Source organism: Tauraco erythrolophus, chromosome 7 (genome assembly GCF_009769465.1).
Source record: "Tauraco erythrolophus isolate bTauEry1 chromosome 7, bTauEry1.pri, whole genome shotgun sequence".
NCBI lineage: Eukaryota > Metazoa > Chordata > Aves > Musophagiformes > Musophagidae > Tauraco > Tauraco erythrolophus.
In genome coordinates, this window is record NC_141471.1 from 11826986 (window position 1) to 11959309 (window position 132324).

At 42.0% G+C, this 132324-nt stretch overlaps 1 protein-coding gene across 6 annotated transcripts; it reads right to left on the bottom strand.

The window, feature by feature from the left end:
* Positions 1 to 13865: 13865 nt before the first annotated feature.
* Positions 13866 to 70046, bottom strand: LARP4B (La ribonucleoprotein 4B). Of its 6 annotated transcripts, XM_086614255.1 has the most exons (19): positions 60020 to 60069; positions 59562 to 59603; positions 50723 to 50857; positions 39112 to 41001; positions 37074 to 37221; positions 36715 to 36876; positions 34395 to 34476; positions 33384 to 33520; positions 32704 to 32807; positions 30788 to 30898; positions 30255 to 30308; positions 29692 to 29901; positions 26360 to 26466; positions 25592 to 25846; positions 24025 to 24070; positions 20700 to 20864; positions 17534 to 17661; positions 16771 to 16882; positions 13866 to 16207 (listed from the first exon to the last, which is right to left on the bottom strand). In XM_086614255.1, exons 3-19 carry the CDS (start codon positions 50801 to 50803, stop codon positions 15926 to 15928), a joined length of 4074 nt encoding a protein of 1357 aa, XP_086470381.1. In that variant the 5' UTR covers positions 50804 to 50857; positions 59562 to 59603; positions 60020 to 60069; the 3' UTR covers positions 13866 to 15925. The 6 variants fall into 6 exon arrangements, with proteins under 6 accessions (XP_086470381.1, XP_086470384.1, XP_086470380.1 ...); XM_086614258.1 differs by lacking the exons at positions 59562 to 59603; positions 60020 to 60069 and adding an exon at positions 69988 to 70046 and having other exon boundaries at positions 39112 to 40695; XM_086614254.1 differs by lacking the exons at positions 59562 to 59603; positions 60020 to 60069 and adding an exon at positions 69988 to 70046.
* Between the last annotated feature and the right edge of the window lie 62278 nt (positions 70047 to 132324).

Below are 132324 nucleotides of genomic sequence, written 5' to 3' on the forward strand. Positions count from 1 at the left end.
GATCCTGGCTCTGTCTTCTTTACTCCCTCCAGCAGGTACCTATACATACAGATATGATCCTCTTTCAGTTTCTCTTCTCCAGACTGAACAGTTCCAGCTCAGGACAAGAGAAGAGATGCAGCAGGAACTCTGCAGGTGATGGATAAAGAGCCAGTGACAACTCCATGGGCGGGGTGATGAGGAACTCAGCAGCAGCAGGTCCCACTGAGCAGTTGCTACTCTCACTGATAACATGAACACCATAGCCCAAATGCAGGCTCTTCAGCCTGGCCCAGTCTGTCCCAGTGGTCACCCACAGGCACTGGGGCTGGAGATTCTGGCTGGCTGACACGTGGGGCCCATTGTTGAAATATGAGGAAAGCAAGGCAGAAAGGGAGTCGATGGTGCGTGTGCTTTCCTTACAGCGATAGTGCGTGAGCTTTTCTTACAGCACCATTGTCCTCCTGGGTTTTATTTTCTGGTATGTTCTCTAACTTCTCATGTTTGTGTTTGCAGAAACCATCCTACAGTTGCTATGCATAAATAAGTCACCTGTTGAAGTGTTGCCTCTCCAGATAAGCCTTTCTGTCCCAAGCTGAACATGCCAGATGTCCCCAAGCCCCACGTCATGTCTTCTGCTTCTGCACTCCATGGTGAGGTGTTCAAGTGTGCCAGCTAGAGCTGCACAGTGGTGACCACACTGCTACAGCCCCTGTTTGCACATACTGAGAGCATTGAGTGGTGAGTACAGCAGGGATTCGACATAGCCCGTGGAGGTAGTCACCTTCCACCACCTCTGGTACCATACTTGGCCAGGCCCTGCCTGGGACCTCCTCCTACCTGAGCTAGCTCAGCTATATGCAAAGATGCTCCCTTCATCCAGCACGGTTTTTCCAACTTGTGCCAGATGCGTTGAATTAAACCCACTCTACAGTCCATTGCCACTGGTGCTAATTTGGGATGAAGCCAGATCTCTGCTTCCCAGCTTGGCACCCAGAGGAGCCGCTTCCCGCGGGTGTCCTAGTCCCCTGAAATTTCCGCAGTGGGGCCTGATGACAGCTCCGTGGCTCCTCTATGTTCCCTGCCATGGAAAAACATTTGATTCCCTGTAGCCTGGTCCCTGGTGACTCAGCCGCTTCAGAGACAGCGCAGCACATCAGCTGCTGCAGAGCCACTCCGACAGACATGCCGGGGAGAGGATCGGCCGAGAAGAGCTGAGGCACAGCCAGAGGCTCCCAATGTGAGACGGCGTTTATTTTTAGAGTGCCATAGTGCTAAGGATATGGCATGAACCGCTTCCCTCTCGTCACTCTGACGCCATCACCTGCCGCCCACGTGCCTGCTAAGTGGGTTATCGCAGCCCATCAGGCTCCCAGGGAGAGGGGAAGAAAGCAAAAAGGTCACTTCTCCTGCCAATAAACATCAGAATACATTCAGCGCTGTGGTATTTATTAATGGACTTTGAAGTGCTGAAGGTGTCTTGCGCAAGACATCATCTCTCCTGCTGTTCAGAGCCCCGACATCATCTCTCCTGCTGTTCAGAGCCCCGGGATCAGCTATAAGTCACCGTCCTCCCAAATCCATGACAAATCCCAGAGCTACAGCACTTAGAGGGCTTTCCTCTGTCTCAGCTGATAAACCACTTTCTGTATCCTTGATTTTTCCCTGACCTGTCAGTATCCTTTTCTCTCTGCTAGACATCAGTAAAATCACTGCGATCCCAGCTACCATCCCTCTTCTCACCTGCCTTCTCTGTCATTTTAATTTTCCCACCTGATACCAAAATTCACACTTGCCTGAGATATTTATGTGTTCTTTGTGCCACAGTATTTAAAGGGATTCTCAACTGGTGTTATCCTTATCTAACACAGGGAAGCAGTGCAAGCTCCCCATCCTCCACACCAGTGAGAGATGAGCAATGTGCTCAAAACAGCAGAGACCATCCCAGCCCTTCACGCCTCAGGGTCACACTTTTCCTTCCTTTCTTGTTTTTCTTCAGTTAAAGTCAATTCACTGATCCACAGACCTCACTCCTCCCCAGTCACCATCCTGCACGTCCTTCCAGCACAGAGCTCCTCACTGGGAAGTTTCAGCCCATTCTGCTGCAATTCTCTCACACATTTTCCTTCCTCCAACTCTCTTTTCAAGATTTCTGGCACCAACCAGGCGCTCGCTGAAGTAGCACATCTCTGCTCTTCATCTGCCTAACCATCTGCTTGAGAGAGCGCGGGGCAGGGGGTGGTTCTGCAGAGAGCTGAGACCGAAGGCCAGAAGGAACCAGCGTGATCTAGATCAACTGCGTAATAAATGCCATAGACAATCAGATAGCAGCTGCCACAGCAAGTCCATCATCACTCAGTGCACTATCCCTAACCAGGGAAGACCCAGCCTTCCTGTCTTTTTTTTTTTAAATGGCATTAATGAAAATATTTTTTGTACGATGAAAATATGTAACTTTACAGGGAGAGGACAGCTAAGGGTTGGAAATCTTAATGACTAGATTCGGGAAGACCATAAAGTCTCAGGAGAGCAACAGTAATTCAGGTACATGTACACACAGACCTAGCATTTTAAGCTTGCATGGTTTAATTAGAAAATAATTCTACCCCATAAAACATGTTGAAATTCCTAGATGTTTTGTTCCAGTGAATGATGATACCCATCTCCTCAGGGAGAGCTACAACAGCCAGGAGCTGGTGCTGTGCTGAAGCTAATCCCTTGCATAAACCCAAAGCAGTGTAACGGGAACCTCGTATCCCCACCAGCCCAAATAGTGTTGGGAGAAGCCTTAACTATCCCCATTGCAGCAGGAACAAGAACAACCGCCACCTTGCCATCCAGCCCCTGGGTCACAAACCCTTCAGACCCCATGACTAAATTCATCCCAAAGAGCTCTCTGCATCTACTGATCCTGGGTAGCTGTACACCCACAAGCACAAATCCAGCTCTGCTTCCAGCCACCAAAAAGCTGTCATTTCAGCTCACCTAACTGGGAAGAAGAATCACCATTCCTTAGCCTCAGAAGATTAAGGAATGTAAAAAACCTTAACCTAGATAGAAGTCTGCTATGCTCTATTCCCAGTCAAGGGGTACACAGCAACACAGGGTGTTGTAGTTTAACCCCAGCCAGCAACTAAGCCCCACACAGCCACTCGCTCACTCCCCCCAGTGGGATGGGGGAGAGAATCAGAAGAGTAAAAGCGAGAAAACTCGTGGGTTGAGATAAAGACAGTTTAACAATTAAAGCAAAAGCCACTCACACACAAGCAAAGAAAAAGAAGGAATTTTTTCACTGCTCCCCATGGGCAGGCAGGTGTTCCGCCATCTCCAGGACAGCAGGGCTCCATCACGTGTAACAGTGAGTTGGGAAGACAAACACCATCACTTTGAAAGTCTCCCCCTTCCTTCTTCCCTCAGCTTTATATGCTGAGCATGACGTCATATGGTCTGGAATATGCCTTTGGTCAATTGGGGTCAGTTGTGTTCCCTCCCAACTTCTTGTGCACCCCCAGCCTACTCACTGGTGGGCTGAGAGGCAGAAAAGGCCTTGAAGCTGTGTGAGCACTGCTCAGTGATAATGAAAACTTCCCTGTTTCAGCACAATTCCAAAACATAGCACCATAGAGAACATAACAACAGAGAAAATTAACTCCATCCCAGCCAAAACCAGCACACAGGGGTATTTGCCCAATCTGAGCTCTAGTACATGTCCTGTATGTTACCATTTAAATCCTGCCTTACAGTAACATTGCCAGACACACGGAAGACTAAAGCCTTCTCACCCCACAGCCGTAACCAGCAGACTCTTATTTGGCCCCAGCAATAAGCCAGCTCTTACTAGCTCAAGTCAGATCTCCCAGCAAGTCTTCTCGAAAGGCTAATTGTAGCCCAGATCACCAAAAATAACATTAGCCTGGAGAGGTCTGGAAATTCTCTCCTCAATGTCAGAAAACATCCAAAGGTGAAGTCCAGCAGAACAGGTCTAATCTCCACTCCAGAGTCTGAGGTGGAGTTGGGGGGGTGATTTAATCAGCCAGCCATCTCCCTAAATAAAAGGCAAGAGAAGCTAATAGATGCCAACCCATTAAAAACATGCACAAAATTGTTTTCACAAATACAAAGAATATAAATAATATTTTAGCCAAAGAATTGGTGCTTTCTTTGTAAAATATCACTAACGCTTCCCCAGTACAGGCTAAGTCTCTTTAACAAAAGACAGTGTGATACATGGTGTTCATGTAGGTATCTACACACGAGAACACGCTGCAGGCATCTCTGAGGTGCTTCATGACATGACTTGGTATCACTAACAAATGGCTTTGGCATTTCTTGGGGTAGAAGCTGACATCTTGCAGGTAGTTCACTTGGGCCTCCCACAGAGAAGAACGTTGAGAAGCAACACATAGAGCTCTCCACTGGAAGCCTGTGGGAGAAGGCTGGTGTGCCAGGCTGCTACGCAATTTATGTCCAAGAATATTTGTGTAATTGGACAATCTCTTAAATACTGTAAAATATAAAAAGGATCCTAGAAAATCTTTATCTGCAGATTTCTTGCTTAGTAAAACTCACATTGCTCACAGTCAAAGAGAATTGACACTCACAATTTAGTATTTAATGCCACATTGTAGTAATTTTAAGAATCAATATACTCCAAATAGCATGGCAATTTGCTAGCTCTGACAAACCCCTTCTTTTAAGGATGGACTTAAGTAAAAGTAGAGTGGTTGCAAGACACTTAGTTGATTTAGCGATGTTGGTGGCTGTTTCTTTTGAAAGACACTCTCCTAAAAAGAATACTGCTTTCTCTGCAGACCTCTGGGCTTAGACTCACAGTTACCAGCAGGGAATGGGCAATGTGCAGTAACTGACTCCATGTGCGCTCTTTGTCTCCATCAAATACGAGCTCATTTGAGTGAGCTCAGCCCTCTCTCGTACAGTCCTAGGTCCTCGCTGAGAGCAAGAAACAGCAGATGCATCCAGATGATTTCCTTTGAACAGGGCAGCTGAGCCACATCCAAATGACTAAGTTCAGATAAATTGAGTCATCAGATGCCCACTTAAGACAAATTAGTTCAGAACAGCTATGCTGCATTTGTCAATGGTTTAATGCACTAGAAGTGTATTTATAAGACAGGGCTAATTTCCTAGTCCTTGAAGAACACTTTGAGGAAGCAAGTGCTTCTTCTAGCAAAGTATTCTCAGATGCAGTCAAAAAGGCATGCGAAGCATTAGTTTACTACGATATATCTTTGGTCAAAAGTCACTCTTAAGGCTGAAGAGATAGCATCTTTGGGTTTTATACAGTTGAAATAAGTGCCAAAACACCGGAGACATCGTAAGTCATGTTGTACAAGTTCTCTGCTGCTTCTCTTTGACCAGATTAAACAGCAGCTGCAATGCAAACCAGCACTACTATTACTACTACTACATTACATTTTATAACTTGGATTTTAACATTTCAAGAGAGGATGATCCTCTTACTTCAGTGTCAGCAAAGCATCTCACTTGAGCCAGCTCTGGCTGGGAGAGACGTTGAACAAAATGCACCCGTTCTTGTGGAGCGCAGGGCCAGATGGCTGGGCTCGTGGGGCAGCAGGTCAGCGTGACCAGCCAGCCTGAGCCACCTCCCTCTGCCGCCAGCCATGGCGGGCACGCTGGGCGAATGGAAACTCTCCTCACAGCAGGGGCAGCAAAAAGCCTCATTCTTCAGGACTGTAATTTCCTTCAGCTTTTCCCTGTTTGTCCCTTCCTTTGCCCCGCTCATGCCTGGTTCGGGCTCCTTCCCTGTATCCCAGAGGAGCGGGGAGAAGAGCTAGGGTGGCTGTCTGAAGTGGGATAGGGGAGGAGGCTGGGAGCAGGGTGAGGACAGAACAATACTGAACTAGATTGCTTGGGAAGGTAGTTTCCATCATAGAAACAAAATAAACATAAGTAATCTGTCTGGCATGGAGGGAACAAAAGCACGCATCAGATTCAGTTCCTGAAGGCCCTTCTAGAGTTTTTTTTTCCTATTACACTAAGATGGCAATCCATACTTTCAAAAATTTACTGTCTCATAAGAGCAGCCAATGAGTACATGGAAAAAAAAAAACAACCCAAAAAAATTCCCAAGTACTTATCAACTCTGAGAAACGGTAACCAGGGTTATAAGCAGCCACTGCGCTTCACTAGACTTTGCCAAGTGTTACACCACCTCTTAAAAGAAGTGGACTTAAGAAATTTTCTAAATTTCTAGTTATGCAAAGGCAAAGGACTCCTTGTGTAGAAAAGTGCTAGAAGGTAGACTGCAGCTAGAATACTTGGTCCAGTTTTAAGCTCCCAGTAAAAGAAGAACATCAGCAAGTGGGAGCCAGTTCAAACTGGAGCCAGTTCTGAGATGATGACCACCGCGGCGGTGGGGTTGGAGCACTCGCCCCAGGTGGGGGCTGAGGGACCCAGGGCTGGGCGGGGGTTCGGCCCAGCAGCAGCTCGGCCACCACTCAGCCGCTCGCTCACCACCCCCTCAGTGAGGGGAGAGGAGAAAAAAGTAACAAAAGTCTGAGGGTCCAGATAGGAACAGGGAGAAATCACCCACCGACCGTGGTGGTGGGTGACTTTTTTTTTTGCCCAGTCGGTTTTGCCCACCGACTGGGCAAAACAGACTCATGGGGACAGAGCTAATTAATAAACAGTTACTTGAGAGGATAACAAGAAACAAAGTCAGAACTCAAAAAAAACACCTTCCCCCACCCCTCTCTTCTTCCCAGTTCTACCTCTTCCCCAGTGGTGCAGGGGGATGGGGAATGGGGGAGTTGCAGGTCAGTTTGTCACACAGTGTTTTCAGCCACTCCTTTCTTAACGGAGGAGGACTCCTTACGCTCTTTTCCCCTGCCCAGTGGATCCCCTACTCATGGAACAGTCCACAGACTTCTCCAGCGTGAGTCCTTCCCGCAGGATGCAATTCTTACCCATCAGATTGCTCCGGCATGGGCTTTTACCGTAGAGTCACGGCTTCTTAGGGAGCTGCCACCCGCTCTGGCGTGAGGTTCTCCATGGGCTTCAGATGCGTCTCTGCCTCGTTGTCAGCCTCCAGCAGCTCATGGAGAGCATTCTCTATTACTTCCTTCAGGCACAGGGATCTCTGCTCCAGCGTGGGTGTCTCCACAGGCTGCGGGTGCGTGTCTGCTCCACTGTTAATCTCCACGGGTGGCAGAGGGGCCGCTGCCGTCTCACCACAGGCTGCAGGGGAATGTCAGCTCTGACACACCTCCTCCCACTCCATCTTCACTGACCTGGTGTCTGCGTGGCCGTTTCCTTCAGGTCTCAGTCCTCTCTCCACTGCAGCCGTGCCGGGCCCAACGAACCTCGGCAGTCCCGGTAGGATGAACTCGGCCCAGCAGGTGCCCCGGCACTAGGGTGCTCCGGAGATCTCCCAGCCGCACCGCCATGGCCATCCCCAGTGGAGTGGCAGTGGCCCAGCATGGGCAACCACCTGCCCGCCTGGGAGGCCCCCACCAGTCCTGGCCTGCCCCCTCTGCTGTAGGACCAGCCCAGTTCAGGCTCATGGGGCCTTAAATGGGGCATCCACAGAGGCGCTGATGGCTCAGCCCCAGCCTGAGGGAATGGGGGCCCGACCTGGGCAAAGGCTGATCTGACCAGTTTTGGAGCCGGAGAAGCTTTTCACAGCTTCTTACAGGGGCCATTTCTGCAGCCCCTCCTGTGCTACCAAACCCCATCACATAAACCCAGCACAGCTCAGTCAGCGTGGAGATGGGATGGGAAAAAGGTATTTGGGGAAATCTACCTGCAGCCCCCGTACAGGGAGCCATCGAGAAAACAGAGTTGGGCAGGGGGAGGATGAGAGGGAACAGGCACAAGGATTTAAGGAGGAGGACAAGGACATTTAAGGAGGAGGATGTTCTCCACAAGGACAGTCAAACATTGGAGCAGATTGCCCAAAGAGGTTGTGCAGTCTCCATCCTTGGAGGCTTTCAAGACCCAACTGGATAACGCCCTGAGAAACCTGCTCTGATCTCAGACCAAAAATCTCATGAGGTCCCTTCAGATCAGAATTACTCTACAATTGTGTAGTTTTTACTCTATCTGCATCTAGGAAAAGATTTATTAGCAAATCTAAAAACATGGTACGAGCTGCAGTCACTTCCAAAAAAAAAGACTATCAATTAACTGTTGCTCAGGCCACTAAAAATGTGCTATGTATTGTTATATTAACAAAGAACTGTATCACTTGGCCATATTCATGTATGGAATTGAGTTCACAGATCAAGACATCCAGATACAGGTGTCTATATGAGCTACGTATCTTCACTTCCTCATATTTCTGTGGAGCCTGGAGAGCAATTCAAGATGCAGCTAATCGAGATGCAGATGAACAGCTCTTCAGGCTCCATTGCCTATTGATCCAATCTCCACAGACTAAGCAGACAATTAAATTTAGATACATCCGCAAGCTGAGTCCCAACCACTGCCTAGTAGTTTATAACTTAATTTCTGCATATTATATATACATTCCTTGTTCTTTTATGCTGTATTAGCAGACAACAGCCTAACACAATCTCCCATTTAGCTGCTTACGAGGCAATTTGAGTGTCATTTGCTTGGGAGTTTCTGCCATGCTGAGCTCACTCCAGCTTAGCAGCTGTGGGTAAGGAATGGAAAGACATTTTAAGAAGCAGAGGAGACCAACAAAACTTTTTATATATCTCAATGGAGAAGCATCTTGTAGTCATGGTGCTCCTATCTCCATAGAGTATGGGAAGACCCTATAGTTACCTGGCTAAGCCTGCCCTTGCCCCTTCCTGGTGCAAAGCACATGGTTTCCCCTGCACTCTGTTTTGTTTCTGTTTACTAGACAGTACCTTTTATTTCTTTTTAAACCACTAGTTCTTGCAGACATGGAATCAAGCCAGAAGACATTTAGATGTCTCCGGAAATGCTGCCAAATTCCTGAAGGTGGTTGTGGAGCACACCATTCGTGCTGCTGAACCACCAAGATTGCCCATGGACTAAGGAACCACAGACAAATGTGTCCTGTCTCAGGACATGCTCGAAGAACTTGGAAGGCATAGGGAGATCCCCTCTGCATGCAAGCATCACATCACACTCGTAAGACTCTCCAGCTGCTTGGTATTTATTCGGTAATGACAGTGCCAGATCCCACATGCTGCCATAGAACACCAGCATCTTTTATCAGTCCTTGGCCCTACCTATCCAGAGCACTGTTTTACGTTACCTGTGTTCCTAATAGGACAATAATGGTAAGTGTTGTAAAACAGTCAATAGTCAGAATTTGGACTAGTTATGCAAGTAACTCAATTCTATTTCAACACACAAATAGAACAGTTGGAATTTGGGGAAATATTATTGGAAAATGTCACCATTTTCAATAGAAATTTAAAATTCTTATTCAGATTTGGTCATTCAATTTAGATGCTTTAAAACAAGCTATTTAATAATTTTAATAATTTAATCTTCTTTAGAAGATTTCACTGTTATCATACACTTGTTGATGGCTTTGAAACACAATTAATAAAATGCATCAAATATGAACTGTTTTTTCACAACATGGCAGGAAAAAAAAACCACATTGAAAACTATCTGCTGAGAAGCCAGAGCAAAGGAGCCAAACTTTAACTCCGAAGGACCCTGCAAGAAGAACTAACAGTGGCTCTCACTGGGGATTAGATTACCCAATGAACACCAAGAACTGAATTTTTCTATCAATAACTAAGCCAAAACAAGACTATCTCCCTTCCCACCTAGCAGCTGGGTCACAAAATCCCAGACCGGTTGGCGTTAGCAAGGATCTCTGAAGATCACCCCATCCAAACCCCTGCCGAAAGCAGGGGCAGGCAGAGTGGGTGGATCAGGGCTATGTCTGGTGAGAATTTGAGTATCTCCATGGATGGAGACCTTACAACCTCTCTGGACAACCTGCGACAGTGTTCGATCACCCTTACAGCAAAAAAAGGTGTTTCTTCCACCCGAACAGAGTTTTCTGTTTCAGTTTGTGCCACTGTCTCTTGTCCTGTCACTGGGCCCCACTGTGAAGAGTCTGTCTCCATCGTCTTTACTTCCCCCATCAGGTATTCATACACACGGATAAAATCTCCCTGAGCTGTCTCTTATCCAGGCTGAACAGTCCCAGCTCTCAGTCTCTCCTTGTATGGCACATGCTCCAAAATTCTTAATTATCTTCACAGCCCTTCACTGGACTCACTCCAGTATGTCCATGACTTTTTTTTGGACTGGGGAGCCCAGCGCTGGACCCAGCACCTCAGGTGTGGCCTCACTAGTGCCGGTCAGAGGGAAAGGATCATCTCCCTCAAACTGCTGGCAACATTTTTCCTAGCGCTGCCCAGGATGCCGTTGGCTGCCTTTACTGTAAGGGCACATTGCTGGCTCACGTCCCATCTGTTGCCCACCCGGACTCCTCAGGTCTTTTTCTGCAAAGCCACCTTGCAGCAGTCACCCCCGGTTGCATGGGGTTACTCCTTACCAGGTGCAGCACTTTGCATGTTCTTTTGTTGAACTGCCTAAGATTTCTTTTGGCCCATTTCTCCAACTTGTTGAGATCACCAAGTCTATGACATTCAGGTCAATAAAACAAATCTTTGGCAATGGCCAGCAGTACGATAGACACACATCAGTAACTCACTCTCTTCTAAGAGCAACCTTCAACAGAAACTACAGCTTGAAGTTACAGGAAAAAGGGTTAGTACATCTGCTTTCAGACAATTCTACATCATTTGATGCAGAAACAAAATAGAGGCTTTTCACACCAAAACAAGGCTGATGGCCACTGCGTCCTGGGAGGTCAGAACCACGGAAACAGCAGCACCCGCTGCAGCTGCATGGCAAAGCACATGGTGCACCATCTGCATGACTGGCCAAGTCCAGCTCTGCTGTACTTCCCTACATTCCCATTCTGGAACCATTTGTGGTACCAACATCCCCTTTTTTACATCAGAACTAAAAACCACTTCCAAAGAGCATCTCTCGTTCTTTCAAGCTCAAGGAACATTAAACCTGGCACCTAACTTCCACGTATCCAAGCCAGCGTGGCTGCCTTCAGATTTTCTAAGCTAGGATGAAAGCATCAGCACGCAGGATGGCAGCCAGCACGGCTGAGCTGCGATCTCCATGGGAAGAGCTAATTCAAACAAAAAGTAAAATACAAAGATTTATTTGAAACAGGATTTGCTACCAAGGAAGCATTTGACTGCCAGTCCAAGCAATCAAATCCCCTGAGAAAAATCACTCTAGCAAACCGGACACTTCAGTGTTTACTGTCCAAATCAACAGGTCTCTCCAGCCTTTATTTGCCATAGCTTCAAGGCAGGCATCTTCCCTCAGTACCACGAGTCATAATTACAGAAGTTGGAGCTAGCGTTTGCCAGTATGTAGGAAGAATACAGATTCCAGCAAACACAGAAAGAAATGAAAAACTTAGTATCAGACAAACACCAAAAATCCAGCAACAGCTATAAATATTCAAAGTCAGAGCCTATTTTTTTTAAATTTATTGTATACATTATACTTTGGAAACCACTGAAGCCTGCTGTTTAACTGACTTTTCTAACATGGAAAAACCTGCAGTGCCCAGTGTACACTGTTATTCCTGTGTTGCCCTACTCTGTTGAGCAGACGGTAGTGGGAAAATAAAGCAGCAAGCAGCTTAACCTGTCCAGAAGCTTACAGAACATCCAGCCTGAAGAATAATTCCCAAGAGGCTTACAAAAACACAGTAATTGTGAATACTTCCATGCTCACGTCCATTGTTAACTTGGTCAGATGTAGCTGAGAGACAAACCTGAAAAAAGAAAGAGTTTCAAGTATTTCCAAAATAGACCTTTTACTTTGAGGGAGGACATCCCAGGAACCCTTCTTTCCTAGAGGCATGACCAGGATAACATCTAAAACCAGCCAAAGCCAAAAATAATCCCAGGACAACTTCAGATTCAAGAGCCATGCAACCAAAGCACTAACCCGAACGTTAAAATCCACGCTTAAGACCAAGCCAATACCTTATCTAATAATTTGAGGAAGCCATTAATTAAGATGATAACCTCTAGTAAACAAAATATCACATCAGGTTTTTCTGTTTGTTTTTAAAAACGTTAACCAGTCATAGTTACCCAATAGAGATGGATATCGCTGCCTTCGGAGTTATATTATAGGTGTTCTTGCTGCTGCTACATAGCCTTAGGTGATGGTTACAACAGCTGTGCCGAACGGTAAAGTAAGCAAAGATTATTTTCCCAAAATCAGAAATATATAATTTCCAAAAATGGGAGCAAAAGACAAAAGGTAATGAAAAATACTGCTGAAGAAAGGTTTAATTAAAAAAATCAGGAATTCAACAGTGCCTAAATCTTTATTTTTCATAACCTACATTTTTTTTTTCAAATTAGACAGTTTTACATTTTATGACACAAAAGGAAACTTAAATTACTGATAGTTTACATGAAAGCTTGATTCCAGTCTTAATGGAAGAAGAACAAAAACAAAAACCCTCAAGAAGGCTCCCATATTACACTTCTATTTAATGAATTGGCAGCTGTTAGGTCTCCTTAGAAATCTTCGATTGTCTGCTGCTATTAGTGTAATAGGTTACAAAGCACACAAAAACCCCTAACTGTAGCTAGCTGGAGGAGATCCAGAGATAGGTATGCACCATTACAGTCAGCTGTTGCTCGTGATACACTGCACCACACTCAGACAAGGGCCTTTCTATGCCAACTGCTCAAGCCTTTGAAGGATAACACGGCAACGTAAAAAATTTGCCACTCTACACAGATTGCCAAGCAGCAAATGACAGCGTCATGGTCGGGGACTCATCTGAAACAATATTAAGTTTTAAAAGCAACCTTGTTTTTTTTTTCATTTCCCAGAAGAGTCGTCTCAGATCCCATTTTGACTTGTTTTCAAAATGAAAAGCATCACCACACAATTCTACAAGGTAAAATGCCAATTTTAATTACTATATCCCTGAACCTTTAACTCAGCTACTGCTTTTGGGAGATTTTTCATTTTAAAAGCCATGTTTTCATCTATGTATCGTAGCAACAGTCTGCATGCAACTTCACAACTCTACTCCGAAAACTCCGTTTTGTCATTGAGTGGAAAAAAATATATCCCAAAGTAAAACGCGGTAAGGATAAGTTGTATATTACACAGCTATTTGGCGTGTCACTTTTTTTTCTTTTTAAAAAAAGCTATAAAAACCACATCAGAGGAAGGTTTAAACTTTTGATGCAACAGACTGTTGCTGGGTAAGCAGTAATTACAGTGTATTGACCTAGCACAAATGGCAGCAGAATACATTAGAACAGCACAACACGTCCCGCTGGTCTCTATATATTATTACCGTAGGTACCAGGTGGGTATTATGACTCGCTGTACACAGTCGCTGTAAGGAACCACTTGTGATTGTTTGCAGCTGGTAAGCCTTTCACTTGCAGCAGACAAACAAAATGAATCATACAGCTGGCCTAAACCATACACAACTCTAGCTACCGTTTTCACTGCCACTGGGGAAAGGAGAAGCATGCTACAAATCCAATGACAGAACTAGCGGAGCGGTTTTGGTGATGTTGTCAGAGTCCTATCTCCTCCCACAGCATTCACAAAGCGCGCTTTTCAAACAAGAAAAATCAACGGATTCCAGCATGCCCTATTGTGACCAATTCTGCAGCATACAACAGGCTGGATTTAAAAGGTCAACCAGTTGCCAATTGATGCTTGTAACAGGAAATTTATCAGGAGTCAACTTCTACAGTTGCTTTACATTTCTACGAATCATACACTACGGAAAGCACTGATATTCTTGAAAGCAGACAAGTAAGCTTCTGTGTATATTTTGGTAGCAGTCTGAAGTTTTTTTCCAATTAAATTTGACTTTATTAATGACTTAAAATTACAGTTTGACTGCTGAAATTCACTATTTACATTGCAGAACACTTTCCAATTGGTTAAATCGCTTCTTTTAGAGGGACTTAGGAAAACATTTGAGGGCTTTCAAATAAGACTTTCGTTCCATTTCCCTTTTGCAGTGAAGAGGCAGAGTCAGTTCAGCACACCAGAATAAAATAAGAAAAAGAAAAAACAACAAATTAAAGTAATATTCAAACCACAACATTTAGTTTATCTACATCCAGCTCAACAGCAACATTTATAATATCAATAATTTTTATCAGATTTTTTCTTTAGGGTACCTTTTTATATGTTCTGATTATTTACAACTGTACAAGCAAAGCACACACTTCCAAGTGCACATATTTAATACAGTATTGACTATTTGCATTTACAGGTTTTTCAACAATCTGAAAAAGATCAACTGTTTAAGATCTTTAAGGTATATTACAAAAACTGCTGCTAGTTCCTGTACTACAGTATGTTTACCCAGTAAGACCAGTGACATTAGATACATACTGTAACTGAGTAACTCTGTATTCCACTCATGCTAACCCTCCACGGGGTCAGACCTCATTAACTCTAAGCTGTCTTGTACAAAAGTTAAGGCAAAGTCATTTTCAAGTTTAAATAAAATTCAAGTCTTTAAATATTGGATGGAAATAATTCTTTAAAAAAATCAGTTGTTTAAATAAACATTTTTGTGGAATAAACTGTACTGTCAATCAGCAGGAACGAGTCTTGTCTGAACTTCCTGCAGTTTAAACACTTAAAGAAAAGCTTTAGGCATTTTAAAACAAAAATAATTTATATTCAACTTTATTAGAAACTTGCTAATTTAGTGCATCCTTGTCCTTCAGAAAGCGCATCACTTCTAAAGTAAATAAGTGTGAGAAACCTCATCCCAGAGGTAAATATCAGGGATCTCTTCCTCCACCACACAAAACAAACACCATTATCTCACGACTTGAAAAAATTTAAATCCATATGCCAATGCTTGCAGTTATAGGAAGACGTCAGCACAAGGCTGACTAAGATATGAACTCTTTCAAAGAGCACTTGGGGCAGAGTTTTTTAAAACAAAAGTCTACACAGAGCACAGGGGTAACCAGAACATACAGCGCTGACTCAGTTAACTCCCTTACAAGCACAGGGAAGCTAAGGTTATCATGAGAAAGCTACAGTGCTTTCTCCTGATAACGTCCACTAACAGGCTTCACCACCATAGAAGCTCACAGACTTAACTCTTCTTTCTATTCACAATGTGCTTTGTATTTTCAAATTATAACATCAGTTTTATTCTGGAGTGAGAAGATGGTTACTTGCTTGCAGTAAGTCAAAAAAGAAAGTATTTTAGAAAGACTGCTATGGTGCTCCATAGGATTCATTTTGTATGTGCAAAACATCAAAAAAAGATCAAATTTTTTAAAAACGCTAGAAACAACTACTTGTTTAACCTAAAAGTGCAAGTTCATTTGTTGACACTTAGTACAGCAGCCCAATAATAAAAAAAAAATCTTCAAGGTCACATACTAACTCGTAAAATATATCTAATTCCTTGCACTCTACACACTAGCTGCCGTTATCAGTCTTTTGGACACTTTAGATATGTACTTGCAGACCAGTTTATTAAAAATATTGCAGCAGCACATTTCTGCTTAACAGTTTAGAAAAAACTCACTATACAGAGCTTGCACTCACACGGCCACAGAGAGGCTTAATAAAAAGTTGATTTTTTTAAAGACAAATATTTTACACCTTGAAAAAAATAATCACACTAAGCTTCACCTCCAATTAAGCACCAACCTAAATGTAAGGTTTAGAACAACTATCCAGAAATATCCAGAAAAAACAGAATGTTTGTTCAAGAGGGGAAAAAGTATTTCACAGAAAAATAACTTGCAGGCATTGTTACATGCCCAGTATCACTGCAAGCTCCTAACCAGCAACTCATTCTCAGGTATCTTAGTGGGAACATGGGTTTAATTTGTGGGAAGCAGACCGCTTTTCGAATCCCTCCCAGGTGTTAGTTTCACTGAGGAGACTTTGGAGGGGTATTCTGTTCTTTATTTAAGCGTTTGCCCACAGCTGGAGGGGACGATCTGCGTCCTGACTGTCTCCTCTGGTCTTTGGGTTGTCCAGGATGTGACTTTGCAGGAGGAGGTTCTCTGTTTTTCTCTATTGTTTCTGTGGGCTTTCTTTCTTCTTTCCCACATGCTACAGTGTTCGGCTTCTGTTCTTTCTGGGGTTGCAATGTAGGAGGATCCTTAGTTGTTCTCTGGCAAATTTCTGCATAACTAGGTTTTCGCAGTTCCTGGGAAATCGAAAGCAAACACAACAGCAGAGTTAAACAAAGCACCCTGAGGAAAAATCATTTACTTATATGAACAAAGAAGGTAAAGTCTTTGTCTCAAAAGACTACTGCACTAAAATATGCAGATGAGGGCTTGAGTGTGAAGTTACAGAAGTTGTACAGACAATAAGGTTCAAGACAAGGTAAAAGACACAACAGTATGCCAGAAAAATTCGGTACTGTGACAGGGCAAAATACTTCTGATTCAAATAAACTCTAAACCAGCTGAAAGATGATGAATACTCTGGTTTAAACACGAACATATGCATTAATGCTTCTACCTCAAGAATACTACCAAGAAAAGAATTCGGATAAAGAACTATCATTCACTAACTTATCTTGAACATTTTTGCACTGTTAACTGCGTAATTGTATCATGCAAGTAATCATGAGGCCACCAACACGCAAATTTAAGGATGCTGGGCTCACAGGATTAAGCAACACCGGGTAGCAATGAAAGCAATATTCTGTTAAATGCATCAAACTGGACCATTAAGAGAAAGTGAAGTAATAAGGTCACTTACTATGGCAGCCCCATTGACTTGTACCGATTTACATGCAGTACTGAGTGTGGAAGAAGAAAGCCTTTCTGTACTCTGTGTCTCTCTCTGTTGTTTATCCACAACCTTGGAGTCCCTGTAAGCATCCAGCAGGAAGCAAGGTTAATGAAAAGTGAAACTTCAGGATAGATGAATGATCTAACAATGGGTCTAAAACTTTATTTGACTGTAAGAGGCCATAGCTATAATTCGCCTAGCACATTATGACTAGCGTTGCATTTAAAAATGCTATCAAATGTTAAAAAAAGATATTGCTGTGGAACCTGTCACTACCTGTAATTTGTGACATTCTGATAGCGTTTGGTTATTCAGTTATTTTACTCCTGTCACTCAAAAACCTCCATTTGATCTGAAGGTTCCAAATAAAGTCTTACAGAAAACTTTCTGTATTGTATGGACAACGGTACTGTCCACAGTACATACCTTTACTCTTTCTGCTTCAAAGCTATCTAAGACAGTATGGTACTCATTAAACTTTTAAATACTTGCAGAGTCTAAAACACAACACTAAACTTTTGTTTAGAGAATGACTATTATGACTGAATCACTATTATGATATTGTTCAGAAAATAACTTTTTTTTGCCTTTACTACAAGTACAATACAATATTATTTCTTTCATTAAGATTTTAATAGCTATTTACAGTGTTCCATCTAGTCTTCTGATGATGGAAAATGTAAACGTGATTCAGAGCAGAATTATTATAGCCATGTAGTTAAGTGCTTACTCAGAAGACTGGGATGGTGAAGGAGACCTTTCAAACGTCCTGGGTAAGGATGTAGAAGAAACTGGCAACGACGGCTCTCGAGGAATTCCTGATGGAACAGTGTTTGTACTTGCATCCACATTAATGTTCTGAAGGAGGAAAAAAAGCACAGAAGGGCAATCATAATATCCAATTAATATAGTTTGCCTGAAAATTAAGACAATTAGGAAACAGTTTACAAGTTTATTTATAAGGGTAAATTAACAACAGGAAGATACAGAAGGATCCAACATATGTATTGCAACAAGTAAGTTTTTTCCTTTATAATTGTTTACAAACAGACAAATAAATCACACACTGTGGCTCTTTCTCAGAAAGTTGGAAGCTTAGTTCCCTTTGGGACATATTTAGATGACAAACCTGGGAATTTTGCACCTGCTGGGGACAAAGTAGGCTTTATGCCTGTTCACATAACCGTAGTTAGCCTATTAAGGCAAAAGCCTCCTAGAGTTGGGCACCAAGAAGACTTCCTCAAAGTTCTAACTCTGCATCATCCCAATAGCTGGTGCTAAAAAACCCTAACGTTTAAAAACCAAGTTTTTGCAAACTAAGATATGACCATAATTTAAAAGTCTCTCTTTCTCATGCTATACCGTGACTTGCTACCACGCAAAAGAGGCTTCTTCCATAGCCCAAGATTCTACTAGTGCCAAGCGATACTGTGCTTCTAGATAAAGGCCAAAGCGGTTCAAGATACACACCATGAATTTAATTTGTCCCAAAATAAGGAAAGATAAAGAAGATTTTGTATCTTGAAAAACATATTTCTGACATTCGTAACATTTTTATTTGTTTTTAAAAGTGCTGCGCTCTTCGTATTGCTTCTGACCTGTCTTACTCTAGAACCAGAACAGATTCTAGTAAACAGAAGGGAGAGCAATGGGAGAATATATGCACAGAAGGAAGAAGATAGCCAGCCCTTTTCCCCAGCTCAACCACCATTCAAAGGTCATAAAACATGAGACTCCTGTTGTCACTGTTGGAAAGGAAAATGCTATTTGATGACACTTTTAAATCAGGCAGCATATATTATTGCAGTAGATCTAAGCCTAGTTTTACTCAAAGTAAAAGTAAAACCATAAAAGGTGGATGTTCAGAAATAAAAGAGCAGCTTCTATAGTTTTACTCACTACCATAGCATGTGCAAAGGCTTGAAATTGCAAGTTGCTGAGCATTCTGGCTCAAGCTCATCAAAACTTGCAGGTACATGTTTAAGTGTGAATAGCTTCAAGTCAAGCAGGCGTGCAAGTGCTGTTCCTAGGCCAAAACGCTCAGCCCCTGATCTGAGAGCACTGCAGTGTCCTACTTAGAAAATGTGAGATGATTAACACTTGCCATTCCCCAAATCTACATCTAGAAGAGCACCACAAAACAAAGAGCATAAAAGATATGATGCTGGGATAACAGCTGTTGGAAATTACACAACCTAAGTTCACCCAGCTTCTGCACACTGGCCTTGCCCATCTCTAAAACAAGAGTAGCACTGTGTAACTCTACTTCGGCACTTCTAACACTACATCAGGTGACATGAAAAAAAAGTCGAGATCAAGATGAAAAGCAGCCTGTACACATTGACAGGATTCTAACGTTAACTCAAACACCTTTGTAGTAGAACACAATTGCTCTTTGGGACCAGTTGCTGTTATCTGATTCTTTATTAACGCCACCAATGACAGACAGCACAATCCCTTTCTTCCACACAATGGTACAGACTAACTCATGCAAGCTGGAAAAAGAAATTGGGAAATCAAAGGAAGCTTTTTAATGGGACAGCACATTGCACTATCATAAAACTTCAGCGCCTGACTAATACTAAGACTGCCTCTACAGGGGAGATAAGTTCTTTACAATAAGCACAGTGCAAAGCAAGTACTAGATTTGTAACGGGAGGAGCAATGGGTTTTCAGCAAGTGCTGGAATTATATTTAAAACCTGAAATACAATAGAAAAATAATTTCAGAAATAACAGAGGTACAATACTTCAAAAATAGATCTATCTCAGCCAAGAACAGACTACAATCTGGAGTACTGACTTACAATAAGTTAAACACTGCTGTTATCATGGCACTGTCCTGCAAATTCCCCCCTAAATGCAACCCTGGAATGTAGTTGTCCCCGTTACCACTTACAGAAGGCAAAATAGATGGCTTGTCTGCGCAATCACTGCTTTGGGTGCAGGCTGCCCTGTCGCCTCCTCTTTCCTTTACCAACAAATACCCTCCCTACCCATCCCTGATACATGGGCACCAAAGAAAACACTTCTGTAATAGACTGGTTTTAGAGACGAGACACAGCAGAGAGGTATTGGTGTTTCATCAGGTTGCTTTGCACTGCTATATTCACGGTTCACTTCTTCAGTTGCGGTACAGCTAGAAAAACACAAGTTAACATCAGAGCTAGTAAAAAAGCCACAATAGACTTCCATAGCCCAGACTGTTCCATAGTGCACAGGGTTATGAGTCCTGACGGAGGAGAATATGCTGTCACACACAGATGGCATGGTAGAGACAGTTCTAAGAACGAACTCTATGAACAGCTACCGAACATTAATTTTGAATTGCATCTTTAGTACACCTAAAAAGCAGTCGTTGCCAGATCATTCTGGTATATTTTTATCTTTCCAAACAACATGACAAGACAGCACTGGTATCCAGCTGGGTTTGGTAACAGTTCTTGTTCCAGCTATGATGCCTAGCGTACTGAGATTATGTAGGCAGCTTCTTTATATTTCAGTGCTTAAAAGTTTGTCTGTGACACTTGAAAGTGTTTTACATACAACTCAGAAGTGCAACTTTGAAACAGAAGGAAAATTTATCACATATTTTTCACCTAAGTATCAAAAAGCCTGAGGGAACTATGAACAGCAAAGAACATATTTTCTCATCTCTAATATTAACATTCAGTTATAGTGGTGCTCATACTCCACACCATTTCAGAGAAAAGAGTCAAGAAATTTTAAGATATAAGTGAAGAAGGCAGCAGCACATCATTTGACAGCTGGTTTTTTTAAAAGCATTTCTTATGACCTGTGTAAAACCACAAGCTTTTCCGATGTATAAGCCACTGAATCTGAAAACAAGAGGTATGCAATTCTTTGTTTTCCGCAAAGCGAACACAGGCTACTCACTCTTTCTTTTGGCGTTCCTATTACCACACTGGACAGTCTGTTTTCAAAAAGGTCTTCGGTCTTTAAATTGCCAGCAGCCCCGGGTAATGGAGGAAAGCTAGATAAACCCAATTCAAAGCTAGGAGATGGAGGTTTTGGGGGTGGTGGAGACTGTGTTTGGCCTCTCTGGAACAGAAACAACATGTTGAGGTTACTGCACTGGATGACAGAAAAGACAGACGTGGGACTCTAAATCGTATTTCACATTTGGTTTATATCTGTGAAGCCCTAGAGAGGCCTCCTCCATTCCACCTCCCCAAAAAACCACACAGTAGCGAGGAACAGATGCCTTCATTTTCTACTGTTGCCCTTAAATATTTAACTATTATTTACAAAGGATGGCATAAGCATCCTTAAAAATTTCATGTGCATAAGCTTTAGTGATACTGGTATAGTAAGAAAAGTTTTCTCGCTGACTTTTCCTTCAGGATGGATGCTTACACCGACACAAAAAGCAAATCAGACTGGTTTAGATATCACAATATAGTGAAAACAAAGTCCACTTATGTGCAGTTGGTAACATTCTAAATGAATGAGAGGAGTTAAGAACTTTGTATCTTGTTTAGATACATTAATAAATGGCAAGACAGTATGCCTTGCATGTATTGCAGACAACAGCAATTTTCATCTAATTAATATGAATTTATATGGTCACTTCATAAAAACGCAAAGGTAAACATGAAAACTAATTTTGAAACAGGGAGAATTTTTCTAAGTAAATCTAAGAAGAAAAACAACGTCCCAGGCACACACACATCAATGGGCTAAATACAACTATTTTGCACTACATAAAGCAGTTCAGGAGTTCAGAGTACCACAGTTAAAAAAACACTTTTGAGGACTGCTTGTAAGGATTTGTAAAACTAAATTCTGTTTACACTGAAAAAATAAAATTCTTTTTGTAACACACTAACTGAAGTTACCCATTAACTTCATCTACATCATGTAAACAAAAAAGTAACTGTTTCCCAACTGTGCTCAGATCCCTGCAAAGATGGTCTGTACTGCAGAACACCAGACACAAAGCTGTCTTTTAAACAATTTCTTTTTTGAAAAGAAAAATATTTATGAGTATATACCCAAGATGGCCTGAATGTGAAAACAATGCTTCTGGACAGAAAAGTGTTGCATTACTTATGTTTTTCCCCTTCCTCCTCATGAAGAGCAATAGATACAAAACTACCCTCGAGGTATTTTCACAAATTACAGTTTATGTCAAAAGCGTGTGTTGGAAGGAGTACAGAAAGAATTAATACAGGGGCAAAACAATTGCAACTCGAAGTTCTGCTACTGACCCAGCGTTACTCCCCAGAACACAGCTGAAGAGTGCTACAGCCATGGGAGCTGCAAACCTCCAAAAATAGGAGTCACATGACCTGTCAAGGGGTCACGGAGAGAGACTACACTTACCCAGCTCAAAATGCAAGAGGAACAACTTCCCTCCCACACCCCCTTTTTTTTTTTTCTTTTAAGAACAGTTCTGCAAATCACAGCACTTAGTTTTCTCAAATGGGACTGAAGTCCTGCAATAGATAATGCTTTTATGTTTGTTACAAACATTTTACGTTATACAGATATATCCTCAAAGCCCCCAAAATATTAAGAGACGAGTACCATTAACATCTTCAATTAGTGAGACCAGGGAGGACTTAAACAGATTTTAAGCTGCCAACTGCATAAAACTTCTCAAATCAACCTGCTATGACAAGTTGAGTAATTGGCTTATGTCTATAGCCTCAGATACAATGTGATCAAAAAGGTTCATGCTGTTTCTCATACGAGCATGCATACTTTCCAAATTTTTCCTTAAAAAAAATTAATCAAAAAAGTCATCACTCCATTCAAATGCAACTGGGCTGTACTGATGCCCTATGTACAATATCTAATCACTACAGCATCACACAAGAAACAGGATCCTGAATTTAATTATTTCCACAGTCTAATGGGTTAAATTTTAACCTTTCACTTCAGAGGATGCTCCTTCCCACTGTACACAGTTGTGGGCGTGCAGCAGCTCTCAACTCTGTCCAAGCTGCATCACCGGACAGTACAGACTAAAGATTCATGTGCCAGAAAAGACTAGAAGGAACCTGGCTGCACAGGTGGACATTAAAGCCTGGTGCTGAGGAAAGTGAACCGCGGGTCTCCAATGAAATCATGCCTACCATTCAAAGTTAAAACACCCTTTAAAATCAGCAGAGTCAGAAAAGCCTTTCTGGCTCAGTAAGAGCATCCAAGGCAATCCTTTCACTTGAGCCACTCACTTATATGTCTAATCTGTACCACTCTCTTGTTCTTTTGAAGACACAAAAATATGTTGATAGGAAAAACATCGATGTAAAAATTCAAGCACCTTTGAAAGGGCAAAAGAAAGAAGCATTGAGAACCCCACATGTAGTCTGATCTCATTGAGCTTTGAGAAGTTTGACAAAAACTAAAAGCAACCAAAGGGAAGGAATCATTTGGTTTATACTTTCCAAACCTTCATGCTCCTTTATCCAAGTCCCATAAGGCTACTCAACAGCAGGAGCCACAAATACAATTATTCCAGACCTTTAACAAGGTGTTATGGCTCATGCAGTGGAGTCACTTTGCAATTGTAATGGGAATAAGGAAATAATCCGGTTCAACTTTATGAACATGCCATGCGTCGCAAAAATGAATTGCGGAAAAGTGTCTGGTTTCATCAAATCAAATCTTAAGTCCTACCAAAAAAATTACGTTTTCTTTCTTCTACACAATATCTACAGCCTTTTCAAGTATTAAGGCTATTTAGGTATTCACCTTGAACTTAAGTTTACTGAAACTGTAATATTTCAATATGTTAGCATACCCTTACCAAGTGGTACTTTCAGAGGTATTTAAGAAACAGAACTGGCCACTTAACTCACATTCTAGCTATACGTGATGACACATGGATCTATAAAATGTTCTTCAACATCCACATGAATGACAAACAGGTATCAAGTTTTTTGAACTTTAGCTTAGCTATGCAGCTCTCCCTGAACATGAACACTGGCATGCTGACAAAGTAACAGATAGAATTTTTTTGCTACCATAAAGAGAGTAGTTTTAACTTTTTCCTGACTTCTACATTAATGGACAATCTTCTCTGATACCCAAATGCAGTAAAATCAGGTGAATCTAATGAGCTGCTGCCTTCAGTCAACTGTGACATACAATTGCTTGTGCAGTAACTTATCACACCTGCTACTCCACATAATATCCATACTATTGCCTTGTTACTCTACTTTTACTATAGATGAATACAATAATGAACACTCACTGTAAACTTGTCCTCCCTTTTCTTTCGGTAGCCATATGAGTTTTTCCTAAGGGAAAGAAAGCAGTTATCAGAACCTTGCCTATAAATGAATGGGAAGCAGTTGGCAAAAACAGGAGAAATTAATTCAAATTGCCATTTCATCCATCTTTATTTTAGACAGGTAATTAAAAAATGTTTTAGGGAAAATTTCTAGCAAGCTCTCATTAAAATAAAGGTATGGATCTTATACAAGTTAGTGTAAGAATACACTAGTTACAAATAATTCCTGCGTTAAAAGCATTTCAGTGCCGATAACATGTAAGGCTTAGACAAAACCTTTCAATATCCGAAGTAAAGGTTTTAGTCTTTTTTGATACCTACATAACTTCTGAAATATAGTTAACTATTTCCAATTCAGGTAAAGCCCCTCCAAAACATTTTCAGTACTTCTCCCCCAGCCCTGCTTCAGATAAAGCCCCTCCAAGCCACAGTTTAAAATTTGCAATGCCTTCTAACTCAGTTTCAATGTATTTTCTAAGTTTTCTTTTTGACTTCAAATATTCTAAACATATTGAATATCAAAACATCAGAATATAAATTTAAGTACTGACTATTCCTGTACATTTTTGTAGTCTAGAGTTTGAGCAATCTTGTTTCCTACATCCTTAATCATGCTTTCACCCACTAGTTATAACACAATTTGGCAAATAAGATTGAGAAAAGTATTACAAACCTTGCACAAATTTCCCACTTAATTTTGCAATGATACCATACAAGTATAATACAGTATCATCTGCAAAAGACTCGAGTTATCTTCCAATTCAGTAAGTCACTCAAAATGTGATTTACTTGGACGCCCAAACACAGGCATCATTAAACAGAGCTGCACAGTACTTTTATGAAGCACTTATTAGAACTGTACTATATTTAAAAAATTCCAAAATAAGCCAGCTAAAGTCTTAAATTAAGATTGGTGCCACCAATTTTAAGCTCTCCAGGTGTTTGTTGTTTGGTTTTAGTTTTTTTTGTTGTTGTTGGTTTTTTGTTTTTTTTTTTAAAAAACTGCATACCAATAGTTTTCTTAGTTGCATGTAATCCCTTTTCCTCCCTCCAAACCAATCCATCATCTTTGTTGTTTTAAATGTCTGATTTGGGCAAAATTCTGATCTCTCAACTTAAAAAAATTAGCAAAGAGCATTGCTAGTACATGTTCAGATGCATAATCTACACCACTGAACAACAGACTGGGCAGAACTGCTTCACTAAACTCAAATAATATGCAAAAACTTCCTTAGAACAGATAAAGAAAGGGTAGTGGATGAGAGCTTATGGCTGCAAATTGTTCATCAGCTGCCATTAATGATTTTCACTCGGTAGGAAAGTGTGCAAGTCCACTTTGCGCTTTTTCTACATTTAGCAAGTTCTCTGAAGTACTTTCCAAGATTTCAGCTTTTAGAGGAGACGGTCTCAGTTTAAAATAGTAATGAGAACAGTACTACTGCAGTACCGTACCTCTTTACTAAGAGAAGTAGTTTAGAAGCAGTAACACTGGGTTGTTTAGAGGACAACTACAGATTAATACACTCACCTTCCTCTACCTAATCCAGGAGACGAGTCAACGCTGGTCTGTTCCATCCGCCCAGTTCCTACTTCCCTCTTGGTGTAACTCGTAGTAGCACTCTGCATCCGTGTCCTGTTTTGTCCCGGCTGCCGCGTCTGTGGACTCCTGACGCCATTGATTAAACGATCAGCAGAAAAGTTGAATATTGTAGGACTGTCTAGAAGCCCAGGTCCCCTTTCTGCACTGGGTATTGTATGTCGTATATGAGACTTGCTAGGATTCCTACAAATTCAAAAGTCATTTCAACATATGTACTATGAGATATCTTCTGAGGCCCAAGACTATACACAGAATTCAGAAGACGACCTTTACTCCTTTATTTCATACTTCATTTATAAGAATGATAAATATTCATTTTAATAGACCATGTGAATTACCAAAATCAGCCTTTTTACTATCTATTTTCAACTATGGCTTTACTAAAAACTACTTGAAACTGAAAATACCATACGAATAAGCCTGCTGATCACATACCATCATTCAGAACATTTCATCTGAATATCCTAAATCATGGAACAGACAAGTTCTCAGCTTTCAGTCAATCCTTTTACATTTAGAAGCGGTACATCCACTAACAATAGCAGCACCATCTGCCCTTTGGCCTCACTTAACCTTGCACCAGGTCCCACTTCACAAGAATTTTCAAGTTAGCCAGTGCTACTAAAATAAGCAGATTAAAACCCCACGTCAGATAATACAATAGTATGTATATTGTTAAAGGATGGTTGAACTTGCCTGTTCCTGGGAGGATATTGTCTGAGCGTAGTCAGTGGAGAAGCAGCAGGCTTGAAGGTTGGAGATGTGAACCCATTGATAAATCCAGTATTTGGAAACGGTGTTACCTAAAGAAGGCATTACATGCTCACAATTATAAACAAACTAAGTACTGTTTTTTCTTAACCCTGTATTTTACGTCATTCTATGCAGGGCAGTATTTAAAAGATTGGCTCAAACAGCAATAGAACATTTGACCAGTGCCTTGTAACCAACTTACAAAATGCTGTTTTTCAAGCAGACACCTCCTACACATATTCAAGTTCTGGTAACTTGTTAAAAGTATTGAAAATGATGCATTGAGTCAAAATTCCTGGCTGTAAGTTAAGTAACACTCCTTCTATTTCACACCACAATATGCATGGCTTCAGAGTGCAAAGATACTTCTTCATCAAAGGGTCTCTAACCTACACAGCCTGTAATTGTTTTTCCTTACAATTTATATGTGAATCTCTCCTTAAAAAGAAAAAAAAAAAGAATCTTTTTAGAGTCTCATTCTACTTATCTACCACGATACCTAAATAAAGCCTGGAGAATAAGTGGATGCTAAGTGGACGTCTGATTCTTTTCACTTTTTACCACCTTATTCTCCATGTGAATTACTGTCTTGTTTCCCAAAGAATCAACATTAGCAAAGGATTTTGGGGGTGGGTGCATATCAATGTCTTGTATTAACAAGATCTCAAAATTTGAACCATGTTCATAGCAATTTCTCCAACCTCACTAGCACACTTTTCTTTTAAAATGTATGAATGAGTTTCATTTAGAAATGTTATTATTAGTAATAGCAAATGCTTGTTTATTTTCTCCCCCAGAAAATAACTAAAATGCAGAACAGTAAGACTTCTATGTAGCACTCATTCTACACTTAACGAAATGATAAGAAAACAGCTGGGATTAAGACTGTTTCCTATAAAAGTATCTTTAAGCTTGTCTAACCTTTCTCACAAAAGTTTAAGCAAATCATTAATCAATGAAAATAATATTTAACACCAAAGCTGTCACGCTAAATTACTGTTAGCCTAGCCTAGCACACATGACAGCAAATGCCACCTCAGACTCCAAAAAATCAGCCATTAGGAGTTTAATAAAGCTATCTCAGGAACAAAGTTTCATCAAAATACTGCTTTGAAGTGCTAGTGCTTTCTGCTTTAACAGTTACAACTTGAACACTGTAAAATTCAATCAAAGTTAGTAAGCAACTACTGAATCTGAATAATGATGAGACATTGAACACTAAAGGAACAAATGCTTAACTCATTGCTTAAAGGGATACTAGCAATTTTCACCCCTTTATAAAGATGGGTGATCTTTCCGGAGGGGGAAAAATAGCATTTTCATTTTCCATTAATACCAAAAGCATCGTAAAACGGTTTGGGTTAAAAGCGACCCTGAAGATCATCTAGTTCCAACCTCCCTGCCATGGCGGCAATTTGCTTTCTTCACAGAAGTCATCTAGACCTTTCCTCAAATACTTAAGGAAAGTATTTAATTACTTAATATACTTAAATATTATTAAGTACTTGATGAAGAAGTAGGTAGTTTTAGAATTTAAGATACGTGTTGCCATATTCCAGTTTCAGAACTAAAACTGTATTTCACAATATTGGGTATATTTAATCTCAAAAGGACTATTAGTGTTTACGCCAAAGCAGAAGAGGAGAGGAGAGAAACTTCTGCTATGTTTACACACAAGTCTCTACATGCAAACTGCAACCCCATCTCAGGAAAATTATTCCTGTGTCATTGTTCCTTGCGTTCCCAGTTCTCCTTCAGTAATTTCTATTCAAATATAGCTCTCTTATAAAAGGTTCAAGAAACATTGTACTACATGTTAATGTACACAAAACACAGTTAACCCATATACTGCAAACCAGCAGGAAGCAAAGCTTTATCAGTTAATTTTCTGTTTTTACAGAGAAAGGTATGAGATCTTTAATGCTGGCAAACTTCTAATATCTTCCCCAAAGGCCAGGACTAGCAAGCTTTCTGGAGTACAAAAAGCAGATACACACTACACTGTGCTTGAACCAGTGGCCAATTAATCTACATCATCTACACCAATGCTACCCAACTACTTTACTATCCCACAGCAAGACTGTGCAATAGTCAGTCTTAATTTATCTTGAGGAAGAATCACATTCATAGCTGCTTAATAAGGTGGCTTTCTCCTGCAATAACATCATTCACTAGGCTACCTTGTCTCCTCTGCATTCTTCATCCCCCTTAAAGAGTCTTTCCCTGCAAGAGCTCTGGCTACCTTCCCTGTATGTGAAGTGTTTAGCACATGAACTTTTTAATTAGCTTGCTGTTCCATACACAGGAAGTTTGCTCAAGTTTGTTCAAGGACGCTTTAATCCTCTGCCAAAAAAACTCTAAAAAGCTTCTAATTTTGAGCATTGCTACCCTAGTTTCTTTTAGCCGCAAGTAAAGAGGCACTTACAGAGGGGAGAATGAGGTTCCACACAGGACAACCTTAGTCTCCTCGTCATTACAGAAAACTATATTCATATTAGTTTTCGTAGGATAACAAAGACAGACTAAAAGGGGTCAAGGTAATTCCAATGGGACTGTCACAACGGAGAAGATGGAAGCAGCATTGCAGGATGCAGTGGATGTCCCATTAGAGTATCTAAGGACTTATTGCTACCACCCTTGCTCTACAACTAACTGATAGCCCCTTTAAGAAATTTTTTTAAAAGTAAGCTATTCAAAAGTGAATGATTTTATTAGCAAAAGTAATTTTAATTTTTATTGCCAAAAAAGATGTTACTTTTGCATAGAAAATGTGTTGCTTTAAGAACATGCTGAATAGGGTAATTCAGCATGTTAACCTAAAACTTATTTTCCTGCTGGAAGGTCAAGATACTAAGTTATCCTTATCTATCTGATTCCATTAAGTTTATTCAGTACATACCAGAATTGCTTTCTGTGGTATTCACGTACATGTTCTGAAGATCTAATTTCTAAATAAGCTTTTACCCACTACTAAAAGAAGTCCTTACTAAAGATTTCTTTTGGTAATAGTTAGCTAATAATCTTTAGTAAAGAACTGCTTCAAAAACTAAAAGGTTAAGAAGAGAATCACACTGCAATGTGAAACCAGACGCACTTTTCACATAATTAATCTTGTACACCAGGGGAAGAATTTTGAAGAACTGTTTTTCAAGAAGAATCACTAACTTAAACCCCCCCCTCTTCAGGATACGTATGCTTCCTACACGTCAAGACTTCACAAGAAAATAATAACAGCTTTGAAAAGAATGCAACTGTTCCATCACCAAGAGACTTACCAATGAAGGGTCAAGGTAGCTGTGTGTGGCTGACCAGGTCTGTGGGCCAATTAAGCTGTACAACGGAAACTGCTGATGGGGACTGTATACTGGAGGTAAGTAAAAGGATGTTGTGTAACGCTGCTGCGTGTAGAGGTTCATGTCCAGAGGTCTGTATCCATTCTTTGGCAAAAACGTATTTATAGCTATTGCCTTTGCTTTTATCCTTGCCTGCAAAGGAGATGAGGTTTTTTTATTACAGTAGCCTTTCAAATTAAATCAGGACGGTTCAAACTAGCAGCTCTCAAACTTTTCTTGGACACTTGTTAGTCACTGCTTTCTCCTTCAGAGAAGGCAGAAACACCTGAATGCTTCCCTGCTGGCCTGATGCTGGGATGGATATACTGCTACCCAAAAGGAGGAAAAGGAGAAGTAAAATGACATGTGCTACATTACAAAACCCATCTCCAGGTCAAATGGTTGCTGAGGCTGGACCACTTAAATTTATATTAGAAAACACAGTGAGCCCCATAAAAACCAGAGCATATACACATGCCCCAAAACCCCCATAAAGCTCTATTTACCTTAATAGGTTTTCCTTGGAAGGTTTTCACTTCTTCTCTAAGGTATCTGTAAGCCTTTAAAAAAGTAATTACAAAATTCATCACATATAATTTAAACAAAGAAAACTTAAGTTTTGACAGGCTAGGCCTAACAATAGTACTTTAAGTGTTTGCTAATGTTAGACTAAAGAAAACCCTCATATGTAATCTGCACTCAGCAAGATTTAAGTTGTCACTGTAGAAGTGCTTCAGAAGCATTAAAACAAGACTTCAATTCTTATGATTGAAGCATTTCAGTGTGTCATCCAAAATATCAATGTTCTTAGTACAAAAAATTACAGCTTTGGCCAGGAAGCCAGGATATGCAAACAAGATATGTTTACAGTACTGAAAACTCGATATTAGCTAAGAGGAAGCATTACTGGGTTTAGAGGTTTTGGTATTTTTCTTTTTAAACTGTTACACATTTGTAATACAGCTTACGACCCATCATCCACGCACATCCCAGCCTCATTCACTGTTATATTCTAAAATGCTTCAAAAAACAGTGTTACCTGCTGTGCATCAGCTTCTGATTCAAATGTGATGAACCAGTTGTCATTATAGGCAAACTCACAGTTGATGAACTTAGGCAAATTATCTCCTTTGAAAAGTGCTTCAACCTCCTAAGGGAAGTAGTTTTGATAAGAAGAAAGAGAAAAGGGTGGGAGGAAAAAAAAAAAAAGGATGGACAGAAGAAAACATCAATTTAAAGTGCAGAACGCAAACTCCAAGTAAGAAAGATAAAAAGCACTTTCGGGCTCACAAAACAGAACTGAGAACTTCAGAACACCTGCAGTAGTGTTACAGTGCTCTCCAATCTCCCTGCTAGCTAGAACGAATAGAAACAAGCACCATGTAAGGCCATACTGCCATTCTGCATACTCCCTTTATTTCAGGGGAAAAGCTATTTGGGGCACAGAGAGACAATTAAATTTGGCATCGAGTGCAGAAAAATGTCTATTTGTCCCCTGTCCCTAAAACCACAGAGTCACACAAAAACCTGTGCATACGGCATGGGACGGGAGAACCTCATCCTTTCAGCAGAAACCTGGAGATACACTTGACTCAAGTGCCTACAGATTAATACATATGAAACAGGGTTTATGTTACCTCAAAAACAATCAGCTAGTTTCTACAGAAAAAAAAACTCACTTTGAACTTTATATTTGTTTTAATGCATTTGCATATTACTTATTTTTGTCAGAGTTGACATGAGCAGAAACAAAAAGCAATGCAACTCAGTAGGCCTTAACAATATTTTGTAACTTTGCTACTTAAATAAAGCCTGACCATGCTACGCCAGAAAACATATCCTATTAAATCTGGCTCGTTAAGTCTAGATTTTCCAGTCTGGCAAATTTAAACACATAATGGATAGGACACTTCGGATCATCTCTTTAGAAAATAAAAGGCTCCTCAGAACTTTGTTGTTGTTAAGCACTTAAGAGCAACCACTCAGTGCTAATATACCCAAGCTGACACACCGATGACAGCAAAAAAAAACCAAAAAACAACTCTAATATTAAAAGCTAGGCAGTCTTTGAAAGGTTACTTCATTTAGAAAGCTGAAATCAGCTGGTAATTTTAAGCTATGTATACAGCATATTTAACTTCCTCCCTCCAATTCCTTTCAGCATTTTGTTTCATGCTCCTGTTTATTAAGGCCACTTACTTCTTTATTATAAGGTTTTTCAACTACGGTACTTTTTAATTTTGTATGAAGAACATCAAGAAGAGCAACTCTTTCAGAATCTTTATTTATCTTGTAAAATTAAGTAGAGGGGAAATTACATTATCTACCCATCATCAAGGATCTGTGCCTTCTTCTTTCTGCAAATTCAAGACGGTTTAATCTATGTCCCAATCTATTTTTTTTCTAGGTCTTTCCATTAGTTATAGTCCCATCTACATCAGAGTTGCATTGAATATTTTTCGAAGCATGAAGTTCTCCACTCTCACACTCATTCCACAAGCCAGCAGAGATCCTTAGTGACTTGTGGACACCTCTACCCTCAGCATTATGGAAATGCCTGCAAAGCTTTACGTACTTTACCCTAACAAGCTTCAAGGTGCAGCAGTGGCATTTTCCATTCTAAGACGTATCCTCCCTCATCTTCGTTTGCTATTTATCCAAGAAGCTGAGCACTAAGTGCATACAGATAAGCCAGAGTACAAGAAAATTATGGTATCTCTATCAAACACAGCACTGTCAGTTTTTCAGCCCTTTGTAGAGCTACAGGTTTTATCACAGTCTTCCTATGAGCAACATGCTTCTATAAAACACATTTATTATCCAAACACACATAATAAACTAAGGTTTAGAAGTGTTGTTAGAAACTAACCAACAACAAAGAAAGAAATGAGAGATGCTTATTGAATTACAAATCCTAAGGGAAAAGCATGCTTTACCAAACAATTAAACACTTACTTCAATCGGGGTAGATTCAGGTACTTCACGTAAAATCACAATACAGCGATTCTGATTTGGCCTAACTTTTTCTCCTTTCTCATCCACTTGGACTAAAGGCAATGCTAAGAGAGAAGAGGCAGAAATATATTTCAGCTGTCAGCAATCATAATAGCTTTGCACACCGAAAAACGCTGCAGACACCGTTTTACAATGCAAAGCTTTTTGTGCTAAACAAAGTATTTTTGGACGTTCATAAACAGGCAGAAGATGACTGAGCATACTTTCAGACATATGAGTCGACATGTTCCTTAATATCTCCACACTCTTCTACTCTTCCAGCCCAGAAAATACCAATTCATTAGCTTTTCTTTTAAGGCACACATTGAGTCATGTTTTTTCGATTCTTACCCTAGTGGTAACGTCCAGTAGCCTTTTCTGAAAATTTAAACTCACATTATTCTCATTTACACAGATCGTTACTCAATACCTCACATAGGAAGCAGCTTTGATAAAAACTGCAGTCCTCTAATTGCGATGGTCTAAACTGGAAGCTGCTTGCTCTATTTAATGCTTTACAGAAAAAGGATGGCATATTATTGCAATACATAACAAAAGAAGAAAGGGTGATTCAAAGTCCAGATTAATAGTCCTACAGCAATAGCCAAAATGCTTTCTAGTATTGAGGGATATTTACTTACATCTCAGTACTTCAACAATCAAATCCATGTCAGTACTGAGTTTCTTGACATGATCAAGGTTTGCTACTGTCATTATTGGCACGTACTGATCACTGTCCATCTGTGATATAAGGTACATGTCACTGGCAAGATTTTCTCTGTTGGGAGAAGAAAAAAAAAAAGGGGGGGGGAAGTCATAGATGTAACTTTTGCCAATAAAATTGAGACAAAAACTCGTCACATAGAAGGCAGATTCCTACACTAAATTTTGTTTTCAGCATTTTCACCACATATTTCACTTCCCAGAAAACATGAAAGAGTCTTTTTTTCCCCTTCATGCAAAAGTAATGGCATCTTCCTGTTCAGGCAGCACATTACCCCCCCAAACCTGTAATATTGTCAGTTTACTACTTCAAATGACCACTGACTGTAACTGGTTATGCAGGAGTATATCCATTAGGAATTGTTCTGGGTTATTAAGATACATGTTTAGGATGTTTTTATCTGGACACAAGCATTGAGAACAATTAAGCACAAGTAAACTGCTTTGATGATCTCACATCAGTCTATACTGGAATGTGTATGATTCAGAGTCCTTAATTTATTTTTCTTTTTTAAATTGGTCCTTAAAATATAAAGGGATCTACAGAAGCACATACAAAAAAACTGGTTTATATCTACGCATATTTTAAAATTACTAGCTTGAAGCTTAACAAGCAGCTTACACTACTCAGTTTTAATTTGAAAAAAGGCAGTAAGTGTCATAAAATTCACCTGAGCTGTAATTGCCTGTAACTATTCTCACTTCAAAGCAACATATTTGCTAGTTTGGTTTAGGCCTACAAGTTTCATGTAAGCTTTAAGAGGTACACCAATATGATTCTCTGGAATTTGCGTGTTACTTCCCTCAAATTCTCATCCTTTCCACTTAGTTTTAAATGACATCTGTGAAATATACTAACATACATCCCAAGTTAGGTACTGGGTCTTGTTAGTTATCCCCGAGTTTGCTACATTTAGGTATATACATACCTAGATAAGCAGAATTCCAGTGTTTTCTTCAGTAATTCTCGTAAATCTTCCTGACCTTCTGGCTGCAACTGTTCATTTCCACCTAATAATTGAAACACTTAAGTGTAAAATTTAGGTCTGCTATATTATACAACAGATACTTCAATCAAGCCATCATATCTATTACTGGTTGTTCAACAAGTTTTCAAGTTCAATAAATGTTCATTGTGTATTAGTTCACCACTCACCAAAATTGCACAGCAACATTTTCTATTTAAGACAGAAAAAAACCCATATCTGACTTCACTTGTTAACCTCTGTTCTCCAAAAACATAAAAATTTGAAACAGTTTTAGAAGAGCAGATACAAACACATCTCAAAGTAAACAGTGAACTGATTTAGCTCGTGTATCTGTCTTCCAGTCTTAGGAAAATAACCAGTTTCTAGCTGCTAAAGCCTGACTAATACAGCAAGCAAGCAATGTAATGGAGGCACTTTGTAATTCTGGCCTTACTCTAAATTCCCAACACACTAATTCAGATATGAGAGTTTCAAAAACGCATATCAGCAGATATCCAATTAATTAACAACAGATGTGTGATCAACTAATAATTTCTTGGTTAAGGAGGAGAAATTAATTTTTTCTTACACCTGGAAGTTTCAAAATTATCACATGGAAAACACTAATTTCATGTTCGTTTTAGTTTAGACTTAATAATCTACAGTCAGTTGAGGGTAAACTAATTGTGTCAGTGGGAGAATCATTTAAAGATGAGAAGTTTAGTGTGGCTTTTAGAGATTTACAAAACATTTAGAAACATATTACATAAATGTAAATCAGTTTTTTAAAAAAGTATTTCACACCAACTATTACCCTCTATATCCTTTCCCTCTTAACTGTCATCCTTTTCTTTAGCTCTCCTTAACCTTTCTTCTTCCTAGAGCAACTTGTAATTTTCTCCCACAGTTTTGTCCTTCACATGTTCTATTCTTATGTAGATAATGTCAACATCTGAGAAATGCACATATCATGTACTAACCACTATTTCTCTTCCCATATCCTCTTTTTTCCTTGCCCAAAACCTAGCAAAACCCCAAATTATATGCATTTTTAAAAATAACAATTTAAAATCATATTTCAGATTGGGATCAGTTATGCTACTGTTGATCAAGTGAAATAGTTTAGACCTCCTGTTCAGCTGCTTTACAGCACTATTTGACTCCTGTTAAAAGTTAACTGTTTTGGGCATGTAAAGGACATGCTGATGAGTTTTAGCACTAAGCTGAGGAACAGTGTGCCCTTCTAGAGTGCTGGGCACCATTAAGATAATTTTCTATTTCCCAGTTTGTTATTATTTATTATTCCCCAACACTACCCTTAAGCAGAACAGTCAAAGAGACTTTCAGTTTTCAACACAAACGAGGATGATGCCACAACTGTATCTGATTTCAGTTGTCTTGATTTCCAACTATTACAGATGCTACACTGGTCATTTCAAGTACATGTTACAAAGTCAGCTAAGCACAACAGACAAGGCACAGACTTCTCATTAATCTCAAGGAACCCCCAGCACAAATTCCTCTCTTTCTCATCTCAGTTCAAGTAGTAATCGTATATGCATCTTGCAGACCTTCTGTCCCTTTCAGTGAAATGTAAGCATGGCTTAATCTCTATGCTAGTTCCCAGAAGTTTCTTAAAACATGCCATCTGGTATAGACTACAGCTACTAACAGTTGTAGTGAAAAAGAATCATGAAATCATTAAAAAAGAATGTAAAGTTGTTAGACTGAATTGTTGCTTATTTTAGCATTTTAAGCACAAGACTGATCTTTCAACACACTAACATTACTACTTGAGACACAAATGGTATGTGAATTTCACCTGGAGTTCCTGACCAACCAGAAATATGCAGCTTAGACAGGTAGATAACTAAATGTAAACATCTACACTAGGGACCTGCATTCAGAATAACACTTCAGAAAACACCACTCAGTTATATCCAGAACTTATGTTTGATTCTATGCAGTAGCTTATAAGGCCTATATATAAAGAGGAGGAGACTAGTTTCCAAATATGTCTAAGCCTGAGAGCAAAAGAAACAGGATTTTCTGGGATCTGTTTACAAGACAAATATATTGCACAACAAAGGTGGTGTAGTTTTTTCGGTTTGGGTTTTTTGTTAGGGTTTTTTTGATTGTTTGTTTGTGGGTTTTTTGTCATTTGTTTGTTTTTGTTTTGGTTTGTTTGCTGTTTTGTTGGGGTTTTTTTCATGGATGCTCACTGTTCAACTCAAAATGTTTTCTTTAAGTCAAGTTCAAACAAACATCAGCTTTCTCTTACCTGTCTGGGTGGTGTCATGCATAGACTCATACTCAGAATGATCAAGAACCAAAGGGTTCATATCTGTCTGGTCCGACACCGAAACAGCTGGTGATGGCTCCTGCAGCTCTGTCAGCACTGCATTCTGAAGCTTTTTGTCACCATCACCATTGGCATCCAGTCCTGCACCAGAGACAACAAACATACTCAAAAAGCATTCCTTCTAATCACAGTAACATCACAGTTAAAACTGAATCTGAAGTAAAGTTGCTTACATATTTGCATTCATTTTTTTTAGTATGAAACTAAAATTGAGAAAGTTCTGCATTGATTTCTACCTTTTTTTTTTTTGAAGAACAGCTAGAAACTCTTATTCATACCTTCTTTACAAGAATCTGGAGGTTGGTCAGGTATTTCTTCCCACGTTTTGCTCACGCTACCATCAGTGGCACCACTTGCTTCCAAGTGTAACATATGATTTCCCCACACCTTTGCATTAGGATTTAACTCAGAAACCTTGGTTGACTCCTACAAAAAGAAATTTCTTTGATTATGCACTTTGTGGATGCACAGCACACATCTGTGCATATATACATATAGTTTCAAATAACAGTATCAGCTGTACAAGATTGTACTGTCAGTTTTTTTTTCGTATCTGAGTATATTAACTGAGCTGCCATTTCATAATTGTTTCAGGTACAAAAATAACTTAATTGTGCAGCACAAAATTCATTTCCCTGATTAAGAGACACCAGAAAAGGTTAGCCAAGCAGAGCAAACTACAAACATTTGATTCTATTTGCCTTTGACAAACTCAACCTGTACTTGCCCTAGACTTCAGGCAGTTCTGTAATACACGTTAACTCCACGTTGACTATATTGTTATTGTACCTGTTTCTGCAAAATAACATTAAAAAAATACAAAAGCACAGGGGTTTTTTTTCTGGACTTAAATAAACATGTAACAGACTTAAAGAAGTATTATGGAAAATTGAAAGCAATGAGATGTGCACAACAACTTCTGTCATTACTTTAAGAGAAGACAGAGCATTAACAAAAATTTAGGTTAGTTTTCCCCTTGGCAGGATAAAAAGAATGAATTACCAGATCCAGTTAAATTTTAGGCTAATCTCCTTTAACCTGGATTGGAAATAGACACATTTAATGGTGATACATGGTTATATATAACCACTATATAAATGGTTATGTTTGTGCTTCAGAGAGATTGCTCTCTGTAGTGCCAACATCTACAATACTTTTTTGATAGTAACATGAGACAGTTTTCTCTTGTTTTGCCCACGTTTGAGCAAAACGCATTAAGTTATTCCATACTCAGAATCTCTTTGGTATGTTTTAATATGATGATTATACTGGGAAAGAGTAGTGCTCATGATAACGCATACTAAAAAAGCTTATTAAAATTTTTTGAGTTTTATGAATTTTTTGAGTTTTATGAATTTAAGAATGCTAGGAACATTACAGCGTTTAAGACAGGCACTTCAAAACTCCATGAAGCTTTAATTATTCTGAAACATATGCACTTAGTCATTATCATAGTGCAAAGAAAACACATCCAGAAGGCAAAAGGATCAAGGAATCTGGACTTAAACACATCTACTGAATGACAGAGAAAAGACTTATAAAAAGTAGAAGTGTTCGACAGAACTACTTGAATAGAAAGGATTCAAAGACGACAGCAAATTCCATCAGTTTCCACTTTTTAATACAGAAAGTTCCCCCAGGAGACAGCAAACTTAGCCCTTCGTACAAACCACTGCGGGCACTGCAAGTGCTGGGCAAGGTCAGGGCAGCTGCTGTAAGGCAGTCGGTGTGGAGAACACCAACGAGTGCTGGCTCTGCTCAGCAGGTTGGGAAGAGGAGCAGCAGCTTTCTTAGCCCAGCTAGCCAAGATCCCGTCTAGCTCATTTCCCACGCTTCTCCTGCAGCCACTCTTTCAACAGCACTTCAGAAGATCTCTAGAAGTGAGCAAAAGGTTTTCTAACTTTCTACCAAGCAAGAACTTTAAGATTTCAGGAAATCCACAAACATTTCTTCCTATATGAAGGTAAAGAGCACTATCAACAATCTGTACAAAGCTTCCCTTCCACATACCAAAGCATTCATCTCAAGTTCATCTAGAATTCAGAAATCTGCAATTAAGATACTTTGCCCAATGTTTAAACTTTCGCATAAGGTAAGCAAAACAAACAAACAAAAATATCCATATTCAGCAACATTTTGAACTACTGCAAAACTGCATGCTATATAGAATGTAAAGGAAAGAAAGTGGTCAGCTTCAGGACAAAACACCGTGAGACATACTTAACTATCTAATGAAACCAGTTTAACTTGGCTTATTCTAATTCCTAGCTTTAGTTTTAAAGTTTTAATATCAAATCACTTCTGCAGAATACTTACAAATTCGTCTTTGTCTTGCCATCCCCAAGTACCAATATTTTCTGGTGCTGGCAGCTGACACGGGTATCTTCCCACTGCATCTGAAGCACCTGCTAAATCTTCAGGTTCGTTCTGGAAATTTTCACTAACCATACACAGTCTGTCATTCTTCATGGTATTGTTAGAAATTGTATTATTCCATAAAAATCCCATCAGATATTCGCCATTACCAGCAGTAATGGTGTCAGAAAATAGCTGATTTGTCCAGTCAGCATTGCCAGTCTGAAGACTGATGAAATGTGACCATACTTCAACTGGGGGATTTTGTCTGTCCAGTTCGTAGGAGTGCTCTTGGTCACCCGATACATCTTCCATCACATTTAATACACACCATTCACTGCCTCGCTGAAATCCTGCGGCACCAGGAGAGGCACTGTGTATTTCATAGGAAGGAGTAGCAGCGTATTTGTCTACCTGCTCTGGGTCAACAAAAACTCCAAGCTCTTTGTTTGAGAAAATCTTGTGATCTGACTGCATCTGTTCCCAAGTTGTGGTCAAGTCATTCATCTGAGTATTTAATATATAACTGGTGTTTTTCAGTTCAGTAGTCTTGGCTTCCAACTGCTTTAAATTCTCCATGGTGAAAGCTTCTAGATTCCCAGTTGACATACTAAAACCAGTAAGGTTCTCCTCATTTGGCTGGATACTGACACAGAGTTTTACTTCACCATCCTGAAGATTACATTCATTTACATCACACACACTTTTTTCATGAGTTTCTGATCCTACTTCAGTGAAAGGCCCAATAGAACCCAGGGTGTTCCTGACCTCTGGCTCTGAACTGGCACAGTGACATAACTCAGGCTCTTCCACTGGTTTATCACACACATGAGAATATGAATTTTGACACAATGAAGGTAAACAGTTACGGGCTTCCAGATTTTTAGTGTCTTCTATCGTTTTTCCACTCTTATACATACAAATGTCCAAAACTACAGGTACAGTGCAGTTAATATTTTGATTGTGAGTCAAGCCTTTATCGCAATTTGAGATGTTTTTATCATGATCAACAATGTTAGCATCCAAATTCTGGTTTACATTTTCTGCCTTGTTATCAACTGTTTCATTTAGGTGATCTTCAAATTCTGCCTGTTTTTCAGATTCTACCACATCCCCAGCTATTTCGGCTGAGTTAGTCCCTGCATTCCATTGATTTTCCACTGCATGGAAGGAACATACATCCTGTTGCTCACCTTGTCTACAGTTCATGTCCACTTTATTCATATCCTCATGTTCCACACACACAGAAGAGACACTGGTTTTGTTACGTGAATTTGAGTATTTGCATGCTTTACCTTTATGCCCCAGTGACTCCTGTGAAATCTGAGATTCCAGGCTGTTTTCCTTTAGGAACATTTCATCTGCGCTTCTGTTATGTAGTTCATGAGATGCCAAAGTGCCATCACTTACCCAGGACTGAGTTCTGCTCAAGCTACCAGCTTCCTCAAGCACGTCGCCTTTCAGCTCAATGATACTCACACAGACGTCTTCCTCCGTGCCGCTATGACTTGCAACTTCAGTTGATGCCTTGTTTTCAGTGCAACCCTTAATTTGAGTTTGAAAATCAGAACTTTCTTCCAAGTTTTCGTGCATCTCAGTCATATTCAAAGTTTCACAGCTATGCAAAACTGTACCTGTGCATTTCTCTCTATCTTTCAAGAATTCCTCCAAAACACTGTGATGTTCATTAGAGTCAGGTGCAAATACCCAGCTATCACCGTATATTCTTTGAAATGTTCTCTTTTCCACGTTTGAGTTTACTTCACTTTCTGGCTTTAGCAAGTAGCCTTCTTCAGCAAGTTTTTCTGCATGTTGACTCACCAAGAAAGAATCATTGTCCATTTCCTGTAACTCTAATGATAATTTAAAGTTACCCCTCATGTTCTCTGCCACTTGTTTAGTATTTATTTCCTTTACAAAACTTGAGGGATGCCTACCTAAACCAAATGGTAGAATCTCAGAATCATTACTTCCTTCAATTTTTCCTGAATCACATACTCCAGTGTTCAACAATACACTGGAAATACAATCACTGTGTTTCACATTTTCTGAATTAGGGCTGTCACGGCCCTCTTCAGCAGCATCTGCAAGCTTTACAGAATCACAAGCTCCATGGAGTGATTCATTCCAACTGACAGCATTACCTATGGTATATACCTCCTCTCGTTGATTCTCAGGGACAACTTCATCACATATTTTTGCTCTTAAGCTATCTGTTACTATATTGTCAGTATTTAACCTATGCACCTGACACTTGTTAACCAGTAAGTTATCGTAAGAAGACTGGATGTCTATACTACAATATTCCTTTGTTTCTTTTTTCTGCATCTTTGACCTATCTTCTTTTTTATACTCAAACAATTCTTTCTGTAAATTAAACTTAGCTTCCACTTGTGCTGATTGCTGCATCAGAAATTCCTCCCCAGTGTCTAGAGGTCGTGCCATGTTGCACATTCCTTCATCAGTAACAGCTGAGTTATCTATGTCTGCTGCAGTCTCTTCATGCTCAGTAGCAGGCACCTCTTCATCCCCTTTCAGATCTTCAGCATCTACAACACAAATACTGTAAAACTCCCTATCCTTTGTATTCTGTCTGTTGTCTACATCAAGGTAGGAAAATGTGGGAGACACCTCTCTATATGAACTTGAAACTTTTTGTAGGCTGTCACTCTTGCTGTCTTCAATGTTTACTGTTGTTTCATTCTGTCTTGAATGGTCACACGTAACTGCATAATTCTCAAAAAAAAATTTATTTAAGGAAATTTCACCCTGTAAGCCTTTGTTTAGGATGTCTGGTACATGTGAAGTAGAAAGATGATCAAAGAAGCAATGCTCTTCTGCAGCTACATTTTCATTAATATCACTGTTAATATATTCTATATTGTTCATGTGATGACCATTACTAACAGATTTTTTAGGTGCTCTTTTTTTAATAATCCTGTCTTTCTTTTCTTCACTATCCTGCAGATTTCCATATGTACCAGAGACCTTCAGAAGGTGACTAAAGGAATTAAAGAAGGTAAAAGGTCTGTCATACGTTCTCCTAGAGCTCTCATGGGGAGTATTTTCCATGCTTCTGTACGACAGATATTTCGCTCTTCTACCCCAAACCCCCAATTTCGAATTTGACACTGCACAATCATTACTATGAACGTGTTCAATGCCAACAATCACAGCTGCCCCATTAACTGTCCTTCCCACTGTATGCAGATCCTGGCTTTCCACAGTTCCTAAAATTGAAGATAAAGTTTTACTTATCCTTGACTCTGGTCCTTCCTCTTCCACAGATTTTTGTAACAAGCTGGTTTTCTCCTCATTCGTGCCGTTACCCAATTCTTTACTGAAGCAGCAGCCCATGTTTAATAAGTAATATCAGAAGAGTCTTCTCATGGCAAATCACCTTCCTCTATACACTAAACTAACTTTCTACTGCTACTGAGGAGACAAGCCAACACCCAGCTGCCAAAAATAGCACACTTGAAAACCATGTAGGGGTTCATATGTCATTGCCACTCAAAGTCCAAATCCCAGTTGCTGAGCAATGTTTTAGTATTTCATCATATGCACTGTAATATTCAAGCCAAATAATTCCCCTAATGAGATTACAGTCTGTTTACAGGTATTACCAAGTCTTATGAACTTCCATTGTTTAATTTCCTGAAGTTTCCTTCATCCAAAGCATTAAAATATTTAAATGACATGTTTCACTATGTCTGTGTGTGCCAAAAAATCGCTTGCCTTCATACTTAATACAATTCCTGCTTTCTGTACAAGGATAAACGCAGTCTGGCTTCACATGTTTGAATCCAATTTGAAGACTAAACTGAAGCTATTAGATCAAACAGATTTTGGACCATTTTCTCCTTCTCCTCCCTTCCCCCAGAGCTGAACCTACACCAAGATTACTTCTTTAGGACAAACAGGCTAAAGATAGATAAGACCTCATGTATTCCATTGAACAGTCATTGTACGTTATCAGAAGCTAATTCTGGTCCAAGCCTTTTTTTTTTTTTCCCCGTTATCTGCATGAAAAAAAAGAATATATAACCCCTCAGCAACTTACAGCACTGGAAGGGGCCTCACGATCCTCTGGTCATCTTGTGGTACCGGGGCAGGATTAATTATACTTAACATCCAAAAAAACCTGTGTATTCTTTTACAAGAAAACTCAGATGGATTTAAAAAGTACTTTGACTAAATGCTACTTCTCCAAAAAGTCTGTCCCTAGTATAAGTTTTCTTTGTTGTATGTAAACAGACTTCTTTCTGCCCTTATGACAGTAAAGAACAGCTTTGTACAGATGTATTTATTCATGAGAAGACTTTTACTACTGTAAGTCTCTTGCTAAAAAAGTGGTTGTTTCTTCAAAAATAAACACCCAATAAAAAAGCTGAAAGTACTCAGCAATCTTTTCTGCTCTAAATTATTTGCCTTTACATAACCTTACATCACTCAGACCTCCTCTCAAATCCATTGCTATTATTCCAAATTTGTACCCCATCCTTCAGAGAGCTTGCAGACTGTACCACTAAAGCACCACTCTACTCCGTTATTTAAAAGATATTGAAAACAGAGGAAAGTAAGACAAGACAGACCCTTGAACTCTATTTCAAATGTTCTTTCAGCTGTACCTTGAACTGAGTGCTATTTTTCAATGGGTTGTGCACCTTAGAGCAAGTTTAATCAAGATGTACTTGAACTAGAGTTTTAAGTTAGCCTGGCAACTTGCCTTCAATTGTATTCATACAGCAGTACACAAGGTACTAAGGTGAAAGCAGTTGCCTTTCAACTAGTAAGAGATCTATTTTAATTCTACTGTAAACTATACTTGCAGGGTAAAGGCTGCTTAACACAGAGATCCATGCTCTAATATTCCACTATCATTACTTGGGCTTTTTGTGTAATTGTCATTGTGACTTATCTTACAGCTGCTTTCATGGCAAGTCACAGAGCCTACATAAGCTTAAGGTATTAATCAGTCTTATCTATGTTGACTATGTGGTCCCTGTCACAGTCACATTGCAAGATTTCTGCTTTGTTTCCAAAATTCCAAGAAAAGAAAAACAAATCCATCTTTACCAGAGAAGCCACAGTCACTTTTTCCTTTCAATCTCCTTTATTTTACTTCTGACAGAAAATTTACTACCATCAACACAGAAACAAATTAGGCATCATTTCCTCTTTTACTCACTCATACCTAGTTAGTAAACTAAGTTCACATCTGTTTAGAGCAATGAACCAAAAGAGAAGCATTTTTTTGTGTCCTGTTGTCACCTGAAGATTGAGAAGAAAAAAAAAGAATGCTTCACTGAATCACAGTAAGCAGAATCAGGTTGGATTAAAATCAGGTAGAGGAGAACATAAAAAAAGCTCTTGCTACACCAAACTGTTCAATCTCACAATAATAACTTGCAAGTACAAGGTAGTACTGAGCAAGTGCAGAAGCACACTAGGTAATGTTTTGCTTTAGTCTGCACTGCAGTCACTATGAAGCGCTCCTGCAATAATAGCAGTAGAGTTCACATTCAGCAGCATAAAACAGACTAGAGGTGAATCTCACTTCTTTATACAGAGTGAAATGCTTCTATTGTCTTCTCTGAAGCTTTTGCAAGGTATTCAAATATTTGAGTCGTTTCTTATCCTACTTCTCTTTATAAATACTCTGTGTAACACAAAAAAGTGCAAAGCTGTAATATAGCTGTCAATGAAGCCTCTTCTCCCCAGACAAGTATTCTGCTCATAGGACAAATGAATTGCAAAAATATAACGTGCTTTAGAGTCTTAAACACAGGTTACCATATATTTAAATACCATATAAATTTAAATGCCATAGACAGACTCAGATTTGTATATGTGAAAGAACCTTACTGGGTAATTTTCAAGAGAAACCTCGTATTCATCACTAATCCTCTGACCATAAAAAAAGATTGCTGAACTGGCTAGGGAATACATCCCCTCCTCAGCAAGTGTGCTTTGAAATTGCAAAGTAAGAAAAGACGAAGACTATTCTGCTCCCTCCCAGCTTAACCAATATGTGAAGCCTCAAAGTGCCCGCAGATGTATTGTTTTTAAGGATAGGAAGTCTGATGCATCATTGCTGCCATCTGCTGCATTTTTTTTAATCCTCCCGTGGGACGAAGTTATTCAACATGCTTGGATTCAAACTATGCCAAGTCACTCCTCTCTCTAGCATTCCCTGGAATCAAGCACAGGGAAAGTGGGAGGGCGTTACTTATAACACTGTTTTTGAAGAAATGCCATGAGAACACAATTCAACTGTTTTTAATGTCAGCCTAAAGTCACAGTAATACTTGTGAAGTTTACAACTATTCAGAAAACTCTGTCAGGTAAACAAGTAGCAAGAATCTTTCCCCTCTATGATTCAGCCATTACTAACTACATGCTTTCTAGAGAGGTACTAAGTGCCTTTAAGAGACCGACCAGGGCAAAGTCCACTTTGCCCATACCTTTACAAGCACTTCTGCTATCAACTAATGGGGAGAAAATGGGTGAAGCAGTCCAGGCAAGCAGAAACTTCTTCCACTTTTCCCATATCCTTCTCCTCCTTTGCACGTAGCAAAGACATTTTGTACTTGTTCCTTTGGGTTTATCTAAGAGTTCCAAGGATAATTTCTATTTTTGAGCACATTCATTAAGTCACATTTCTCAATACTGTTTATTGTGGGATCACCACAAAAAAAAACCCAAACAGCAACATAAGTTTAAGCAGAAAATGCCACAGTGTTGTTATGCTACATCACCTGAGGTTGGTTGTTTAACTTCCGAGACTCAATAAATCTTAAAAGCCTTCTGGCTAAGCTAACCACCACCACCTGACTTGAAAAGCACTTTAAAACTAACAGAATTTGTGCTCTGCCACTTCAGAGCTCAGCTCAGCTGGGGGCACGTTTTGTTTATTTTGGGTTTTTTTTCCCCCATTATACAAGGATATCTTTTGGCTGTGGTATATTTCTCATCTACTCAAGGCATAAATAGGTTTTCCCTCTCCATGAAACAAAACTGCTCTGAAGCAGTACTTTCATAACTTTAACAACTTTTTTTTTAATAAATATTTTAGTCCTGTGTCCTGCACGCACGTATGCGGAAGGCAAGAAGTCAACATGTTCAACAGGAGCATACCTCTCCATCTACTTTCTTTTCTACATGCACCTTATTCCTTGCCAATGGATAAGGGTTTATCCCATACATAGTCTTACAGACCTAAGTTTTAAAATACAGTCTGGCTTTAAAGTTACAATAGTACAAGTTAAAACAGTTCTTATAACCTTCTGACATTTAAATACATTTATCCTTTTCCTCTAACGAAGTCATGGAATCATAACTAGTCCTGAAGAAACAGTGACTATCCTGCACTCCCAGGCCATAACTGATGTCATGTCCAGCACCACTTAACGGAAAAGAGAAGAGCAGCATCACAACAGACATTGCCATGTAACTACTGCAGGTTTCTGAAAATAGCTGGTCAGCTTGCTTAACCTTCCATCCAATATACCAAGGTTAAATGGACTGTTAAGAGTTTAAATACACATTTTACACATTAAAGCAATTAAACATTAGCATTAGAAGTCATCTACAGGTGCAGAACTATTCAGCACTTTTTCATGGTCTAAATTGGCAATAACGTGACAGAAAGAGCGAACACTGAGCAGTATTGATCCTTCATGATGCTGATACCACACATGTTCAGTTTAAGATCTAATCCTCTCATTTCTCGTTTAAAGCTATTCATCCTCTCTTGAATTATTAAATATCACCTACATGTTATACAAACGGCTACTTAACTCTTAATTGGCACATGCTGTATGCAATACTGCGTATTTTCAAATGATTTGAGGATTATATGCTAAACTGAATTTTCACTAAGCTGTTAAACAGGGTCCTACATTAAACTAGTAAATCTACTTTCCTCCATCCCTTTTTATTCTATGAGGCTTATTCTTGAACGCGTTGCAAAATGATTTTTGAACAACAGAACCTAACAGCTCGAAGCCCCAGATATCCTTCCACATTACCTCCTACGAAAAACATTTTAGGAAGTACAATTAAGTCCCATCTCAGATTTTCTGACTTGCTAGCTATTTTTCTTGTGCTTAGAACGAACAATATGATTGAACTTGTATTTACAGCACCTATAAGCACTGACAAAAAAACAGCACACCACATCAGTTTGAATTTCCATTAACAAAAGCCCATGGCAACACCTCATAATTATGCAACTGGAGAGAGAATGGGTGATGCTTATATCGCAATCAGCAAGTTTAAATAGCCCCATGGTAATATCCTCCACTGAAACAACATATCAACTTTTGCAGAACCTGTTGTCACTTGAAGACAAGAATCCCTTCTAAAGTTAATTTCAAATTTCCAGATCAGGTCTTTGATTCAGCCAATCAAGGCAAGAAAATTATTTGGTGCTTGGAAAGTACTCTGAGAGGTCATATATTCAAATGTGGGCATGGTAGGGGAAGAGTTTAGGATCAATGAGCAAGGAAACAGACCATGCTTTTAATACTAAAGCTTTGTTAAGTCCTATCTGGCAGAGACAGGTCATATAAACTACCTCCACCATGAGATCTGGGTCTTGGCCTCTTCCTTCAAAGAGCAACCTCAAATTTCTACCTGCAAAGTGTTACTGATTGAAAAAGAAACAGGGAAATGAGTCGGAAGGGAGTGAAACATTTCTTAAACACTGACTCTCCTGGGTCTGGTCTGACAAGAGCTTTCTCAGAAAGATACAAAAATTCCAATGGCAGATGTCACCTGAAATGATAAAGCCTGCCTCTAGCTTAAAAAAAGACCAGAAATATCAGTATATTTAACTCCCAAATTTATCAAAGCTTAGAATCCACTAGTATTTATCTACTTCCAACTTGTAAACTACTGTTAAGAAATTTATGAGGATCCTCAAGTTGCCAACCTCCTTCAATTGACTTGTGTGCAAAACTACTGAAATTCTGCTGTTTAATACTACTAAAATGAGTCATATTCAAGAGCTGTTGTCAGAAGTGAACCATGCTTGCGATCAATCTACATTAGGCATTAAATAGCATATAGTTTTATAGTTACTTCAAGGCAGAAGAAATTACTTTGCCTCCCCCACCATGAGCTTAAGCCTTTGAAAATTGTTAGTAAACAAGTGACCTCTGTATCATTAACATCGGCAACCCTGGAAAAGTGATTTCTGAAAGGCTCCATCACAACATCAAAACTTTTGTTTTAACTCAGTCACTATTGACTATCTGTTCAACATTACTAATAGTAGAACATGTGTGCAGTTTTGTTCCTGCCAAAGAAAAGACTAAAGTCATAACTAGGAAAATTTATTTATTGTTAATATTTAAACATAACAAATAAGCAGTTCAGAATTAAGACTAGCATACAAGAACTTATTTTGCCAGGATCTACAGAGGTGTATGAAAATTTCCAGTAGAATTTCTACAACTTTCCTCCTGAACCACCACAAAAGCACTGACTAGGTATGACCAGATCCTAGTAGTACAGCATAACCAAAATAGCTAGGGAATGTGATTCAGCAGATTTCTTTTAAGTCTATTAAAAAAAAAAAGACTTCTAGAAATCTCACTAGATACCACGGCAGTATGGCCCATATCAAACACACACTGAAGTAGGGATCACCACAGACACAAATCCATACCTTTATGCACTCTAGACCTCTGATCTCAAAATAATTACTACATGCAAAAAACAGCAGGTGATTTTCAGTTAACCTAAAGCATGTACTGGCTAAACGCAGCTGAGTTAGGACTTCAGAAGCTTTTCTCCTTTCTGTCACATTTTTGATTTTTAGTTTGCTACCTTCTTTCTATACTTCATGAAGATTTTCCTCAAACTATACTCTTGTTCCCAAAACTTGCAACTGAAGTCCTGAAGCACTGGCAAAATATACTCATGCAAGCATGTCATTACGGAAGGCAACATCTTGAAAACAACACTTTCAAAAGTATATATTGGCAATCATTCTCGCACCACAAAATGACCATCTGATGCTGTGCATGTAAAAGTATGATACTGATATAACTTTAAAAAGCTTAATAAGCTACAGGTCTTGTCTTTTTCTGAATAAAATATTCAGCAAAGAAAAAGCTTTAATCTTAAAAGAATTAGTTATTTGAAATGCACCATTATAGCACTATGGATACATTCCATGATACCCAAATTGACATTAGTCTCCTCTACTAAGGAAAAGAGCAGACAGATTTTCTGAAATTGAAAGAAATGGTTACTCTCTTTCTCCAAGTATGAAAGAACAGAAATTAAGATTTAGATCCAAGTTTACATGTAGCTTTATAAAAATTCTAGTATACCCAATTAAAAGAACTAGCATCAATGTCAAGAATAATGAAACCACCTTTAACACTAATGCACCTGTTGAAACTGCATTGACAGTTCCAAGCTTTTGAAGTAAATCTGCAAGAGCCTCTTAATCAAGCTTACACACCGGTTTCTTAGAATTAATGCCTTGAGTACAGGAAAAAAATATTAAAAAAAATAATCAAAAAGCTTAACTTTCAAGAGTACAGCAGAAAAGTGGATTCAACTCTTTCCTCTACTGTCAAAAAGACAAAATTCATATCTGAGAAAGGTAAAACAGAGCAGAAGAGAACTCAGAATACCAACTGAAAAAAAAAAAAATCAAGAGGAAGGAAAAATAAACAAAAAAATCACCAGCTTGCTTAGCAAAGAAAAGCAGAAGTTTATAGTACTTTTTAAAAAGGCCCTTAGTACTTGCTGCAAGGTAGGTTGAAGCAGCAAGCATGTGCCACTTAGCATAGCACAGGTTAAGTGTCTAGCAGAACACACACTGAAATCAAACCGTTCAAGATGTCTCAACAGGAAACATTCCTCCTAATATATATACGGTTAACAATCAAAGATGAAATTTTAATGCTACAAGAAGAGGTTACACACAAATCAAGTATTCAATCTTCTTGAAGACATACATAACATTTACTGCAATATATATACACACAATACTATCTACTGCATGATCTGCCAAAAGCATCCCATAAAGCAACTTACTGGATCCAGCACAAGAGCACAGAAGCAGCAGCACATGCCATTTGGCAGAACTGACTGAGCAGAATTCCTGTTACAGAATGTAATTTCCTATTTTTATGGGTTTGTACTTTTTTCAATTACAGATACACACCAAGTGCATTTCCTGCATTTTCCTCACATTAATATGTGAGCTAGAACCTAACTGAAGACTGACAATACAATTCCTGCATAGCCTAAAACACCCTGTACTTTAAATGAGTACAAACTGTTGTAACTTGCAGTTTATTTAAATCCCCTGTAGGGTTGAAAAAAAGTTAAGTTAGGGCTCCTACTTGGTATGGAGAATTAGCCACCTTCAATAGCTCTGTTCTAGCATTTTATGTTGCTTAGCTATCAGCCAGCTGTCTTCTAAAATGTTCTGAGAAAAATATTTTAATTAAGACATACTGGGGGGGAAAAAAAAAAGAAAACAAAACAATCAACTGTTTCATGCAACACTTATACCAGGGGAATATGTAATTATAATACTTACTAGATGAGAACCGTCTTTAACTTCTTGTACTTGCTGCACCTGCGGTTCAGCCACAACTTTAGTGTCCTGATCAGAAGTCATGAGCTGTCTGCTTTTTGGCTGCTCAGAGAGAACTTTACTGGTCACCTTTGTAAGCTGAGGAAATAGGAAGACAAAAGATTCTGTAAGTGGTTGTCGAAGTTCCTGAGAACTCACAGTCATTCCATACGTGCCATGCTGATTCAGACCAAAAATCTGAAGAACTTCCACATAACATGGTCAGGATTACACATTAAGGGAAAACATCATGGTAGAAGGAGAGGATAAAACCATCTTGCAGATACACTCAGCTCCCAGTTGCTGGCTGCTCTGGGAGTGCAGATGAACACTTGCCACAGCATCGGGCAGGGAAATTCCACTGGGAAAGTTTCACTTGATTCTCACCTCAATTATTCAGATTGATTTTCAAGCAGACTGAACTTACTAATAAGCATTTAGTCATAAACCAAACTTTGTCTTCTACAACTACATTGGCAGTCACTTAATCTTTCCAAATTTTAAGAAGCGTGTTACAAAAGTTCTGCTAGGTTAGTAACGCTCAACAAGTTGTTCTGCTCCATCATCCTGAAATGTTATTTTATTTGATTAGACAAGTAGAAAACTGAGTAGAGTCAAAAGTCTGACAGCAACTTTGCTTTCAAGTTTGATGCTACTATTTAATACTGTTATTTTAAATGACAGCTGGCCTTTAAAAAAAAAAAAAAACAGGGAAAGCTCCTTTAAAGCATGAAGTCTCAGAAAGTAAATATTGGGATGTAAAATCAGGGTAATTTTTAAATTTTTATTTCCTAAAAGGACTATGAGCAAGTTGTAATATGCTTTTTGAGTTACTTATTCACCCGGAAATTCCAGTACTCCATCTGTAACACTGTGTAAGAAAATTTATTGCCTTCAAGTTCGTGATACCGAACTTCAGGGTGAGATTCTCTATCATCTCTTTTTAAAAAAAAAAAAAAAAAAAAAAAAAAAAGAAAGATTTGCAGCACATGGAAGGTAATGGTATACTAATTCCACTCTTTAGTAACATAAGCTCCTTTTAGGGTATCTGGACTCTGAAAGACTGAAGTTAAAAAGTAGTTCTTTCAGTCTACGGCATTATGGCCTTCCATCGAACTTCCTCTACACTATATTTTGAAATGGACAAAAACAAAAGCCTTTCATACAACTGATGGAATACATTCCAAAATTTTCAAACAATTTTATGACATTCACCTATGAACTGATTCAAGTGCCTGTATTACAGGATTATGCAGAAGATAAGATATTTTGCACATACAGTTGAAGAAACCAATATACTGACATCCTTGACAGGATTAAATACTCAGCTGAGATGAACATTTGCTTATCACTTCATGCTACTGATGTAAAGTCAGCATGAAAAACATATTTTTGAAAGAAACACATGCACTGTGTCACTGTTATATTCCTGGAAGTTTATTTTCCTAACACCCTGCCTCTCATCTTGGAATAGAAACTATTTAAGTAAGGGAGAAATGACACAGACAAAAAAAAAAAGCCACACAAAAAAAACATACTGCCTCTCACATACAGGTTTACACACACATGAACATACACCAAGTCTACATGGCAGAAAGTCTGAAATTCATTCAGGATGTTTGCGCTTTGTAAAATAACCAAAAATCACCCTCAGGATGAAAGCAATTTTTCAAAAGCAAGTGTTAATAGCTAGACTCTGTGTTGCTCAAACCCACGCACAGGAAACACATTAACACTGCGGAAGGTGTCTAAGCTTCTTAAAGAATGGTTCTGTTAATATTCTTTAAAGAAATTTGGTTTAGCCTTTTAAAATTTTGGATTAATGTTTTTCTAAAAGGAGCGCAAGAGTTCTTACACGTTTTATGTTCACCACGTCGTATATAACCTCCACTGCTGTTCATACTAACCTTGAGCGTGCACATTAGTCCAGACTCACAAGCTGAAGCCTACTTTACAGAAAGACAAATGTGTTTCAGTCAGCAATGATGTTATCTACCCAGCATTTTGATCCCCAAATCAATGTCAAGGTACGTCTTTGCATCCCTCTGTCACCTGCTTATCTCACACATTCCCACTCCCTTCTAGGATCAGCCTGTCCTCAGTCATGCTGCAATCTCTTCCATCCTCTGGTATGTAGTGTTAGCACCAGTACTTTGTAAATCTATGGATTGTGGAAGGAAAACACCTAAGATCACCTAAGATCATGAGTCTAACAAACAAGAGTAAAGTTCCATTACACACATGTCCTTTAAAGCATTTGCTGACTGGCCATCAAGCGCAAAATATTCAGCTAAATCATTAATTTTGGCTGAGGGTAGACAAGTTGTTAGCCAACTTGATAGATAACACATGACTGCAGCGTGCACATTGCAGCTTCAGACTTCTTGGGCAAGGCACCAGCAATCAGAGCAGTGCATCATTCTACTGCTTTTCAGAAGTCCTTTAGATGAGATTACACAAGACGCTTATCACCGACTAGGTCTAGATTGAAGCTCTAGGTAACTTTGTTTGGATTACTCAGACTAATAATCATATTCTCATTAGTTACACAGATTTGTTGATACACACCATGCTAAATCCACTTACCTTGTAACAAATTATTTTTAATAACTGCAATGCCAAACCCATGTATTTAAGTTGCATTTTGATCATTAAGGATCAAAATGGCTCTAAAAACAAGACACTACTACCATCTGTTCAAAGAGGATATTCAATCTGCCTTCTAAGTCCCACATTTTAACATCGAACAGCTATTGCCTTTCTGCAAATGGATAAGCTGTACTGAAAGATCCCAAATGTAGAAGGAGTTTCCTTTGCAGTTTTCTTCACTTAGTATTTCACACTGCTACGAGTCCTCAGGACGTCACGTGCTCTGCTGCAAAATCCCATCTGTTGTGATATACTCCAAAACGACTTCTTGTGCAGGGCTGTTCTGGAAAGTTAGCATCATCAACTTTTCCACTGCAGAGTCGCCACTTGCCAGACTCTTAAAGCATAAAAACCTGTATGACAGCCGACTTCCATGACTATCATGTTGGATAATACAATGTTTGTGGAAAAAACAGTGTTACTTCAGGAAAAGAAACAATAAAGACCACAAAATGTTTAAGGCTCTTCACAGGACGTGTTTTAGCATGTTTTTCATTAGTATTGACACATATCTTCATACAGAAGCTTATTTAGAGGAACCACAGTCAATATCTGGTAGTGCTAGAAACTATAGATAAGGACTGACAGTTTGGAAGACAGCTAATCCTCTTTTGATGCTAGTTTAATAGTCAAATTAGCAAGCAAGTTAAATGTGGCATTTTAATGCAGCAATAAAAATTATCATTCCATTAAAGAGTTAACTTGCTCACCACTTTAAAAGATACACTGAATTGCTGATTGGTAAGCTGTATCTTTGCATAAATACATGCTGCTGCAGTAAGTAGGAGACATTCAAGAGAAAAATGCAAGTTGGCAGACCTGTTTGGGACTGAGATAGCAATACCTATGGCAGAGCATTGAGCTGTCAGAAGACTAATTTTTTTCATCCAAATTATTTAAAAAAACCACACAAGAAAAACCTTCAGAGGCACACAATCTCTTAGATAGCTTTTAAAAAATATTTCTACACCAAGTAGAATTCACAAAAAAAAATGTCTTCCAAAAACTATGTCTACAAAATGGCCTGCATTTATGCATTGATTTAGAAGCACATAACTAAAAATTTTTAATATATATAATTTCAATCCTGTAAATACATATAGTAAATATTTTTCCTTCTGGCTTGCCATTCAGTCATCACAGATTAATTAGTCAAGTTCACCAACTTCAGATATATTATGTTAAGAGCAAAGTTACTCTTGAGACATGCAAATACTTATTTCCAGAACTACCTAATCCAGGATAAACTGCATGGAATTTACTGAAGCTTATCAAAAGCAGTTCGAACTTGGTTTGTAAGTAGGCAAGACACTTATCCCCTAGATGTTTAAAATAAAGGTAAAAACATCTTTCTTTAGAAACTGCACAACATTCAACCATGATACTGTCCCCAAAACTGTAACACACTGCTCAGTCTGCTAAATTAACAATTGCAACAGGAAGGGGAAGAGGACCTTAATAGAGTTGTTTTCTCATTAGAACGAGGACAGCAGAGGCAGTAACTCTTTACTCGTACAGATCTGTCCCCATGGGCACTTGGTCAGCCATGGTTAATTTGAGGACTTAAAAAGAATATTCTCAGGATGGACTGAGACCACCTGGCCGAACGACATCGGTATCACGTATTCCAGCCCACTGGTATCCCTCTGCAAAATCCACAACCATCTTCCAAAGCAAAAAGTTGTGGGGCTTTTTGTTTGTTTTAAAGTTGACAACATGGTTCTTTACTGGAAAATAGTTTCAAATGCATCCTGTTACAGGAACTTCATCATTTCAGAAGACACCAGATGCAAACCAGCAATAGTCCACAGGATGGCTATACAGACAAGTGCACACAACCACATGATCACTCTTGTCTGGATGCCAAGCCAAGCAGAGCTGGGACTGCTCTCGTCCAAAAGCCACGTGTGTGTAGTTATGGTGCCAACATCAGGCTAACCTTTACACTGCATTTTAGTTCAGGTTTTAGGTACCTTACAGTACTAGCAGAGTTACTGTTCAACTGTCTCAAGATATTTATATACACACTGCATCCACATACACCACTACCTTGCAAACAGCTCGGAAAAGACATCTACTCAATTGTTATATAGCCAACAAAAACCACTACTGCCCCCACCAAAACTTCCTTGAGTGTAGGCCCCGATCCTCCCACCTTCGCTTTCATTAGAAACAGTCTCTAATTTTTCTAATTCATATTCAAAGCATGTTTTTATGCAGTCTGTTTTGCTGTCTAGAGTTACAAGAGTATGTGTAGCAACATGCGTTCTCTCAATCAAACCAGTCAGATAGATCTGTTATTTAAAAACATGCAAAACCCCAAACAACGCTCTAGGGCTGAGATCTTGCCTGCCAACTTTCAGCCCAGCGTAATCAGCCCTTAAAAAGAGATTTACAAATGCAAGTGCTGACAACTAACTTTCACATTGCAAACAGCAACACCATAAAACAAAAAAAGCTCACTAGAATAAAAGATCTTTTCATTGCTCTTCCAGCAAGCACAAACAAAAACAGGTTTCACTTTGGCTTTGTGCAGAACTCTTCCTAGCAAACATTTTAGAAACTTTAAACACAGATTAAGATAAACTTTGCACAAGGTTAATACAGAAATACACTTCCAGTAACATGAGAAAGCCTAAAATGTTTTCAAAACAGAGGTGCACTGCTTCACTTAAGCCTCATAACAAACTTCCAGTTGCAGGCCAGAAACCCTCTTTCTACTCTCCGAGATAACAAACTTTCTCACCATCTTTCACACCCTTAAGTATTCATGAGGATCATGACACCACAGGAGTTAACAGAGCTACCACTGACTTCAGCTTTGAAAAGGAGTTTTAGCACCTGCTGAATACACCACATAGTTAATATGAGAAATAACAGATGCCCCTTCCAAAAGTATGCTATTAATTTAATACATCAACTCCTGTTTAAACAAAGCTTACCTTTATTACTTTCACAAGTGTTTTGAATATCCAAAGCATACGTAATATGTCAAAAGCTAATAATGTTCTCAGCCCAGGTAAAGCTGCTAACTCAGATACATGAGTTCAGCTTATAGAGCAATATCGAGAAAAAACGACAAATCCTTATCCCAAAGGCTGCGAGTTTCCCTCTGCCTTAGCGTTATGAGCAGCCACACAAACTGGAGCTTGCAATTTTAATCAGATGGCTGTTTCAGAAGATTTTCAAAGATTTCAGCTGATAATGTAAGAGTTGAACCATGATCCCACTGCATGGGTACACGTTACCATTCTGTAGATGAATAACCCTACAAAGCTACATCGTTCTGATACAGAAAGCCTGTGACAGACCCAGGGGTTCCCATCTTTCCCTTTCAAAGCAGGCAATCATTCTCTTTAAATAAAGACCAGATCTGACAATCTATCACTCAAAGGATGGCATTATTTTAAATAATAATAAAAAAATACACTGTGAAGTGTATACATTACCACAATAGCTGCAAACGAAAAATCTAACCACCCCAAAAAGCACATTTGTGAGTGGCAATCTCTGCAATCATTGTGCCTACGTCAGTTGTAAACTCTGTATTACACAAGAGCAATTAAAAAGCTGACATGACATAAATTTTCAGTCACAGCATGTGCCTACAGAAGTTAAATACTGAACACACTACTATTTTAAAAATCATCACAAGGCTCTGAATTTGCTTAAGTGCTAATGGGGGGGGGGGGGGCGGGAAGGTGAACACTTCACCTGTGGAGCTTAGTGTGACCCAGACATTTATGAAAGTCCGACAGATGAAGGTTTTGAAACGCACATGGATCCAGTGTACATGCCAGCATGGTAGCTGGAAAGTTAGATTTCAAAAAACCCGAGAAAAGCATCATCTGATTTGTTTCAGTTTTCCTTCCTGCCAAGGAAACTGCTCATGCCTGGGCAACCCCCGGCAGCACTCAGAACACCACAACTTTTTGGTTCTTGAAGAGGAATGTGGAAATAAGCACAAGGGGCAAACTCACAACAGGACACTTAGCAGGCACATGGCATTTTAGAACCCACATGGCAACCTGGCATGCTAATGCTGTACATTTTTCATGTTCTGCAATAGAAAACACCAGCTCAAATGGTTTAGAGCTGCTGCTGCATTTACTTCACAAGTTTTTGAAAAAACTTATGTTTGTAATAAGGTTGGTAGCCTCCAAAACTGTTCTGCAAGTCTACTAATTAACCCTTCAAATGTAGCCTCTCTTCTAAGAAAGGCTTAGATTTCCAGAGAAGCAGTAAACTTTGCTATTTAAAGGGAACTCTACATTTCCTTACTCAAAGATCTATGAAACATTTCTGTACTAGGCTTCACAAGCGATTTGCAACTCCATCATTTACTGAGCTTTCTAACTCGCACACAAACCCATGCGACGGAACCACACACCAGAACCGATTACTCTGCAAGCCTAGAAACTCAGATCGTTACAGTAATTAGTTGTCTGAGAGATATCAAGCAATAAGTTACTAAACAAAGGTGATAAAATACCAAAGAAACCTGATAGTGGTAAATGATAAGTAGCCTATACAAAGGTATATGAAAAACTCTTCTGGTCAAGAGCAAGAAAAATGGAAGGGGCATAAAGTTACAGCTTTATTCACTCACCTAATAGCAAACAACAGGAAGATCTTGATAGCACACAGAAGATAACAGGGTGACCCCTAACAACAAATAATTCTGATTATCTTTTTTATGTCTAGCCTTTTATGAGTTGTATTTTAAATAGATAGCTTTTCTCTGTATTGAAAGGTCTCACAGAGAATTCCCGCAGTCCTCTTGCACATGGAGAAGATAAGTTTTACAAGCAGGTGCTATCTGATGTGCACTCAAATATCCCTCAAGAAACACACTAAGGCTGCTGTGGAACACATGCTCCTCAGTAATGCAATGCACCAGATGTTTAGTAGTATGTACCATAAGAAAACCTTACCATTTAAGAATACTAGGAGTGCCTACCAGGACAGGAATCACCCACTGGGAAGAAATTTTTGTGCCTGGTAAGAGTATCATGTGCCTTAAAGACAAGCGTGATTGTGTCATGAGCAGTTTTCAGTTTGCTCATGGTTTGTTCTCAGTTTTCAAATCTGAAGGAGCACTCTTCTGACTGCAGGCTGAAGTACCTAACATTAAGAAACCCAACTCACTAATTAATAGGGGTTGCTTCATGTAGCACATCCATCACAAAGCCACAAGCTTGTTTTCCTCACTGTAAGTGGACTAACAGCACACACCCTGCAGGTTATCCATAAAGATGCATATTTAATTTCTATTATAACTACCATGTTAGATAAGATATTCTTTTATCAGATGATGATTTCAAATAGTACTAAACTATTAATTAAAATAAACCCTTCACACTCTCATTTGTGCATTATCTGAGTAACCCCTCAAACAGCAGAGTTACAGTTTTTAGCAGCTCAGCCAAACCATGACAATTCTGAAATGAAAGGTGGGATGCTAACTTAATATAAAGCATCTATCATCATAATTCTCCACAACTCCGTCCTCTCTTCAAAAGTTGTTTTATCTAGTTGAATGCAGAATCACAAATTCTTCAATCATTACCGAAGCCTACAAAAAGCAGAAAATATCTTACGCTGGAGGAAAAAGGTCTTTTATCTTTCTCAGGAAAGACATCAGGAATTTGTCACTCAAGCACACTAGGCAAGTACCTCAAAGCACAATGATTTCTCACTAAAAGACCTCATGACTTGCCTTCAGTTAGGTTCACGAGCATTTGTTCTCCTCCTTTTCCTCTCAGCTCCAGTGCCTCTTTTTATTCTTCCAGGACAGAAAAGATTACCAGTGAGAACAGAATTGGAATAAGTTTGAACAAACACCCTTTTCTACAAACAGTTAAACAGAGAACTACACAGTAGTTGCTTGCACATACATTTTACTTCTGAGACCACCAGAAGAGTAGTAGAGGAGTGAGGACCCAAGTTATGCAACTGATGCCATGAATCCTTCCTGTGCTCTAGGAAACCAGCAGCAGCAAAGTACTGCAAACCAAGTACTGCAGTTCTGAGTGAAACTTAAGTCATGTCCACATCACTCTGCTGCTATTACTCTTGCCTATAAAGCATCTCAGGTAGTTCCTACTGCAAGAGAAAGGAAAAAAAAAAAATAAAAAGGACAACAGTAACATACCTGTAGGACTTTCACAAGGGAAATCCCAGCAGAATGCCTGTACTGAATCAAAGAGTGAAAGAACGGGTCAATACAAACCACTGCTCTTTTGCATTGAAGAAACCTAGAAAACCAATTAAGCCTGAACATAGGGCAAAAATGCTACAAAGTACCTACAGGAGGACAAGCCTGGCGTTCCAGACCCCACACCCTGCACATTTCACACCTGCCTCTGCTTCCAAGCTGTGTAAATAGAAACTAAATAATGGTCAAGTATTAAAAACAAAACAGAAAAACACACCCAAGTTTATGCCTAACATGAGTTAACAGAAACCATACGTGATCAAAGTTCCATCCTTTTGCAAGATTTTTTTGAATATATTTTAAAAAAACATGAGGTTTTCATCAGAGCATCATATATTGTACTAACCCACCTCTCACACTAATTTTGTGTAATGCTCCCATTCACCTGAATTTACCTGTTGTGCTTGACTACACTACAAGTGCTGGCAGTGTCCAGTGCAGTGGGATTCTGATCTGCAAACACAAATCAAAGCTGAGGTAATGCAAATAACATAAGTGTTGGTATTTTTACTAATATACATTGTTTGAAACCACAGAATCACAGAATGTTAGGGATTGGAAGGGACCTCAAAGGATCATCTAGTCCAATCCCCCTGCCAGAGCAGGACCACCTAGATCAGATCACACAAGAACGTGTCCAGGTGAGTTTTGAACATCTCCAGAGAAGGAGACTCCACAGCCTCTCTGGGCAGCCTGTTCCAGTGTTCTGTTACCCTGACTGGGAAGAAGTTCTTCCTCATGTTTAAGCGGAACCTCCTATGTTCCATCTTAGATCCATTTCCCCTTGTCCTATCATTGGATGCCACTGAGAAGAGCCTGGCTCCATCCTCATGACAGTCACCCTTTACTTATTTATAAACATTAGTGAATCTCATTAATGAGACCCCCCTCAGTCTCCTCTTCTCCAAGCTAAAGAGACCCAGCTACCTCAGCCTTTCCTCAGAAGGGAGATGCTCCACTCCCTTAATCATCTTTGTGACCCTGTGCTGGGCTCTCTCAAGCAGTTCCTTGTCCTTCTTGAACTGAGGGGCCCAGAACTGGACACAATATTCCAGATGCGGCCTCACCAGGGCAGAGTAGAGGGGAAGGAGAACCTCTCTTGACCTACTAACCACACCCCTTCTAATACACCCCAGGATGCCATTGGCCTTCTTGGCCACAAGGACACATTGCTGGCTCATGGTCATCCTGCTGTCCACCAGGACCCCAGGTCCCTTTCCTCTGTGCTGCTCCCCAACAGTTCAGTCCCCAGCTTGTACTGGCACATGGGGTTGTTCTTACCCAGATGCAAGACTCTACACTTGCCCTTGTTGTATTTCATTATGCTAAAACTGTGTACCTACTACACAAATTTTCACTCTAGCTGCCTTGGTGTGATCTTTGATAGGCTAATTGCATTATTCTCTGAAAGTCAAAACTTCTCAGTAACTTCAGATATCTTTATGCCTATAAACTAGTCGGAGACTATTCCAAGCCTTTAACGTAATACCAATATTTAATGTCAAATACTCTTCACTGATGCAGAAATTAATTTTTTTTACTTAATGCAAACATTAGGAAAGCATCATAAAAATCTGTTTCTTAAGTTTAGCACCATCAAATGCAAAACCTCATTTAATTCATCATCAACTACCATCATCCATGTTGCTTGTCTGCACAGAGGTCACATGAGTTAACAATTGCACAACATCTCCAAACACACAGAAAGCAGAAGACCAAGAAACAATTGACTAGGAGCAGTCAACTGAACTGGAAAGAAAATTAAAACTTGGCCTGGAGTGGATGGGGCAAGAACTGATACCTGTACTATGGATTTCACAAAATACTGTTCATTTCTGTACTATTTTTAAACAGGCATTTTCAGAACACTAGAAGGTAGCTTAAACTCTGATTTATTTAAGATACGGGAAATTTTCAAAAACTTCCACACATATTCAGCCTATATTACTCCTTCCCATAGCCAACTAAGACACCACATGAAGAGAAAAGCCACATGAAAGACTTCTCAGATATTTTTTCCTATAAACTATAGTTCTTCATTTTGACACACATCTTATTTCCAGCAGGTAAGTTTACTTTGGCACTCTGAATAAGAAGTCTGTCTCATTCTATCATATATTCTCTGAACTCACACACACGAGGAAATATTACGCAAGGATAATATCTTGCATAAAAATGTATTTTCCTTGATTCCCTTCCCTCCCCACATAACTGGCTTGCTCTCACTTAATCAAGGGATTTTTTGAGATTTGCTTTTCTTTAAAGTATCTATTGAAGGGAAGTCAGAGGTAAATCTTCCTATTCCACTGCTGAAGGAAGCAACAATTTCGAGTGCTAACAGCTCACACAGAGCAGTAAAGTTTACAGAAACTGTTGCACTTTCATCGTGACAGGCAGTTTTCACTCTAAGACTGAAACTGATTCCTGACTTGGAGTGAAAACTAGAAAACATACTGAACTTTGCTGCCTAATGGACTCGCCAGCATTTCAGTGTGCCAGTCATGCAGTAAACAGACCTGTCATTTTATAAATTATGTTTATTTCACAAAACAACTGCAATATTTTACTAGCTGCTTCAAATTTTCAAAGCTAAAATGCAGCAACTGATAGTCTATTTGGCCCTTCTTAATTATGATAGTCTATTTGGCCCTTCCTAATTCTTCAAAGAAACACGAAGTCTTCAAAAGATACAACACAGGACAAAGTGCCAGCAGCTTTAGCACTTATTTGGAGGGAACAAGTTAAATGTTGAGCATGAAAAGCGTCAGTTTAGCAATGCTGGGAACAACGAACTTCCTTGTTTCAATTACTGAATGTTCCTCCTCCCGATTTACCAATACGATCTTTTAAGTTTTCCGCGTGCTTCACAACTCTGCTAACGAGAAAGCAGCCAACGCACACTCACGATGCTGCCTCTGACTCTAGGCAGTACAGTTCACAACGGCAAGGCAAATAACTAATCCAGCTTTGCTGGGCAGCATGCTATGGAGAGCACCTTCAGAAAAATTCTGAAGCTGGCAGAAAAGGATGCAATATTTTATGATGAAAGATAAGACTAAAAACATCACTTGAAGCTATAAGGTTAATATTTTGGGCAGTTCCAAGGATGAGGTTAGAAGTCTAACATTTTTCAACAGTTCTTAATAGGCTTATTATCTGAGAATATTGCTATTATTTCGATTCCACGTTTCAAGTCTGCAATCAGCGCTGTGCTTAAGCAAGAGGAGGTCAAAAACTTTATTAGGAACTTCTAGGGCACTTAGTATTTTTAGTACTTTGAATTATTCTTGAAGACACGCACAGTTTCAAAGTCAATTGGCTAAATTCTTTACCATCACATTCTCAGATCACATAAAAAATGCGTAATTCAGGAAAGCAGGTCTTATACCAAGGATCTCAAATTCAAATGCACATGTAGCCAGAATTCTGCAAGAGATTTGATGCAGACTGATGGGACAGCAGTTACAGTGCTGCTAGAATACATCTTTGGTCAGAACAGGTCTGAGAAAGGGTCTATACCTATGTAAACTCCAGGTGGGAGGGGTATGTGGAACTACATAAGATATTGATAATTACAGTAATAAATGAAAACGTACAATGACAAGTTTTCTTCCAACAAGAACGTATACAATATGGAAAGATTATTTTAATAAACAGTTATTCTGCAAAAGGTACAGTCTAGGATGAATTCCCCTCAGGCTTCGGGCTTTGGGGTTTTCTTCAGATGACTTGAAAGGCATTCATTTACCTAGAACACACTAAAGTTTTGAAACATGTTCAGGACCAAATCTAAAGTGAAATTAAACTACTTACAGTAGAAGTGTCATTCAACTGTAAGGTTTTGTAATAAGAAAAGGAAGCTAATGTTTTTGCCAACCATTATTTCATTAACCTCTTTGCCAAAAATAGAATTTAACCCAAATAATCCAGTCGTTTCAGTATTACTTCCTCTTTCGAAAAAAGCCACCATCCTCCATTACAAGCTTCACTGAAATCAGAAGCAACTCTTGCTTACTTTTAAAACGCTGTATGAAAGACTATCACCTACTGGGTGCACATTTGTTCACAGTTAGAGCACCCCACCTTTTTAGAGTATCGCTGTAATCAAAACTACTGGTAATTCAGGTTTTGACTCACTGTTAAAGGATGGACTGTTCCAATATTTGAGCTTGGATATAAGGACAATATTTGTTCCTTGCAAGTCAAAATAACTGGGCACAGATCCTCCTAAAAATTCCACTAATTCCTTAAATCCAAGCAGTTAAAATACACACCATTAATTAAGAAAGAGAAAACTGTAAACATAACAAAATAGATTATAAATTAAGCTGCAACAGGTTCATAAAAAGGATACCTCTCTCTTCTTTACAATACAAATCTTTTAGACATCTATTATAAAGAACTAGACAGTAAGTTTCAACCAGGAAGGAACAAGGACACAGACCTAAAAATCTTAGAGACATTGTTTGGCTTGCTGATTTAAACAGCAACATGTTGACCATTTTCTGTCCCTATCTATTGGGCAGCAACAACATTGAATGGGAATGAAACTCTGAGATAAGACTGCAAATTCTGCACGTACAGGTAGCTGTTTCATAAGCTTTGGGCCTCAGCAGCATGTAAAGTAATCGTGCCCCGATGCATTCTACACTTTTGCTGTATTTTTCTAATTCCTAGAACAAGAATCAGAAACCAGTGGGATACATCAAAACATTGAGCATAAACCTTCAGCACCAGGGTATGAAAAAAGCAAGCTACTGTGGACATTGGCCTGTTGATTCACCAGTTCCTTGTATGACCAACGGTCAGACTCTATCGTGGGGCAACCTGCAGCAGCATCACAACCGGTAAAAATATGCTTATGGATACCAACACTGACCAAAAACACAACCATAAAGTTGTCAAGAGACTTCACTGTAAAGCTTCTGAAGTATTTCATTACATTTCTGACAAGTGAGATTTATCAAATGGTTAAATATTTTTTCCTCAGCATAATTACCACTTAACTAGTATTTTGTTTCTCAAGATTCTGTCAGATCACTAGCATCCTATGATTACAAAATACTTGAAAACAGATTGTAGAATGTTAGGACTGCCGAAAAATACGGTGAACCACTTTAATGGAATAACAGAAATCTACAATTTTCTGAAAAGTTTGTAACTTCATTACTAAGACAGATGGAAGTCTGACTTATGAATATCATCAATAAAGCATTAATATCTATCATTGTTGCTTATATCCAGAAGCTAGCAGGGAAAGGCCAGTAGGAAGTTGAGGGAGAATTAACCTAAGCAAAGGGAAAAAATACTGTTCTGATACTTGTGCAAGAAAACATAGGAAATCTAAAAGCAAAATTAAGTGACAATGTCTAGACTTGTAAAAAGCCCAACACGAGCTTTAGATAAAACAACTGTACGTTCTACAATTACACTCAAAACTCACTATATTCCTGAACAAGTCTCATGTGAACTATTGAGAGCATCTGAAGGTGTAATTTCCAAAGCCTTTATCACCAGTGTTTGTCATTTTCAATAATGAAAGTGATATAGGCATTTTAGGAAGGAGTCACTAACAGATAAAGCAATTCTGGGTCTAACTCATCACAAGCTATCATACGAGATAGATGTCTGTAGGTATCGATAGACATCTATGTTTCTAACCTATCTGTACGTGCAACAGTCCAGAACTAAACGTTGTGTATAGCTACTACTACCTTAAACACATGTCCATTGAACTGGAGATATCTATGAATTGTAGATGGCCATAAAGGTAATACAGAATATTGCAGGATACACTCTCGGGGACACCATCTCCTTACATGCCAACAGCCTTACGCGAACAACAGAGCTGCTGGAAGTGCAGACGCGGCAATCCGTTCAGCTTATGAACGAATGATTCCTTTTGTATTACATCATTCAACTAGCCATTAAGGAGCTGGACTGACAGGATCCAGAATATGCATAGCCCAGCCCTCCATGGTAAACGAGCGTTAGAAAAGATTAAGGCTCAAAGAAATCGGTGATTCATCAGGGCGTCAGAACAGCATTTCCCCAATTCCCTGCAATGTTCTAGGCCAAGTAGCTAGCCACATATTAGTAACCCCCGTCAGACTTCCAATTTTGGAGTTAATTGCTGTTCCTGAAACACATAGCCAGACACAAAATACCTGCAGCAGCACACATCACAGAACGAACACTGCCATGGCTATCCTAATCGCACAATTATGCTGTATTACCGTCACACCTAATTTAAGTACTCCAAAGTACCTCTGTTGTCTGCAGGTATTACTCTGTAGCACCTGCTTCCTAATAGGAAGGGGGACACCTCCCTTTAGAAAGAGTACCTAACAGCAACACGCACACAGAACACAAACGTGAAAGACCAATGAAAAGAAATAGATTATAAGTCCTTGGCTCCATCGCATCACCAAAACTGAAGAAATATCAGCTATGAACCAATTAACAGAATTTGTTTCTCTTGCACTACTTTGTGGAACTTCTAGAAATCAACTTCTAGTCTCCTGTTTCTAACAAGTTCCTGAAACTTACTGGTTTTAGATATATATTTATCATCAGTCAGTTCAAGTCAGCACATCCTTACAGAGAAAAAAAATCAGACTGTTGGAATAGCAATCGGTCTTCTTCAATTATCCAGTATTTACAGCACCAAATTATTTTTACTGACCAGGTGAAACATCACTAAGTTTTACATTCAGAGAAAGTGCTTCAGAAGTATTCTACTTTCGTGTTTGACTGTTATGACACACTAGCTTGCCTTGAGTTTAGCACAGATGAGTTAAAACATAGGAAAGAAAACAGAACTTCCCCAAAGCATTAGCTTACAACTGTATTTACAACATTTTCGACCGGTACTGTTCATAAAGCATTACCAGTTCAGGGGGAAGAGAATGCGTGCATGTGTGTTTTCTCTTTTTTTTGAGGTATCACATAAAACTGGCATTATTTCAAAGTTTTACATCTTTTTCTCCTTCTTAATTTAATGACTAGCTTACATGGTGAAATCCACCTCTCTCGATCTCATTTTATATGGACTAAAATGACAGTATTAGATTCAGTATATGTATGCCTTGCTTTGGGAACAACATTGTTCACATACCTTTACTACAAGAGTAGCTTTTACTCTCATCTTCTACACAGCTCTCCACATACTGTTGCCGCTTACAAAAGTGCAGGGGGAGTGGTTAATTTTCTTCCTTACAACGTCCTATTTTGTAACATCCTTCCTTTCCTACTCATACCTGTGTGCTCACTCTGACTGCAAATAGAAGAGACTGGCAATAATCATGTTAGTTTAGTATCGCTGATTACGAACAGGAACAAATGTGGCCAAAGACTATTTTCCACACTTATTTCTAAGTTACACAAACTTGTCTAAAAATATCATTTTGCTAGTAAATGTTTAAAAGGACAAAGGACAGAACGCTATGTAAACCATGTTTTTACAACCTCTTATGTCATATAACATTTCCTCACATGCGCACATACACACACACAAAAAAATCACACTCCCAAAGCTGGATATTCTCTAGACTTGAAACCGTGCTTCTTTAGTTTCTCTGGTCTCTTTTGCCTTTTTCTCTGTGCCAGCAATAGCCTTCTTGACGCTGCATTTGCTAGCTACCTCTACAGCCACCTTTGCACCTTCCTTTACAGAGCATCTCCAAGACAAAAACACGCTTCTTCACAAAGATCGATAAGGTCGCTGCCCTCGACAAAACCTGCTCCTTCCAACATAGGCATGAGACAAGATAAGTCAAGTGCTCTACATGCTTACTTGTGTACCTTCATTTACCAGAGTAAGAATGTCAGATGAATACATACAGTCACCATGGAATTAGACATTAATAGCACTGAAGGGCCAAAAAGCCACCTAGTTTTAAAAAAATCAAACTGATGAAACACATCTATACCTAACTACATTGTTCTTTATAACTTCTTTCTTGCTACCTTTCAGCCATCACTTCAGATTTGTCACGCACTATGGCCAGAAACATGCCTCTTCTGTGTCTAGCACAGGCATTGCGTGAGGTAATGTAATAAATATTTAACAAAGAGTTTATATTACCACTCCAATTAAGCTCACAACTGATTTAAAGCCAAAGCCACTGTCAGATGAGACTTAAGAGAGACAGCAACAGATCTCCACAGAAGATGTAGCTTAGACAAACCTAAGTGTGTTTATTTTGCATTTCAGTAAAATAAACCAAGTAGTTAATTTCACTCTAATAAAATAAAACATCAGAGCCAGAAATTGCCTACATGGTTACTGCATGTCTCAAAGAAAACAAACTCTGCAAAATCCTAAAGCCCCCACAACTACCTCCAGTTCCAGATCTTCCATCTTGCTCTGTACTGAAGCAGATTTAAGTTCCAGTCACATATCTAAATAATATATATACACATATCAGTCATCCATACCTTTCCATGTGCATATTGCATTAGAGCAAGCCATAAAAGCAAAAAGCAACTAAGGCAGAAAACACTTGCACTGACACCTTTATTCCCTTAAGGCATTTGTGTGTAAACACTTGAAAAAAACAGAAAGAATTACAAGGGGAACAATTCGATCTAACCCAGAACACTGTGTGCACTTAGGAATCCGACTACATACCATGAAAATATACAATCACTTATTTAAGAACATCCAAGAGTTCAAATGTTTTCTATTAATTCATTTATGTAAACCTTTTATTTGAGTTTCAATAAGGATTTTTTTTCCCCCAAAAAACATAAGGCCAATTGAATATAAGAGTAGCTTTGGCTTCCATATAAATAGTATGCAAATTAAAAGACAACACACCTAGAAGAAGAAAATTTTCTACAGACTTTACATAAAAATACATACTGTTTTCTGTATGTGCTTTATCAGGCCTCACGCTACTTTTGCCCTCCCTTTCACTTCCTGCAAATAATAATAATAAAAACCCAAGAAAATATCAATGTTGTTCTAATAGCTAGAGTGATTAAGCTGATTAGCTTCATATCTCAAGAATTAACTTGAAGAAATGCTTACAAGTCAGCAGGAAACAAGTGAAAGTTCAACTGATAAAAAGTTACCAGATCAGAATCAAAACTCGAGTTGTGAAATCCCACCAACTCTAAAAAAAAGAACACAACATTCTTTGACCTTTGAAAAATTTATCCAATCCTTAAAAACCAGATAAGTTTGACGTGAAACTTAAGCCACATGAAATGTTAAAGCCTTGCAATAGTGATCCTGAGGCAGTACTTAAGAAAGATTCCTACTCCAATTTTACTAAGGATTCAGACAGAAGCCAACAAAACTAGGCCAGAGACAAGATGCAGGATTGGAAGCCCGAATTCCCATGTTTTTACCCAACCGTGACTCAAGTTTCAACAGTGGTTTTAAACCAGCTCTCTCTGTGGCCACAGGCAAGTTCTAACCACTTTGCCTCAATTCCCTTACCTGCAGAACAAAAATAATTACACTTATCTGCCACACAGGAATCTAGTACAACACTGCCTGGCAAGCACACATCTGTTCAAACTGCGGACGGAGCTACGTGGTAATTTTCAGCATCTGCACAAACTGAAACTGAGAGTGACAACAACTCGGCTGAAGCAGCCAGCCGAGGCCCGGCAACAACAAAATCCTGGGGGCGAAACACCGTCCGTGCGGCGGCGGCTGCTTCTGCAAGCGGTGCCGCGCCGCCTGCGAGCTCCCGCACACGGGACCTGGCTCTCACGAACCGTCCGCGCTGCCCCGCAGCTGCCCGCAGCCCTCGGCGAGGGGCTGGCACCGCCCGCGCCTGCCCCGGCCCTGCTCTTCCAAAGAGGGTCGCCGCTCCCACCCACGGGTGGGCAGCCGGAAAGCGCGGCACTGCCGGTGCTCCAGGCGTGCCCTCGCTCCACTCTCCCCTTCCCCGCTCTCTCCACAGGCTCTCGCACCCGCTGCCCACGGGGAGATCTGCGTCAAAGCCGAACCGGCGCGGGGGGCAAAGCTCGCTCGGCCGCTGCCAGGCCGCCGCTCGCAGCCAGGGCAGCGTGCGCGGCTCGGCGAGGCCGCAGTGCGGGAGCGGCCCCGGAGGCCCAGCCTGGCGACTCGCCCTACCCCCTGCCACCATGGAGGCCCCAAGCCGGGATCTCTCCTCCTCCCTCCTACCTCTCCCGCGGGAACCGCCTCGGGTGGGAAGATGGCGGCTCCGGCCGCCTCCCCGGTGCGAGGGGGGTGGCGGGCGGCGGAACGGCGGGGAGTCTCTGCCCCTCCGGCTCCGCCGTTCCCCCTCGCACTGGGAGATGGGGTGTCGAGGGAAGGGGGAAGCAGCCCAAGCGGGCGCCGCTGCCGGGAGGGTGCGGACCCCGGGAGGCCTCTCACACTCACCTGTCACCAGCAGCCGCCGCCGCCCTCGGGCCGGACCTCGACGGGCACAAGACGGGCGGGCACGGGGGGTGGTCTCCGCTGGCGCCGGGGCCTCTCGCTCCTGCCGGGGTTTCCGCTAGCGCCGGGGCCTCTCGCCGCGCCGCCGCCGCCGCCGCCGGGGCCTCGCCGCACGCCGGATGCCAGGAGAAGGAAAGCGGAGTGCGGGGCGGGGGCCGGGAGGAGGAGCAGGCGGCGGCAGCACAGCGGGGAGGGGGGGGCGCGGAGGAGGAGGAGGCGGCGGCGGCGGCTCCGGGGCCCGAAACGTCTCCGAGCCGAGACTCAACCACCCGCTCGCATGAGAGACCCGCTTCCGGCTCCTGGCGGAAGTCCCTCCTCCACCGACGGAAAGGATTGGCCGGCGTCGCCGCACGGATCGGCGCGCTCTCCCGGCACTACTGCGCAGGGATTGGCGGAGGGGACCCCGCGCGCGGCGTGACGCGCGGAAGCACGTGACGCGCCTGACGTCACCCGCCGTGACCGAGCGCGCGGAGGCGGGCCGGCACCGCCCGCCCGGCCGGCAGAGCCGCTCGCCTGCTCGTGCGCGCCGCTGGCGGGGCCGCCGCCGCCTCAGCCGCAGCCGGGGCCTCCCCGGCGGCACCTCCCCGCGCTCCGGCGGCCGGGCGCGAGTTTGCGCCAGCCGCTCCCCGTGTGGCGGGGAACTGGCGCCTCCGGCCCAGCGGGCGCCGTGTGGCCGCTGGGAGCGTCCGGCGGCGTGCGGGAGCACGGCCGGCCCGTCGCGGCAGGCGCTCGGGCAGGTTTGCCTTTCAAACTGGGAAGGGGCGGAATTGGTCTTAAGAACCTGCCGCCCTTCGGGCCGCAGGCCGCGGCGGCGAGCTCGGGCAGGCCGGCTTACCGGTGCTCGCCCTTACCGAGGGAAGTGAGTCTAGGAACGCTGTCAGGTCTTGGCGTTGGGCGTGTTGCCGCCTCCTGAAGCGCTGTAACAACAGCAGTAGGAGGATCCGGAGCCTCCTGGCCAAAATTACAGACCCGACCGCAGAATATTCTAGCTCTTAATATAGCAGCTTCTGTGGAGCGAGTGTGAGTAGTTGCGGCTTCAAAAGGAAGTGATAAATAGCCTTTTAGGAGAAGAGTATTTCATGAAAGAGCTTTCTGTTTTGTATGGGTTATGGAAGCCAGGAGACCGTTCTCTCCATAGGATTCTTCTGACTTCTTGACCTCAGCTTATCGACTTGGGGAATAGGGTATGTCTTCAGTTACATAAAGCTGCAGTGGATTCCAAGAGATTCAAGAGTTCTCTTGTTTGACCAAATAACACACAAGTCTTGTCCAACAGTTCTATTTGTTTAGTACAGATCATAATTTGTTTCTAACTACAGTTAATTAGGCAAATGGAAAACCTGTGGTTTATTCTCTGGACTTCAATAAAAAACCACTAGAAAGAATCATCTTCTAAGACTGCTCCCTGTCCTCAGCTTGACATCTACCTCAAATATGGCAAAACTGTATCACCTCACAACCAGCTGGCAATAACTACCTGTACCATGCATTGCTGCCTATGTTTCCATGTCAGAAATGAATCCAGATAGGGCCTTCTGGATCTTGTTTTTAATCCTTACTGATAAGAGTCATATTCCTGCCTTCAGGGTATCTGCTAGAAATTCCTATAGAGACAAAATTGCGATTAACCTAGAACCCGTTCTAACGACACCTAAGTACCCTTTGGAACTGTTTTTGAGGTTGCTGTATTGTTCCAAATCCTTAGCTAGTAGAGGCTATAAAGCAAATCGTAGTTTCTGGAAAGAGGTCAGGTCTTAGCAGACATGAAGCTTTACTGCTCATCTGACGGAAGCGTGTCTCAGCGTTCATTTTTGGGCAAAAAAGTGCTTCTGCGAGCACAGGTGGTGGTTTCCCTAGTAAGCAAGTTGTTTCAGTTTTACAGAATTGTAAAACTGAACACACCAGGCCAGTAAGAAGACCGCTGTATCATTCCTTCTGCTAACTCAGAGTTTGATTGCAGAGCTCATCTTCTCCCTTTCTGTAACTGAGGGAGTGTGATAGAGGAATGGACTGATTCCTGTCAAAGACCAGCACATGAAGACAGCCTCATTGTAGGCAGGAGTTTTCTTTAATGGATAGGGTTGTTTCTGTTTGTTTGGGATTTTTTTTCCCAAGGCAGCTTAACTGTGTTATTAAAGGAGAAAAATACTCTGAGACTAAATTTTCTAAAGCCCAATGTTATAAAAATGTTATATATTGATAGACATGTCAATATATGTGTGTAGGGTTTATGATTTTTCTTTTCTTGTTAAGTTTTATTGTGGTTCCAATGCTCCTGCCATGAGCAGGGACACCCTTCACTACACCAGGTTGCTCAAAGCCTCACCCAGCCTGACCTTGAACACTTCCAGAGATGGGGCATCCACAGCTTTCTGGCACGCGAGTTTTTACTTGCCTGGGCCACTTCTGATTCTCTTATCAGTGTGGGGGTTGTAGAAATTAATCACTGAATGCTTTTGTTTTTTAATGGCACACTGCTGAGATCGGAGATTTGAGTTTTTCCTTAGGACGCTGGTAGCTGAGGAATGTGTGCACAAAATTAGTAAAATATTACAAATGGGCAATGGATGCTGTGTGATAATAGAAACTACTCCTATTTCTTCTACAGCTCAAACTCAGCAGTCTGGAGAAAGAATGCATCTCTGAAGGAACAATGTGCATGAACAATGGGATTGTTAGTCGACAAAAATCAAGCAAGATTAGACTAACTAGTTGGTTCTTTCTTGGTCTGTGGTCAAACAGATGTAGAAGGGTTTATATATTAGTGACATACTTCTAAAATTATATTTTGTAATTTTTTTTAATCGGGATTCCTTGTTCAGCAAAAAAGAATGACGTATTTAGTATACTTAAGACGATAACTCTTTATGAAGAGGAACTTCAAAAAATACAGTATTCCTGGAAGCTAAACCTAGAATTGAGCAGTCAGAAACACTTAAAAATCACTAACTGTACAGGAATGCATGGGCTTTACAGTCTTTATGATTTTCTCTAAGTATAATACAAAGGATAATATTTCCTTCCTCACAAGAGCATAGAGGATTCATTCATTAAAGTTTGTGAAGCACTTGAGTGACGTGATAAAAACTTCCACTGAAACAGGGCTAGGTTTCTGCTTTGTAATGGAATTCCTGGTTTAGGCTACCTGTTGTTTTTTTTTTTATTATTTTTCCCTTTTTCACTCCTTTAAAACACACTTTAGTAGCTCCATTCTCAAAATATTTTATCCCACGGATCTGTGGGATAAGGCTTCATGAATGACCAGTATTTAAGAATTGCTGACCTGGAACACTTGCCACAAAACCCACAAGCCACTCAATACTTTGCAGTTGGTGAGATCTTTTGAGCTAAGTAATATTTCACAATTCCTGATGCTGTTACCCAGCTTTGCAGGAAGAGAGAGACCTTTTCAAACGCGAGGTACTGAATGATTGCACGGAATGGGCTAGTCCTGTCAAAAACTGCAACTTAAATAGAATCCAGTAATCAGTCTGTATTCCATCGATTTGCTGAGTGGCATTTAAATATGTATTATTCCTACCTCAGTATCTTTCATAGGTCACCAGTAAATAGCTGACTGTGTAAAAACCAATCCCTATTCCAAGTAGGCTATCATCTCAACAGTCAAAGCAGACAAAGAGAAACTGAATACTGCTTCCAAAGGGAGGGGAAAGTAAGAGACTAAGTGACCTGCCAAAAGATTATACAGGATATCTACGTTTGAACATCAGCTCTATAGTGAAATGTTCAGGCTTCCTTTGTAGCTAAATGAAAATTAATTATCAAGTAAACTGATAAAAGTCTCTTACTGCTCCTGTAGATCTATGATCCCTGTTACTTGTGCACCTCTAACTGTAGAAATGATCCAGATTCCAATGAAGTAGCCAGAGATGTGTTCCAGTATAACTTTTATTCTTATTTGATTTTTAATGACATAACCTTCGTTTCTCAGATGTGTAAATACAGAGCATTCAGTCCTGATCAAACATATGTGGCAATTTGGATCTGTTTATTTTCTAGTTGAAGAATCATTTATAGCATAGTGCAAGGCTATCATGATACAATTTCCTAATTATATCCAGTGCCAAAATTCGCTTTGACTGCGATGATACTCCAATGCACAGACAGCAGCGCTGAGTACCTACACGCGTGATTGACAACATGACATATGCACTTTCTGACTTTCTTGGATCAGCTGCTATGTTTGGTAACAAACCTTGTAAGGTGCTGCTGTAGAACTAGTTCAAACAAACCACACTTAGCAGATTTTTCCGTCTGTCCCCATCCCTGCGACAGGTTAGTCATATTTCTTTAAGACATTGAGACCATTTTAAAATAAGTTTGTGGTGTAGGTGCCAGCCATCGCTAAACCTTGGATCTCATTAATGCAGTATGAAAAAGTCTAAGCTGTAGATGGTACCGTAAATGTTAAAACCTTTGTTAGCAGGAGCTGATTAAAAACTTTCAAGAGCTGGTTGAAACAGCAATAATACTGTTAATTGGGCGTAATCGCAACTCTGAAAATTGCCATCCTATCATCAGGCTGACTGGTGTACAGGCTTTACTCTGTCCATGTACAGCAGGTCCTTCGCAGAGCTAGGACTCGAAACCAGATCTCTCACGTTCCAGGTTCGAGCAATACAATGTCTTCAATTAGTTATGGTTTGTCTGTGACAATACATTTTTAAAGCTAATTAATGAGAAAGTGTATAATTTATATAAATTTAGCGGCTAAGTAGGAGTTTTCTGAAGGGATCGAAATAAACTCAGATTTTCTTAGCAGTAAGCATGTTAGCAATTTTCTGCCTTTGTACTTACTTTTGTTATTCTATCACTGTTGTGTCTGAGCGCTTCACAACATTCTTTAAATATCATTGTAACCACTGTGTAAAGTATGAATGCATTTATTCCCAATCAACAGGTGGCAAACTAAGGCACAAAGGTGTTTGAGCTCAGCCTTACAGCTGATCTTATGCAAAAGTTGTGTCTGCTCTGAAAAATTATTTTAATTTTGTATTTCTGTCCTCTTGAGCCCTATACTAAGATTCAGTGGGGATCATATATGCATATATTTTTATTCCCTAAACTTCTCATTTCAAACATAAGCATCTTTAATTGTATTTCCTGCTTTTGTTCTCATAGATTATAAAAAGATTTTCTGTTTCTTTTTTTTTTTTTTTTTGCTTTTGGATGCAGTTTTGATTCTGTCCTTCTCAGTTATGTTGGAGATCTGTGAAGAAAATTGCTTGAAAAATTTCAGGCCACCAGATGAATGATTTGCAAAGCTGTGGATATCAAATGTTTCTATTTATACAAGGCATATATTGTATAAGGCATAATAGTGAGCTGAGATTAAAAGTTGAAAGATAATAACTTAAATATTGAAGACTTGAAAAATAAGCAAATACCCTCTATAGAAATGTATTTGTGGCACCTTTGTTTCCAGTTACACAGGAAAAATGTACACCTAAACTGAAATTAACATTTTGTTTGGCCATTAGTCAATTTACCATCAGATAGACTTTTTAACATGACCCACCCATCATAACAGAATATTATGTACAAAAGGCCAAACACAGAACTCAGAAGGTGTCTCTTTTTTGAAGTTTATTGAGGCCAAATGAAACATTAATTACAAAAAATGTGATTCTAAAGCAACACTTCCCTGAATATAGCATTAGTCATATCACTAAATATTATGGTGTGTGTTACTAACATAGAACACAATTTAATTCACAGAGCTCTCCTAAATTTTTTATTTACTTGGAGAAATGTCGTTTTCTGCTTTAACCCTGCATCAAATGTCTCTCTGTGACACAGGTGTGCAGAAGAGTTTTAAAAAGACAATTAATCAGAATTATATCTGTTTAATTACAGTGATAATGAAGATCCTTTAGCTCTTATTCATGGGTGTGGTATTCCTCAATGGATAAAGAAACATGTCTGAAAATAGTAAAACTTAGTAATAAAGAGCAGATTCTGTGCTCACTTTTCCTGAATGTTCATTTGAACTTGGAAACTGTAGTGCTAATTGTGTAGAGATATTCCATTCTCACTGTATAAATGACTGAACAATGTTGAAGGACAAGGAAGTTAGAGTCCTCACTTTGTCTTTTACAGAAATAGATCTTTTCAGGTGATAGATGCGTCATTAAATCTGTACTGAGTGTGCATCCTACTCACATCTGTATTTACACACAAATATCTGAATTAGTATAGGGCAGAAGGAGTAGAGGTTTTTTTCCCATCAAATTGGGCTATGGATGGATAATGAAGCTGGGCTCGTCTGATTGTTGTGATAGAGCTGTAAGGGTTGGTCTTCGATATTTCTAAGAGGTCATACTTGCAGCATGGTGACAGTGCAGTCTGGGTCATCAGTAGATAGGACAAGACTGTACTGACAGAGGATACGAACAGGTACATTGTCCTCCACTCTTCAGAGTCAGGATTTCTTGTGTAACCTGCACTTGATGGAGGCTGTGGTAAATATGCAAGAAATTCAGGCACAGTTTAGTGTTTCAAATGCCATAAACAGTGACTGTTACTAACCGTTAAAAAATACTTTGAAATACTGTGGGGTAGTTGTATGGTCTGAGAGATGCTTTAATGTCAGCATGCTGGATAGTCCTTTCATTAGGAGTTCCTAAGGGCATAGTGGGCTGCAGTGATCCCTTTGACACTACTTTGCTTTTTAGGGTCATTGCTGCTCAGGATAGAAAGGAGTGTATCCAAAACATCCTTTCAGTGCTAGTGATTCCCAGCTGCTGTCATAGTCCTTTGAGACCTCCAGCAGCTGGTGTAGTTTGGAGGGGACGGCTCAGACCATGCCAAGAACAGCGAAATTGCAAAAATTGGCTCCAGGCAACTGTGCTGTGCTCTTCTTCAGATTCACTGAAACTGCTCAGTCCATACAAGGAGACTGTGTATCCTTTTCCAAAGCACTTGGATGTACACTGCCTGACGCTTCATTTCAGCATCCTCTAAGCTGACTGTTCCTGGCCTTTATGACTTTTTCACAGCTTCAGGAACTGATCCACCCTACTGCTTAGAAATAAACATATCCAACAAAAGGGATTCTTTTGAGAGTTTTACACCTTATGGTTGGATTATGAGGTTACATCTTTCTTAGTGATGTGAAAAGTGTTTTTACTGGAAGAGGTGGTTAGGGAGGATAGCAGCAAAGGTGGCAGGAAAACCCCAGTTGTTGTATTCATCAGTCAGGACTGGAGGCCTTTTGGTTTGTTTCTTTTCACTTACCCTTTTGAATTATAGACTTACTGCTCCAGAAGCTGCAGAGCTCAAGGTGATTATTAGATAAATAAAAAAAAAAAAGTGTCATTCTTCACTTGCTGAAATGTCTAAAAGCTAGTTCTATTGTAGATCACTTGTAGTCTGCTATGTAAATAAAAACAGATAGTGGCAGCTTATGCATCACAAATATGAGTCACATGAAAGGAAGATCTGTAGTCAATGGGAATCAGTAACATCTACAGATCATTCTTGAATACTTTTAATCAATTAATTAATTTTACTGTGATTTCTACCTGCAGTTGCATATATATTTCAAGATAGAGTGGTTTTTTGATCCAGAGATGCCCACTAGCCTCTGCCTGCTCTCTGATAACCAACTCCAAGTTCTCTATAATTCTGAGCAAAGAGGGAAAAAAAGAGACAGATCAGAGCTGGTTGTCTCTGAGCTCCTTTTTAAGAGGATCCCTACCCCTGTTGCCTGGGGTGGAGGAGCAGAGCTGTGATTGGTGGTTTACGTCTTGCACTTGGCTAGCTTTGCTTGTAATACTTCTGAATTGCCATACGTTGTAGTTACTTGGGTTTATCTTTGTTAAAGAAATCTCTGCTGCCCTGTCTTCAGATATTTTATGCCCATAACTTGCAGATACAGTATAACATATACACACTCTAATTGGGTTCTTTGACGTGTCTCTTTTGCTCTGCAAAGGCAGGCTGGCCCTCAGAGAAATAAACAATGATTCTCCAAGAAAAGACCATTAGCTGTTGGTATTCTGTGAAGTCATGTCTGATTGTTCTTTACACCTCTTCCCCTCAGTCAGTGAAGGCAGTTACTCTCCAGAGGCCTGTAAAAAAATCACTTCATGCTGCGGAATCCTAGAAATTGTTGAGATAATGTATTCAATACAGCCTTATGAATCCTTTTCCCTGTTGCATAGCCTTTTTCCATGGCATGGGGATTCATTTCTGGTTTTCAGCTAGCAGAAAGATTCCAGTTACTTTCAAGAGGGAGGTTTTCCACACCTGTTGTTTTCTAATGCTCAGAAAGATACGCAGTTAAATCTTATTTGAGAAGTCACAATGCATTCTTCTCAGTTTAAGTTGCAGGTAGCAGTCTTGGCATCTCAAACACATTCTAACCAGAGGGCCTTGATCCTCAGGATATTTTTCTGAACAAGCGTTTTCCTATATAAATTGCTGTTGTTCTCATAAAAATTTCTGACTGATCTGTTCCCTCATCGACAACTGAGTCTGCTGCTCAGGCTGCTGGCTGCCTCAAGACTCTTGAAGGGAGCTCTTGCTAAAGCAACTCTCTAAGGAGGCAAGGGGTTAGTTTTATTCCTTTTGTTTTCCTAGTGCTTCCTTGACTCAGCTGTGATGCCGACATCAACACCAACTCTCTCCTCTTCCAATTGTTATGGTACCACTCAGTGGCAGCTGGTTTGCTTGAAACTTGCTATCTTTCTTCCAGTCTAGAAGTTTCCCCCTTCCTAGGATCTTGTGTTTTTTTTTCAATCATATTGATGGGTTTCTTTCTTGCATCCATGCCTTACTTCTCCCTGCTAAGTCTCTGTCATGCTTTATCAGAGTACACGGCTCCAAACAGGCGGAAAGAAATGTTCACTGTTTGATTAGTATTTGTAGCTCCCACCGGGCTAATGGAATCACCCAGGCTGAGAAATGCAGGTTTTTAAATCATCCACAGGTTGAGAAGGGCCAAGCACTTGGGGGAATGGATTAACTCTGGAGCTGAAGCTATGCAGGTGCCCAGACTGCTCTTACAGTCATTGCTGCTCATGAAACAAGGACATCTGATCTGCTTATAAGAGAATGAATTTCTGTATCACCACAGCTTTCAGCCCAGTGCATCAAGATAAGCCAAAATTGAACTACAGTAAATCAGAAAATATTCACTGAGATGAAAGTACATGTTATCTGGGTGTAGCAGGCTGAGAGCTGTGGCCGCTCCTGAGTGGATCATGTGTGCCAGACTTTGGGATGGAATGACCTGTAAAAGGAGCGGAGAAAACCCCTATGAATGGTGACTACTACAGGTACGTCATTGTAACCTACTGACAAATGTATTAGTCATCTGAACTGGGTATGCTTACATCAGTGTGGATATCACTGCGCACCTCACGGTACACATAAAGACAGTATCGTTTACGCAGAGGTTTTGTGCAGTCCTCAATTCTAGCTTCCCTTTCAATGTAAGAGGGAAAATAGAGATTGATTTTAAAAGCAAAACCAGTTTATACTATAGGAAGCATGAACAGCAAGCTCCAGCTGGCTGGTTACTAAGCTAAATGCAACATGGGAAATGCAGTGTGTGAGGGAAATAACATGGCTTTTCTCTCCTGGTGACAGGCAGCCACGATTGTTGTACTGGCATGGTCAGCTAACACCGACTTTGGACACAAACTTAATATCATTCATCATTTTGGTATTACTATAGGTGGATAAAATCACCATGAGAACTACCCAGTAGTGAAAACCACATTTGTACCGTTTTTTCTCTGCTCAAGATGGCTAGGTCAGTTCTGAGGTAGGTCTGTGGGGAGCATATCTGGTAGCTTCTGTGAAATGCACAAGTGATTCAGTGTTTGCTGGACAAACACACACATCAGAAAATATTGTGCCTTATTGCCAGGCTCCCTGGAAAAGGCCAATGCCAATGCCTGGTAGCAAAATGATGAGCCCAGATGAGACAAATGCTATATGACCTACACATCTAAGAGATGCTTTCTTCACAACCATCTTTCTGGCACAGAAGCAAAGTGTTTCCCTCCAACCTTCTGTGCCTCTTCTGATTCTGGAGAGAGGACAGCTTTGAGAGTACAGCTGTGAAATTTGAGTAGCACGTAAACTGTGCAATGCATGTAGTGTACATCTAGACCCTGATTTTCAATACACAGTATTTTTTAAAAAAGGTTAATGCTGCCTTTAATGGCTTTGCACTTCTAGCACCTCTTCTATATGTTGCACAGTAATAGCACATTTTGGTGTCTGCTGAAATATGGATAATATTTGTAGTCGTATGTTTCTGATTTTCATCAAACTGAGTAATAAGTGGGGGGATATGCTGCAAAGATAATGCAAATTATCTTTTAAATTAATGGTAAAAGATCTTGTGTCTGAGGAAGTCTATCCTCGGATCCTGTGAAATGAGTTGAGTGGCAGATAAAGGTGAGCTGGAACTCACTGGGGAGGAATGTGTGGGATAATGGTAGGTGATGTCCCAAGATGACACAGCAGGACTGACAGTCCCAGGAAATCCAGAGGAGGCCTTGCTGAGAGGCCAGTAGGAAACTCTCTTGTTGATACATGGTCCAGCCTGGAGGCTGAATCACAGGCAGGCAAATAAACCAAGAGGAACAGAGCCAAAACAGATTAATGTGAACAGCCTTGCTTCGTAGAGCACCAGGGAAAGAAAGGCCTCGTATGTCCCTGCTGATAGTCCAATCCCAAGCTTGTGAGAGACAGACCTGAACCAATGGTATGCAAGTAGATGGAAGTTATAAACATGAAAAATAATCTTAAATAGGATTAAATGGAAACTTTAAAAAGTGCAGTCTTTCTACTGAGAAGTACAGATTGCATTGAGAACCAGGAAGGGGAAAAGAGAAATTAAGCATTCAGTTTTGTGGGTTTTTTAATGGAAAGCATATAATTTTTAAAAATAAACAAGTGGGATTAAAAATATTTTGCTTCTCCTGACTTTTTGACTAGTACTGTTACCCTCTTTTGCTCATCAACTCTCTCTCTTCTTTTAAACTCCCGGCATCTTGTTTTATAATTAAATTGTAAGCTCTTCAGGGCAGAAGCTATATTCAGATACGGAGCAGTAAACACCCTGCAGCAATAATACTTACCCTGATTGACACCACTGAGCAATATAAACACTGTGTAAATAATGAGAAAGCCTGAGAGGTGCTGAGTCCTGGATAACACTGTTCCTTTCCAGCAGCTTACATTATAGTTAAATTAATTCCAACAGTATACAAAACCATGTCAGCACATCGACTAAAGGCGGGCTAGATATTGCTTGGAGGTACGGGAAGTCATGAAGAGTCGGTTGAGTCCCATGATATCCTCTGGGAGGAAAAGATGCTCTGGGGAGAAGCTGATCTGGAACTTGGAGCCAAACTTCCCACCCTTTGGGAAGGAAAAAAAGTTGACAGATAGTCCTCTTCTTATGTGACGTTCAGGGTGGCATTTCTCTCATGCATGAGATATCTCCAAACTCCCATCACAGACAGCGAGACCTGGAGAGCTATCCAGCTGACTGATTCAGTTGCCCACATATATTTGTCTAGTGCCATTTGAGATGCCCTATAATAGGCCACGGGTTCTGACTGCCAGTTCGGAAGGAGAAAGTTTAAGAAGGAAATATGTTTGGCAATTCTGTGTAATGTCTTGGATACTACAGGTGAAGCTGGCACTCGCCTAAGCTTAGCCAACTGGTTTGTGTGCCAAGAGGGTCTGCTTTAGGGTGAAGTGGGCAGATCTCTGGACTCCACTGACTGTAACAAAAGCTTGTATATCCAATTCACATGTGGATACCTGTCAGGTGTCTTAATCTGCTGGGGAATCTTAGCGTCCTTTAAGATGTGCCTCAAGACAAGACTTACCTTAGTGTCTTTTAAGATATACATAAAAAATTGGCGCTAGCATAGTGAAAAAATGCTCTAACCTCCTTTAAAAATCAGAGGTCTTAAAATGAACCGAAGTTGCATGTGAGAATGTAGGCTTTGGACCTGCGCTGTGGATCTATCTATTTCTGAATAGATGAGCAAAGCCAACGCATGTTGTGTGCAACCACCTGAGGTGGCCCAGCACCAGCAGCAGTGGGTCATGCTGGTGTGCCAGCAGGTGAGCAGTCATGCTGAGGGACAGGGCAGAATTAGCTCACGTGGAGAACCACCAGGCCTTGCGCTGCACACTGACCTGTGCAGAAGGCTGTACAGAGAATACGTCTTCTCAAATGTTACTGAAAATGCATTACACATCTCCTTTTTTTTTTTTTTGCCTTTCCTCCTCCTAAATTTTTTTTTCCTCAGAAAGTGTTTCCTTCTGACTATGTGAACTTACTGCAGCAAGAACTGTCTTTTGTTTCTATGCTTATGCAACACAAACATAAAGAGCGCTTAATGTCTGACAAGGACACTGTGGCAAAACAAAAGTAGAGATAGAAAGCCAAAGTGCAGGGAGAGGTTATGCACCAAAGATGACACTGGCCTTCTGAGACAAGACTGAGGTCTTCTGAGGTTTGATTCAATACCTCAACTATAAAAATTTTCATTTCCATGCATGATATTATATGTAATAAAATTGATGTTTGGGTAGAGCCTGAAAGTTGTTTGCTTTTTCTGGATATAGGCAAATGGAGAAAAGAAACAGTCCATGACCACAGGGACTACAGCATGAGGTGTAATCAGATAAAGGAAATGAGTAGGGAATTTAACATCACAGGTAGGTTGCCTAAGTGTAGGAGCAGGACAGATGGACTGACTGTATTCCCAGATGTTCTCAAAGTGAGCAGGAACTGACTACCACTAAGAGTTTTTTATCTGAAAGTCAGTACCAGTATGTTTTTCACCTCATATAAACAAGAAAAAGAAGGATTTGTTCTGCTTCACTGGAGAAAAAAAAAAAACACAATAGACTTCCATTCAGGCACACAAATAGCAACTGTCCTGTGACTTCTCTATTTAAATGGGTATCCATGGTGAGATCTGCATAGCTTTCATTAGATGCCTGCAGAACGGTGCTGTTGGTTCACAGTGCAGACAGGAAGGAAAATATGGCTGAAAATTCCCTTACAATGAATGAATGAATGAGTGAATGAATGAATAAATGCAGTAAGATATTGAGTCCGACGTTGCATCATGCTGCAAAAAAAATGCCTGTGTTTTCTCCACTGCTGCTTTACTAGTCCCTCATCTCTGCTTTTCCAGGCCATTCAAATTAAATGCTAGTCCTAATCCTTGTGGACACAACCCTGACCAACAGATGGTACACAAATAGATGAAAAATGGCAGCATTACAAGGGACTTCCTTCCCGGGCTGCATTTCTTGTTTGCTTTCTTCTTTCTTTGTTGGTAGCTGGGATTAATAATCTGCTCTATGATATGTCTGCCTGGGTCAGACCCCTCCAGGGTCTTGCCTGGCTCAAAGCACACCAGGATACCTGGTGCTGTGGGTACCAAGTGCTGATGTCTGCTGTGCAGGTGGCTTGTAGTGGCAAAAGGAGAAGAGAAGCCGGAGGCAAGATTGTCGGGCTTAGTAACTGCCTAGTTTTGGGGGAGAATGGCAGACCTGCCTAAATTTAAGGTACTACTGATATGTCATCAGGGCTATTTATATCAGGATCTGTGAAATAAAAATGAAAATCAGCTAAAGAGGTCTGACAACAACACTTCTTGGTGATGGAATTACTACAATTGTTCACCACAAAGGTCAGCTTTCTGCCAAATACGGGCTTTAAAAATAGTGCATGGGACCCCAAAACAAGCCAAGACTGGGTTAAGGAGTGAAATATGAAAATTACCCTCGCGTTGTTATTTATATTCTGCATTAAAATATGGAGGATTCGCACTTTGGCGATCTTACCTGTACATTGTATCAGCTAGGAATTTTAAAATGTCATATTTTGGTAGTAAGTTAAATGTAAAAATACTTTTATAGATAATAACCATTTACCATAAAATTATTAGCAGTGCCAGTGCTGGATACAAGTTGATATGCATTGAACGTTAATTTCATCGCAACTAGTAAAAAGCTGACTTGAAGTGAGACCCAGATCTGTCCTATGTATTTTTTTAAATGTAATGCCTAAGTGCTAAAAATTGAAAATTTTAATAAAAATGGATTCTCTCATGGTTGCATCAAGGCAAAGCCCCCAAAGCTTTTGTATGTACCTTTTACCTTGATTTTTTGTATTTTGCTTTCATGTGAAGATGGAAAGTGGACTGATCATAAGAATTCTGTTTATTGAAACCAAGTCAGGAGTTAGGTGCTAAGCCCAGCTGCTATGGATACAGCAGCTATTGAAATGTGAAAGCGCGTTAAAAAGATCTAATTTTAAAAGTGTTTTCCTGTGGAATCCAGCCAGCTTTTGAGATCAGACTTTCACTGTCTGCACTAAGCCATCCAAATGTTACAAAATCGGAAATAGAGCTAAGGATGCTGCCAGCCCCCCGGTGGCAGAAGGATCACCTCCCATAGTTTTCTCCATTTGGCTGTCAGACATGCCAGGGTAGATGCTTGTGGCATGCCATGGTCCTCACTTTTCTTAGGGAGCAGCAGAAGAGGTGCCCTACTTGTGCCTTCGGGTCTGGGGATCTGGAGGTGTGCTCCGTGTAGTCTCCGTGGACAGGCTGCTCTGTTTTTTTGTGGAGCAAGTATGGGAAAAGGCAGAACCTCGGCAGGTGCTGGCAACAAGGACTATACAGGAGGAATGAAATCGATGTCTGGATTCTGCGAGGAAAGGGAGAGGCGGGCAAGATCTATCAGAATATGGAGGTGAAACAAAGCAGGCAGAGGCAGAGGGTGTACAGTCCGAGGGGGAGTCTGGGTGGTCCACGTGCACAACGGCACAGCCAGGAGTGAGGAAGCGCCCAGTGGGTTTGCACTGGGGAGGTCCAGGCAGTGGCCCAGGTGGTTTTGAGCTGTGCTTGGGAAGCAGATGCCTGTAGGGTTAGAAGCAAACCGTTGTGTTTCTGAATGCTCATATTTGGCGTTCTGGCAAGTTGGAGCAGATGGCAGGGTGACTGCCCTGGGCCCTGTGTTCTGGGCAGCGGCTGGAAACCCTTCAGGCTCTTTGAAGGGTGCTGTGGATATGCCTGCTTACGGAACGGCATCCTGGGATTTCCTGCTCCCTTCCACTGTCTCTGTCTAGGATTTTATACCACACTCGGCAACTCTGGAATGCGTGGCCAGCATCGGTGCCACAGCCTGGGGACACCCCTCTGGGTCACACTGGGTGAACTCACATGCACCAAGTTGTTCAATGGGGGTAGTGTGAGTCCTGGCTCCGTGCCATCGGAGTTACTCTGCTTCTCAGGTGGAGACGTGCAGGAGCAAACATATCTGGGACTGTTTGAATGCCTTCCAGAAGCTAAATCATCCGTAAGCACCACTGAAGTGAATTCAGCACACTCAAAAGTAGGGCACAGCTGATTTCCCATTGCCATTCACCCCTAGGAGCAGAGTAGAGAAAGTTTCAGAACAGTCTTGGTCACTGACTGGGGGGATCTCCCAGCCAAGGGTCACCACCAAATGCACCCACCTTCTGAGCGTGGCTGAGGGGCTGAGGCAGGCAACACCAGTTTTGTGACTGTTCTCCTGACTGTTACCGTGGACAAAACAAAATAGGTACTCTTTTCCCCTTGCAGCTTGAGAGGACCTGCACAAAGGAGGTGGAACTGGGGGCAGGCTTTGACCTTGTGCATATAGCTTACACAGAAACCTACAGTCTTTTAAAAGGATTTCTAAACTTTGCTCATCAGCTTGTAGCAAATCTCCAAGTGTGACAAAACAGTTACTCTATGCAAGTATTGTCTCCCCAAATGCGGCTTCTTAGATTCTCCAGCTATTATTAGAGAAACCATACGATGGACTTAATCTTTATGTCTTTTATAGTTTGTTTTATCTGTGCCTTTGGAGAGAAAAAAAAACAGAAATTGTCCATCACATCAGCTGTGTGAGAAGTAAGCCATGAACTTGGCTTTTGTGTGGATATTCATCACAGACAAAGAGAGAAAGGAGGGAAAAGGCAAGAAGAACCTGTCAGAAGGATTGAAGAAGAGGCTGGAACCAGTCCTGGTCAATCCCGCTCTTTACAGAGTTCTGCGTTGAGTTCACTTACCTGAACTGGTAAGTGAGGGCACTCAGTCACCATGAGGTCTGCTTACAGTGTGGGGCTTTGGCAGTTTCCTGCATGTTCATCAGTAAAACTGATTCTGAAGAAGGAGATGAAAAGCAACTCAGAAGGGGAAGACTGTCATCAGTACTAGATGAGACACAGCAAATGAATTAACAGAAAAATAAAATTATGAGAAGTGGAAAGGACCTATTGAAAGCTGATAAGTAGAAAATTCATTTCAGCCTGAAACTACGACTTTACCACGATGAAATCAGAGAAGTTCTCTCAGGCAAGAAGCAAAATGCTCCAAAATCCTGGTTTCAACAGTGAAGTTCAACGTGAGCTGCAAACGTCTCAGGGAAATGGCAGGCACATCAGCAAATAATGAGTTACAGAGGTGAAGTAAGGATGTAATAAAAGCCTCAGTACCCCTTTGAGATAGCATTTGCTTTTACCTGGAGAGGTTCCTGAGAGGGCTGAAAGAAAGCTCTAGCTCCAAAATTGCAAACCTCAGAAGCAGGAAGAAAATAATTGCCTCCCAAAGAAACATGTAGGTAAGAAGATGCCTCCGCTGGGAGAGGTCAAGTCAGTAACAACCATGTCTTTAGTCACAACTGAAGTCCTGAAATCACAAAGGCAGTCAGGCAAAACAAAGAATTGCTTTAAGGGCTGACATACTTTTTAATCTGTGCATTAAAGATGGGGCCAAGCCATGGAATACAGCTCTGACTGGATCTCCAGATCCAAAATTCGCAGATTGAATTTGGGATTTTTTAGCTGGGCAAATTCATCTGGACCTCTTAGAGTTTGGGAGTGTTCAGTTCTGAATTTTTTTGGTTCAGCTTTTGTTCCACTTCATCTAGACATATGTGTAAAATCCTCTGCAGAACTGAACCAGCAAAGAACTTGGGGCATGTGAATTTTGTGCAGTTGTGCACTAGCTCTGTTCGTGCCCTGGAGAGCTGGGATATTGCTGCATTGTCACTGTGTCTGCGCTCATCCTGCTTTTCGGTTGAACTCGGTAGCACCACATGGTTGCTGCTGTTCTTGCAGCTCTGTGGCCATGCATCTTTAATTATAGAGATACCAATAGTGCTAAATGCTAGTAAGCCTTCGGGGCTGGGGACATCGATGGAAAGCTCTCTTTCATCACCAAACCCTCCACTCATCAGCTAATCTCACCTTGCTGGGACACACAGTCTGTTCCTTGGAGACTTCATCATCAGAAGCCATAGCACAAGTTGTCACAGGACAAACTGCTTGTCTTCTGACCCTCTCTGCTTCCTTGTGTGGGGACTCGAACACATCAGTCATCCTGACCCAGGACCATTTTGGGATCCTCTGATTCAATTCTATGATTCTATGATTCCTCCTGTGTATTAAAGAAAGGGAGGAATGCTGCTGGTGAGGAAGCAGGAAGGGTTGGAGGGAAAGACAGTTTGCGTGTCCCCACAGAGAAGTGAGAGGAGCCACATCAAGGTGGCTCAGAGCAGGGCCACACTCAGCGCTGCAGAGTAGGACATATGACTGGTATGACTGGTAGTACTACTGATGCTACAGGTAGTATTTAGTGCCTAATAACTATGGTGGTGTTTGGTACTGTGTCCTTCCAGACCCTGCAGGATGTCACCCGTCACTTCTGCAAAGCTTCTGACGTGGAGCCAGGATGAGCTCCTGCCGCATGGCCAGTGTGCCTGCGGCTGCTGCTCTGAGCACAGAGGCAGCTTGTGGCTCACTGACGTTATGGCAGCACACCAAAACATCCTTTTATGAATCACACTGGGGTATGAGTCTCCTGAAGGGCTGTGGCCCAGGCCTGCTGCCGTGGGGGGTGGAATGCTCGAAGCTCTTGCGTTGTGCTGATTGCAACAGGATCCCGAGGAGTCCTCCTGGAGGTTTCAGCAAGTGGATGGGCAAAAGCTGCCATTGCCTGGGCACACCTGAAAGTATGTAAGAGGTGCTGGAGGAGGGAAGGGGGGCAGGGAGGGGGAAGTGGGAGAAGTGATTGCTAGAAAGGTCAAGATATGTGGATAGGAAACACCAAAATTGAAGAGGATTTGTCTGGAATATCCTCCTTATCAATTTCTTCATTTTGAAGGAGGGCAATAAGCCTCTCTTCTAGGTGAATTTTAACTTTATTGGGTAAAGATTTCCTGTCTTTTTGATAAATTCAGCTAAAAATGAACAGCAGCAGCACAAGTCCTGCATGTTCACAGATCCTTTATGGTTTGTTCTTTCCATGGGTGGTTTCAGACACATAGGGAGGAGCTCATTTCTATGTTCTCTCTTACCAGGAGGCTTTGTCCAGGTGTGTGCAGGCTGTTTGTGTTCTTAGACAATAAGCCATAGCGTCCAGAGATTTCAGTCAAAGGTCAAGGTCTTGTTGTGCAAGACAGGATATTTCTACCAGAAGTTTGTTCCTTCCCCAAAGGACTTCCAGAGACAAAAGAAGACTGTGGCCCAGCTGATGGCAGGGAAGCAGAAGACACTGGTGAGACACTTTATAATTAGTGTAATAAGCATCAATCAGATGACACCAGCTGCCTAACCATTGTCACACAGTTTTATGGGCATTACAGCAACAGTGTGATTGTAAAGAGAAATGATAGGGGTATTAAGTAGTGACTACTTTCAGGACAAGCTCTTTGCACTCATGAATGCAGGTTTATAGTATGGTATGAAATGAAATGTAAAGTAACACCAATTAGTTGGGATATACTCAAACTGTGTGCTGCCTGTTTATTAATGAGAGCCGTGATCTCCCATCTAATGCCTGCCTAATGCCTCAATGCCCTGACTCCTGTGCACAGATTCAGAACACTCATCCCTGTTTACGCCTGTTTACATGCAATACAAGACTGAACCAAAATTAAACCAAATCTTTCTAAATCTAGAAGATGCAACACTGGGTCAATTATATTGCGAGATGAGACACTTAGCTAGTGGAAGTACCTGCCATTCACAAGAAAACTTTAAAAAAAAAAAAAATCCAAATCGGCATTGAGATATTCTGGGAAAGTCCATGCAAATTTCTCACAAGGATTTCATTCACTGCCACTATGTCATGAGCTAGATTTTGGGGGTAGTTTTTCAGCTTGCAGTCTCTTCATGTTTGTTCACAATTTTTCATTGGTGACTTCCTTTTGCAACAAGGAGCCAATGTTCATGCACAAATTGCAGTGGGTTGAACTGTGCATTGAGCCACCTTAGAACCTGTGGTTTAACAGTCCTCTAAGACATTGACCTGGAAGGGACATTTGTATAAAAACCTAAAAGAGACCAGGGGAGGGATATGAATTCATTATTCATGCATGATTCAGCATTCACGATCCTTTCCCCTTTGTTAAAGACTCCACAGGTGTCTTAACTCACTCTAGTCAATGAAGTTTGATCAATACAGGCAGTAGACCACCAAGCATGAGTTGGCTGACCAACGTTGGTGTCTAGTTTTGGGAGAGCCGAATCCCATCTTACCTACCAAGCTGGTAGACATATGTGTTCAGTGACCCAGCTGTGTATGAGCTGAACTGAGATAGTGCATCAAGTGCTGTGTATTGTCAGCAGGTCAGAGAAACAAAGTGCTTATAGAAGTTTTCTCTTTGCTGCTGCTGCTGAGCTCACTGTAGCAAGGCTGCAAAGAAGCAAACTCACAGGCCATAAAAAGCTGAAAATCAGGTTGTATATAACTGAAAGGTCATTTCTCTGTGTCTCAGATGAAAGGCACAGACCTGCTATAGCTAAGCCTCAGAAGGTACGATAACTTGTGAATTTTTTATATGCCTGTTTCCAGGATTAGTACATAATTTAATTTATTCTGTATGTAATATGAAAAGGTTGCAATGATGCGGCATAAAGGCATGCAAAAACAGCCACGCAGTGTATCCATTTATATTAATAGTTATCTATTAATATATCATGTTACACGCTAATATGCTTTATGCTAATATTATTTGGCTAAAATACAAGCAATAAATACTCTTCTCTAAGGTACAGAAAATGCATGCAAAACTAAAGTCTAATTTTTAATAAATTTATTGTGTCCTTAACAGCCTGAAAGTCAGATAATCAATATACCTGATGTAGTTTAAGCTACCAAGGCAAATAAAAGCTGTTCTGTGGTGAGGTGATTGCAGATCCATGGCCATAATCATTTTTGTCTGTGAATGAGAAAAAAGGAAGGTGGAAAAAACTTCTCAGCATTATTTCTTTGGAATCACAGGAATACTTTTGGAAAGTCACAATGCTTTTCTAATATTGTAATATTTGCTCTCCATGCATTTATATGCCTAATTCCTTTCTCCCTCATACATGCAATCTAATACCAGGTCTGACTGAAATGTAAAAAACCTACTCAGCCCAGTGGCTAAACAGTTAAAAATGTCATTCAACAATTTACCAGGTCACTGTCACAAATATGTTGCTAGGTGACTGCAGATGTTATCAGCCACTAAACCAAATGCGTTTTCCAGATGTAGTCATCAAATAATTTTCAACTGAGTGATTGTGTGTTACAGGAAAGTTGAATGCCTATTTAAGGATCTAAATACTTAAAAATCTACAAGCTAATTTGAATTATGTTGAAAACTGTTGCCTTCCATTAAAGCAGCAGAAAGGGATCAAAATTTTGGGTAATTTGACCAAGGGTTTCTTGAAATTCAGCTCCCAAGAAATTGCAATTTTACACTGTCCTCTTGGGTTTGGTAACTTCTGTGCATACCTAATGCTCACATTCTGCATCTAATTATTCTACAGCTGATCCCTGTTGATTGGCATTTCTATCAGCTAGTGATATGACTCATTAACCCTTTTGGAAAGCAGTCTTTCTAAAGTTAATAACTGTGGAGTTTGAAACTTCAGACTGACGTGATACCCAGTCATAAAACCATATGAACTTCCAGGCAGTTTCAAATGTCATTCTGGGAGCTGATTTTATCAACCGTAAGGAGGTCCATTCACCTTGTAGGTCAAAACTCCCAAGTGTGGGCTAGCCTTCTGAGCTCTTGCTCCTGGTAGCAGCAATGTCATCCGATTCACTGGTGGGGCTGGGAGAGCTGCTCAGGTAGGCAGATGTAGGTCTTTACATCAGGGTGAGCTGAAGAGCACCCCCAAACTCCTGGAGTGTACTAGCTGCGTTGGCAATGACTATAGCTCAAGTTTAGATACTTAGCTCAGGTGTAAGTACCTATGTTAAAGAGTATTAATCTGCAACCTGACTCCACACTCCAAATAATAGGTGCAATAATCAGATACAATTGTTGAATATAGTTATCTTTTAGGGTGGAAATCAGATTAGATGATCTATGGATTTATTCTGGCCTCAATATCTGTGAATGTACATTGGGCAGATGTGAGGTAGAGTTCAAAGAACATGCCACTGCTTGCCTTTTTCCTAGAGCTTTGAACCGTAACATCCATGTGTGCTCCCTGGTTCTATGTTTGTCTAGAATAGAAGAGATTAGTTGGAGTAGTTGGGCAGGGACTTGGCAAGATCACACTTTTCAGCTCTAACCAGCCTGGATCAGAGGTATCTAGATGTGCATGGATTTAAGTGTATACCGTCCATAAAAAGTAATGTGCTAGTATTAAATCAAAAAATATCTCCCCTGGCTCAAGAAGTTTCCAGGCCACCAGTGGTGGCAAACTGGGTGTTTATTCTGAGAAAATACCACTATTTGTTATTTTTATATATTCTGCAAATTTTTCCCTAGGCATCCACTTTTGGCTAGTTATCCACATAACTATCCACATATCAGACATGAAATACTGTATCAGATGGATCTTAGTCTGACCTGTGTGGCCATTTTTATGGTCTTAGGCCTCTGCAGCACCGACTGTTATCCATTACAACAGTATAGGTGACGTGGGGATTTCCAGCAGTGTATGAGGTTCGTGTCATTGGTCTCCAGGGGCTAGTGATAGGTATGGGAAGAAAATATAATGAAATAAATCCTTAATCTTTCTGGCAAAGCTGAAGGGAGGACGGCAGTTTGTGGTGTTTATGGTTGCTGCAGGTGCCGTGTTTAAATGTAGCTTAGATAGCTGCATTTGCTATGGCTGAGCTAAATCTGGTTTTACCACATCAAAAAAGGTTCAGACAATGCACAATGTCCGTGTGCCCTGTTCTAAAAGGGCTACATAGCATTTCACAGGCTGTCTGCTACAGGCTGTGCTGTTATGCCATCGCTCCAGGCAGAAGTGGCATTGTAGGAGAGTCGTTGCTCTTCCTCTCTTAGCTTCACTAGCATCAGGTAATATAATAAGAGACAGTGGCCAGGAATTGTGGCTTGGGATGCTCAGGCTGGACAGATGACCTCTGGAGGTCTCTTCCAACCAACATCTCTAGAGTCCATAGAAGACCTAGACTCATCTGAATCAGTAACTCAAGGTGGCTATTCCAGAGCATGTCAAATGGCTCCACATATTTATGTGATGGTGACTGAATCATGCCCCGTAGTCAACACATCATGGAGAGTGATGCAGCTGGCCAGTGACTTGACAATCTAGATGTCTGACAATTCACCAGTCAATCAGGTGGGTATGATCAGTGCCTTTTGGGATAACCTATTGTGTCTGACGTGCCTTTTGGATGTCACTTCAGCAGGACACCTATCTATGTTTTATGTCATATCTATGAGAATATCCCAGGTGCCTGGTGGTGTCTCCAATGGCACAACGTACTTGTGTTTAGGCAACTTAATCAAGCCCTGGGTGTCTCCTGGGGTGAGAAGAAGGGATTTTGCTTTTTCATCTGCAGCAGAGCAGGTTTCAGAATATCCTCAGTGGCTTGTTCACCTTAAATAATTGTTCTTTGCAAGTCTGTGGTTGGTACTTTTAGCTTCCAGGATCCCAGCACCAGGTAAAAAAAATACACAAGCGCTCCACTACAAAAATGTTGGTCTGGGATAAAGCCCTGCTGTCAGATTACATTTGTTCAAAAAATCTAGTTGCCTAACCAGGGCCACAGGTCAGAGTCATGCTCATGGTAGCTCATTTACACATTGTTTGGGTTTGCCTCATTCTTTTTACTGTCATTCAAACTGCAGCTGGGTGGAGGTACTGGGCCTACTGGTTTTATGAGGAAAAGTCCCTCTGTAGCAGTTTTGCCAGCGGCAGTACACATAGTGACACAGGCTGCGTCCGATTTTCATATTGATGTTTTAGCATAGACACCAAAGGGACCTGAAACACTGGAAAGCATCTGAAGAAAGCCAAGCACAGCAGTATGCGCTGTAGGGACAGTAAGGTGGTCCATCTGCCCTAGAGTGGGTTGGTGGCATCACAAGCTGGGATGTCTGCTTTCATAGAGTGTCTTGTGTTGGGACTCATAAGGATCATTGAGTCCAACTCCCTGCTCGTCACAGGACTGCCTAAAACTAAGCCATATGACTAAGAGCATCGTCCAGACGCTCCTTGAACTCTGACAGGCTTGGTGCTGTGACCACTTCACTGGGGAGCCTGTTCCAGTGACCAACCACCCTCCCAGTGAAGAACCTTTTCCTAATGTCCAGTCTGAAATTCCCCGGACACAACGTCATTCCATTTCCTTGTGTCCTATCGCTGGTCACCAGAGAGAGATCGGCACCTCCCTTTCTGCTACCTCCCTTGAGGAAGTTGTAGACTGCGATGAGGTCCCCCCTAGCCTTCTGTTCTCCAAGCTGTACAGACCAAGTGACCTCAACCGCTCCTCATCAGTCTTGCCCTTAAGGCCTTTCACCCTCTTGGTTCCCCTCCTCTGGACACACTCTAGTAGTCTGATGTTCTCCTTACAATGAGGTGCCCAAAACTGCACACAGTACTCGTGGTGGGGCTGCACCAGGGCAGTGCAGAGTGGGACAATCACCTCCCTTGACCAGCTAGCTGTGCTGTGGCTGTTGCACCTCAGGACACAGTTTGCCCTTTTTGCTGCCAGGGCACACTGTTGACTCATATTCAACTCGCCATCTGCCTTGTTGTGCCAGGTACTCCATGGCTGAACATCTGCATCCGTGGAGTCTATCACTGCCGGTGAGAAAGAGGGAATGCCCAATACTGATGGCTGGACTGCTGTCCCAGATAAAGCCACTGTGGAGAAGGAGGAGATTCCCGCTAGCCAGCACCTCTTCTGTAGCCGGCATCTGAAAGATTCAGGCCACCACCAGGCCATGTGAGTAATAGTGCCTTTCTGACCCTTTCCTGGTTTAATTTTTGTATTTATTTGTTTCTCCTCTGGAATCCTAAGCTTTTACCAGGCACGCTGCCAGGTCTTAGGCACTTTGCTACCAGGTTATTTTAGTACAGCTACTCGTACGACCACCAGTCACAGTTGAGGTGCCTGCTTCCAGGCCTGCTCTACCTTGCTGGTTTTCTTGGGTGTAACAACCTGTGACATCCTATCCTTTAAAAAAAAGAAAGTGGTTCACAAAAAAATGGCATAGTGAAGGGGAGCAGGAGGTGGGGACAGGACTGAGTGGAAAACGGGAATGGGGAGGCGGCATCAAGCTGGCAGCAGGGAAGCTCTGACCATGAGCCCAGCACAAGCCTCATCTCACCGTATGATGCTCCTTCTGTTGTCTATCTGCAGTGCTTCCATTCATGGAGTGGATGAAGACCATGAGGTGTGCTACCACGCAAGGCAAGTGCTTTTACCTTGGTTCTGCCTAATTAGTCCTTTACATTACTTCAGGTATAACCATGGTCTGCCTGTAGATTTAAGTTAATATTACTTAAAATGATTGCTACTCAAATGGAATTGTTGTAGGTCCCTTGTAGTGTGTCATTCATGGTGCTTCCCAGAAGCCTGAGTACCCTTGCTTTTCTCAGTACAGGTGTTGGGATGTCTTTAATAAAATGTATTCCTACTAAGATTTAATGCAATGTCAGAAGTTTCCAGAAAGATGTTGAAACTGTAGAAATTTAAGTTGAAATGACTTAAATTTAAAATTAATTCTCTGTCTTGAATCTGAACAGTAGATTGGCCAGATCTTGGAGCAAAATTTCCAAAAGGAGCCTCCTACAACATGAAATGGAAAGATAGAGATGTGCACCATGCACTCTGGAAATGGAGGGAGTATGGTGGGTGCAGCAGCCGGTTCCTCGGGCCAGTCCATTTTCCCTGCTAACGAACTACCTGAAACTTGGCTGCTGTTAGCAGAACCCAGCGGCCACTGTGCAGGTCCCCTCTGCTTGTTCTGTGCCGCCTCAGTGGACAAGGAGATATTACCTGACTGGTGGGATCAACGGTAGCCCTAGTAGGAATATTCTTCTTTCATTTTCTAGTTTTTGGAGTTTAAGTTTAGAAAGACTAATTAGAAACTATTGTGATGAAATGCCAAAGCACTGATGGGAATCTTTATTAACATTAAGAATTTTGGGTACATAATAACAACAAAGGATTGATACAGCTTTGCCTGAAAGCAGACGTTAAATGAGGCTGTTTAGGAAAAACAATCTTAATTCTTTAAAGTACAACTTCATTACATGAACACATCATGAATTAACATTTATTTGAAAATGCGTATTTGTATTTTGAGACTACTTTGTCACATTCCTAGACTGAATAATATTTTCTAGAATATGTTTATTCTGGAATGAGCTATTGCAGTTCTGGGTGATAGGATCAATCAACAAACTAACAGTCTATGTAGTCAACAACAACAATCATAATAATAGTAATAATAATAATTTTCTTAATTCTGAATAAACCTGAAAATGTGGGGAAAGGTGTTTTACCTTTTTTTTTCTTTATGACAAACATGAGATTCTGATGCATCGTTTGTTCCTGCCTTACAAGCTATTTCAGTATACTGCGATTTACAGGGATCTGTTTAGTTTATCCCTAGTTTGAGACTGACTTGATTACAATATATAAGCATTATCAGAGGAACAAAACACTGGAAACTAAGAGCTGTTTCATCTAGCAGAGACAAGAATAACACAGAAGAAAAGCTAAGACTTAAAGCTTTATTACCAATGCATACTATTTTAACATGTGCAAATAAGATTAGAACAGATTACCCAGGTAAAATGGTGCCTTCTCCATTACTTTTTGTCTTCAAAACAGGCACTCGAATGTCAAGGTGATGGTGACCTTTTCTGTAATAGTCTTGTGTCTGGACCACTCTGTGAGGCTGAGGGAGACCTTGGGGGGAACCTGCCCTATGGGCAAAGACCAGAACACCAAATTTTCCTCTTCTCCTAAAACAGTTCCCTAATCACCATCAAGCAATTATCTCTCTCCATTGATTCTAAAAGAAAAACAAGTGATAATTTAGATTAACTTAGATGGCTAATAATTTTTCAGAGATGTAGTGTCTACAAGAACTTACCTAAATTAAGCAGACTGGATCCCACTGTAGTATAAACACGCTTTTGGTGACCATGGCTTCAGTATTTCTCTCTTCAATTCAATGGATGAGGGTGCAGCTCCCATCTCCTTAGCTCAGTCTTCTAAAGGGGCTGCACACAACAGTAACGCTGTACTAACAGCCCGATACATTTAAAATAAGCTTTTTTAATGGTGGGTTGTAGTAACTCACAAAATTTTAAAAAGTGGAGTTTTTCTACAGCCCACTAGAGAGGAGGTAAGTAATTAAAATAATGTTTGTGTGTGTGTGTTTATTTAAAGAACATAGTAACTGTAATTGAATGGACCAGGAAACTTTACTGTTTCACAATAAAAAATGATTAACAGGTGAATATGCTTTCTAAAGCTGCTGCATCGGCATCTGCTGTTCAGACTGTTGATACTTTAATATTTTGAAAAGCAAATTAAATTCACGCTCCAGTGTTAATATACATTCCACATACACACAGGCACCTGGATTCTCTCATTTTGGATGAGACCATGACTGTATTAACAGAAGCATTTCAGAGAAATGTGTTTACTGGTTTATCTTCAGCACAAAGCACCAAATAATATGGAGGCAATACTTTGATTTTTCATGTGAAGCACTGCAATGTGGTCCCACACATCCCAAGACTGGTGCTGGGAGGAATAAGTCAGCTCTTCCAGGATGCAGTTGTACCCCCTCGTTGTATGTAGTTCACGGTGCTTCCTAGAGGCCTGTGTACTCTTGCTTTTCTCAGTAGGGATGTCAGGATGTCTTTAATAAAGTGCATTCCTCCTGAGATCCCTTTTAATGCAATGGTAGAAATTTCCAAAACGACGTTTAAACTATAGAAATCTGTAGGAATAGCAACACTTAAGGACCAAACCTGTCTACTGTACCACTGACAAGAAAGTCTGCTTCGCTTTCTGTATAGCTTGTGCTGTTATCGAGGGCCATTTCATACAACAAGAATCCTTAAAAATAGGCAGAGTAATTCTTATTCCTAAAGCCTGCATTATTGGCCTTATTCCTAATGACTTTTGACATAACTCGGTAAACTTTCATCACTCCCACTGTGCTGGAAGCATGCTCTCCGGTGTTCCCATTGCATCTGTCCATCAGGTGAATTTAATTTTCCCACAAGCTTTACTTATCAACATTTTGCTGCCTCTGAGGCTGCTTCAGACTGAGTGGCACAAGGCTGGTTTTGAGAGCATGCAAGGTCCACGTGAACTGCTGAAAGCAAAAGAACTAGCCGTGGTTTAACGTTTGGGCCATGCTGGGAGCTCAGTACCAAGTAAGGATTGGTGGTGAGAATTAGGCTAAGTTAATGGGAAGGCTCCTGCTTGGCTCTGAGGTGCTCAGGGGACTAGGAAGTGTGGGCCTGGAGACTTTTTACTGACATATCAATGTTCTGTCAGAGAGAACATACCCTTTGAACACAGGATGGAGTAACTGGGATTTGGTTGGTTGTTTTTTTTTTTTTAACTTCGTTTGACCTGTCTGTACATGTCTAAGCCTCAAATTCCAAACCAAGCTTTAATCCCTTCTCCTCTGGAGCCCTTGGAGGTGGAAAACAAAGTTGTGGTAAATCATATCATTAGACTTTAATAGCCAATGAACAGTAAGTAACATTTTTTCCTCCCGAGGGAGTTATTTAATGTTTAATGAAAATACCAATTTGCATAATTCACTTGCAGTATAAAGGTCACCATCAGTCTGTCACTAGGAAAACAGGGTAATTACTTAAGATAACTATCTTCCAGCCATAAAAGGATGTTAATTTGTTGAAAAGGACAATTTAAAATGGTTGTATTTTAATTATTATATCATCTTTATTCTGTTTTTGAGAATGTCAGAACTTCTGCAACGCAGCTCCCAAAGCTGTGTATCACTTTCTCAAAGGCAGTGGATATTGAGACCCAGCAGACCAGGCTGCTATACTAGCTCCTAAAAACCTTCAATTTGCTCCACTCTTTTCCATCTGTCTTGTTCACCTTCAGTATTTGACAGTTAACATCTGCAAACCTAGATAAATGGCAACAACGTCCATAAATAAGAGAAGTCTGAGGGAATCAGAGTGATGGACCAGCGTACAAGGAGGTGTCTCAGGAAAGACGCAGCAGTCTTGCGCTGTGTCCCCTCTGAAGGTGAGGAATGTTTTCACTCTGTGCCGGGGTCAGGAAGACCCTGCTCCAGACAGACTACTCTGTCGTACTCCGTCACCAAACCCAGTAGGATCATGAATAAAATACTGTCCAAACAAACGCCCACTTCTTTTTATGTTGTGGTCTAAGAGGAAACAGAGAGTGGCTCTTAGTAAAGCAAAGCTAGGCCAATAGCTGGAAACCTTTGCATGGCCAAGCCCAGCCAAGGAGTTAGACATCAATACATTCACAGAGGAGGAAGCAGCTCATGGAAACAGCGTGTGAACCACAGCTATTCACCCTACAGCTGCACACAATACGCTGCTTACGGCCAAGGGCCACCAACACATCCAGATGGTTTGCAAGGATGATCCAAAACTGGCATCCAGCTGCCAGCTGTGTTGGAGCACTCCGCATTCCCAAAGGGATATGTGTCAGAACTGGCCTGCAACAAGGATTTCCTACATTGTGAGTACGTGCGTTGCAGCCACGCTCATAGGAGAGGTTTCATGGCATTGGAGCAAATAGCGTCACTTTATACTTCAGAGTACATCCTACAGAGTACATCTGCTGGGGAGACTCCTACCAGGGCCATCAGCAGTGCTTGTAGAGATGACGCAGTGTAATAAACTCCTTTTCCTCTTCACTGTAAAGCCAGGATGATTTCTCTCTTGCACTGTCGGATGCACCATACGGATGTCTTTAATACTGGGAAGTGGCCCTATGAGTTGCTGTTTGCAGAGGGACAGACCTACTTTTTCAACTCAGCACAATAGAACAAATCCACTCTATGTTTCATTTAATGACAGCTCCTGCACAAAGCGCTCAAATAATAAGCACTAACCTATTTTAAAGCTGAGCAAGCTAGCCATTACATTTGGTATTCACTTAACTACACTTTAGCTCCTTAAAACCTCTGCTGCGTTGGAGAAGGTGAAGAGGGCAATATGATTAAGACAACATGATTAGGACAGGACAGACAGGGTTTCTCTTGGCAGAAAGTTGAGGAAATCCAGTTCTTCCCTTTGAAGAGAGCAGCGCTGGTCACCTTTGGCCAGGCCAGGATGGAGGTGAGCTCCAGGTAGCAGGTGTCTCTGCCTCTCGGGTACTCTGCAAGGTGATGCTTCAGGGATAAACCCGGCACTTTGCAGAACGACCTACATGTCCCCAGAGTAGTTTTTCGTAGGGATACGATGTTGATAACTCCTCAGATGTGATTCAGAAGGCATCTTATTGTATTTACACAAATAATCATATATATATATGTGTTAGTTGCCACTGTGAAATAGAACAGATGCAACAACTGTATTAATAAAATGCTGGCAGCTATGAAAAGATGAGGGATGCCAGCTGAGTGTGTTGTGGTGTCCCTGCCACAGCAACACTGAGGTCCTGGAGGTGTTAGGGCTGATGGCCTGATCTGGCCTCAGCCTGGCCCCATCTGCAGGGAGGTGCCCGATGCCCAGGGCTGGGGTTGCCCCCGCAGCCCCCTGTTTGTCCTGCTTCCTTGCAGGGAGCTGAGCCACCAGACTGGCTTTTCATGGCCAAGGATGTAAATGTGCAATTTCTGCACATTCTGTCTTCTGTTTGCATTTAATTAGAAAACTTATTTTTCTACCTCCTCCTAAATCAAGACCCAGGACAACAGTGTAACAGTCCATGCTGGATTTAGGCAGATTTGTGGTCAGAGACTCCTCTGCTCTGCAAGCCCTCCACCATCCACGGTGAGCCAGGGTATGACTGCTCCAGCTGTAATTTCCACCTCCTTCCTAGCTACCTTCTCAGGTGCCAGCTTGGTTGGCACCTGTGACTGGTCACTTCAGTTTTGAATATAGGTCCTGTGTGATTCCCAAATGCAGAACTCTCATTAAAGAGAACTGGAGCAAAATAAAAATAGGCTTTACAGGACCGGCCTGTCTAGTCAGTCAAGAGGGCAATCCAACAGCACGGGGAAAAGGAAGGTCCTTGTGGGAGGTGGTCCTGACACACAAAGGAATATAAATACACACCAGTGACTTTTTTGGTATCCTTCCCGACAGTGCCCAGTAGCAGATATATGGAAAAACTTTGCAGCAGAAGCAGCATTCCCGTAACATATCCCAGCCTTAAGCCTTCTGAAGTTTAGGTCTCTTTAAAGTGGCATCTTTGTCTTTAAAGCAATTCATGTAAATCAGCGTCTAAAAATAATCCCATGGAGTCATACTTTCCCTTGTTCTTCAGCATTTCAATCATTCCAGCTACTCCACAGTGTCATAAAACACATTTTGAGAAAGAAAAATACCCAAAAATTCCCTGGAGCAAAATATTTAAAAATAAACGCAACCTCTCACTCCTTTAAGCACATATCCAAATCACGTTGTTTCAGAAAGCGCTGAAGGCTCTGGATGAGGAAGACAGGGAAGCCCTGGCCACCCCTTGGTGTCCAGAGCCCATGCCCTGCCAGATGTCGTACAATTCAGCCTCTGCCAGGCTCTCACTCACAGTCATTTTCCCGCATGAGCTCGAAACCTGAAAACAACTGAACTGATAAAAATCCGATTCTTCTCCAAAAATGAGATCCTTGATGGAAGTCCCATGTTCACTACCAGAGGAGCAGTGCATCAGCACAGGGCTCGGAGCAAACACCAGAATTGCTGCTGGCGGACCGGAGCTGTCCCAGCTGGAACGCTGCGCCTGCAGCCAAGAAAACCTACTCTCTAGCTGGCAACGAGTAACATGAAGAAGGGAAATTGTCTTCATTAGTGTTACGTATTTTTCCCTCTTCAACCAAATGTTTAAAGAAGGCACAAAGCTGTGGCTGGACCTCAAATACTGTGTGAACTGAATCTGCAAACATGTAAAACCCTGCTGTTCATATCCTGCTGCTCAGGTGGTTTCTGGTACCCCCTGCAACGACCAGAATCATCTCCAGAATGCTCAAATTATTTAAAATAACAGTATCCTCTTCTCATTCACTAGAATTTTATATTCATTTTCCTTGGAACTCTATGAAGGAAACGAGGTTAAGCCAAGACCTGGATTTAGGCACGCATTTTTTCTTTAAGTACAAAAAGGAAAAGGTTGAGACACCTTCATTTAGGTGGCCTTGATTCATCATCCAATACCAGCTCCTGAACTTGCTATGCATCGTCATCTCTGCACGACAAATACTTCTGAACACCTGGACCACAGACTGTGCCCAAGAACTGCTGCACCCTCATTTAAGAAACTGGGAAGCGTTGCCCTCAGAGAATGGCAGGTCCCTGATGTGAAACCCTCTGCAGGTGTTTAAAACAAAACCAGTCTGCGAGGTGCTCCAAGGGAAAAGGAGGTAGAAGCCAGACAGCATCTCCTCCTGCTCCACTCCGGTCAAACGAATTGTATGACCTGTGATCTCATGCCTTAATTAGCCGGGAAGTAAATTACACTGGCTCCTCCTGGTGGCTGATCACGCCAAACTCACCACGCACGGATGTGGTTATTAGCGATAAGCGCTCGTCTGCATTTGGATGAGTAGTCGTGTGTTCTATTTACACCGCAACGGAGCATGGAGCCTTCAGCCCCCAGCCAGCTCCTGTCGTATCTGACACAGGTACTCATGGCCATCACATCTGAGCGTTAACTTTTGCTGATCGTTGGCTGTCGAGAACAGCGGCCTTCAGTAGCGTTGCAGGAGGCTGGGGGGCTGCAGGGGTACAACTTGCTAAGGGGGTGTAACTGGTGTGTGCTGCTGGGATTCAGCTCCAGAAGGAAAACTGGAGTAAAACGGCTAAAAAGCTGTTGGGGAGGTGGTAACACATACAGCTGAATAATAAAGGAAAGCAGCTGGATTATCATTTGAACTGGTTTGTGTCTCCTAAGCAAGCCCGCTAAGGGTTCACTTTTTTAATGGCACAACTCCCTTCTGCAGCACTGAGGAGGCAGCATCCCCCGGTTCGGGGAGGCTCATCTCCAGAGAGGGAGCGTGGACATGTCAGAGGACACTGTGAATTTTCATGGTGAACTTTGAATAAATATTCTGCATGAAAGCAGGCCCAGTGACTGAGCATGCTGGCAGGCTAGCCTGGAGACCTGACTGCGTTTGAAGGACTGTGGTCATAATTACTGTCACCATTGCTTGCATCAATAATTACAACCACATGAATTTGGAGCCTCATCGCTTTTAGTCAGTGCTTTAAAGCTGGCTCTCTCTTATGCACACCCAGTGGTTTTCTTGACCTATTTTTGGACAGTGATAAATTATTTATTTTTCTATCTAGACTTCCCAATTAACCATGATACTACAATAAACAGAGAACTGAGAGGAACAGGACAGGGACACCTGGCTCTGCACTCTGGCCCAAACTATAAAATGCAACAGGGAGCAGCCTTGGATGTGGTGCTGACTGATGTTATGGAAAGACATGTTACTGAAAATGCTGATTGGTGCTACCGAATACAGAAAGGGGATGAGGAATACCTCAGGCTGTGTTTTGTCAGGTGTTCTGTGAAGAAGAAGAAATTCACACAAGCCAGATTGTTACAGGTGCGAGATCTGAGATCCTTACCAGCTCCCTCTCCATCTCTCTCTTTCCTGACAGCCCCAGTATTTAGTAGTTGAGCTGTGTCACAGGTATAGCTGGTTGTTATGGTGAAATCATGTAACAGCTCAGGGGAGCATTTGTATTTGTTCCGGCAGGAGGGTAAGTTGTTGGGTTTATGGTTGAGCAAACAGATCTGTGCTCCCTATTACATCTGCATGTTCTGTTGTAGCTCCTACATATGTGCTGTGGAAGCAGCCTTTATATACTACTCCCACGTAACATTTGTGCTTCATACCCAACCCTTTTCTGTTAAGCCTCAGTGAGCATCCATCCATAGGCACCCTTAACCCCCAACGCTATGTCAGCTCTTTGGACAGACAGAGCTGAGGAACACAGTGTCACCAGAAGGAAAAGAAGAAGGAAGCCAGAGCACACCAGAGTTTTCAACAAGCACACAAAAGAAAAAAGAAAAGACCATCCCCTCTTCCCTTGAGAATGAAAAAAAAGCCCAGAAAAAGCAGAGAAAAGACAGAAAAATGGATAGATATGATCACACATCTGGGCCAGGGACACATGAGAACCTAACTGCCCACATTCTCCTGAGGAACAACACATTTTTCTTGGTTTGGAGATCAGATGAGTGATGAAACATATATGCCAAGATGTGTAAAAAGGAAGAAGGTTTGAAATCATTTAGAAATGTAATTTAAACACGCAAATATGAGCAGGACTAGAGTTAACATGGCCAGTGGGAAGCTCTCAGGAGTCGGGTACATCTGTAGAACTTAGCTTCCCCATGGCTCAAGGGGCTGGTATAGGAGTGAACACCTCTTTAAGTGAGGTATCTCTATGAGGAACATGAGCATGGGCACCTGGGTCAGACTACAGCTCTGCCTAACCTTCTACTCTGCCTCTTTTACCATCTTACAGCAGATGTTCAGAAAGCCTTGTGAGAACAAGGCAACGTGTGGTTTTACCTCTCTGAATCGAATCTGTTCTGGCGCAGCCTCCAGCAATCTGTGGCTCAGGGACTTCCCGAGCCAAAGGTAGTATCTTTACGTTCAGCAGTTGCTCATGGACACCCAGCTGAGTGTTCTTGGGAAGCACGAATCCACGCTATTCACTAGTGTGCAGCTGTGCCAGCTCACTAAGAGATGCCCCACTGGTGTTGCTGTCCTAGTTAAGAGGCATGTGTTATATTTTCACTTTATCTAGGCTATAAAGTCAACATGAAATTTTTATAAAATGCAGCACTGAAAAATTGAAAGGATTATTTCTATAGGTGTGAAGACTTTGAAGGTGACCGTAGTGTATTTCTTTAGGACTGACTTTTTGTTTGTTCCTGCAGTGCCTGTTATGAGGAGATTATACGGTGTGTTGGGAATAGCTCTGTGCTGCAAAATACGTCTTTTTTTTCCAAAGCATATCCATGTGTCGTTCCCTTCTTCTCCATATTTAAAGAGAATGATCCATTTTCATATAATTGTTATGTGGAGTCAGAGGCAAATATTGATAGATAATGACAGAACTGGATTTATTTCTTTGTTGAAGATGATTGATTTTTCTTGGGCTTCAACAGCACTGGCTGCCTTCCCAGAAATATCTCTGAATTTATCATTGCTGGGTGCCAAACTGAGACAGAAGGAACAAGTTTTAAATATAAAACTCCTCAAAGTGTGGGGACATTGCAGCATGATGAAGTTCCAGCCATAACCCTGAGTGCCATGGAGTGAGGACAGCTGAGAGGAATTGAGGTGGTGAATTAACAGTGTCAATGGAGGGAGATCAGCTTTAGAGAGGGGTGTCCCTTTCTGCCTGCCAAGGGGTAATTACTCCTCGCTCCTTTTGGTTCATGCTGAAGATCATTTCCTTCCCTGTCACAGTTGTGTCTAGGCAATGACTGAAATAAATCAGAACATAAACTAAGGCAGACTTGCCCATCTGTAGGATTTTGCAGGCTCCAACACTCTGAGCCACAGTGAGAATCCAGCTGCTCAAATCATTTGGGCAGATGTCTCACCTCATATTGCCTGGCAGAGGAAAGCTCATGGCCTCGCTTTCTCAGTCTTCCCTGCTGACCAACCTCGTGAGCTTCAATAGCTCCTTCCTGATCATCGCTTCTGCAGAGGAGCAGGGTGAAGCCACCACTGAAGCACGCGCAAGGTGACCTTCCTTGGAGGCACACAGAGATGCAGTTGCTGATGTGACATGCACCATAATTATCAGCATGAGTCACTGGAGCTGTACATGCTTGTACCTCAGCTGAGTTTAGCCATGGTGCCCATCTAATATAGTATAGCTTCAATGTCTACTCTTAGTATCATCCCACAAGATAAATTAGGAGCCAAGGCAAAGTAAGTTGAATTTTGTACTGTACTGGAAACATTAAATACTCTATTAACTTCACTAGGCTGGACAGAGTCAAGATATTTAGGCACAGTGCCTGGATCCATGGTGTATAACTCAGATTGTCCACAGTGGGTGAGGAACAGGCTGCTGAAAGCAACACTTGTAAGCACTCATTGCACCGTTTAGCCTGTGAAGTTAGCATGGCATCTTCTGAGCAAAACAGTAACATCTTTGTCGGTGACATGGACAGTGGGATCGAGTGAACCCTCAGCAAGTTTGCAGATGACACCAACCTGTGTGGTGTGGTCAACACACTGGAGGGAAGGGATGCCATCCAGAGGGACCTTGACAGGCTGGAGAGGTGGGCCTGTGTGAACCTCATGAAGTTCAACAAGGCCAAGTGCAAGATCCTGTACATTTGCTTGGGGCAATCTCAAGCACAAATACAGGCTGGAGGGAATGGATTGAGAGGGACCCTGAGGAGAAGGACTTGGGGGTACTGGTGGATAAGAAGCTCAACATGAGTCTGCAATGTGCACTGGCAGCCCAGAAAGTCAGCCGTATCCTGAGCTGCATCCAAAGAACCGTGGCCAGCAGGTCGAGGGAGGTGATTCTGCCCCTCTGCTCTTGTTGAGACCTCACCTGGAGTACTGCATTCAGCTCTGGAGTCCACAATGCAAGAAGGACCTGGAACTACTGGAGTGAGTCCAGAGGAGGGCCACGAAGATGATCCAAGGGCTGGAGCACCTCTCCTATGAAGACAGGCTGAGAGAGTTGGGGCTGTTCAGCCTGGAAAAGAGAAGGCTCCGGGGAGATCTTATAGCAGTCTTCCAGTACCTGAAGGGGGCCTACAGGAAAGCTGGAGAGGGACTTTTTACAAGGGCATGTAGTGATAGGACAAGGGGCAATGGCTTTAAACTGAAAGAGGGTAGATTTCCATTAGATCTAAGGAATAAATTCTCCACTCCGAGGGTGATGAGGCACTGGACCAGGTTGCCCAGAACTGTTGTGGATGTCCTATCCCTGGAAGTGTTCAAGGCCAGGCTGAATGAGGCTTTAAGCAACCTGGTCTAGGGGAAAGTGTCATGGGCAGGGGGGTTTGGAACCATATGAACTTTAAGGTCCCTTCCAACCCTAACCATTCTATGATTTTGTGATTCTACAACAGCTACTCCTTGTTAGTTCGATCTGGCTCAGCGCATCCTTCATGCAGAAGTCGCAGCAGGAGGACGTGGAGCAAAGAGAAGTAGAGAAGAGAGGTTGCATAGCAGTGTCAGGGGAAACATTCTCTTTCATTGAAAAAAGATCAACAAGGCAGTTAACAAAAAGCCTGGCTACCCGATGAGATCAAACCAACCTCCACTACTCAGTCTGCGCAGAGATCTCACCCTCCTTGCAGTAGTGCTGGCTAAGCCTCTCAACCCATCTGACATTGAAACAATCTTTAATTTAAAAGGACCTCTGACTGTGCTGATCTCTGGTTTCCACCACCTCAGGGAAACATGGAGAGCCCTTCTCACTTCCCAGGTGAAAAGTGAAAGCCCACAACCCCAGCTCTTCCCTAGGGAAGTTCTTATCCATAGTGAGCTCTTGTCCTGGTGAACCCAGTTTCCTCTGAGAGACAAAAGAGGTCTTAGTGCTGGCAGGAGACCCTGGTTGTCCCTCCTCTTTCTGAGAAGCATCTCCCAGCTGATTCATTTGAGTTGAAGAGAAGAAACTCTCTTTTTACTGAGGATCTCACCTTCCTGAAGACTGTTCTTTATATTCTGCTCCTCTCTGAGCTCAGCAGTAGTGGCTGGCTCTGTGCTGCGTAGCATCCTTGGCTGATAAGCCCTGAACCCTCCATATCTTTCTTTCTTTGAATGTTTTCTATCAGGAGAGCAACCGATCTGTATTTCCTACAAAAATTGCTTCTGGCTCCCAGGCTGGACGGGCTTTTCGCTGATACGAAAACAGCTGGAGAAGTGACACTGTAGTGTAGGGTTTCTACTAATTGCAGCATCAAATGAAGCAGCAGGTAGTGTAGAAAAAGGACAGCAGGGTGTGCGGAGGCAGTTCGCTAGCAGGGCCATTTTAAGGCACAGCCCTGGGATCTGGGGAGTCAGTGGTGCTGGGGTGCAGCACCCACATCGTGCCGAGCCAGCTGCAGCCCACCCGCGGCAAAGCACCTCCACGTGCACCCGCCTGGCTCCCACTGCCTCTGGTTCCTGCCCTCCTTCCGAGCAAAAGTGCAATGAAAGGTAATTATTTCTGGCTGAGCAGTTAATTTGCACCCCTCTGGTGTTGTGCACAGCCCAGGTCTGCGATGTTTGTGTGCTGCAGAGATTTGCTTCTACCCTGTTTGCCAGGCAGTGGTGCGGTGGTGTTGGAACATTAGTGCAAATGCTGGACCCTGGGAGACCAGCAACCCACCTCGAGTAGGTTTAGCATCATGGATTGCGCCTTTCCTGGGCACTGCCAGCTTTTCTGGACCTGAAGAAGCTGGATCCTCCATATTCCAGCCCTTCAGCTGCACTTCCAGGCAAGCCTGCAAGCCTTGAAAATCCCAAATAAATACTGTCCCTTGCAACACTGCATCTGAATATCTGCTCTCCACTTTTGAAGGAGCAAGACTCAGGGCTTCTCTGTTTCAGAAAATTCAAAAAGAATAAAACTGAATTAAACATTTCTGCCCATCTCGGGCCAGTGTGTCCGGTCTATTCCAGGCACTCCTGATTACTCATGCAAAATCAGACCTGAGAGGGGATTATCCTTCCAGCTTTGCCTCCCTTTTCCTTTGCCCTCCCCAGCAGCTCGTTCCTCCGAGTGAGCCGGGAACTGACTCACTGACACTTCTTCTCTTCTCCTACCATTAGGCTCTTCTATTAAATTTTGAATTTTGACAGCACTTACAGATTTTAAAGGAAACAAATTCCTTCATTAACCTCTGCCTTGCCAATGGGAGCTGCAGACCCTACTAGTCCCTCCGAAGGGAAGGTGAGACAAAGCAGGGGAGCACTGGTACCTTCCTACCCCGAAGAGGAGAATCCCAGCCAGTCCGTCGTACTACCAGCCAAATGTCAGCACGGCTGAGCCACTGCAGCCACATTAAGTTGTAAAAGGCAGGAAATGTTCTTTATTGCTTTGTCTCTCAGAGTTGTTTTTTTTTTTTAAAAAAAGAGAAATAACTATAAAGATCCACTCTAGACGTGCTGCTTTTACCATGTTTAACCCTGTACCTGGAGGTCCTGTATGAGTTCTGGCCCAGTCCTGCCCTCTGTTCTCTGAGTCCTTCATACCTGGCAGCGTCGGTCTCTGCACTTCATCTATCTGAGCGTGCGAGGAAGCGTGTCCAGCGGGACACAAAAGACATTCCTCATGCTGAAAATGCACGTTTCTGATTTGAACTAACAATGCACTGGGTGTATTTCAGCACACGTGAGAGAGAAGTCTATACCCGCATGTCTTAGATCGTACCTGTTCTTAGACCCTACTGTGATGCTCTTTGCAGCATGATAATACCATATTGGAAGAAGGTCTTCTGCGGAGCTCAGTCTGACTGAGTATATGGGCATTTCTCTTTCCCATCTCGCTAACTTCTAAAGTACAGGGAAAAATTTCAGCTGTTTAGGTAACAAATACATTTCCTGTGTAAAAACAATGACAATGGCTTGCCTATGCACTATAGTTCATCTTTAGACAGGTTTAAAACTGTACAACACATCTTAATGCTTGAGAAATCATGTAAAATACAATATGTACAAGAAAATGGGAGTAAAGATATGGTAGTACACTGTAATACCATAGCACCTTTTAAAACATTGGTCCTGGGCATAATCTCTAATATCTCAAAACTTAGCCCTCAATAATTACCATTAAGAGGGATAATAATCACTAACTATATCAGAGCATAACAAGTTCACAAGCAAAAATTCGTTAAGGAGAATTCTTTCTTGATAAACTCCAGTGAAAATGACTGGAAGGATTCACACTTGTGCCCTTGAGATGTGTCAGTTCTCTGGAAATTTAACACAGAATTTAGTGTTCAGACACCTTCCTCAGAAATAGCAGAGATAAATCACAGCTATGCTAAGCCCAGCCAGCAAACTCCATTTCTTTCCTAGATCAAGTCCAGGTATCCACAAAGTGAAGAAAAGGGGAGCGCCTGGAGCTACCTGGGCATCTCTTCTCTGAAGGGGACAGACCCATGGCCAGAGACCCCCAGGTGCTGTCCATTAGCCCCTTGGCTGGTGTAATACTTGTAGGAGAGTGTCGGCAAAAATGAATGACAAAGTTTCCACTATAAGGTACCTAGGAGGCAGGACAAAGCAGAGGAAAGTAACAGGGCGATGTCCAGGAGATCGGTAGGACTGTGGATGAACATTGGGCATGCATGGGAGACATTTTCTATGCACCACTTACAGCTGTACCTGATGAAGCTCTAATACACGTGCAATGAGGATTTCCTTCGTGTGCCCAAGGGTGATGGAGTAGCTGTTCTGTATACCTCTTCCATCTCTAATGTCAGGCTTTAAAATAGATCTTTAATTCCTTTTTTCCACAGAAGTTGGGTCTACAGATAGGGACTAGCTCTGTTACTGAAAATATTTTTTGTTCAGGGACACTCCTAGAAAAATTGCATTGATGTCTCAGTGCCAATATGCAGTACATGTCGATATATTGGTGAATATATGAATGTATAAAGAAGGTCAGGTAAAATGCTTCCTCTGCTGAAATCAGCTGAAATCAGCCAAAATCATTAAATTTGTTTATTTATTATTATCAGAGCACTCAGGAGTCTTTAATCATGTATGTGGATATACAGAGTTCCTTCTAGAAGAGGACGTAGCCCTTGAATTCAGTAGAACCAGGAATTCACCTTAACTTCTAGTGGTCTAAGAGTTTCTTTTGAGTTATGTTTTACCTAAATCTTGAGAAGAGTGCTTTTAACCATGCTGGTTTTGTCAGGGCCGCAAGGGTAGGGCAGCAATGTTCTCCTAAAATCTGTTTCATAGTGTGCAAAAAGCAAAGTTAATGGTGATGGTTAACCTCTAGGATTTGTGAGATTGCTGAGGACACTACTATGATATTTCTAAAGATTCACCTGGTTATCAGCATAAGTTGTTTTGCCACTGTTTTGTTTCTGTTGAAGGTAATCTTCTGGCACAGGTTGTATGTTCACAGAGAACGCCGTGGTCCATACAGCTGATCTCATCCTATGTCCACACACCTACAACCCAGAAACTTGTCTTTCAGTGTAAAAACACAGTAAAAACATTACAAGACATAAAGTGTCATTAAATATCAGCTTTTACTTACGCACTTTGGCTGCATTTCTTTCTCCCTTCCTGCACCGAGTTGCGTTTTCACCCCGCGGGTTCCCGACAGAAGAGCCAGGCTCGTACTCGGTGCAGAGGCCATCCTGCTGCCTGCTGGCTTTTAGTGCTGAGGCTGAAGCACCCAGCCCAGCTTCCTAAACCTGGGCTCACAGAAAGGATATGGACTGAATACAGCATGCTCTTCTTTCTTTAAAGGAGATGTAATTGTTAGACATTAGTCCTCCACCTCCAGATAGTAGATCCCAGCAGTGGAAGGTGGGGAGGGAGGGCAGGCTGAGTTACTCTTGCTCCATTCTCAGTTTTTCAGTAGAGACAGAGCCAATCTCTACCTTTCTGCTGTTGTAACATGTCAAAAGACACCAAGCACCACTGATCTAAACCACTCAATCTGGATTTTACCTCAAAACAAACAGTAGGAAAAGAAATAGTCTTTCTTTTCCAACATGGAAATGACCAGACAGATACACCGCTGTCATCTGATGCACAGTTAACTCAGCCTTTCACTGCCTGGAGCAAGGGACTGGCTTCAGGAGCAAGGGACTGGCTTCAGGGAGTGGAGGACTGCACCTCGTTCACGGTGTGTGCTCAGGCAGTTGCACTGTGCTCCTGAATCCCACCCGAGCTCTGCGGGACAAACTGGCAGCAAAGATGGTGTAGGTCCTCCCTATGCTGCAGGAGCTCCTCGGAGCTAAGAGCATCACCAGAGCATCATTTCCATTCACTCCCAGATTCCTTTAGACTAATCAAGTGCCATAAAAAAGCACCTTAGCTTAACTGATAGTCATACCCATCCAATATCCCATCTCACTTAGAGGTAACTAAGCAGGGGACATACTCAGAATTTAAAATAAAAAGCCACTAGACTCTGGTGGTGTTGACTGGAAAATATTGTACTCGTCACTCCAGCTGTTTCTGATCGCTAGTTACAAACGTGTTATGAAATACCCATTTATTTAGGCATTGCATGTCGCTTGACAGGGAGGATGAATGATATCATGAGATATCCTTTTATTTTTTCTAGATGTGCCATGTGGTGTTGCTGACATTAATATGCAAGCGTTGTGCAATTTCCCTTCACATGGATCTGCTCATCTGCTCTTGAAAATGGATAGCATCAGCGCTGCCGTAATCGTTCCTGGAGGAATTCCTTTTAATTGAGCTTTTGTCGTGTGGATAGTAAAAGGTGATACTGAAATTCAAGAATTTGCTTTAACTAGTAACCATATCCAGAATTTAAATTCAGATCTTCCACATGGAAAAAAAAAAACAACAACCAACTCTAGTATACGGTATTGCCTGCTCCATTAAGTGGTAGTTAATAATTAAAAACATGCTGCAATTGCTTTTCTGAATTCATAATGTGGAGCTGAAGGATTACTGCAAGTTGTAATTTGACACATAATAATCTTTGCTGTATTTCAGTTATTTGCTAGTGAAGCTTAGTTTCTTTTTTCAATTTTGGTGATACAAAGAAATAATTAACGTCAGATGTTTCCTCTTCACTTGCGCAATTCTAAAGTGCCTTTATTTAAAACAAAATAAAATTGCATACGGTCGCTAGAGCACCTCTTCAAAGCCCATCTTACACAGTATTGTTATACAGTGGACTCCATCATCCCTCATAGACAGGACCGTGCGACTGGCTGCCTTGGGGATGGCTGCTACCGATGTCACATATCAGATCCCTTCAGACCTTGGAAACAGAGTCTGATTCATCATGAACTTGAGGGGGTTTTATGCCCTGTAATTTTATCCTTAGACGGCTTTATTTTATTTATGTTTCCAGATGTACAAAGACCACCAGTAGGCATCTATCCCTTGATATAGCCACCAGCACCAGATAGCTCGTTTCTAAGCTCTGATTACTTGCACTGTGCAGCATCTCAGGGCCCAACCAAGCTGAGCTTAGTACTAGCAGACATGGAAACACCTCCTGCCCAGCAGCTTTACTGCAGAGTAGGGAAGAGTGCAGACACATAAATGGACTTGTCCGGGGTTAAGGAGAGAGCCAGGTTTTCCTGAATGCGTCTCTGCTGGCTCTCACAAAGAGGAGCCCCTGTCCTGCTGGGAAAAGGAAGAAATGCTGAGGCAGCCAGAAATCACTTGTCTGGGCTCTGGTAACTCCAAGGACATGGATAAAGGACAATGAACCCTTGCGTCTAAGCCCCTTGGACAGCACAGCCCATCAGCAGTGCCTTCCTTGTGCAGAACTCCTGCTCACATGGAGAAGGACGTTTTCCAGGTAACCAAATCCAAACCCAGTAGGGTTTTGGGGGTTAAGACCAGTGTCCTGGTTTCCACTCGTGCACTTACTCAGAGCCTGGGCCAACAGGAGGAATCCCTTGGCTATGCCCATATTGTTAGAGGGCCCTTGATGTGCATCCAGCACTGCCAAGGCCACGTGCTGGACCATGTGTGGACCTGGCTGTGGTTGCACTGTGGAGATCCCAAGGCCTGCTGGTGACACACGTTGCATATATCTGTGCTAGTACATTGGACAGTGCCAGAGAACATACCCAGGGACTGCACCTACATCGCTTACAATGGATGGCCCAAAGCATCCATGGTTTTAGACATGCAAAGCAGTCCTCTCCCAACCAATTCCCAGGTGTGGTTCAGAAGCAGGTAAGGGACAAGACCACCACTTTCCAAAGAGGCGACCTGCATGTGACTGCCCATGTTCTGGAGATTAAGGAGATTTTAATTACAAGGAGGTGGGCCAGTCCATGTCTGAGAAGGGTGCTAGGCATGTTCAGTTTAACAGTACAACTACAGTCTCTGTGGCAGGAGTACTCTGCGGTGAAAAAGCTGGCTATGCACATTGCATTTTGAAAAGACAAGGATGTTTGCCCTATGCCCTTGACATCTGCCTTGTCATGATCACGATCATTATCATGGACAACACGATCAACATAAAACTCAAGGCTTGAGGGAACTCCTCAGCCTCTCCTCTGCACCTGCTGCACATCATACCAGCTCCTACTGTTGCTGATCACCGCGGTGAAGATCAGCTTAGTTAGCATGATCCCTGTCGTACAGCATGGCACACAACAGTCCATGGTGAGTGAGGAGGTGCTTTGGATAACAGACCTCTCCTTCGTCCTGAATATTAAGGAAAGTCAGATCCGCCCCTTCCAGGATGCTGCCAAATATCTGCTGAGTCAGTGGCTGGAGCGAGAAGTACCAGCTTCCACCAACCATTGTCCTGGAATGTTAACACTTCCTTTGCAGGACCTCGTTCCCTATATCCCAGAGCGTAGAAGTCATCCTATGGGTTATGGCAAGTCTATGCTCATTTGGTGGTAGCTGTGAGGTGCAAGACGGAGGTGGAGGATACAACCATTCAATTCAGTTTACTATGAAGAAGAATTGTTAAAAATGAGCAAGACCAACAAACAGCAGGCCACTAAATCATCACCACAGCTTTGCAAGCAAACGAGGCAAGAGACCATCCCTGTGAATAGACAGCAGTTCCTCTTCTGTGCCTGACGGCAAGTTCAGAACAAAGTGAAGTTCTTTCGCAAGGCACCCTTGCAGCACCAGATGCAGTCGATTCTCATTCCCTGGCTGCCAGGACCTGCAGGCTACATGTCAGGACAGGAGCTGCAGGCTACATGTCAGGATACTCTCATTAAGAGTAAGAGCTCACTCCCTCTTTATCCTACAGTAACAAGGATATCCTCATCAAAAGTGTGCTGAAGCTGGGTTTCTGTCCCATGTGCTCTTAGCTGATGTCTCCAAGTCTGCTTCCAAGGATGGTGCAGAGGAGGGAGACATGGCCTGCCTGGTCCTCTGTCTTCCTCTCCTCTCTCTCTCTCTCTCTGTCTTTCTCTCCTCAGCTGCCATAATGAATGAAGAGTCTGAAATGGAGGAGTCTGTCCTTTGTCAAGCTCTGGCATGCAGCACTACCTGCAAAAGGTTGCTGACCATGTGAGGTACCAATATGGTCTCCCAAGTACCCCATGCAGTTTGGTGCAAAAGCTGGCCGTTCCTGGCTGCAGCAAGGGCTGGTTTTGACATGTCTCTGTGTACAGCTCCATCATCTTTAATGCAAACCAACACTACTTACTTGCAAAAAGCTGCCTGTGCTTTGTATGCCTGCCACTTCTTCATCTTGCTGCTGGCAAATCTTTTGCCAAAGAAGCTGTGGGTGCAAGCATGGTCCTTGCAGATGTTGACCACAGGCACAGCTGCTTCCCAGCCAGCCAGATGTGGCTTTTTGCAGTGTAACTCTGAATGTGAAGCATGTAGATAATGGCACAGTGTATATGAGATTAGGGAGAGGCATGGGACACTATGAGGCTTGCTTTAGATGGCATGTAGTACATAGGAAAGGTCGGTGGGAGCTATTTTGAGCTGGATGGTACTCCAAGGATGGGATTTTTGTGCTCTCTAGTCTATGTCTGAGTTTCCCTGGCCAGAAGACAACTTATTTCTCTTTAGAGTGAGACTGTATGTGCAATTCAGACAATCTGGCAAGCTGACACTGCATGAGATGGAAATGCCCCAGCAAGACATTGCCATAATCTGCTCTGATGTCCCATATAGCATGGACCATACAATTTCATCAAGTACATACTTCCTCAGGTTTGCAGCTTCTTCCAGAGATAAACTATATCTCACAGAAAGTTACTCATTACATTTGGAGAGAATCCCCAACTACAAATCTCTCATTACATATCCTCAATGAGTTCTACTTCAGTCTGAATTTGACACTTTCGGCTTCTAGTTTTTTTCCCTATTAGCTTAGAGTTTTCTCCTGACAGGTGTCTTTTTGTACAGGTATTTATAGAATCTTCTCTTTGTTGAGATTGGTTTCCTTTGATTTCTCACTGGAAGAAATTATCCAGATCTCAAGTAATTATTACAGACTTTTTTCTGAACCCTGTTACACTTGCCAACATTCTTTTAAGAAATGGAAATGAGAAGTGAGGAGCCAATACTCCAGTCAGTACTGTGCTTTCTGTGGAAATAACATCGTTTATACATGACATTTTGCTTTTTGGCTGCTGCAACACACTGGGAGCTCATGTGCTCTTAGTGACTCATCAGGTCTTCACAATTATTTTCTAAATCATTCTTTTCCAAGTACCAATCTATAACTATGACCTACATCTTTGTTTCACACATATATGACCTGGCCTTTAACTTTCTTACAGTGTCTGCTGTTCAGGTGAGCCTCAGTTTCCATGATTACCACATCACTCATGGGAGCTGACCTTTTTAGTTATGATCCCAATAGATTTCAGGTCCCCCGTAAACTGTTATGGTTAATGGAGAAGTCAACTGACTTTTAGTTGCCTGGCACATCTTGTTGCTCACAAGTTAATTTACGTCGTTACAGCCCAGCTGACTCTTTGGGAGCTCTGAAAAAGCACCATAATTCGGAGGAGCATCCCATACCTGCGCTTTCTGGGGAGGAAGCTGTTGAACCCTGCTCCATGTTCTCCCCTTCGAGGTTGTGGGTTTCTGTTTGCAGTACCCAAAGCCATGTCTCTGAAGTACCTGAACTCACCTGAGATTGCCAGAGGACTCAGAGGCAGCCTCAGTCATCATCAGGCTGTGCTTGTAGGTGCTGTCAGAGCCCTTCTGGAAGGGACTGCAGGCCATTCTTCACACCCTAAAGCAAATCATTTACCTTTTGTGTATCTCTCTGGTTTTGCCCTAATCGTAGCCCCAGTTCCTGAGAGTACCTAGGGTGGATGGTCAGAGAACAAGGGCTGCACACAAGGGCTTGAGAGTCCTCACAAATTACGGTGTAGATGAGGGCCCCAAATTCCTTGTCACTTTGAGTATTTGAAGATACTATTACTCTGACTGTGATAGTATTCATCTAGTGCACCTTTCCTGGTCTGGTGGGTGATATCTGGCTTGAGCATGCAATGTTAGCAAGCTAGTGTTAGTCTTTTTACTGCTGAGGAGAACAAAGTGGACATTGAGGCAGAAAGAGGGAGTAAAGCTGAATTCCTAAAATCCACTTTTTATCCTAGTTTCATAAAGATAGTAAGTCTTTGCAACCATAACGCTGCCTATCTGTCTCTTGCAGACACCCCATTGAATAAGGTCTGTTGGTGGGCTTCAAGTGAAGTTGCCAGAGGGCTCTGCTCCTACAGAAGCTAATTTCCTGCACACAACAAAAAGCAGTAAGTGAAAGGAGGAGGGAGGCTCTGCCAACGCAGTGCGAGCTCAACACCTGCCTGTGAGCCTGGCCTGCCCGCTGGCTGATCAGCACCAGTATCCCGCGGAGCTCAGGAGCCACAGCACCTTCTTCTGCCTCTTGCACAGCCGAAGCTAAAAGGTGAGAGGGAGAGGAGGACCCTGTGCCTGGGGTGCGGAGGGCAAGGCACGTGGACAACCATTGGAAATGGTGTGGGGAGTAAGAGCTCGCAGGAAATTAACTGGGAGCAGATGGCAACCTTGGCTTTTGTAACCTTGCTCGCAGAGCAGCAGGTCTGGGATCCGTGGTACGGCACTCACCTACAGACTAAGTGGGACAGTTCTTCCTTATCAATAACTTGCACATCACTTGTTCAATTTCCAACAAAATGCCGGTGACTGAATGTTTCAGTATAATTTCTCTGTGTCACATGCACAAGGTAGAAGTACCTTCCGATCATCAGGTTAATACATGGGAAATAGGATTAACTGAACACTAATTATCCTTCTGTTTGCACTTTGTGTCTAGGGGAGCACACTCTCTGGGTCAGATCATGAGCAAACCATTACAGCATCATCTGAAATGACCTTGTCTCTGGAGCCCTCTGTTGTATCTCCTTTTGGGCTGTTGGAAATGTGCTAATTAAGGTTTTATTTGATAATAATACTTACTATGCAGGAATGTTGCAAAGATTAATTAGGTTTTTTCAAAGTTGCGAAAATGAGAAGGGCTATAGAAGTGTTCCTAAGTATTATTAAGTATTATAGAGCAATGGTGCACAACCTTGTTTATTTCTGGTATTTCTTTGCAGCTTTAACTTCCTAACCTGTACCACACAAATTTCAATTAACAGTAATAGTTCAGCATACCACATGCCAAAGGATGATTCCCCAAAAATGTTATGAAGTAATTCTAAAGACAGGATTGTTTTGTCATTATATAAGTATATATAAAACATATAACCATTATGCATAAGTTTACAAAAGTGTGTATACACATATATATACACACTCACGTATGTATTACAAATATGTATGCATGCATGTATGTGTATATATGTATGTATGTATGTCTGGGATGATATGATGAAGGAAGTTTTAGATATTCTTCACAGATGACGGCTGTGCTAATACATTCCCCCAGGAATAATATGCAGGTCTCTTTAGGTCCACAACTCCTGTGTTTCTGACACTACCTTAGCAGCAATGATTCATAGCAAATAGAGAGTATATAGCAAATCATACACTTTAAATCAGGTCACCATCATAGTTTGCTACCAAAGGCCCTCCTGGATCTAGCCCACTATTATTTAAAGAAAGGCATTCAGGTACTTCTGAAAGGCTCTCTGACAGCTCGGTGGACAAGGTGACCTTATACAATCCCAGACAGAAACTGGCAAGGAAGGGTTTTTTTCTGTCCTCCATCCCACTGTGATACAAATGCCATCTTTTCACAGTACAGTGTGTTTGTGTGTCATATGCAAATACAGGAAAGTGACAGCAAAGGAAATCTAGAAATGCTGAGTACCAATTCACATTTATCTCTTGGGGGGTTTTGTGATTTAATGGCTAAGAAAAAATAACCACAAGGCTTTTCACACTGAACAAGAATCAATGAAAGGTTAAAAAAATTGAAAAAGAAATTTATTCATAACACAAGGAGGGATTCTACAGCCACATAATTAGCAGATATTTTTAGCTTTTCTTCAGAAAGAATGCCAGCAGCATATATATGATTGAAAAGGACAATGCTGGTGTGAATGATATATGGATCTGCATAGCCAAGAATGAAAGATGTGGAAAGAAAGAGCTTGTGATGGGTGGAGAGACTGGCAGTTGAAGGGCTGTGGGAGAGAGAGGCCAGTCAGCAGAAAGTAAAGAAAATACAAAATTCAAATTGTGGAACATAGACTTCTTTGGTGGCTTTTTGTTCAGAGAAGGGGAAGCTCCCATCATCTGAAGAAGTCTCTGCTTTTTCTCAGGAGAAATGTTCTGTCTTTTCTCTTGCCTCTGCAGCTGCACGAATAAGGAACTTCAGAAATATGCTGGCTAGCTAAAAACCAGGCTGCAACCAACCTTGTCATGTTCTTGATTACGGCAGCTAAACTTAGTCTTCAGATCACTGATGGCCTGACATAGTGGAGTGACTTGCAGGGCCAAAAAACCAGTGGTGCTGGCAGATGCTCTGATGATCCTTTGGTGGATCTGCACCAAGGAACACAACTGACTGTTCCAGTAGTTGGATCCCCAGCAACTGCTACCCAGACGCACAGAGGTTACAAGCACATGAGATCCTGGGCCACCTACAAAAGTTTGGTTCATGTGGTGTGAGTGGTTAGGGCAAATTGTAACAAAAACAATAGCTCAAAATACAGTACGTGGCAAAAATATTACTACTGTGCTTTACGCTACAACCAAAAGGCCCTGCAGAATGTCATAAATCTTCCTTGAAACTAGTAGGAGAATCGCACGGTGTTGCTTTTGGCAGTGTGACCATGCTGCGAGTCAAAAGCACCACCTGCTGACTCTTCGCATGGTAGCAGAGCTTTCCCAACTGCCATCTTCATCAAATACTGTTTTACCTACTTGCAGCTACTTGGCTATTTCAGTGGGTTTAGGAATATCAGGGTGATATTTTAAAAAACGTCGTTGCTAATATCTTTAACTATATGCTGACAAAGACTTAGTATCTAGCAATGTGAGGATGAAGGCATTTCTTTTGGAAAGGACATTAACTTCATTTCCAGTTTTATGTCAAAAGTACATCTGTAGATAGAGTTTATGTCATAGCTGATTGCATGGACATTTAGATGTCAAACTGCTCACTTGCCAGGCAAAACAAAATAGGCATCTAAGTACAATAAAACATGCCTGCAATTATCTGTGCCAGCAAAAATTGCACCTGCAGATGTTGTCAAGTGCAAAATCTAAGAACATTGAAATAATTTCCGAACATGTGAAGTTTGAAAGAAGTAGAACATGAGTATTTATTGCGAATACAAAGCACGTCCTGCTTTTGCATTTTAAGGGATATCCACTCGGTAATCTGGAATTGTTCTGTTATTTACACTTCTGGATCTTAAAGGCTTTTAAGACTTCAATGAGGACAAACAAAATCATAATTAAATAAAAAATTAATATGGCCCTCCTCTATGTTACTTCCCAACACTGCTGCTACTGTTTCTTCTTCATATTCTCTTTCCTTTTTTTCCTCCTTTCCTCTCACATGGAAAATTTTCCTAGGCTGATTCCTCCATCACTATCCAGGGTAGGCTTGCAGAAATGATTAGGCTTTTGTGAGCACAGTTTAATCATTAGTGCCAACGAATTCCACACCTTGGGCCTCTCTGTCAAGAGCCTCTGATCACCAGCAGTGTCAGCGCGGTCTCTACCAACACTCCATTTTCCATGGAGCTACAGTGAGTTAGGCAGGTCAGCAATTTAGGATGTAAAGTAATTTAAAATTAGGATGATAATTCAATATTAGAAAGTAAGCTAGTGGAGCATAAAAAAAACCTCTTTTGGACCTAAGAGATGGGCAATAGCGTACCATGCCCTTCAGGTGCCTTGGAGAGCTGCCCAGGGCACACTGTGTTGCGCTGTGCATGGTGTTCCAGCAAAGGAAGGCTGGATGCAGCTCCTTTTGAAAATGTCACCCACCAATGCCTCTGTCAGGGCCAGAGCATTGGCAGGGCTGACATGAGGGACTATTTTTGCAGAGGAATTACCTATTCCTTAAAGCATGACGAAACTCTGCCAGTCCTAAGACTGAGCATCCATATTCAGAAAGATGAGCAAAGCAACTCTTTCCTGACCATAATAATCACCAGACTTCAGATGATTCCCGAGGACATTTTTTAATATCAAGAATGTATGGTGTAGTGTGTGTCAGTAAGTGATCTGGTGAGGCTCTCTGGTCCTTTGGTTTGGCTGTTGACTCCTCAGGGAAGGTGGGTGAGACAAGGTGTTTCAGGAGCTCCTCTTGGGGCTCTTTAAGGCTTTTAGAGGTCTCTCCCTGCTGGTATTCTTGGTTGAATGCCCGCAGAGGATGGGACACAGGAGAAGGCAGCTTTTCATGAGCTGTTCCCTGCCCGTGTGACTCTGACCTGACCCTGGCAGCACGGATGTGCCCCTTCTTATCCTGATGCTGAGGGTGAGGGGCTCCTTCCATAAGGCCACCCCACCCAGGCCCCAGCAGGGGCAGCTGCCAGGTGCAGAATGAATCCTCCGCTTGCCATCGCTGTTCTCTGTAATGCTACAATGGCAAATCACATAACAAAAGGACATACTCCCCCATCTCCATTTTGGTAAAGTTGTCTCCTTCTTAAACCACCATAAAGACGAGCAGCTGGGAAAGACGTAACACAATATGTCTTTATTGTACTTCCTTTAGCCACTTGAAAGTTTTCCCAGGGTTACACGGTAACTACAACTATAAACGTGCATATATTGCATTCCTGAGAGTGCTCCGAATCCTGTCTCAGCCATTTTACCAAGACAGATTAGAAGGCATTACTCATCTGCAGCACTATTGTTGCTCTCCAAAGCTCTTTGATCCATCGCTCTGTGTGCCTTTTGTAATGGTAATTTAATAAGAGAGTCTGATACTTAATAATTCAATTTTGGAACTTCCCCTTATCTGCCTTTTGTGTGCTGCCATGAAATGGCACCGTTTCAAAATATAATCATGCTCTTGATACTTCAGATACTGCAGATATGCGTAAGCACTATTGCCTGTTTACAGCTTTATTCTCTGTATTTAATTAATGCAATACCACTGGGTTGGCAGTTCAGAGATTGATGTTCTCTGATTAAGTCCGGAGGAGCTGCTAGAGAAGAAGCAGTGGTTTCTGTAACTTGCCATCTCCCAGTGTTCCTTGGCCCTGACCTTTTGCATCTAACCTATAAAGCAAGAAGTTAGGGAAACTGTCAGGTCTGTTCTGGCCCACGTCCTTATTTTTCTGCAACTTGGCTACGGACATGGAAGAGCTTTTTAAACCCAAGAAACCAAACTGAAGCATTTGCCTTCAGAAATAGCATCTTCTGATCAGCCTGTTAGTTGGCATTAAGCTGCTGAAATCAAAAGGTGAGAGGGACCATATATTGCTGCCAGACCAACATATCAAATAAAACCCTCTCAAAAGCATTTTCTGTTAAGGAAACAAGAGGCTGAGCTTTTTGCTTAGGCAAGGTTTGCTGTGTGCAGTGTTTGCTTGATAAATTAGCTTTAAAACTTTAGCACATATATATATACAAGGACTGACAGAGAAAACAGCTTTACAATAGCAGGTTGTTGAAATGGCAGACAATCTTGATTTAGACTTTAGCTGAATGGATGAGATTATACAAAGTGAATGTACTTACATGAACAGGTCTTTTCATTTTGTTTTGGGACTAGGCAGCAACAATTTCTTCTATCTAATTGAAATACACCAATTTGCTAAGCATGTCCAACGCCATCAACCCTCACGCAAATCAGACTCAGACTGGATACCTGAAATCTGAGGCTAGTTTGGAATTTTCGGCTAACGCTTTAAAGAAACTACGGCTGTCAAGCCAATGCCATATCTAGGCATAACACAAATGCCACATGCATCCTGCAGAAGCATTTGTTACAGAGGAATGCCTGGGTGGCTCCCCGGGTGACGTCATTCTCATGCCCATTTTTCCAAGTACCTCTCTGGATGATCAGCATAGCACGTGGTCTAAGTCTTGCTGGGTGCCATAAGTCGCTCTTGTACAAGGCACAAGAAAATTTTGTGTCATTTGTAATTTCAAAGTGATATGAGTTATAGTCTGCTGGAGTGGTGTTTATAAATCATGAAATGGAGAATAAGTGTCACATGCCTGGCGTTTGTCATTAATATCAATGAGGACATCCGTGGTGCAGAAAGCCAGCTGGGATAAGGAACTGTGTAGACCAAAATAATGTAACTTGGCACACTCTTACCTCTCCTGGCGTAAGTCTCCAGAGGACACAAACACCCAGAACAGTACCCAAATTTTGTCTTGGAAGGAACTAGTTTGCTCGAGAACTGCTCAAGAAAGTAGTAATGTACATGCAGTGTGAGACCAGGGGCCACAGGAGCCAGCTACTGGATAATCCAAATGCCGAGGGTCTGTTACATTGGAGGGGTGTGCAGGGCATGTCTGTATGCGAGAGTTCTAAGTACCAGCAATGGGGTGTGTGGCTGTGGGCCTTGGGGGCTTCATACCTACAAGTGCAGGGGCAGCTAGGGGCAGGGGCCCAGCTGCTGGGCAATCTGAGCATCCCAGACCCAGCTACTAGAGGATATTTCCAGAAACTGGGGGAGGTGTGGAATATGCTTAGAGAATTGCTTCTTTGGGGATACTAAAAAGCTAGAAGCAGAGAAATTTTCCAGCTGCTGCAGCATCCTGTGAAAGTTTTTTTCCCATTGCAGGCTAACTGAGAACAGTTTGAGGTTTTTGTAAACTAAGACTTTATCTTGCACCTGTAGCTTGTTATGCAGTCTTGTTTATGGTACACTGGGAAAGTTGTTTTGAAATGGGTGTCGCTAGCATTGAGCCAATTGCTCTGGGAGGTGGATGGTACAGCAAACCAATAACCTTGGCCATTCTTGCGAACACGTTATATATAAGGATTTGTAATTAATTAAAGAATGGCATTTTCTCCTGGACTTGAATCTGTGTCGTTCTTCTCTCCATCCTCGGTACAAACAGCAACATTTGGTGATCCTGACGTGATACAACTGCAACTGAATTTTAGAAGGTATGTGCACCCCACACCCCCCGGGGCTCTGGGGACCGAACTCTAGGCTGAAAAGATGGCGCAAAGCTCCACGAAAGAAAGCACAGTGTTTTCTGCCTTCAAATCTGTGATAACGATTGCGGGAGCTGACATAAGTGACGAAGCTCTCTGTGAATTGCTAAATTGGGCAGCAGAACATGAGTTTGTAGCTGATCCTAACGCTGCCCTTAGCCCAGAAGCTTGGAAACTGTTAGGGGATAAGTTAATTCATGAGACCGTGTTTGGACATAAGAACGCAGCCGACCTGCTACGTACGTGGGGGTCCCTATATGATATAACGCAGAAGTGGACAGCAGGAAGAGAAGGGAAAGAATTACCGGGCTCTGACGAATCTGCGGGTGAAGGCTCTGAAGGGGACGATGAGTTATCTGAGGGAACACTGACCCCGGACAGCATGGGCAGCGTACCCGCCGCGTCTCCGCTGCCCTCGGAGACTGGGAAAGTCGCGGGGACTGCGCGGGGGCCCTACCCCTCCCCGCGGGATTATGTTCCGCCTAAGTATCCCTCTCCACGCGATTTTGCGATGCCGGAATACCCCTCGCCAGTGGAACAGTTAGCAAAAACTAACCGGACAAAGCAAAGCGTTGGAGCGTCCCCCACCCTTCGCCCCAGCGGGCCCCCCCTTCCTCCTCCGCGCTACAGCCGCCCGTACGGCCGGTTACTTCAGTTACTACAGCGGGATCTGTCCTTCCTACGGCTCCGCCATTCGCTCCTCAGCCGGGCCAGGCGCCGCCGCCTGCCGCTCCACAATCGGCCCTGGCGGCGCCGCAAGGACCATCCGCGCCGCTCCCGGGCGCGACCATAGCGCCCTGGTCTTCCGCGACTCCGCTTCCGGCGCCTTTGTGTCCCGCAACCGGCGCCCGTAGCGCTCGGCCATCCGGCGCACGCGCCAGCACCCGGGTATTTCCCGATGCAGCCGGCGCAGCCGCCGATGGCGGCTTTCTGGGCACACCAATTTATGGCGGTTTTGCGAGAAATATCACAGAAACTAGCGGCGCTGACGGAGGGTGGTGCGGCAGGCTACCGCTGCTGGACCCGCGCCGGGACGACCTGGGCTGGCTGTGCCAACCGGCCCGGCGGCGGCCCCGGAAGTGGCAGCGAGCGCGGCGGCGGCAGCCCCGGCGGCGGCGCCTGCACGGACAGCGGTGCCGCCGCAAGCCGCACCGCCGCAAGCTGCATTGCCGTGCGTAGCTCCGCAACCGCCCACAGCCTCCGCTGCTGCGCCGCCCGCTGGCCCGGCGCCTGCGCCCTGCCAGCCTGCCTCATCCGTGAGACCGTCGGACATGCTCCTGCCCGGCGGTGCCGGCAGTGTTACTGCGGACACGCTTGCTACACTGCGGGAAACGGTGGCGGCGGTCAGACATCGGCAACCAGTAACACGGCTGGCCCACAACCGCCCTTGGACGCTTCCAGAATGTAAGGTGACTGTACGTCCAAAATATTCAAAACGGTTTTGGGAAGCGGTCAAAAGGCGGGCTCTGCAGGCTGGGGACTGGGATTTAATAGAGAAACTCGGGATGCCTGAAGATGAAAAGGGACCTGAGCAGGTTGTTACAGTGCCTCAGAAAGCTCTCCCTAACTCAGGTCAGTCTGACAAACATGAAATTATCGCTTGGAGAGTGGTCCAAGATTTACAATCCAAAGTGGCACAATATGGGCTAGGGTCTCCTGAAGTCATGCAGATTATTAGAGTGCTGAATACTGAGCTGCTCTCTCCATTTGATATTAAGCATTAGGTCAGGTATTATTTCAACCTGTACAATATACAGTTTTTTGAGGTCAATTGGAGAAGGATGGCTGAAAAAGCTGCAGCTGGGAATATGCAAGTGCCTCCAACTGATCCTAGACATGGAGTTCCAGCAGATGCTCTTATGGGAGCTAATGCCTTTTCTGATCCTGATGCTCAAGCTACCTGGCATCCTCAGGTCCTTGAGCAGGCTCAGAAGATTGGTATGGGAGCCCTATTAAAAGGCATGGACATGGTTGCTCCTAAAACACGATATGTGAAAATATCTCAGGGGCAGAAAGAGCACTTTTTATCTTTTGTGGAAAAGATTGCTGCGCCCTCAAGAAGCAGGTCGAAGATGAGACCTTGAGGCAGCTGTTGTGCAGACAACTAGCAAGAGATAATGCCAATGATGAGTGTAGAAAGATCATAGATGCCTTGCCAGGGGAACCCACACTAACAGAGATGGTTGAAGCCTGCTCTAAGGTGGGATCTGGGGATCATAAATCTTGTCTGGCTGCAGTTCCGTGGCGTATTCAATTAAATTCTGATCGTGGCCTAAAAGGCAACCTAAGGTTGAGAGCAAGCAGAAACAGATTAGACAAAAGAAGAAAAATAAGGAGAACAGGGGAGCTGCTCGCTGCGAGAGATGCGATAGGCCAGGTCATTTTGCAAAATACTGTGAATCTGTGTACCATGCCAATGGTCGACTTTTGATACGCTCGGGAAACTTGACCAAGAGCGCAAAGGGGATGTGCGCTCAGACACAAGTATTTCCCCAGGGCATGGCACCAGCCAGCACCCAGGGATCAGCCGGGGTGGATGTGCACACCACATCAACATTCATCTTAGAATCCTGTCGTGTTTATAAGGTTCCCTTGGATGCATTTGGGCCCCTAGGACAGGGACTGAGTGCATTGCTGGTGGGAAAATCTAGTGTCACCACTCAAGGGATCTTTGTACACCCAGGAGTTATTGATGCTGACTTTACAGGCCAGATTTGTGCTATGGTTTCCACACCCACCCCCCCTGTCACTATTCCCGAAAAGACTCGAATTGCTCAACTTGTGCTTTTCAAGTCGTGTGTTCCCAGGACAGAACAACAAAGTTGCAGAGATGGTGGCTTTGGATCTACGGGACTTCCGCAGGTCTTCTGGACCGCACACATCTCTAACCAAAAGCCGCAGATGATGTGTACCCTAACCCTGCCAAATGCCCAGCCATCCAAGATTCAGCTCCGAGGTTTGATTGACACAGGTGCTGATGTGACAATCATCTCCTTCTCTGTGTGGCCTCCTACATGGCCTTTAGCCCCTGCGGGGTCAGCCATTGCAGGGTTGGGGGGAACCACACAGAGCTATTTAAGCGAACAACCTGTGGTGGTGAAAAATGCACAGGGGCAAACAGCTACAGTTCGGCCCCATGTCACTGCAGCTCCGCTTAACCTCTGGGGGCGGGATGTACTGGCAGCTTGGGGGGTAAGGATTGGGACAAATTTTTGATGGGGGTCACTGTGCTGAAGGGCACAGAGTATCCTACGCTGCCTTTGCGGTGGCTAGTAAGCAAATCCATCTGGCAACCCCAGTGGCCCCTACCAAAAGAGAAGCTAGTCACCCTTTGTCAGTTGGTCCAGGAACAATTACAACAGGGACACCTTGAGCCTTCTACTAGTCCCTGGAACACTCCTGTTTTTGTAATTAAGAAAAAAAATCAGGCAAATGGAGATTGTTGCAGGATCTCTGAAAAATCAATGCAGTCATGGAAAGTATGGGGGCATTGCAGCCTGGTATGCCCTCACCTACCATGATTCCAACAGGGTGGGAAATCCTGATCGTTGATTTGAAGGATTGCTTTTTCACTATTCCTTTACATCCTGATGACAAGCCAAAATTTGCTTTTACTGTGCCTGCAGTTAACAATGCTAAACCTGCGAAGCAGTATCAATGAAAGGTTCTACCTCAGAGCATGAAGAACAGCCTGACTATCTGCCAATGGTATGTTGCTCAAGCTTTGTCCGGAGTCTGTGAGCAGTTTCCTGAGGCACACTGCTACCATTACATGGTTGATATTCTGGTGGCAGCATCCACCCAGGATGAGCTGCTGAGGATACAGCCTGAGCTGCTTGCTGCTCTGCATTCTTATGGGTTGCAAGTGGCTCCGGAGAAAGTTCAACAGCATCCTCCTTGGAAATATTTAGGAGTCAAAATTCTGAATCAAACTATACAACACCAAGAGGTGCAATTCTTGGGTTCTATTAAGACCTGGAATGATGCTCAGAAATTGCTGGGTATCATCAATTGGTTACGTCCTTATCTAGGGCTAGCTACAGCACAACTCTCCTGTCACGAACTGAAGGTATCCTGTCGCACAAGTCGCAACGAAGGGTCATTGCAATCACGACATATCACACTCAGAAGGTCTTGGATATCTCAAGAGAGCCTCAGATCGCTGCTCTCCAGGGGCTCACACCTCTCCAACATCCAGGAGGGGGTCATGGGTTAGGTTGAAAACTTCCTCCCCCCCCCCCCCCCCCCCCCCCCCCCCCCCCCCCCCCCCCCCCCCCCCCCCCCCCCCGACACAGCTGGTCACTCCCCCTCCCCCACCCCCAGGAATGAGGGAGAGAATTAAGGGATAAACGGGAAACCCGTGGGTTGAGATAAGAATGATTTAATACAGATGATTTAATACAGTATAGATGCTCACCACCCCCTTGTATGCGAAGCCCGTCTCGTCCCGAAAACTGCAAATCCCAGACGAACGCGAGGCCCCGAAATAGAGAGGGGCAGAGAGAGAGAGAGAGAGAGAGAGAGAAAAGAAAGAAAAAAACAGCAGAGCAACAGCGCAGCAAGCGCAAAAGAGCAAAAGTGCAAAAGCGCAAAAGCCCTTCTTCCCGGCTGCCCCTCGCTTTTATACTGGGCATGACGCTGCATGATATGGAATACTAATTGGCCAGTTTGGCCCTCAGTCTTAAGTTCCACACAAATCACAAGGGGAATCGTGTCCCCCTTGTCCCAACTATGCTCCCCCCTTATCCTGCCGTGCTTCTGCACTCCGGCACACTGAAAAGTCCTTGGCAGCTTGTTATCAGCATTCTTCTCAGAGTGAGCCTCTGAGTCAAACCAAAACACGGAGCTCTTCTAGCTGTTAAAAAAAAGCCTCTGTCCTAGCTAAAACTAGGACAGTATCCACCCCTTATTCCATACCATGCACGTCATGCTCAAACCTTACATATATACTATTCCCTTAGCCATGGGTCATCCCTCCAAAATGTGTCTTCATCTGTTGTAGCAGTCTCTCAGGGCAGGAAAGATGACGTGGAATTCACTCAGTCAGTAGAACGGATGACATGTAGTCTTTGTTGTGTGTGGTGCCTGGAGCTCGTAGTTGGTGTATCTAGCCGCTGTCTGCAGGTTGAAGATGTTGATCTCGAAGAAGTTGCTGGGTGTTTGAAATCGGTTCTGATTCTGACGAAGTTCATTCTTCATTAACCTGGATGATTCTTAATATAATGACATTAGTACAATGTGACAACCATAGCAATGATGGTATGCAGGGACAGGGTTATTCAGCAATTAATATCACACAATTCAATTCATTTTATCATCTATTTTCACCCAACATCAAATCCCCTTGAGGTACACATTGGACTTCCCCGTCCTTCTGCATCACCCACCAAGTGCACCCAGGTCCCTGAGCAAAAGCAATCCCACGAATGGGTTTACCTTTACCCGAGGCAGAAATAACCCAAACTGTCTTCCGAGTATATTCCTCATGTGCACTACAGGGACTTTATCTCCTTCTACAGTACGTAGAAGTTCTGATTGGGCAGGACCAGCTCGATTGGCAGATCCTCTAGTGTTGACTAACCAGGTGGCTTTTGCTAAATGCGTATCCCAATGTTTGAAGGTTCCACCACCCATTGCTTTCAGCGTGGTTTTTAGCAATCCATTATATCGTTCAATCTTCCCAGAGGCTGGTGCATGATAGAGGATGTGATATACCCACTCGATACCATGCTCTTTGGCCCAGGTGTCTATAAGATTGTTACGGAAATGAGTCCCATTGTCTGACTCAATTCTTTCTGGGGTGCCATGCCGCCACAAGACTTGCTTTTCAAGGCCCAAGATAGTGTTCCGGGCGGTGGCATGGGGCACAGCATAGGTTTCCAGCCATCCAGTGGTCGCTTCCACCATTGTAAGCACGTAACGCTTGCCACTGCGAGTTTGTGGAAGTGTGATATAGTCAATTTGCCAAGCCTCTCCATACTGATATTTCAACCAATGCCCTCCATACCAAAGAGGTTTTAACCGCTTGGCTTGCTTGATTGCAGCACACGTTTCACATTCATGTATCACCTCTGCAATGGTGTCCATAGTTAGGTCCACCCCTCGATCACGAGCCCATTTGTATGTGGCGTCTCTTCCTTGATGGCCTGAGGCATCATGGGCCCAACAAGCTAGAAATTTTTCACCTTTATGTTGCCAGTCCAGATCCACCTGAGCCACTTTAATCTTGGCGGCCTGATCCACCTGTTTATTGTTTTCATGTTCTTCTGTGGCCTGACTCTTGGGTACATGGGCATCTACATGTTGTACTTTTACAATCAGCTTCTCTACTCAAGCAGCAATGTCTTTCCACAACGGGGCAGCCCAGATGGGTTTACCTCTGCGTTGCCAGCTGCTCTGCTTCCATTGCCGTAGCCATCCCCACAGGGCATTTGCTACCATCCAAGAGTCGGTATAGAGATAGAGCATTGGCCACTTTTCTCATTCAGCGATGTCTAAAGCCAGTTGGATGGCTTTCACCTCTGCGAACTGGCTTGATTCGCCTTCTCCTTCGGTAGCTTCTGCGACCTGTCGAGTAGGACTCCATACAGCAGCTTTCCATTTTCGATGTTTTCCTACAAGGCGACAGGATCCGTCGGTAAACAGAGCGTATTTCTTCTCATTGTCTGATAGTTCATTATAAGGTGGAGCCTCCTCAGCATGTGTCACCTCCTCCTCCTCTGGTGACATTCCAAAGTCTTTACCTTCAGCCCAGTTAGTGATCACTTCCAAAATTCCTGGGCGATTGAAGTTTCCTATCCGAGCTCTTTGTGTGATCAGCGCGATCCACTTGCTCCATGTGGCATCAGTTGCGTGGTGTGTAGACGGGACGCTCCCTTTGAACATCCAGCCGAGCACTGGCAATCGGGGTGCCAGGAGCAACTGTGCTTCCGTACCAATCACTTCAGAAGCAGCTCGGACTCCTTCATATGCTGCCAATATCTCTTTTTCAGTTGGAGTATAGTTGGTTTCGGATCCTTTGTATCCTCGTCTCCAAAACCCAAGAGGTCGACCTCGCGTCTCCCCTGGCGCTTTTTGCCAGAGACTCCAGGTAGGACCATTCTCCCCGGCTGCAGTGTAGAGCACATTTTTGACATCTTGTCCTGTCCAGACTGGTCCCAGGGCTACCGCATGGATTATTTCTTGTTTAATTTGTTCAAAGGCTTGTTTTTGTTCTGGGCCCCATTCAAAATTATTCTTCTTTCAGGTTATTTGATAGAGGGGTTTTACAATCTGGCTGTAGTCGGGAATATGCATTCGCCAGAAACCCACAATGCCTAAGAAAGCTTGTGCTTCCTTTTTGTTGGTTGGTGGGGACATAGCTGTTATTTTATTGATCACATCCATCGGAATCTGACGACGCCCATCTTGCCATTTTATTCCCAAAAACTGAATCTCCTGGGCAGGTCCCTTGACTTTACTCTGTTTTATGGCAAAGCCTGCTTTCAGAAGGATTTGGATTATCTTTTCAGCTTTCTCAAAAACTTCTTCTGCTGTGTTGCCCCATACAATGATGTCATCAATGTATTGCAAATGTTCTGGGGCATCACCCTGTTCCAGTGTGGTCTGGATCAGTCCATGGCAAATAGTGGGGCTGTGTTTCCACCCCTGGGGCAGTCGATTCCAGGTATACTGGATGCCCCTCCAAGTGAAAGCAAATTGTGGCCTGCATTCTGGTGCCAAAGGAATTGAGAAAAACGCATTAGCGATATCAATTGTAGCGTACCACCTGGCTGCCTTTGACTCCAGTTCATACTGAAGTTCCAGCATATCTGGCACAGCAGCACTCAATGGTGGTGTAACTTCATTCAAGCCACGATAGTCTACTGTCAGCCTCCACTCGCCATTGGACTTATGTACAGGCCATATAGGGCTGTTAAAAGGTGAGCGGGTCTTTGTGATGACACCTTGACTCTCCAGTTGACGAATCAACTTATGGATAGGAATTAGAGAGTCTCGGTTGGTACGATATTGCCGTCGGTGCACTGTTGTATTAGCAATTGGCACCTGTTGTTCTTCGACCCTCAGTAACCCCGCAGCAGAAGGGTCCGTTGAGAGACCAGGCAAAGTAGACAGCTGCCTGCCTTCTTCTGCCTCTACTGCAGCTATGCCAAAAGCCCAGCGATACCCTTTTGGGTCTTTGAAATACCCTCTCTTAAGATAATCTATGCCAAGGATGCACGGTGCTTCTGGGCCAGTTACAATAGGGTGTTTTTGCCACGCTCTCCAGTTAGACTCACTTCAGCCTCTAACACAGTCAGTTGTTGAGACCCCCCTGTCACTCCAGAAATACAGATGGATTCTGCCCCTCTAAAGTTCGACGGTATCAAGGTGCATTGGGCACCAGTATCCACTAAAGCCTTATACTTTCTGGGGTATGATGTGCCAGGCCACCGAATCCACACAGTCCAGCAAACTCGATTATCCCTCTCCTCCACCTGGCTGGAGGCAGGGCCCCTCTAATGCCTGTTATCATATTCATCAGAGGAATCAGCAGGATTGGAGTCAGGGTGGCTAGGACGATCAGCCCTCCCATTTTGACTAGT

Excerpts from the sequence above, each read along its gene's own strand:
- LARP4B (XM_086614252.1), bottom strand. The coding sequence starts at position 42,507 with ATGGGCTGCTGCTTCAGTAAAGAATTGGGTAACGGCACGAATGAGGAG. Across the intron at positions 29,902-30,254 it reads TCCAAGGAAAACCTATTAAG|GCAAGGATAAAAGCAAAGGC; the intron begins GTAAATAGAGCT and ends TCTCCTTTGCAG. Across the intron at positions 24,071-25,591 it reads CCTGGATTAGGTAGAGGAAG|GAAAAACTCATATGGCTACC; the intron begins GTGAGTGTATTA and ends TCTTTCCCTTAG.